The 125512-nt window shown below is 38.4% G+C and overlaps 1 protein-coding gene across 3 annotated transcripts; it reads right to left on the bottom strand.

Moving 5' to 3' along the window:
• Positions 1 to 11522: 11522 nt before the first annotated feature.
• Positions 11523 to 121641, bottom strand: GNG2 (G protein subunit gamma 2). Of its 3 annotated transcripts, none has more exons than XM_019725691.3 (4): positions 121481 to 121617; positions 103530 to 103570; positions 33852 to 33967; positions 11523 to 14801 (listed from the first exon to the last, which is right to left on the bottom strand). In XM_019725691.3, the coding sequence occupies exons 3-4, from the start codon at positions 33936 to 33938 to the stop codon at positions 14673 to 14675; spliced, it is 216 nt and encodes a 71-aa protein (XP_019581250.1). In that variant the 5' UTR covers positions 33939 to 33967; positions 103530 to 103570; positions 121481 to 121617; the 3' UTR covers positions 11523 to 14672. The 3 variants fall into 3 exon arrangements, with proteins under 3 accessions (XP_019581250.1, XP_019581251.1, XP_019581252.1); XM_019725692.3 differs by having other exon boundaries at positions 103530 to 103566; XM_019725693.3 differs by lacking the exon at positions 103530 to 103570 and having other exon boundaries at positions 121481 to 121641.
• Positions 121642 to 125512: the final 3871 nt, after the last annotated feature.

Here is a 125512-nt window from a genome sequence, read left to right as displayed (position 1 = left end):
GGGGAATATGTAAACACATCGCTTAGGGGTGTGTGAAAACCTGGAATCCTGTTGGGTTAGTGAGGTATTAGTGACAACAGGATGTGTTGATAAACATGATGCCTTCTCTTAACAATGCATTTCTTTGATTTAAGGGCGTGGGTATTCACATCCCCTTGGTCTGGGGGGGATGAGTAAACACATCCCTTAGGGATGTGTGACAACTTGGAATCCCGTTGGGCTAGTAAGGTATTGATGATCCTGACAAACAGGATGTGTCCCCCCTCTTCTCTGATTTCTAACAACTCTCTCTTTGATTTAGAGGTATGTGGAAGCCTGGAGTCCCGCTGGGCAGCTGCCAGGGGGCTTGACCCAAGTAGGAGCTGCAGCAAATGACTTTCTAATGGGGCTAAACTTCTCCTTCCCCTGCTCATTTCTATCTACTAATCTACCTACCCTACCTTATACCTTATGTATACCTGGGAGACGCCCAGGGAAAAATCAGTAACTCTCCAAGAGGAAACTTATAGTTCAGGCTGAAATACCATCTTTAGCTAAAAACGAACACACAAAAAGGGTGTAGGGAAGGCCAGTGAGATGACCAGGAAAAGTAAGGTCAACAAGAGTCAGGTTTGTTGTGTAGATTTACGTTAGTGCCTTAAATTAAGAGTCTCTGATGATTTCATCATTCTTCTCTTCCTGGTGCAGAGAGGAGGACACCCTTACGATGGAGATTTCCTTTATAAATGTAAATTTCGCTTACAAAAGGGTAACTTGTACTCTGTTTTCAGAGTTTCTCCTGTGTCTGCTGTTTCTCAAAATAAAGCTTATGCGAAAGGGTTATATTATGGAGTGGCATATTTCTCTTGCATGTCCCATCTCAGCTAATTAAACCAATGTCTACTGTATCATCCACGCCAGAAAACCTTCTCCTCCTCATGCCCACCTTTGGTGAGTCACCAAGAGACAGTGATTCACACCTTCATGGGAGATCCTTACACTTCTCCATCCTCAAAGCCACTCTTTGAGTGAAGACCCTCAGTCTATTATTGCAACAATAGCTTCCTGGCCGGTTTGTCTTTTTTGCACCCACCCACCCACCCACCACTCTGCAGCTGGAGTGGAATTCTAAACAAGAAGTCAAATCATTAGCACATGAAGCACTTTGTTGCTAAAACTTTTTCAGGGGCTCCCTACCACTTCCAGGATAAAGTTCAACACCTTTGCAAACAAGCCCTTGAACACCTGGCCCTGGCCCCTAGCTTCCTTTCCCAAAGCATGCTGGACTCCAACCATACAGAACCACTTGCCATCCCCAGAATGTGCTGGGAGCTTTCTGGCCTCTGGGCCTCAGAGGCCTCCTGGCCACTCCTCACTTCCCAGCTTGCCAAGTCTCCATCATCCCTTGAATCCCAGCTCTAATGTCAACTCTGTGCAAGTTGCCCCAACTTCTCCCCCACCCAGTCAAGCCTGGGCACTGTCTTCTGTGCACTTTTAGTCACTCTTACATTACAGCCTCTGCAGTGATCCTCCTACTAGGAATGGATTGGGGTGGTCTCTCATTCACCTTGGCCCCCTCAGGGCCCAATGCAGATACTCATGTTAAACCAGCACTATAGCAGCTTATGGAGATCAACACTTTCCCTGGCAGGTGTAGGAAAGGAAAAAGTTTTGCTTGACCCTCTTAGGGTCCCTAGCTGAGTCTGAAAATTGAGCTGACAAAGACAGATTAAGAGGAGAGCAGCATACATACAAATTGTATAGAATCTTTACATGTACATGGGACTCTTCACAAGAGAAGGAAGACTCGAAGAAGTGACTAGAGCAGGGAGCTTTTGCAGCCATATCTTGGCACTATTGCAGGTTCGGTTCCCCCACCACCGCAAGAAAGTGCATCATAATCTTTTTGCTGGTGGAAGGTCTTACCTTCAATTTGTAAAAAAGGCAACAGTTGTGAAGCACAATAAAGCAAAAGCACAATAAAATGAGGTATGCCTATATACATCTGATATAAGGAAACAGTAACTTTGTGAAGAATCGACAGGACAGAGGGGTCTGGGCTAGACCCCTCATTTTCCTTAATTAGGAAGATAATGGTTAGTTTAACAAGGTTTGTTTGCAGAAACCTCTCTGGGCTGATTAGAGTCTGTCTCCTCTAAAAGGAGAATTTATTTCCTGCCTTTAGGCAGAAAAGGGGAGCTTTGGCTGCATTTATTATTTCTTAATTGCCTTCAGCTCAAAATAATTTTTATGTTAAAGAGGCATAAAAAGTTGGGGTGGCATACTCTGGTTTACTTCACAGACTATACCCGCAATCTCCACATCCAAACATGAAAGTTGTAAACACGGTCCATTCACCTCTAACAAATCTGGAAGCCTCGAGCAGACCCAATATTTTGTCTCAAGTCACCAGGGCACTGGCTATGTCCACATCCCATCCATACGGGGCCTCTTAGACCACAATAACCATTTTAAGAAGCTGGGAACCAAAACCATCTCTCACCAAACCACAGCTTGCTGGCTACATTAACATATCCATACTATCCCATTGCTTTCACTAGCATAACTTTACAGTTCAGAGACCCTTACTCTGGAAAAGCAAAATTACAAATCTTTGTTTCATTGTAGAAATTTCTGGAAAGTCTCATCAAGTTATCAGCTGACAGTTTACATTCCTAGACTCGCCTTACTTGTGTCCACCAATCCTAAATAGTTACACTGTAATCCTTACCCAATCCTAATCCCTCTCCCAACATAAAAAGATCTGCCTTAAACCAGACCCCAAAGTCTTGGTACATCAGGCTCTGCCCTTCCCCTATCGAGACACTCTCAGACTTCCTTATGGTGGTAAGCAATACACTCAACTTTGTCTTATCAACAAGAGGAGCCAGCATTCAACAAGGTTTTGTGTTCTCCAGATCTCTCTTGCCTAACTAGGGGGGTTGTTAGTTTGCATTCAAAGGGAGTTTTGTTCTCTCACCGAGGTTGACAATGAGGAAGTTGTGCATTTTCAGATGTGGATGCTCATGGACTGTGAAAAACTTGACCAGGCATGGAGATGATACTTGTCTCTAGAACAAAATCGGTCTTTGAGGTCTTCCTGGCAGCAAAGCCCACCTGCAGATGTAAACGCGCGGACGTTGTGCCTTCTGAGAACTGACCAGCAGAGGGTACTCTTAAGAAAGAAGAATTATTTGGAAGTTTCTTTCGGTCGGGACAGGAAAATTCCCACACAGGAGGCACCGCTTAATTTTCATTATTGTAATTAATGGTAAATGCCAGTGGAGCTTCCACAGAACATATATCAGAACAGCCACGGAGTGATAGAGATGCCAACAGTGGGAAACCCAGCGGAGAACCTTCCCAAAGTGGTGCTCAGACAAGGATTGAAAGCCTCTAGTTGGATTTTGCTTTCTTATCAAAACTCCTGCAGTAACAGAATTTCCCCCAAGTAATTCTGAAACCTGCGACATTTAGGTCATGCCATGCTGAAGTCTTCAGGTCTACTCATTCGGGGGTTCCTGAGAATTATTCTTAATAATCATGCAGAAAGTCATCCTAAGCCAGGAGTTGGCAATTATTTTCTGGTTATAATAGATATTTTCACTTTTGCAGGCTATACAGTTTCTGTCACAACTTCTCACCGCCTACTTAGTTTGAAATCAAGTCACAGAAAATACAAACCTAGTGGGCATGGCTGTATTCAAATGGAACTTCATTTATGGACCCTGAAATTTGGATTTCATATAATTTTCACAGGTCACAAAATGCCATTCTTCTTTTGATTTTTTTCAACTACTTAAACATGTAAAAGTCATTTTTTTAGCTCGTTGGCTATACAAAACCAGTTAGATTCGGGCCATGTCCTGTGGTTCATCAACTCTTGCTCTCAAGAAAGATGAAAGAACCAAAACATCTCTTTGAGGTCCTACTATGTTTGTCACTGAACAGAGAACTGTTGAAAGTTATGGGCTGAGTTTAATAAAAACACATGATTCTCAAGGGTGAACATAACTAATACTCTGTCTGATGTGAATATCGACCGCAAAATGTATGTTTTGCCAGAGGGCTCTACTGGATCAGTGTCGAACTAGAGGAGAGAGTGAAAGTAGAACCAGATACATCAGGGTTTGAACCCAAACAGAGCATTACTGATTGAGATGCTCTTGGACATGCATGTGACTTAACTTCTCCAGCTTCTCTTTCCTCGTCTGTAAAATGAGGAGATAATATTATCCATCTGATGAAGATGTCAAGAACCTGAAAGTCAGTAGGCACTAAATAGATGGTAGTTTTTAGGGAGATGGAGATGAACCCTAAGGAATGCCTCATCTATGTATGAGAACCAAGGTACACTCCAACTTTAGTAATGGGTTATATGGTATCTTAGTCCATTTGGGCTGCTATAACAGAACCTCATAGACTGGGTGAATTATAAACAGCAGAAACTTATTTTTCACAGTTCTGGAAACTGGGAAGTCCAACATCAAGGTGCCAGCATATTTGTTGTCTGATGAGGGGCTGCTTCCTGGTCCATAAATGGCTGTCTTTTCACTATGTCCTCACATGGTGGAAGGGATGAAGGAGCGCTTTAGGGTCTTTTTTATAAGGACTAATCTCATTCATGAGAGTTCCACCCTCATGACCTAATCACCTCCCAAATGCTCCACCTCTAAATACTATCACATTGGGGGTTAGGATTTTAAAATATGACTGTTGGGGGAGACAAAAACATTGTCTGTAGCATATAGTAATAGGAATGGATTGTAAGATTCTTAAGAGCAGGGTACACACCAAGTTCCTGTTTTGCTGACTCACTTAGCTTAGCTTGGTGCCTGGCACCTAAGGGGATGTGGGGAGTCTCAATTGTAGGGAAAAACTTGTGCTTCAGGGAAAAGCTAAGCATTGCTCAGAGCACATTCTTCCAAGTTACCTTATTCTGATTCCATAGGGGTTCTGAGCCTTTCCTTGCCTTTGAGCTATTTTATAATTCTGTGAGTTGTAGATAACTAACAGCAGCTGTGAAATAGTTCTTGCTTTAGTCATGCAACTAAGTTCTGTCCAGTGGAGTTTCCACTGACTTCTCTCCCCCTTTGTGACAGAAGGCAGTTTTTCATCCATTTGCAAATGCATTCCACTATTCCTGATTTATAAGTGTCTCTGCTTTTTGACTTTTGCTTTGGACTAGTTGTAATATCTGCTCGGTTTCCTTATTAATAGTGAGTTAAATCAAATGTTTGACATGTTCATTTTATACCTATGTGAGAGTCATGATTGTATCTTTTTTTGTGTGTGGAAAATTATCTCCAAACATACTGTTAAATTGTGAAATTGAATTCAGGAATGTTTTCCTAGAAAACGTTGGAGCAGAATCCCTGGGGCAACCTTAAACACTTCTGTCTTGCCCTTTTGAGTCATCTCCTCTCATCCTATATTCTACTCATGACTGTCGCTAAATAGCTATAAGATTTTGAGTGATGCTTACATTTTTCCATCTGCAAAATAGGGAGTGGAACTAGAAAACTGTCTATAAGGCAGCAGTTCTCAAACTTTATGGGCTAAGGATCCTTTTCCACTTTTAAAACTATTGAGAACCCCCTTGAATTATTTATTAAGGATTTGGTTTATGCAGGTCATATCTATTGCTACTAGAAATTATAACTAATTTTAAAAATATAAAAATTTAAATATATTGACAATAACCACAACAAATCCATTATGTGTTAACATCGATAACATATTTTTATGAAATATAACTATATTTCCCAAAACAAAAAATATACTGAGAGGAGTGGCATTGTTTTAGATTTAGCAAATCTTTTTAATGATTGGCTTAATAGAAGACTGCTGGATTTTCACATGTGCATTTGCATTTAATCTGTTGTGACGTCAATATCATGTAGCCTCTAAAAGCTCCTCTGTACACTCATAAGAGAATGAGAGTAGAGAAGGCAAACAACATCATAGCATTATTATGAAAATAGCTTTGACCTAGCAGATTTCCTGAAAGGATCTCAGGGACCCTTAAGAGTTCCTGGAACACGCTTTGAGAACAGCTGTTATAAAGTAAACCAAGATAACCTGCAGGTGGGAGTAGCGATTTTTGATGATGGGATGTGCCAGTACATCGTGCTGACCCCTTTCTCAGAGTGACCGTTGTTTTTGCAAGCATTCTGGAGCAGTAAGCTTTCACTCGTGAGTGTAAAATGTGCACAGATGTGCACGTGCAGCAGCATCTGTTGATCTGCGTCGTGACTCCGTGTTACAGGCTTGAGTTGGATATTACATATTGCTGGAGTAGGGAGAGGAAATGGGGTGGGGGTTGGGGAAGGAAATGAGCACCATTCTTATCTTTTCCCGAAGAAGCTCTGGGTGAGACCTTGAAACTGCATTGGCAAGGGCCTTTGTCCTCATATTCTTCCTGATCCTTTTCTCAAATGAAGCCCACGGAAGCCTCCACTGCCACTCAGACCCTGTTTCTGACCCTTGGAGGGTCCCTGGGTTCTGAGATTATAAGGAAGCAGTTGTTAGAACAGTAGTTAGAAAGGGAAGGTGTTTTCTCCTCCTGAAAGTACTGAAGAAATACAAACATTCTAGACCTTCCCTATTAAAATCAAGCTTCTTGATTTTCCTTGCACAGTCTCCTTGATACAAGGCAACATTTTCTGTGCAAAGTGAACACTTTCTAGGTACCAAATGACCACAGAGAAGCAATGCAGAGCTTTGAAACTGACTAACAATCAGCTTATTCTGTAAATAAGAACAGCTTCGGAACTTTTCTAATAACCTCCCTCTTACGTATTTGCCTTTCAGTTTACGTTATAAGACAGTAGTTAAATCTTTGGAATCAAGACACATCTAGGTTCATGTCCTTGACCTCCACTTAATAGCAATGGGAACCTGGGAAAATGTCAACCTATTTAAATCTCAAATTCTTCATCTGTAAAATGGGATTGAATTTGCTTGAATCTCCCCCAAAGCAGAACCTGAGTCAAGGACTTAAATGCAGGTAGTTTATTGGGGAAGATGTTTAAAGAAGAAAGACCAATATGATGTGTTATTGGGCTGGTTACCATTCTGGACAATTGAGGCTCGATCCTGCCAGAGACCCTCTGAAAATCACATAAAATACATTCCAGAATTATCCTCTGAAGGGTGGACCTGAGACATTTGTCACTCATTGGTTGAGGATTGCCCCACGGGACACTAATTTCCTCCGGGGAAGAATGAGCTTGCACAGAAGTCTCCACTGCAGCTGTGGCTGAAATCAGAGGTGGGTGACCGGCTGTGACACGAGGCACAGAAAGTACCTGCTATGGGAGATAAATAATATCCATGCTAGAGAGTTATTGTGAGAGGTAACTGAAATGGTATCTATAAAAAGTTTAGCATTGTGCCTGGCACACAGTTAAGTACTTAATAAGTGTTCACTTTACTGTTGCTGCTGTTATTATTATTACCATGATTATTATCATTCCACTTTCTAGAGTGAGAGATGGGGGTGAATTTATGGAATGATACATAACCCACAGCATGTCTCTTCAATGCCACACCCTGTATGATTTACCATAACCTCTGGCCAATTGTTATGACTGTTGTGATTATAGTACTTTTACTTTCTCTCTCTCTCTGTGTGTGTGTGTGTGTGTGTGTGTGTGTGTGTGTTGTTGAAATTTGGGCACAAGGAGAAGGCGTATTTGTTCCGTTGTATGGCATGGAGAAAAGGTAGCTAACCATTGCTCTGGAGCAGGGCTATCCAATAGAACTTCCTGCAATGGTGGAAATGCTCTCTATCTCTGTCTAATATGGTAGCCACGAGTTCCGAGTGGTTATTGGGCACTTGAAATATGACTAGCGTGGCTGAGCAACTCAGTCTTTAATTTTATTCAACTCAATTTGTATTTAAATTTAAATAGCCACATGAAGACACAGTGGAGGGCAATTAGAGACAGTGTTGTCAGTGGACAGTCGGGAGGATTCTTCTCCTGGGGCTAAAATTAAGGCAATGTGGCAGTGGTGTATTTCTTCTGGAACCGGGACCCACGGGGGCCCACCAAATCCCACTTCCAGGTTGGAAAGCAGTAGTATCGCTGAGGCCAAAGGGCTGCTGGCTACAGAGAATGAAGTTGTGGGGACACAAAGCTGGAACTGGCTAGGGGAGGAGAGGCCACAGCTCCCTGCAACTTGGTCCATCTCTCTGTGCACAGAGCCGACTGCTGACCATTGTGAGAACTTCATTCTCAGCTGCCTTTGGCAAGCTCACGAGACCAGATTTTACTAGTTAGGCCTCTGCCTTGTCCCATTTCTCTGCAGGCATTTGTCCTGTACTCAGCCCATCAATGATCATTGCTGAGTATCACTGTGATTCCAAGTGCTGTGCCAGGCACTGAGGGAGATTGAAGAGAGGACTGCCCAAATGGTATTCTCTACTCCCTTGGACGTTATGATGAGAAACAAGATTCTCGTATAATGAGCCATTAACTTCAATGTCACCTTCTCTGGTTGGTAATCCTCCTCTGCCCTCCTCCCCTCAGCTTCTTGTGTTCTAGAGCTTCTCACTCTGACTAGTAACTGACAATTTACTTGACTACTTCCTCCACTAAAGCACAAGTTCCATGAAGGCAGGCACCTCAAATACAGTCAAATGCTAAACAGGAATTGAGAAAGGAAAGAGATAAGTATTCCCTGAAGTCATTCATAGACAACATGGAATTCAGAGTGGGCCTTGAAAAATGAGCGAGAGTTATATAGTTGAGGAGTTGAGTAATGGCATTCCAGAAGGTTTATTTACCTCATAAGCAAAGGTGTGGAGGTAGGATTGTAATACATATTACTATATATTCACAGAAGGCAAACTGAATCAGAAGAAAGTTTAGCAAACAAGGTAAGGATGGGCTTGGACAACAAGCCACTTGAGTGGATCTGATAGGTTGATAAGAGCACCACGAGCCAGAGCATTCTGGGTTTCCGAGGGTGGCAAAATCTGAGGTTATATCAGTGAGTCGGGCAAGATGTGGATGGCCCCAGTTTTTTGCCTTTAACCTTCAATCTCTCCTCCTCTAGTAGGAACACTTCAATTTCCACAGCTCTGCCCCTGAGGCACGACGACCTTACCTCTATGTCCAGGTTCAGGGATGGATGGGCATGAGAACCAGATCCAGCCAATAAGAATCTTAGGAAGTGTTTCACAGATACAGCCAGAGACTTTTGCTGGAGCTGTTATCTTTCTTCTCTGATTGCTAAATTAGTGAGATGTAAGCCCAGAGCTGCGGACACTATCCTGATGCTGCAGGGGAAGAGTCTGTCTGAGAATTAAACCAGCCCAGAGGAAAGAAGAGACAAGGGATTAGAGAGAGACCTGATGGCATCATCTGAACACCTGGATCCAGCTAAGCCTGAAGTAGCACCTATTTCTGAGCTCTTCAGTTATTGGCCAGTTTCAGTGAGGTTCCTGCCACTTACAACCAAAGGAATCCTGATTAATGTATAAAGTGGTGAGAGGGATGGCTTAGAGTGGGAGGAGATGAGAGAGAGTCAGAGCAGTCACACCAGTGGGTGTGGCAGGAACTCAGACATGAGACATCGAGGGTCTGAATCAGGGGCTATGAAGTTAAAGAGGCAAGGGGGTGAATCAAGAGGTGAGAAGGAACTAGCTAGTCTTTTCCTTTCTTTGAAAGTTGTACAAGCAGTGTCTAATGATTATCACATCTTTTTTCATGATACCCCATTACCTGCTTGCCTTCATTTCGACAACTTAGTGAGGCAAGTGAATCAGATATTCTTGTCTAGCGTGAAGAGGTTAAAGGACTTGCCCAAGGTCACATGGGAACTCTGGGGCTTGGTTCTGATTCTCTAGCTCATGCTAGATGGGCTCTTTCTTGCATATAGCATGAAGTCACCAAGCACAGTCTTTCTGTTCCCTTAGAGTGGAGGTGCACCCCCACTCCCAGGTTTCTCTTATTATGGACATGGAGAAACAGTAGGAGTTCTTACTGAGGAAAGGCCCGGGAGCCCATGACCCCCTTCATTAAAAATAAATTCTGCCTGAGTCTCCTGGTTCTAAAAAGACAGAAAATGTAGATTTGGGGCAGAACCAAAGGGACAGGGATTTCCCTTGGCAAATTATTTGCAATTTGTGGATTGGAGCTGACCCAGCTCCAATTCCCACGTCATTGTAAGTGCTAAAATGTGATCAGCTTATTAAAGAACCAGAGCTGGAGGTAATCCTCCCATGGGGCTCAACAGAACAGGAGCAGAGTGAAAACCCACTAGCTTCCACTGCCGTGTCTCATGTCCAGGAGCTGCCTAGATTCTCACCCACAGTTTACATGTTCACTCTCCCGCAGCCACTTCCTGTGCTGTAGGAATTAGAGCAAGCCTATTTACGATTGCTTTGTGTCTTTCCTTAGGCATTATGAAAAGCTACCTGTCATAAGTGTAGTTGACCCTTGAACAACATGGATTTGAACTGTATGGGTCCACTTATATGTGGGGTTTTTTTTCCCTTCGATAAATACATACAGTACTGTAAATGTATTTTCTCTTTCTTATGGTTTTCTTAATAAGATTTTGTTTTCTTTAGCTTATTTTATTGGAAGAATACAGTATATAATACGTATAACATATAAAATATGTGTTAATTGACTGGTCATCGGTAAGGTTTATGGTCAACCATAGGCTATTAGTAGTTATTGGGGAGTCAAAAGTTATACTTGGATTTTTGACTGCATGGCGGTTGGCACCACCAATGATGCATCGTTCAAGGCTCAGTTGTGCTTAAATTAGTAGTCTTCAGACTATAGCATGCAGTGAGTCTTAAGTGCTACTGCCAGAAATTCTGAATTAGTGCAGGGTCTGAAGTCTGCCTTTTTAATACAGATCCCAGGTGCTTCTGAAGCAGTCCAAGAAATAGTGATGTAATGGACAAATGCACAAACTCCAGTAGCCCCTTTTTCAGAGGTTTAAAGATGCTGCTGTCACCGGCACAAGTCCAAGGAGATCCAGCGTTGCCTTCTTTACTAACGGTTTATTACTCACTGGCATAATTTGAAGGACATACAGAAGCTTTTCTTGACTAAGAATATCTCTGAGGAGCTTCTGAATCTGGAGTTCTAAGCATTTATCTTCTCCAGTACTCCTTTTAAATCATGAACAGCTTATGGAGAATAGCACTCTGTGTTCTTTTCTTTCTTTTTTTTTTTTTTAAAGGAAAAATCCCCATGTGGCATACTCACAGTATGTTAGAGTGTAAATGCCGCTCATCTGTCTTCATGGTCCAGCCTGCCAGACCTCTGGACTGTACCCCATCATCTCCCTGTGTCCCCAAGCCCTGTACTTGAGACAAAGAGACCAGGGAGAAAGGCTTTTAAAGAGCCTCATGTGAGTTTTTCCTTTCTTAGGGCACCTCTATTTACAAACCCTACAGAAAAATCAATGGATGCCTATTTCTGCATCCTTCCTATTATGCGTTATCATACTTCTCAAATTAACCCATGGGTGAGGTGGTCCATAGGCCTTCGCAATGAAATTGACTGCATATGAAATGAGTCTGAAAATTCCATTTATTAAAACAAATACATGGTCCATGTGGGATGAAAATGTGCACATCACATTCAGGTGTTACTGTTCTAACGTTTCTGGATTTCCCTCTCTTTGAAAGACACACTCCATAGATCTTATATAGGAAAAACATTAACAATTTTTGGGCTGGGAAAACATTAATGTATATGTAAAAATCCACCATTGCCAGGAGCAGCTAGAAGCAAATTAAAAAAAAAAAAAAAGTACATAAATTCCCTAAGACAGCATGTGCAATTTCTCAAAATTCCAGTTGTGAAAGAGTGTATGGAGAAATGGTTTTGACTTTTTCTTGGGAAGCAATCTCTTTCAAATATTGCAACATTTGCCTCAGATAAAAGTACTGATTTGCAACCTCTGATTTAAATGAAATAGTATTAGATTTAAAATTGAAAACAAAAAAAAAACTAGAGTTAATATTGAGAATGATGTGACGTTTATTTTTTCTAAATATAAGGGTTATGCTTACTGTTTAACTAATTTTATGGCAGATTTCATTACTACCCAGTACATCAGACACAGAAATTAGGGCCTTGAATAATTAAACTAAGTTTTCCTATTAGTTACCCCTCAAGATAAAATTATGCTGGTGAAAATGATTATTGAATTTCTAAAAGAATTAAAGCTCTTCAGAGGCATAAGTAATCAAAAAAAGCTTTTTCCCCCTTAATAAGTAAAGATATCAATAAGCCAAAACTCATATAAAGGCTCTGGCATTATAATTCCTTACTATAGGACATGAAATTATGAAAAAAGCCAAAACCTTTTCCTTAAATTAATTTCAGATGGGCTATATATTTACTGCTTTCTCTCTCCTTTTTAAAACAAGGTCACATTAAGTTTGGAATTTCTTTAGCTTTTAATTACCAGAGCAGTATTACGGTGTTTTCTCAAGTTTTATTCCATTTTCATTGCTCCAAAGATCTAGATTCATGAAAATATAAAGAGTCCTTTTGAGAAAAACAAACGGTGTGGATTATGAAAATCGTCAGGGTCTTATAATGATGTCTTAGTTACCACCAAAGAGTGTTTATTCACAGTTGTTTTAATGTGACCACATGTTCAATTCATATTTTGGCTCATTTAAAAAAATGGATATGGTTTTAGCTCATTCCACAGTATTACTAAGTTAATGGTACAATACTGTAGTTTAGTAAATACTCTGTCAGGGTTTTTCCCCTCTAAATCTTTATCAGTGTCCCACTGACTGTAATAAAATTCCAAAGTTTAAACAGAACAGAAATATATGGTTATAGAAATGCATTCATACATTTCACAAATATTTCAGTATTTGCTCCCCCACCCCACCCCAGGCATGAGCTTTAATTGGATGCATTCATTCTTTTACCAGCATGCCCATTAAAGGAGCTAAGGAAAATATTTACCAAGTCTCTTTCAAAATCTGTCCTTGGCATATTAAGAATTTTTATTGTCTCTTTTCTTCCCTCTTCATCCCTTTTTGCTTCTTTTTAAACAGGAGGAAGGAAAAAGAAGAGAATAAAGTTAATTTGGAAACCATCTTTGGGATTTCAAAACAAGCAAAATGTAAGAGAGGCCCTCTTTTGCCTGGGAATGTTGCAGAAAAAAAGTAACAGAGGCTTTCAGGGCCTCCCATTACTGATAGAAGCTAGAGCTGCAATGAAAAATCACTTTCAGTATCACCTCTTGGGAAAACAGAGCTCTAGCTACAAGGGAGCTGTAAATAAAGACTGAGAGATTCTATCAAACAAGATGGAGAACAAAAGCTAAGAAAAGATTCTATTGAGAAAAAAAAAATAGGTGACACATAAAGACCATCTCAGTGGAAAAAAACAAAAGCCAGACCCCATCTGGTGGAGTTGGCTCTGCCGGCTATACTGCCCCCTTCTCCCTGGAAGGCGAATAGCCAGGATTCTGAGAATGGGTCTTCTCTGGTGCCATGGGTTTATTTCTCCTGATCCTTGAACAAACAAGGGCTACATTTTTAAGAAGAGCACAGAAAGCGTTCTTTCAATCTAAAATTTCTGTGACTTAGGGACAGAAGGAATTTGCTCTTACTCTCTGACAAAAGCACCTCCCAACTCATGGTGAATCCTTACTGCTCCTGCGTGATGGTACCTACGCTGTCCTGGATCCTGAATAAAACCTAAATGCTTTGGATTCTGGAAAACATATTGAAGAGGCATTTATACCACTGATAACTAGGAGGTATTTTAGGCATCACTAAGGCTCTGAAGTAATCTCAGTTTTCAAGATACTGAGTTATACTCCTTCCCAGCTTCTTTCTCTCATTCCTATTCCAAACTTTATAGCAAAACAACAAAACTTCTGAATGGATGTAACATAGGGACATTTTCATGCAATATTACTCAAAAATTGTCACAAATATATGAAAGCACCAGTCACAACACATGATTTACTTTTACTTGCAGAATCAAAGCTATCATGTACAAATGTTAGGAATAGTGATAAGAGAACACAGACAACTGGCATTTTTTTGTTTGTTTGTTGTTTTTGTTATTACCATGAGGATAAACCACAGGAAACATCTCCCTAAGCATTTTGGGTGCTCATCCTTGGAGATCAGTCTCACAGACAAGTCCAGCCTTATCTCTGTACTACTCTAATGGGGAAGGGAGAGAGAGGATAGGGGACAAAGGAAAAAGAAAAAGGAAAACAAAGGCACAAAGACTAGACATCAATGCCATTAAACTGAATCGCAGTTACACTGGACAACTCTGCTCACCAAAGGGTATTCTAAAGGCAATATTCATTCCAAGAAGGTCATACACATCTTAGCTCAGTACAGCTGTCTGTTTCAATTTTTATTTTTTAAATATGAAGCAGAAACATAAGGTTTTGGGAGGGAGAGCAGAAAAGACATGACACCTATTTTATCTTTACATAGTCCCCTCCTCCAGGCAGTTCTGCTGATATCGGATCTTTTAATTCAGGCTGTGTATTGGCTTTCATTCTCCTAAAGGGGACCAGTTCTTTAAACATGCATAGCCTGGAGTTTCCAGGATGGTTCTCCTCCCTCTCTTTAAATGCTGTGGACTAGAAAGGCGCCCACTTTGCTAAAAACTCTACATCAGTGTCCCAGGAGCCCCAAGGCTCTTCAGGCTTCTCGTGAAGACTTAAAGGATGGCACAGAAAAACTTCTTCTCCCTAAATGGGTTCTCTGAAGCCGGAACAGGGGTCAAGAGGGGGTCTTCCTTGGCATGAGCTTCACAGTAGGCCATCAAGTCTGCAGCTGCCTTAGATACCTGGAAAGGAAGAAAACAACAACCGGAACTTTAGATGAGGCACTGATGCAGATGCAGTCAGTTAAGTCCCAGGATTTGGTGTCCAACTGCCCTCAAGAATTCGGGTTCAAATCCTAACTCCACCAGGTATTAGTTTGAGTTAAAGTGAAGCAAGATACTCAACCTCCATAAGCCTCTGTTCCCTCATCTGCAAAGAAGGGAGTTGATGATCTTGACCTTACAGGATTGTTGCAAGCAGGTCCAAGACTAGGGTGAGGGGAATAAGGCACTTAGGGCACAAAATTGAAGGAGATGCTCAAGGTCAGGGTCATGCATATATCAACTCTGCATTTGTACAGCCCTGAGAATGGGTTATCCAATTTATTGGCATATAATTGTTCACAATATTCTCTTATGATCCTTCTTAGTGGTGTTTACGTAGTATCAGTTGTAATGTCTCTTCTTTCATTTCTGATTTTACTTATTTGAGTCTTCTCTCTTTTATTAGTCTAGCTAAAAGATTGTCAATTTTGTTTATCTCTTCAAAAAATCAGCTCTTAGTTTCATTGACCTTTTCTAGTGCTTTTCTGGTCTCTATGTCATTTATTTCTGTTCTGATCTTTGTTATTTCCTTCCTTCTGCTAATTTTGTGCTTAATCTATTCTTTTAAAGTTTCTTGAGGCATAAAGGTAGGTTATTTTAGATCTTTTTTTTTCTTAATGTAGGCATTTATCACTGTAAACTTTACTCTTAGAACTGCTTTTGCTGCATCCCATAAGTTTTGGTATGTTTTGTTTCCATTTTTTTTCTTTGTTTCAAGATATTTTTTGATTTCCCTTTTTATTTCTTCTTGATCCATTGGCTGATTATTCAGGAGTATGTTGTCTAATTTCCACATACTTGTGAATTTTCCAGTTTACCTCCTGTTATTGATTTCTATTATAATTTCATACCATTGTGATTGGAAAGATTCTTGGTATGATTTCAATCATCTTAAATTTGCTAAGACTTGTTTTGTGACCTATCATTTGACCTATCCTGTTCTGTGTGTATTTGAGAAGAATGTGTATTCTGCTGCTGTTGGATTAAACATTCTGTATATGTTTGTTAGGTTCATTTGGTATAAAGTACAGTTAAGTTCAAGTCCAATGTTTCCTCATTGATTTTCTGTCTGGATGATATATCCACAGTTGAAAGTGGGATATCGAAGTCCCTACTATTATTGTACTGTTATCTATTTCTCCCTTCAGGTCTGTTAATAATTGCTTAATACATAGAAATGCTCCTATATTGGGTTCATACATATTTATAGTTGCTATATCCTCTTGATGAATTGACACCTTTATCAATATATTAATATAATGACCTTCTTTGTCTCTTGCTGTAGTTTTTGGCTTAAAGTCTCACTCTTTAATAGGCATTACATTGCTTATAAAAATATTTTTATTCTGTTCCTATTTTGTTCCAGATATTGACTTAAGTTTTCTCTTTTGACCTATACAATAATCCTGAGGTAGAAACTATTATCTCCCTTTTATGAAAAATTAAAGGCTCAGCACATTGCATGAGTTGTTCAATGTCATATAGCAAAGTAAACAGCAGAAAAATACCTTGAGCCCCAATGTTTTGCCGTTAAGACACAACCATCTACACACAAACTACTCAAATGCAGGGCTAGTTCCAAATGTTGATTAAAATTCTTTGTGCATCTTTATGAAATGCTACTATGACAGAATGAAAGGAAACAGCCTGTTCTTGTCTTAGCTCCTCTAAATGAAAGCAAAGGACAGACTTTCAGAATCTTGAGTACTTTTTTTGTGGTTTTTACTTGTTTGAGCCATAGTCATTATTACACCAAATAGGAGCTTAGCTGTAAGCAGCAGAGACTGGGCAGTGATAATATCCAAAATTCACTTATTAAGAAGAGATCCAGCACCATCATTACTCATTTGCAATGCTCACACACAAATATGTGGCAGAAATTTTCAAAATCTTTTTATGAAACAGAAAGTGCTATCCTGGATAAAATTAATAGCTTAGAATTGCTCATATCTTATATTGGAATGCTTGATTCTGAATGATTTCCTTCTCAAAATATATTATGTGTTTTATCTTGTTTCCTCAACTAGATTGCAATCTCTTATGAATGATAGTCCAAAACAATGTCAGAATCCTAGCAGTAATTAGAATAATTGCTAATATTTACCTGGCCTTGGTATGGGTCAGAACTGTACTAACTACTTTACATACAGTATATTATCTAATTCTTACAACAATATTATGGATCACAAACTATTATTATCTTCATCTTTAATATGTGAAGTTGAGGTTTCATAAGGTAAATGTTTGTCCCAAGTCCCACAGCCTGTGAGTGTCCGAGTCATGGTCTCAGTGTCGCTGACTTAATATTTATGAAGTCTCTACCTTTCTAACCCATAGCTTCCATCCTTGTCCCGTACCTTACAATGATTCACAGCAATAATCTGCCTGGCAAATCTTACTTTCTGACTATTCCTGCTAACATTTTGTACACAACTTCTTTTAGATTTTACATCCCCATGCCTAATTCTTCCATGAAGATTTTCCCAATAACTAGGCAATCGCTCCATTTTCAGTCCTTGATTCTTCCAAAAACATCTCAAATTTGTCCTCTATTGCCATCTCTATTTCTACTATACCAATCCAAGCCTCTACCTTCTTTCTCCACGATTACTGAAATAACGTCTTAAGTTAGAATTCCCAAGGGACCTGCTGTGTAGCCTGAATGTTTGTGTCTCCCCAGAATCATATATTGAAATCCTAATCACCAATGTGATGGTATTTGGAAGTAGAACCTTTGGGAGGTGATTAGCTCATGAAAGCAGAGCCCCTATAAATGGGATTAGCGCCCTTATAAAAGAGACCCCAGAGAGCACTCTTGCCCCTTCTACCATGTGAATTTATAGTGAAAATATAGCCTTCTATATCCATGAAGCAGGCCCTTATCAGACACCAAATCTGCTGGCACCTTCATCTTGGACTTTCAGCTTCCAGAACTGTGAGAAACAAATTTCTATTGTTTACAAGCCATGTAGTCTATGGTATTCTGTAATAGCAGTTCAAACAGACTAAGACAGGATCCGTGGGTAGAATTCAGGGGGTGGTCTGTGAACTACAATGATAAAAATATTACATCTTTACTTTCACTAACCTCAAATGGAAATTTCTTTCCATTATAGATGTAGGCAATACACCAACATACTACAATAACATTAGCAGTTTCTATGACTTAGTAACCAACAGAAATCATATATTTTCCATTATATTGCAGTTATTGCAAAGATCATATTTCATTTATGTTGATCCACTTTATAATTATAGACCCACTACTAGATCTTATATAATCAGTTAATAAAGGGGTACACATATATCATAAATGTTTTTCTAAAAAAAACATTCTGATGAACTATGTTTCAATATTATTAGTTTCCTTTGTGATTTAAACATATTATTCTGAGGAGACCATATTCTTCAACAGACAGCCAAACAGTTTAAGGGCACAAAAAAGTTTAAGAATCTCAATTCTAAATGACTTTCCTACTTTTACAACTGTGCCAGGAGTAGCATTCTCCATACTGCAGTTATAAAAAATATTTTAAAAATATAAATGAGCTCATACCACTCTCCTGTTTAAAACTTTCACTAGCTTCCCATTATACTTTGTAGAAAACCAAAACATCATAAAACAGTCTGTGGATCCTTCCTGCTTTGGGCCTGCCCATCGCTCCAATTCATGCTGTGACATTCTTCCCTCCCCACACAGGTGTCCTCTAATTTGTTGAAATCTCCAAGCCTCAAAGCTTCACACATACAACTCCCTGGAACATTCTTATCTCCATGGCCTCAACGGGCTGTCTTTTTCTCTTCCTTTAGGAGTCAGCTGAAGTGCTGCCTCTTTGTAGAGTCTTTACCAACCACTTTATCCAATGATGACTTTCCTCATTATTCTCTCTCAGAGCACACCATTCTTTACCTTCACGGAAAAAAGCTTATCATACTTTATAATTATGACCTTTGGTTGTTTATTTGCTGTTTGATATTTAAGCACTATGCTCTATGAAGGCAGGAACCATATGTGTTTTATTCACCACTGAATAATCAGTGCCCAGCACAGAGTAAACACTCAAATAATTGCTGAAGGAGTTCTCAAACATAATCTTATTTAACAATTATCCCACTAAAATAATATGTATTGAGTAACTAACATGCTAGGCACAGTTCTGGAGGCTTGGAATAATTAGGGGAAAAAAAGTCACACAAAGATTCCTGTCCTTGTGGAACTTATATAGTGTTGTAGACTTCCAATTCTGGAGCCACAGGGACCAATTAAACCTTCCTGCTGTAACTTAAAAATTGGACAAAACATATGAACAAATGTTTTTTTAAAGGTTATACAACAGGACAATGATCCCTGAGAGAATGGAAACAAGATAAGCTTTACGATTGCCACAGCCTACTGCCTAAAAAGAGTTTCCAGGCCAAGGCACAGGTAGTGAGTACCTAAACAGAGTTGAGGAATGTCACTGAGTTGAGGTGAAAGTAACAGGAAGAAAGAGCTACAGAGAGAGAGAGAGAGAGAGTGCATACACATGCTCTGGAAGCCTCCAGAGGATTCCTTTGAGTCTTTAGCTGAATACTGATAAGTACATGTGTCGCAGAAGACTGTTGGAGGCTGTGCAAAAAATTTCAGAAAGGATCAAGTGAAACACTCCCCAATGAGCACACAGGCCACAATAGTTTGTGTCCCCATCGGCCAGAGTAGAAAAACTTCATAATTGAGGTTTGAGTAGAGTCCTAAAAAGGGTATTGCTTCAGTAGTGGTGCCAAATAGGCCTAAGTTAAAGGCTGTTGTGGACTCACCTATCAAAGTTGAAAAGTAAGCCTTGAATAGATCAAAATGTTTCCAAGTAACTTAACTTCATCCCAGAACAAAATTAAAATTTATGGCAATACAATATTCAAAGGAATATAAAAAATTCCTGCATACCACAAGATAAAATTCACAATTTCTGGAATTAAAAAAAAAGGCCAGGCATGAAATAAGTAGGAAAAAAAACTCTCTCCCATAATGAGAATGAAAACTAATAAAAAAAGATCCGGAATTGATACAGATGATAAAATTAGTAGATATGGATAAAGTTAAAATAGCTATTGTAAATATTGTTCATATAATAAAAAAGATAGAGGAAAGCAAACATGATAAAAGGAGACCTGGAAGATATTAAAAAGGCCCAAATCGGGGCGGCTGGTTGGCTCAGTGGTTGGAGCACAGTGCTCATAACACAAAGTTCGCTGGTTTGATTCCCACATGGACCAGTGAGAAACACGGCTTGAGCTTGGAGCTGAGCCGCTGGTGGGCAGCTGGTTGGCTCAGTGGTTAGAGTGCAGTACTCATAACACCAAGGTCGCCAGTTTGATTCTGACATAGGCCGGTGAGCTGTGCCCTCCACAGCTAGATTGAAAAAAAAAAAACACCAAAAAACAAAAAACAAACAAACAAAAAAATGACATGGAGCTGATGGGTCCAGGAAAAACACACTGTTCCACAATATTCTCCAATAAAAATTAAAAAAAAAAAAAGACCTATATCAAATCTCTGGGAGGAAAAAAATACACTATATGGAATTAGCAGCAGATTAGATACTGCAGAAGAAAAGATTAGTAAACTTGAAGATATAAAAGAAACTCTCCAAAATGAAGCAGAGAGAAAACAGACTGTAAAAAAAAAAAAAAATGAACAGAGGACAATGAGCTATGAGACAACTTCAAGTGATGTGGTATATACCGGCGTTGCCAAAAAAAAATGTATATAAGTGGACACTTTGGTCAATGTTACTCAAGCCGTAGTTCGCTGTAATCAGAAGTGTCTGGATGCTGATGGTAACCACTTTGAGCACCTCTTGTAATTGCAGAAGTCAAACGTGATTTGTATTCATCTTTTGTTATCGGCATATATCGAGTATTACAATTTTAGTAGTTTTTTCCTTTCTTCAAATGTATGTACATTTTTTTGGCACCCTCTGTATATTTGAAGTCTCTGAAGGAGAGGAGAGAGATAGTGGCTGGAGCAGAGGGAAAAAAGTATTTTAAGACATAATGGTGGAAAAAATTCCAAATTTAATGAAAACTACAAACCCACAGTTTCAAGTACCTCAACAAACCCCAAATGAAGAAATATGACTCAAACTACTCCAAAGCACAGCATAATTAACTTGCTTATATAGTATTTCAATGGGACAATAAACAGAACAGAAAATGAAACATAATAAATTGCTGCTATAGATAATGTTAGAAAGTAGTAAGTTTTGTATGAAAAAGCAGGGCGAAAGGGATTGAAAGTGTGTGTATTGGGAGATAGTGGTGGGGAACAGGTTGCAATAGTTAGGCTTAGTTGAGAAAGTAATCAATCTTTGGGTAAAATATTACAGAATGAAAACTACAGTAAGAAATGGGGCATCACCGACTTATATTTTAAAGGAGCACTCTTAATGCTGTGTTGAGAACAGAAAACTACAGGAATCAAGGGTAGAAGCAGAGACGACCCTGGAGACTACTGTTGATCCAAGTGAGAGGTGATAGTGGTTCATAGTAGAGCAATAGCAGCAGAGGTGGTACATAGTCATATAATTCTAGACAAACAGCATTTGCATGTTGAATCACCGAGATTTTCTGATGGATTAGAGGTAGGGTGTGATTAAAAAAGAAACATTAAGTAATAGAACTTCTAAGTTTTCAGACTGAGCAAATGGAAAGATAACGTTGGCAACATTTCAGTTGGTTAAGGCTTCAGGGAGAGGTTTTTGCGGGGAAGATCAGGAATTCAGTTTTAGACAGGGTGAAATCAAAACATCTATCAGTGAGATATACAATGCTGCAGTTTGGGAAAGGGAGCAAGACCAGAGCTATAAAGTTGGGAATTGAGGCCATGTAGATGGTACAAAAAGCCTTGGGAATTAATAAGATCATCAAGGGAGTAAATTTAGATAAAAAAGAGAAGACCAAGGACTGAGGCCTGGAACACTTTATGAAAGAAGTTGGGGAGCCTCAGAGGCACCAACAAATGAAATTTAAAAGGAGTAGCCTGCAAGAGTGGCGAGTACTGAGAGCTACATGAAGAAAGCACTTCAAGGAATAAAGAAACATCATCCATGTCAAATGCTGCTAATGAGTCAAGTGAGATGAAAACTGAAAATTGGTCATTAGATTTAGCAATTTGGAGTCACTGGTGAACTTGATGAGAAAAGCTTCAGTGGGATGATAGGAATAAAAGCCTCACTGGAATGGGTTTAGGAACAAATGGGGCCTCCTCCTCCTTCTTCCTGAACAATTCAATCTTACAGGCATTAGGTAGGACCAAGCAAGGTAGGTTTCCACATCAGGTCAGATGCAAGGGGCAGCCCAGTGAGGGTTGTGGGAGTTTCGGTGGGATGTGAAGGCATCCATGTTGGGAGGAGAGGTTGTGGAATAGGAGCTTGGTTCTCTACAGGGAGTTAATGAAATAAGGATAAGAGGATCCAGGTTCTTATTCAGTGAAGGGAGTTACAAATATGAAAAGTAGAAAGGTGGGATGAACCCTGTGGTGCAGGATAGGACCTGGTGGTGTTGATGTAAACTTACGGTTACCTATACACATACAGGCAGACAAATCAAAATAGATGTGGGTGGCTGGGTGGCTGAGTTGGTTAGAGCACAAGCTCTGAACAACAGGGTTGCTGGTTCGATTCCCACATAGGCCAGTGAGCTGCGCCCTGCAAAACTAGATTGAAGGAAAACGACTTGGAGCTGATGGGCCCTGGAGAAATACACTGTTCCCCAATACTCCCCAATAAAAATTTAAGAAAAAAATGGTTAAGCTGGTAAATTAAAAAAAAAAAATCAATATAGATGCAAAAGAGTGTGTGTGTGTGTGTGCGCGTGTGTGTGTTCGTTCTCTAGCTCTGCCTACTGAGAAGAACTACTGTGTTTCTCCAAAAATAAGACCTAGCCGGACAATCAGCTCTAATGCGTCTTTTGGAACAAAAATTAATATAAAACCCGGTCTTATTTTACTATAATATAAGACCAGGTCTTTAATATAATGTAATGTAATGTGATATAATACCGGGTCTTATATTAATTTTTGCTCCAGAAGACGCATTAGAGCTGATGTCTGGCTAGGTCTTATTTTCGGGGAAACACAGTAGGAGCATCAATACTTCAGCAATGAGCAATCTAACATCCAGATCTTGATTTCTAAACGTCACTCGCAAAGGAACTAGTGCTCTTTGGAGAAAAGGATGAGTCCAGAGCTGGGGCAGGAAAATAACAAGAGGATCCTAGAACATCATCTTGTGCCCAAAACTAAGGAAACACTCAAAGAATGATGGAGGCTGTCAAAACAACACAATAGCCAGCTTTTTAGTCTGTTCCAATTTAAACATCAAAATAAATGATGACAGTAGCAGATTATAAGCTACATATCAATATAATTCAATAAATAAAAAAATAGAATGTTTACTCTCAAATCGTTCAGGAGAAAACAAAATTCTTTGCACTGTACTTGCAACATTCCTGTACCTTTGAGATTATTTCCAGAGTAAAATATTTTTTCAAAAGAAAGGGAAATCAGAGACAGTGAAAACAGACAACGTTTTCAAGAAGTTATGCTGCACAGCAGAGCGAACAAATGAGGCAGTGGCTGGAAGAGAAAGCAGGGGACTCAAGAGGAAAAGTGTAAATTTTATTTAAGATGGAGAAATAACACCAGGCTTGTATGCTGATGGAAATGATGAAACAGAGAATAAAGACTGATGATTCAGGACCAGCAGGTGGTTGGGGTGAATAGCTGTGGAGCATGTCCTTGATTACGGAGGGGAAACTAATGTGCAAGTGAAGGAATTTACTTGTGATAATGGCAAGGATCTCCCCAGATTGACAACTGCTGAAACCCAGGGATCCAACAGTCTCACCAAACCAGACTGGGGCTGAGAACCAGGGAGTGAGGGGAGGGAGACTCTAGACATTCCCAATAAAGGCCACCAGACTGTGATTGGAGGCTATGAAAAAAGGAACCTACTCTAGGCAGACATCCTGACCGCTCTGAAAAGAAGCAGTTGTCTGTAAGGATAAAAACCAGACCCAAGAATTTAAAGTGTGCAAGGATATAGCTCCGTCTTCATTACATCCTGAAATTGAGACACATATATTTTTTTAAGATAACCTCAAATTATCTAATTCCACCCAACTCTATCTTTTGAATCACATCTTAAAATTGATGTCACAAAATGCTTGCAAGCCATCAGGCAAAGAAGTAAGCACTGACAGGTTGTCATTGCCTATGCACGTAGGACGATGCCTGTGCATTAAAGATAGCAATCACTCAATCAGTCTTTCAGGTAAGTTGCCGGCATTAATGGAGCCATCCAGGATGACAATTTTAATTTGTTGCTTAAAACGACATCAAAGATTACACTGGGATGAAGGCTTGAAATGGGAAGTTATAGTGAACATCGAACATTGCCGGTCACAGGCTGGGCAATAGAGTTGAAGGCAAAAGAAACTGCCAAACCTTTGGGAAGAGATCATTTCATTTTCAAACCAGGGCAGATTGGTCTGCCATTTGTTTAGAAAGACCTTTTACTGACGTCAAAAGCTGCCAGCTACTTTAAAGCTTTATTTTTCTTTGAATCACTAATACAGAGGATGCCTAAAAAATGTATACACATTTTAAGAAAGGAAAACTGTATTAACATTGTAATACTCAATATACACCGATAACAAAAGATGAACACAAGTCATGTTTGAATTCTGCAATTACAAGAGGTGCTCAGGGTGGTTACCATCAGCGTCCAGACACTTCTGAATACGGTGAACCACTGCTTGAGTAACGTTGACCAAAGTGTCCACTTGTATACATTTTTTTGGCACCCCTGGTATGTAATTCAAGTAAGGGAAAACTTAAACATCTAGCTTAAGCGCTAGCAAATGCAAGAAAATACCCCCTCAGTATTCTTCGCTGTGCCTTGGAATTCTATTGAAAATACCAGAGGTGCTATGGAAAGCAAGATCATGAACATAGGACTGGAGAGCAGCAAGTCACCAAGATGCCCACGTCCCCAAGTAGTCCCGCATCACTGCCAGTGGCCACAGGTGAGCCTCATGGATCTTTCCACTGTGATTGTGAAGAACACCCAGGATCAAACTGTGACTATGATACTAGAGAAATTATAATTGTATAGATAAATATGTACTATTTGTATTTGTCACATAATGTGTGAGTATTCTAAGTAGGCTTTCTTTCTCGCTTCTCCAAGGTGATATTAAATTGATGGTATATATCAATAGGATATTTTAAAAAAGGAAATAAGAATAATTAATTTTCAAAAACAATAGTCATCAAGAAAAGTACCTTATATGTAATTTACCCTATTTAATAAAAGAAGAAAGACATTCGGAATTGTCATCCAAAATAGTTATATTTTTAAGAAGGGAGACATCATCTGACCTGAAAATTAGGCAATTCAGAAAAATTCATTTCCCAGAGATTTTAAACTATCAAGGCTTTACAGTATTACTTCTCTAGCTCCTAGGTACAATGCATAAGGCTAATCATGTACTTGGTGCTTAACAAATATCTATAAATTTAAAAAATATACCAACTCTCATAAAAATGAAGTTTTATGCTCAATTATTAATGTACAACTAAATTAAATGTTAAACTTTTTGCTTCATTTTTAGCAAATCAAATGAATTAGAACCGGCCATCTTTGAACACAGCCCTTTCCTCTGTACGTCCTTTGATATACTATGCTAATTTTATTATCCCTCAAAATATTCTCAATTGGCCTATAAGGAGGCTTGCATCTCATTCTGCCTAATAAACTGAACGCACGTATTTTCAGAGAAAGAATGTTAAAACTTTCAATTTCAATTCTGGAAAAATACCGGGAAAGTCCCAAATCTAAGATATATGTCCCCTCTCTAATATCAAGCATGAGATCTAACTGGCCCATTTCTCAGTACAGCTTTCCATTGAGCTGAGTTCCAATTTATCATGAGTCAATCATCAGAAAGGTGATTTAGTCATTAGAAATGTTAACATTTGGTTCAATAATTTACACATATTTGCCAGTATGAAAATCAGTCTGTTCTTTTTATATTGAGCTATTTTAAAAAGAAGATATACTATAAATGCTGGCTACTTATAATCATACACAATGCATAATAGACTTTACTTATCCTGATCAATACTGCTCTTTTTAATATTTCATTAAATTTTCTCCTATTAGCACAGCTCTATTTAGCCAGTTACCTTAATCTTTGAAATTTCCCAAACCATAAATGTAATTGGAAATGTCATGTAGAATATAATCCCTAATGTCTTATGATATGACACTCTTAGTACATGAACTTAAAGCTCCCACTAAAAAGAAGTGTTTCCTGAATGCCTGCGCACCTCAGCACCACGAAGGATGCAAAGAAGTAGATGACGTCTTTGACTTTGAGGACTATATAGTCTACTTGAAAAAAATTTATCTGGTAAGGGTAAAATTAATTAGTAAATTGATTAGTTAATATAGTCAGAATGGTAAAAAAGATTCATGGACGAGTGGGGATTTGAGCTGAACCCCTAACAGAGGAGTACGATTTGGACAGTGTATTAGTCTATTCAGGCTGCTATAACAAAATACCATAGACTGGGTGGCTTATAAACAACAAAATTTATTTCTCATAGTCCTGGAGGTGGGAAAGTCCAAGAGCAACGTGCTGGCAGATTTGGTGTTTGGTGAGGGCCTGCTTCATGGTTCACAGATGGTCATCTTATCACTGTGTCCTTACATGGTGGAAGGGGAAAGGCATCTCCCTGGTGTCTCTTTTAAAAAAGAGCACTAACTGCTCTCATGACCTATTCACCTTCCAAAGGCCCCATCTCCAAATACTATCACGTTGGGGGACTAGGATTTCAACATACAAACATTCAGTTTATAATAGAAAGGAAAAGAAAAAGGGGAAGGGTGTTCTCATTGAGGGACCTGAATAACCAAAGAGGCTGGAATTTGCACAACATATTTTGGGATGGTAAGGAAAGCCAGTTGGAAAGGTCTATTGGGATCATTTGGGAGAAATGAGAAATAAGTTTGACAGTTTTATGTGGGGTTAATTTATGGAGCATCCAATTTGTAAAGAAGCAATCATTTCACCCATGCTCCTGGTCTTGGTTTTCTTTTGCTCTTATATCTACATTATTTTTCATGATGTTAACAACACCCTTTGTCAAAGAGCATCTTCCCAGTTTACAGTGATTCCTCCCCTCCTTAAATATCTATCCCCCTCCCATGCACATGAATGGGTTAATTCTAGGAGCCATGTTTGTACAATGTGGTTCAATTCTAATGTCAGTTGATTGCAGCTGCAGATGGCTCATTCTTGCTAGAACAGAGATGCCAATCTAGGAATATGGAATTGAGATTAAAAGGGATTGAATCAATCTATCTCTTTCTTCATGGACCTGGAACTGTGACATTTGATTCTGGAAGCCCTGGGAGCCATCTTGTGTCTGCCACATGGGAAAGGCAGCTGAAAAATCTTTTCTTCCCCAGAAAAGAAAGAGGCAGACACACAAAGAGAAGCAGAGACATGTAACAGCGCACTCACAGTTCCTGATGGCCTTCTAGTTCTCACTTTCACTGCTTACCCAGCTACATTTCTGCTTTTGGAATCTGAAACACCCTGTGTCTTTTACAATCAATCTCCTCTTTCTGCTTTAGCTAGCTTGGGTTAGGTACCGCTTATTAGAAACCCAAAGACTCCTAATATAGTAACGAGTAAATAGATTTATTGAAGTCCTGCTGTCCTTTACTTTTATACATGCTTTCTCAACTTGTGCTCTCAAAACAAGCTTTCTTTCATTCACCTTAGTGTGAGTATACTGCTGCTTCACATATCTGAGTGTCACAGTCTCCACACCCCCCTCTCCACCCCTTCCCAGCTTCCTTTGATTGCTCTTTACTTTCTGTCCCTGAATGATATGCTAACAAAGAAACACAGAAAGGCTGAGAATATAATTTATAGATGCCTGAGGCTTATGAACAGATAATGGGTTCATTAGCCCAAATCTCCCAGGATCTGTGATGCAAAAAGATAGGAAACAAGAAGGTTTAAAAATGAATATGCTATTCAGATCTTTTTACAGTAGGGCTACTCTATGCAACCCAAGTTATTCTAGGGGCCACATTAGGGATAAGGCCGTCCCCTGCTTAAGGGACCCTTGACAGCTCCAATGCCAGCTGTGTCCCTTACCACCTATTCCCTGTAAGCCACAGTAGGCTCTGCCAGATGTACATAAAGCCACTACTACCAGAAATGATGGCTTGAAGAGGTCACTACTCTCACTGGAAAATTACAGCCTGGGATCTACAGAGAGAGGCCCCTTCCTACTGACAGGATTGTGCATGGGAAGTAGGTGGAGAAACCTGAATGCTCAGAAGCCTTGAAGGGACTCCTAAAGGCAGATAACCAAGCCCTAAAACAGCTAGCTGACAACTGTGTCAACACAGTTGCACTTTTATCCAACAGCTAAACTAAAAATAATCCGACACTTCACCACAGCATGCCTGCCTGGCTCTGATGTGCAGAACAAATGTTAAAATACAAGCTACAGCTACATTTCCAACAATTTAAAGTCTAATGACGTCAAGAGGGATTCAGAGATTTGGATGTGAAAATCACCTAGGAAGGCAACTCCTTGGTGCTCAGTTGATTAGGCTAATGTTTGTCTCTCTTTCAATAGTGATTTATTTGGTCTCTTTACAAGTTGTATACAAAGGGACTCAGGGTATGACTCAGTTGGCTTCTTTCTGATGATATTTGGTAATTATGCTTCTTACATATCTTTTTGGCATCAATGATACATCTTGTTCATATTTTTTTGTAACCCCTTAGTAGAATAGGAGATTCCAGAGGACAATAATCATGTCTTCATCTCTATCCATCCTATAGCTCTAGGACCTAATGAGGTCTAACAACTTAGAAAGCTCTCAATAAAATATTTATTGGATAAATAAATAAATGAACAACTAAGAAAAACAGCGAAAATCCAACCTTAGGAGGAGGGTCTGGAGAAACTTCTTAAAGGATATAATGATTGATCTGAGTCTTCAAGGAATCATAAATTCATCGAAGTTGGTAAATCAGAAAGGTAGAGAGGAAAGTGAATGTTCCAGGCATCTGAAATTCCCATGAAGGAATTAGAATGGGGGCAAAAGGAAGGGGATGAAGCTGAAAGATAGGCAGGGGCCAGAAGAACCTTGCATACTCTGCTGAAGAGTTTAAATTTTATAATGTAATATACCACATTATAAAATGAAGAATAAAAATCATATGATCATATCAATAGATGCAGAAAAAGCATTTGACAAAATTCAACATCCATTTATGATAAAAACTTTCAGCAAAGTGGGGATAGAGGGAACATACCTCAACATAATAAAGGCCATATATGACAAACTCACAGCTAACATCACACTCAACAGTGAAAAGCTGAAAGCTTTTTCTTTAAGATCAGGAATAAGACTTTCTCCACTTTTATTCAACACAGCATTGGAAGTCTGGCCACAACAATCAGGCAAGAAAAATAAATAAAAGGCACTCAAATTGGAAAGGAAGAAGTAAAACTGTCATCATTTGCAGAACATTATCTATCTATAGAGAATCCTACAGATTTCACTAAAAAACTATTAGAACTAATAAATGAATTCAGTGAAGTAGCAGGATACACAATATTTAGAAGTTCGTTGCATTTTTATACACCAATAATGAACTATCAGAAAGAGAAATTAAGAAAATGATACCATTCACAATTGCATCAGAAGAATAAAATACCTAAGAATAAATTTAACCAAGGAGGTAAAATACCTGTACTTCGGAAAACTGAAAGACAATGAAAAAGGTGAAAGGGATGAAGAAGTGCAAATTGCCAGTTATAAAGATAGTCATGGGATATAAAGTACAACACAGGGAAAATAGTCAATAATATTGTAATAACTACATATTGTGTCAGATGGGTACTAGACTTATTGAGGTGATCACTTTGTAAAGCACATAAATATCTAATCATTATGTTGAACATTTGAAACTAATATAATATTGTATATTAACTATAATTGAAAAATAAATTTAAAAAAAATTTCTAAAGAAAAAAAATTGAAGAAGATGCAAATAAATGAAAGGATATACCATGTTCATGGATAGGAAGAATTAATTAACATCATTAAAATGTTCATACTACCCAAAGCAATATAGGTTCAATGCAATCCCCATCAAAAATTATCAATGGCATTTTTTGCAGAAGTAGGACTAACAATCCCAAAATTTATATGGAACCACCAAAGACCCTGAATAGCCACAGCAATCTTGAGAAGAACAAAGTTGAAGGTATCATGATACCTGATGTCAAAACAGCATGATACTGGCATGAAAACAAACACATAGATCAATGGAACAGAATAAAGAGCCCAGAAGTAAACCTACACTTACATGGTCAGTTAATCTATGACAAAAGAGGCAAGAATATATAATGGGAAAAGACAGTGTTCTCAATAAATGATGTTAGGAAAACTGGACAGATACATGAAAAGAAAAATGAAACTAGACCACTGTCTTATACCATATAAAAAAATAAACTAAAAATGGGTTAGTCTTAAATGTAAGACCCCAAACCATAAACACTCCTAGAAGAGAACAGGCAGTAAACTCTTTGACAGTGCTCTTAGCAATATTTTTTGGATATGTCTCCTCAGGCAATAGAAACAAAAGAAAAAAAATAAACAAATAGGACTACATCAAACTAAAATGTTTTTGCACAGTGAGTGAAATCATCAACAAAATGAAAAGACAACCTACTGAATAGAAGACATTTGCCAATGATACATCTGATAAGAGGTTACTATCCAAAATATATAAAGAACTCATACAACTTAACACCAAAAAACCAAACAAACTGATTAAAAAATAGGCAAAGGACCTGACTAGATATATCTCCAAAGTAGATGTGCAGATGGCCAACAGACATATGAAAAGATGCTCAACATCACTAATCATCAGGGAAATGCAAATTAAAACCTCAATGAGCTATTAGCTCACACATGTCAAAACAGCCATCAGCAGTAAATCAACAAACAACAAGTGTTGGCAAGAATGTGAACAAAGGGAATGCTTGTGCACTGTTGGTGGGATTGCAAATTGGTGTGGCTATTATGGAAAACAGTATGGAGGTTCTTCAAAAAATTAAAAATAGAACTACCATCTGACCTAGCAATCCCAGTTCTGGGTATTTATCCAAAGAAATCGAAAACACTAATTTGAAAAGATATATGGACCCCTATGTTCATTATTATTTATAATATCCAAGATATGGAAGCAAACTAAGTGCTCAATGATAGAAGAATGGATAAAGGAGAGGTGGTGCATATATACAATGGAACATTACTCAGCCATAAAAAAGAATGAAATCTAGCCATTTGCAACAACAAGTTTGGACCAAGGGTATCATGCTAAGTGAGATAAGTCAGTCAAAGACAAAGATCATATGATTTCACTTACATGGGGAATCTAAAACAACAAAATAAATGAACAAAACAGAAACAAACTCATAGATACAGAGAACAGATTGATGGTCGCCAGATGGGAGGGATGGGTGAAAAAGGTAAAAAGAATTAAGAAGTACAAATTACCAGTTATAAAATAGTCATAGGGATGTAAAGTATAGCATAGGGAATATCATAATAGTACTGTAATAACTATGTATGGTGTCATATGAGTACTAGGCTTATCGGGAAGATCACTTTGTAAGTTTGTAAATGTCTAACCTCTATGTTGCACACCTGAAACTAATATAATATTGTATGTCAACTGTAATTGAAAAATAAATTTTAAAAACAGCTTGAATTTTATTTTACAGATGATAGCAATCACAAAAAGATTTTCAGTAGGAGAGGAACATTATGAGATTTTATTTATAGAAATTTTTCTTTGGCAGCATTGCGGAGGGTAATTGAGATGGGATTTCAGAGATCGGTTAAAAGCCCCTTGTAGTTACTAGTTCGGGCGAGAAATGATGAAGGTCTGGCCTATGGTTGAAAGGTCTGTATCTATCATCTTCCTCCCACTGTCAGCTTTTCATCACCACCAACACTGTCATATCCTCCTTTAGAAGCAGGCCTGGGGATGCTGAGTAGTAACAGAAAATACCAACCACAAACACTTTTATCTTAGTTGGGCCACCCCAAAAGGCAAGGTGGGTTTTCCCAGAACGTCCATGGGCAGAACCTACCCCCTCCCCATAAAAGAACTGAATGACTCCTTCTGATGCTACAGTCCTTGAGCCACCTCACTTCTCTCAGCAGTTATTATGCCCCCCCGCCACACTGTACTTTGGCAGCACGGGAGTAAAAAAGAAGAGGCAAGGGGGAAAGAGGAGAAGAGGAAGGTGGTAAAAGAGCAAGGCAGATAGTGGGAACCCTTTATTTATCTCATTTGTGAATACAGAAAAAGAATGAAAGCTGTTGCAAGAAGAATAGAAGTTGTTTACATTTTGTGGCCCATTACCAGGACTCAAATTTTACAAAGGAGATTTAAGATAGGTGGAAAATTGTCCATGGCTCAGCTTGTTTATGGAGGAACACCAGCTCTCCCTTCAATCTCTAGCACATATCTGAATGGGAATTAAAAGGCGCTAACCCCTTCCCCTAGGCTATACACTGACATTAACTAATAACTAAAATAATATATTCATGCCTGAAGCACACCCCAAGAGATTCTAATTTAGTTGGTCTAGGATATGGTCTTGGAATCAATCTGCTTACAGAATGTGATTTGAATGTCCAGATGGGCTGAGAACCATTGCTCTAGACCAGGGGTCAGCAACGTTTTCTGTAAAGCCAGGGAGGAAATATTTTATGATTTCTGGGCCACATGGTGTTTGTTGCAACTACTCTTCTCCGCTGTTGTAGTATGAAAGTAGCCATAAACAATATGTAAATGAATGAATGCAGCTGTGTTATAATGAAACTTTATTTATAAAAACAGGAAGTAGAATGGATCTGGCTCATGAACCATAATTTATTGACCCTTACTGTAGAAGCACACTCCAAAGGAGGCTGGATTGTCCAGGTTGCTAAGTCAGGTATGGAGAAAATAGGAAAAAAATATTGTAGAATGTTCTTTTATTTTAGTAAAATGAGGTATGTTTCTGAATTCCATTTCATAAAATTCTTGGGTCTTCTGGGGAAGTGAAGTTTTGGTAGTTGACAAAAATTCACTTTATCCACCCTGCAGTAGCTATCTGCTAATAGCGACACCGTGTAGGTCAACTTTACATTTAAAATTGGCCAACAATGAGTTAGTTTTTAAGTCCTGGCTCAATATGACTTAGGCCCAACTTAAGGCAAAACTATCAGGTTCGATCCGGGGAGTGAGAGAAAGAAAGAAAAGAGTTGACTATCAATCTCCATTAAACCTCTATGCTGTTTGAATTCTTAGGGAAACCATGTGTGCTTTTTGTGTTTTAAAGAAAAAAAATCCAATAAGGTATAAAGATGGAAAAAAATAATAACCTACAATGGTGAATTAGCAGGATTAAAAGTGAAAGATAGATACTTAAACTTGGAACCTAAATCCGGACAGAAAAAAATTAAAACTCAAATGAGAAGGTCCTTACAAGGTCAGGGAGGTCGACTGGAGGACTTCTATGTTTTGTGTTCTCTGATTTCCTTGGCTAGAACCCAGTCATGAGCTATGTTTTGCTTTTGTTTTGCTGTTGTTTGTTTTTAATTCTACACGGAGAATCAGTTTTAATTTATACTACCGTTTTATGCTGGAGAAATCTAAAGAAGGCAAGACATTACAAAAATAAACTTTGGCCAAATTATTAAGTTTCTCTTCCATCATCACTGGCTTCATCACTCTCTATGGAAAGCGTAGTAAATGATAGATGGCTGTAAATCGTGCTCGTTATATTCAAGGATAGATGAGCTGTGTGGGTTTTGTTGTCCTTACCTTTATCCGATCGATGTTGGCTTCCATCTTCAGCTGTTCTACCAGCTTCCTGGCTTGCGCTATGCTGGCAGTGTTGTTGCTGGCCATTGAAGTGCTGGGTGGGTTTTCCAGACACGCTACGAAAGAAAAGAAGGAGGAAGAATGCATCAGAAAATTCACGAGCTACCAAATGTGCAGGTTCATCACAACTGGGGGAATCTCAAAAGAGTGGCTGCAATTTGTGACAACACAGTGGATCTTGAGATTATCATGCTAAGCGAAATAAGTCAGAAAAAGTTGAAAACCATATAATTTCACTCATATGAGGGATATAAAACTGAAAGCAACAAACAAACAAACAAAAAATCATAGACATAGACAACAGTTTAGTGGTTACCAGAGGGTAAGGGGGAGGAATAGAGGGAGATGATAAAGGGGGTCAAATATGTGGCGATGGAAGAACTGACTCAATGCAATGCAACGTATAGATGCATTGGTGAACACTCAATGCAATGTATAGATGGTGTATTATAGAATTGTACTTGAAACCTATATAATTTTACTAACCAATGTTACCTCGATAAATTCAATAAAAAATAAAAAGTGGCTAATTAAGGCCAGGCTAATCTAGCTCCCTACATCCCCAATCCAGTACTGCTTATGATTGTCAAGCACACCAGAACATGGGGCTCGCTTTTTCAACCCCCTCACCTTCTGCCCTTCAATCCTTATTTAGGGGGAAAAAATGAAGAATGTTACCAAGTCAGTTAGAATAAAATGTGCTGCCACATTAACAAAGCAAGTTATTAGAATTACCTTAATTTATGAAATAAGTTCAAAATCATAAAGGTGACAGAATGCTAATATTACTGTTATTATTTATTGGGTACTCGTATTGTCAGATACTGTGTTAAGTGCCCTCAGACGATGAGGAGTGAAACGCAAGAAGAAACAGCAGTGGTAAATTATATAATGCTTCAGGATTAAAGACACCAAGTTTACAATGCTCTTTTGATGGGCTCAAACACAAATTTAAGGTTAACTACGACCACCTAGGCCTATTAAACTGCAGAGATACTGTAAGAGGAGGTGCGGCTTTGCAGCGTCACTTATCCGGCACTGTTTTAAATAGTCATTTCTCTTTTCTCTAAAATATGGCTTTATTCACAACTATTCACTTTATTCACAATTCTTTAGAAGCACATCTATAATGTCAAGGGGGAGGGATTGTCATGTGTAAATTGTGAATTACCTCAATGAGCTCCCCAGCAGTATTATAAATTAAGTACAACAGACTTACTACGTTTTAAAATATGGAAATGGAACATAAATATTTAGAGATTGGAATGCTGTACCTATGTAGAGTGTGAGATAGTTTCATTGCCCCTGGCTCTGTCAGATCCCCTCCCCATCCTTGCCTCTACCCCCTTCCAGTTCTTATCACAATTTCATTTCTCTTCTAATTCTTTCTTGACCCATTATCTCACTTTATTCTTGTTCATCTTGGAAAGTGTCCTCTTTTATTTTCAGGGCCCATTTTCCCCACATTCTGATCAGGTCTCGCTTCATGTCAAGGTGCCATATGCTATTTCTGGACCATCTGTGTAAACGTGCCCCCTGAGGTCACTGACACCCAGTAATGAAACAATGTCCAAGAGCTGCAATTTAATCAGATAGAGTGCATGTCCCAAGAAATGAGAAGCATTAAAACACTGCTTCAGTCAACACTAGTTAACTCTTGTTCTGAAGACATTATATTAAAAACTGTGACTTTTGCTAGCTTTGATGAATATTTTTATCTAGGGATAAAGTAGGATCAGGTTACCATCTAAAAAAGGAAAGAGGAAAAATAGAAAACCTGGGGAAGGAAGAATAATAACCTATAATACATTCAATACATAGATTTTCATTAAAATCATAAAACAATTTTTAATTACCAAAAAAGCAAAAGTCTATAAATTATGCCCTTTGGCTCTTATTTCTTGATACCTATTTTTTCAAGACAAAAGAAAAAAATTATGTATATATAACTCTCTGTAAACAAAGAACTCCCTTTATAGAGAGTGCAATTTTATAAAGAATACTGTAAAATAAGTCACCCAACAACATTTATAGTATAAAATTGGAAGATAACAAAATTGGAAAATAAATTAACTGTTCCCTAAACTCATTTTCAAAGGGTTTGGCAACAATAAAATGGGAAGGAAGACTGAAGGATTTTAAAACCACAAAGATCTCTGAACTCTATTTTATATGCTTGAAGATCAAGGAAACATGTAAAAACAAACACAAAATGAAACAAGGAGGCTTTAACAACTACAATTGCATCAGCTTGGGTAGGGACCCAATCATCTCAGCCCTACAGGAATGATGTGCGCCCAAATCAATCATCTAACAGCATCACAAAACTTCACAGCGCCAAGATGGAATATTAACTTATCCATTAGGGTAGCCTAACTCTTTCATTCATTCAGAGTTGGAAGCTACCATGATCTACAAGCCCTGGGCATTGTTCTGTGAAGCTAATATTTCTTCCAAACTAGAATTCATCACACGAGGGTAAACTATCACAGAATTATCAAATCCTCAGCTGCTGTTACACATTACTATAAATTTAGTGGCTTAAAGAATAGAAATTTATTATCCTACGGATTTGGAAGTCAGGAGCCTGAAATAGGTCTCACTGGGCTAAATTCTAGGTGCCAGCGGGGCTATGTTCCTTGTGGAGGCTCTAAGGGAGAATCTGTTTCCCTTCTTTTACTAGCTTCTAGGGGCTGTCAGCATTCCTTGGCTGTTGGCCCTTTCCTTTATCTTCAAAGCCAGCCAAGGTGAGTCGGGGCTATGTTCCTTGTGGAGGCTCTAAGGGAGAATCTGTTTCCCTTCTTTTACTAGCTTCTAGGGGCTGTCAGCATTCCTTGGCTGTTGGCCCTTTCCTTTATCTTCAAAGCCAGCCAAGGTGAGTCGTGTCCTTCTCACATCATTATCACTCTGACCTTTCCCTTTGATTCTCCTCCTTCCCCTTCTTCCACATCTAAGGACCTTTATAACTAAATTGGGCCCACCCAGATAATCCAGAATAATCTCCCTATCTTTAGGTCAGCTGATGAGCTACTTTAATTCCATCAGCAACCTTAATTCCCTTTTGCCACGTAACATAGCATATTCATGGACATTCATTCATAACATATCATGGACATGGACATTTTGAGGGGCCTTTACTCTACCTACCATGAAAAGAGACCTCTGTGCAGACAGAGGAGGTAAGTGGAGAGGTGGGGTGTCGATATGGGAAAAGAAGAGGAATGGGCCAGGATGCAAGTCTAGAAATGCTGGGGAGAGAACACATCTGAAACCTCAACGGATTTAAAAGTAAACATAGCCTTTGATTTGTGCTCCTAGTTTTAGGAAGGTACATCCTGATTGTTCTTGTTTTACCATCTGACCCAACAGAGTCTAGTGCCACTTTTAGAATCATTTCGTGCATTTTCCTCTTTTTCACATCCAGCTGTGTTCCCATAACAGCATGATGAAATTCCCTTCCTCAAGGCTGATAGAACTGTAGAGTCCTAGACCAGTGTTTCATAGAAGTATGTGTTTTCCTAAAAAGTGGCTATCATAAATAGGAAAAGTTAGCCTATCTTGTAAGCTTCAGATATTTGACAATATCACACACACACACACACACACACACACACACACACACACACACACACACACACACACCTCTTTTCATCTTACAAAACTGAAACTCTATACCCAATAAACAATTCTTTTCTCCCCTCAGCCTTGGAAATCACCATTCTACTTCCTATTTCTATTATTTCAGCTATTGCAGGTAGCTCATAGAAGTGAAAATCATACAGTATCTGTCTTTTCTTGACTGGCTTATTTCATTTACCATAATGTCCTCAAAGTTCATCCATGTTGTAGCATGTGTCAGAATTTCCTTCCTTTTTAAGGCTGAATAATATTCCATTGTATGTATAGACCACATTTTGCTTATCCATTCATCTGTTGATGGACACTTGGGTGGCTTCCATGCTTTAGCTACTGCGAATATGCTTCTATGAACATGGATGCACAAGTATCTCTTCAAGACCCTACTTTCAGTTCTTTTGGGTATATATCTAGAAGTAAAATTTCTAGATTGTATGGTAAATCTATTTTTGATTTTTTTGAGGAACAGCTATCCTCTTTTCCACAGCAGCTGTACCATTTTACATTCTCATCAAAAGTACACAGGATCCCAATTTCTCCTTATCCTCACCAACACTTGTTTTTTTTTTAGTTTTTTTTTTTTATAGTAGTTATCCTAATAAGTGAGAAGTATTTCACTGTGGTTTTGATTTGCATTTCCTAATGATTAGTGATGTTGAACATCTCTTCCTATATTTATTGACCATTTAAATATCTTCTTTGGAGAAATGTCTATCCAAGTCCCTTGCTGATTTTTGAATCAGTTTTTTTGTTGTTGTTGTTGAGTTTTAGGAGTTCTCTATATATTTGGGATATTAATCTCTTATCAGATATATGGCTTGCAAATATTTTCTCCCATTCCATGGATTGCCTTTTCACTCTGTTAATAGTGTGCTTTGATGCACAAAAGTTTTTAATTTTCATGAAGTCCAATTTGCCTACTTTTTCTTTTGTTGCCTATGCCTTTGTTGTCAGGTCTAAGAAATCACTGCCAAATCCAATGTTGGGAAGCTTTTGCCCTATGTTTTCTTCAGAGTTTTATAATTTTTGTTCTTATATTTAGGTCTTTGATTCATTCTGAATTAATTTTTGTACATGGTGTTAGGTAAGGGGCCAACTTCATTCTTTAACATGTGGATATGTAGTTTTCCTAGCATCATTTGTTGAAAAGATCATCTTTCCTCTATTAAGTGGTCTTGTCACCTTTGTTGAAAATAATTTGACCATATATATGAGCATTTATTCCTGGACGCTCTATTCTATTCCTATGTCAATTCTATTCTAAGTTAATTTCTAAGTATTTTATCCTTTTGACACTATTGTAAGTGGAATTTTTAAATTAATATCTTTTTAAGATTGTTCAGTTAGTGTATACAAATGCTATAGTATTGATTCTCAGTGGGGAAGAGGAAGCCTTTTACTGTCCAACCCTACCTGAGTTGAGATTAATTGCATGCAATGAGAAGTGTCGTTCAGGGGGGGAGAGCCTTGCATCTCGTGACCATAACGGAGCCAAGAAAAAGTGTTGACAGAGTCCTGTTAGATGCTTAGGCAGTTTCTAAGGGAAGCACAGACACACATCACATACTCTTTGTTAATGTTCCTGTTTCATTTTACATTTAATCCAAATTGGGCAGAAACTATTTTTTTTAAGAGGGAAGGAAATGGTTTTGAATACATTAACTGAAATAGCTAAAAGAAAAAGTAACATTCTGAGGAAAAGATCATGTAGATAAAGCTTTAAAACATACACACCTCTTAAAACAACTAAAAACTTTTAGTTACAAAGAGGGAGTGCTTCATTTCTACACATTGCTCTCCCCTCACCCTTTTAGCTCAGTCTTTGGATGGCCTTGTGGTGCACTGGAGTTCACCTTTGCAGGAGCCCAGCCTGGCCCTGAAGCCATCAGAGGGCCACTTCCAGATTCACCCAGCTGTGGACTCTATCTCTTCTAGAAATTGGTGAGGCAGAGGGAAATAGAGTCAGAGTCTGGTTCTCGGGAAAACTCTGGATTCCTGAGGTCACTTCTGGGATCTCAGAACATTTCTGAGTGTCAGCACGGGTGACGGTCAAAGGTTGGGCAATGCTTGAGTGACACACTATGGTCTAGGAGGGTGTTCTTAGCCCAGCGATTGGTAGCACCTGTCAAGTACTGGATCATCTGGCAAACAAGTTATGGCATGGGATATGACATCTGAGTTTGAATCAAAGAACTATAATACTGCAATTTAATTCTTTCAGAATTCTACAGCCAAAAACTCTTTTTAAAATTCTAATTCTTTATCCTCTGGAAATCCCAAATGGGATTCAATCTATTCTCCAACTCCCACACTAGATCCACTGGCAGTGGTTCTCAGTAGGAGAGGTACCACTCCTTAGGAGGCGTTGAGAAATGTGGAGGGGCGGGCTGGGTTATGGCAATAACTAGGGGTGCTCCTGGCATTTAGTGAGCAGAGGCAGAGGCAGGAACTCAAATGCCTTGCAGAGTGCCAGGCAACAATGACTTATGCTGCTCAAAAGGCCCATGGTACCGTCAATGAGAAAGGACACTGACAAAACAGCCATAGAGCTAGGAATGAAAAGTCTGCTCAAAGACCCTGTTCAAAAAATCTTTCCTACTCCTTGAGGAAAGGTACAACTAACTGCGCTTTTATACTTAAGTCTTATGAGCCCGATTACCTTCCCAGTGATGAATAAGTGTTAAGTGCTCATAATTCTCATTAGCATTATGCTTTATGGATATTTGGTTCCTGCTTATTTAAAAGAGAACATAGCCTCTTTCTTGCAATGTGCTCATGAAATGAGATTATGCTGGGTTCTATCTGCCAGTGAGCAAAAGAATGCAAACAACAAAAACACTTAGAACAATTACAGAGCTTGTGTGAGAGATTGGCAGGACTCTGCAAGAATGTCCTCATTATCCCACCTGAATTCCAAACCCAAGAGTAATACGGAAGGCATTTTATTCTTTTCAACTGCTGAGAGGAGCTCCCCCGCCCCCAACCAACCCCAGCAACGTGAGAGACAGGCCTATCGTGGAATAATAACCATTAGATGAGTTTTCTTTTTCTACAAATGCATCCAGCATTTTGATTTCTTTCTGTTAAGAAACCACACTTTTTTCTTTTTTTTTGAAATTTAGGCTTAGGAACAACATACAACCCTTATTTCTGTGGCACAAAGATAAATAAATGTTTTGATAATGGGATCTTTGCCTTAGAGAGTATAGGTTAATTGTGGAAGATTCTATTCTTTTCATACTCTGATGGTGTTTTCTTAAGCCTGGCATCCAGCTGGCGTCCCTATGGTCCTTCATTTTAATTACAACTGTGTGTTTCTTAGAACTGTATTTTGATATTTGCAATAGGTGCTAAGGGGGCTTGATTTATTTGTTTTGTATATTTACAGGTTCAGGTTACATTGACAATGAAACAAACAATTCTAGTCTAGACAACAAATTAGAGGTTTATTGTCTCCTAGTCACCTGATGATAACTTTATTATTCTCATTTGTCAGTTAGCCATTATCACTGCTGAGTGGTCGTTAGTTGCTTTTGAATTAGAGGATTAATTTCAAATTATTCCAATTTAGAATTCTTCAGAGTCTCTACAATTACTCACCTGGATAAATATGTTTGTTAACTGTTTGTACCACAATCCAAGTTTAGCTTGGTCATTTTGCCACTCATTTTTTTGATCCCTACTCTAATTTATTCTGCACCATCATGAAATTGATTAGATTATACATACAAAGAGTGCAGTTACTATCCATTCCTGTGAAGGGCTTTAACAGTCAGAACACTAGTGAATTTATGCATAGCAGCTGCAGTGTCAATCAAATAATAATTGTAAAATAGCCTGCCAGGCTTCACAGTAGTTTTTTGTCAGACATCTCTTTCTGTTACCAGTTGGCCACTTTGACGTGAAGATACCAAAATAGCACATTTCAATCTGTACTAATCAGCATACACTAATTTCTTTTTGGTTCTCCAGCCACTAAGGACATTTTAAAACAACAAGGGATTTATTTGTGAAGCTTGTTGCTTTTCCCTCAACACTTTCAAGCCCTAGAGTATTAGGGCTGGAATACACCTGGGCACTCACTCTTTCCCAATCATGTGTTTCAACCATTGGAGATGTCACAAAGGCATCTTTTGGGTGTCATAATGTCTTGATTTCCTCACTTGCCCTTGCTCATTTTTGAACAGTAGCGTGGAGGCTGGAGGTGGAAAATAAAAAGAGATGAGAATAGAGCCTAGTGGGGGGACAGGAAGGGGGTAGGATAGGGTATGTTCACACAGATTTAGGCTTGGAGATAAAGGGTATGACATGATCTTTCACCCACCAGGCACTGGTCAGTATTTGAAGAAGAGAGGGGAGAAGGAAGAGAGAGGAACCAGGGAGAGGAGGGGAGAGGAAGGGAGGGGGAGGAAAGAAAAGGGAGGGGAAGGGGGAGGGGGAGGGGGAACAGGAGGGAAGGGAATCCAGGAAGGCAAAGGAGGCATGAGAGCCAGAATGCAGAGAGCTGGATGACAAAATGCTGGCTAAAGTGAAAAGATGGATTGATAAACAAAACAAAACAGGAGCCTTCTGAGCATCTTCCTCCTTCTCCTCTCTCCCCTCCCTATATTTTAGTGCTTTTCATTTCTGAGAATTCGATTTTACAGGCCAAAAGCTCTGTTCCTTCACCAGAGGACCAAGCACTCATACTAGAAATGAATATTAGTTTATAAACCAAGGGCTTGCCATGTACCAGGAAGTGGGTTAAGTGCTTTAAAGCATTATCTTATTTAATCCTCACAATAACTCCAGGAAGGTAAGTAAGCACTGCCTCCCTAATTAGAGGAAACTGAGGCTTAGATTAAGTCAGAACATTAGTGAAAAGAGTGTGTCTGAATCATGCTCCCCAGGAAAAGATTTTCTTCCAGCCCTTCTCAATTCATATTTTTAGAGGCAGCAGACTGATTCTAATTGGGGCACTATGGTATATGTTTGCCATTTTAACAAACATAATAGCAATTTTTATGGTCTTTGTAGCTACAGGGAGAGCAAATGCAAATGAGGGCTAGTATGGAAGCTGTACCAAGCAGAAGTGCTAGGATGCCAAGAGGGAAGAAAACGAACCAAGGGAGCAACATCAACTTAAAATCCACTCTGTGCTACTTTCATGCAGGTTTGCTGGGATGTTGCCACTTACCAAATGGGAGCAAGACAAGATCCCATCTGATTTCCCTCAAACCAGCATGGGAGCCATTTATGCTATATAGATGGCGAGTAAGACGCAACACAGCTTCCCTGCCTCACTGGGGTGCCAGAAACCATTATTTGAAATGACAGCTCTCTGCTTTCCAGTAAAATGTTGTTTTTCAAACATCTCTGCGAGATGCAGCCTTCCTCTTGGAAAGAGCATCATTGGTTAGCTGCTTTTAACAACCGTGACAAAAACACAGCTCTTGAAAAATGTTGACTCAAAGTCACGGATTTCACAAATTTCGTAAAATGAAACAGGAATGAATAGGCCATGTTGCAACTTAAAAATGACATGTAAGCTTTCAGTTTTTATCAGAGCTTTGGATAAGGAAACAGTTTGTATCCCAAATGGCGGCTGGCATTCTTAGATGTTATGTGGGCTTTGTTCACTCCAAGGAAAAAAAGATTAGTGTTTTGTATGGCATATGTTGGATTTTCTTTCTTTCCTGTTTTTTTGTTTGTTTGTTTTGTTTTTTAAAATATGGAAGCCCAGACCATGAACCAGTAGGTTTCCAACAAAAGAAAAATAATGAGCTTGTTTCCATAGAAATGGCTCTGTTAACCCAGTGATGTCTAATTCTCCACAGCAGCAGGCAAAGGGGGATCTGACAGGCAGTGGCCTTCTGTCTCCTTATAGGAAATTATCCACTGGTTAATTAATTTCCTAAACAAACAAACAAAAACCAAAACGCTGCTTCAATCCCAAATCCTCGGTGGATCTCAAGCCTTAGGCAACCCCCGACTTCAGGGAACCTTGCCTGCCTGAGCTTCCTTGCCACTGCTCCAACGGCCATGTAGGCTTACAAAGTGGTAACAGAAGTCCTCTGGCTGAGCTCCTCAATGCAGCCCACCCGAGAAAAATTGGACCTCCTCCATTGAGATTTGTTTTTTTATCACTGTTGTCTAGAGATATACTTCATGATGCAATTGACAGGTGGTGTAAGAGTGGAAAAACAGGCACTAGGAGACGGTAGGCCTGAATTCTAGTGTATTCTGACACTCCCAGCTGTTTTACAGTAGGAAAACCATTGAATTTTTTTGGGCCTCAGTGGCTCAGCTGTAAGGTGAAGATAACTCCAGGACTGCACAAGTGTGCTTGATGTTTATGACAGCATGTTATAAATTATTGAGTGCTATACAAGGAGCAGACAGGAATACAGAATGACCACCACTATGTATTGAGCAATTACTAAGCACTGTGACCTAAAAACATTACATACATAATCTCAAATCCTTACAACAATGAACATGGAAAAGGAATCAGGGACTAAGAAAAGCAAAGGGAAAAATCTATGATGATGACCAACTGTGACTCTATTCAGTGAGAATTTAATAAGCAAGAACTCAACAAACAATCCAAAGGCGGGGAAATCTTTTTTGGGGGGAGGGTAAGTAAATCTTTACATCCAATTTTGAACTTTCTAATTTGCGATGACAACCGATGGAAGAGATGGCAATTATATGAAAATCAACTGTGATTTAAAACTGGTAAACAAGGATTTATTGAATGCTTAAGCACCTGCCCAGGTTACAGTGTTTCTAAGGAAACCACCCGCTGAGCGGATGTGCTACTTCAATAATTCTGAGAAGGCTCTTTCATTGGTATCTTCTGGAGGGAAAGTCTCATGTCCACATATAGTATTTGTAAAAGTTTTCTGTGGCCACAGAATAAACTTGCAAGCCTAGCGTCTGAGGCTAATTGACTTCTGCCTCCTCCTCAGGCCTAGCTCCTGTATGTAAAGGCCAGCAGAGCATCTGTGCATATACAGCAATTGTTTCCATCAAAATATCCACTGCCTTCTGCTGCCCCACATCACCAGCCCTAATCTTCAGCCAACGCAGCCTGTTTTCTGTTCTCCTGACACAGCTCATGCCATGATTCTGCCGTATCTGTCATCCCTCATGCATGCCTGTATCTGACAGCACAGCTCGAGCCTCTTTTCCTCTGAGAACCTTCCTCAGTGACTACAGTGACCTCATCAGTCCCTCAAACCCAAACCACCAGCCCAGGAGCCTGTGCTAATATGAACCAAGTCATTTCTCTGGCTTTTTAAAAAACTGCAGGCTGACTGGTGTTATTCGTATTCTGTGCAGCCTTCCTCCCGTAAATATTTACCAACCCTGCTCTTCCATCTCCAAAATTGCTCTGTTTGTCTGTCTTCACTGGTTCAACAGGCCAAGCCAGATTTCACCTGAGAGTCCTCTCACGTGCCAGGGGTTTCCCCCATCTGCAATGCTGCATTGCCCCTGGGTGGTGCTGCACACAGCCTCTGCTTTCTCCATCAGACCTATGTTCAAATGCCGTCATCTCCTCCTAATTGCACTATCTGAAGTGCCCCCTCCCAGGCCCTGTCATTCCCTAGCACATCACCCTGGTGATTTTCTCCAATACATTACAATAATATGAAGTTATTGAATTAATTTATATATCATCGGTCTCTCTCCTTCTTTAAGTGTGAACTAAGAGCAAAGACCTGTCTGTCGTATACATACTAAGTGCTCAAAAAACATTTGTTAAATGAATGAAAGTCCTCCAGAGTCTCCCTAGCACCCAGCCTTATGTATATTAGATGCGTCAGTAAACGTTGGCTGCTTCTGAGAACGAGTACCGGGCACACAGCATCATTCACGCCCCTCAATGTGGCCCCACCAAATGTTCCTGGATACAAACTGCTACCAATGGCTTTTGTTTGGTAGCAAATAGGCTTATGGAGCATAATCCCCAAAAGGGCATCTCCCAGACTCTTTATCTCATCTGTTCTTCAAGTATCTCTACCTCCTTGGGGCAAAAGATAAGCTTGTGACTTTCACCTTCTTTCCTCTCACCATTTTATGTCTCCTGACAAGAAAGGGACAGATCCTCAAGTAACCAGATGCATTCTGTCTTGTTTTGGGCAATATATAAAGCATAGATAACTTTTCCCAGTTGTACAGTTACACAAACGCTCTCTTTGAAAGCATAAACATCATCCCATGCTGAAAAAGCTCCTCTGTAGCATAAGACTCACATCCTCGCTCCCCACAACCAACCAATCTATCACCACTCATCTCAGACAGAATCCCAGTGTGAGGTCACAGCCCCTGAAAACACCGCACACAAGGCCTTGTCTCCTCTTTATTAGTTTAGTGTCAGGGACAGCACGAGGCACATTTTTCCCCAATTCACTTTTTAAAATATGGTTTTCTTATAAATCAAATACGTAGCCATTAATGGAAAAGTGCAAAGAGATTCAGAAAACAAAAATCTCCTATAATCCTATCACCGAAAGACAACCAAGTTAACCTTCAGAGTAACTTTTCAAATGCCTTTCCCCAACTTAGAGTGCTTATTTTTTTGGCATGTAATATCATGCTGGGAAGATAATACTAACCAATACACATAATCATTTGCTGGGCCCTGCATAAATGTTGACCTTCTGAAATGTCTTCTCATTATTCACACTGCAAGATTTGTTCCTCCTCCGCCCAACATCCTTAAGAGAACGAAGTTATTTTAATGTTTCTCCATTACTCAAGTGTCAAACTTTATATCACATCTTTTAAGGTTAGGACACATCTCGGATATGTCATACAGAGTCATGTTTTATTCTTTTAAACAGTATTGCTTTGAAAGCTATGGCTCTAGGGACATAAAATAAATTGCCATGCCAATATCCCTGATTATAAGGAGTGAATAGAGGGAAAATGTAAGAAATTAATGATGAAGGGACAGGTAACCTTTTCTTTTACTTTGTCACCAAGTACGGACATAGACAACTACTGAGTCAGAAATACCCTGATTACAGAGAAGGAGAATCAAGAAAAGGGCCCTGTTCCACAGGACAGCTGTTTATCTGCCATCTCTTAAGGGTGAAAGGAACTTACCTGAAATGTTGACTTGGGGACCAGGAGTTCATCTTACAGATACTTTTTTTTTTTTTTTAAAGTCAGGTTTAACAAGATATAATTCATATACATTAAAATTCACCATTTTAGTGTGCTGATGAAAGGGTTTGACAATTGTGTATGTAGATTCCCCAAAGCACCTCAATTGTAGATACTATTTTCAGGAGCTATTTAACCAAGTTGGCTGCTCACTTTTTTTTTCTAGCCTGCTCTCATAGAATGAACACCTTTGAGACCAGTCTGAGCAGTTCTGAGAAAGCAAAGGCTGTGAACTTGACTGACTTTACTTAATATACCAAGAAGTTCACAATTATTAAATCTCGGATTTTAGCAGGACCTGGAAGTTATCTTGTAGAACTATCTATCCAAAACAGAAATCTTTCTTATCACCACTGATATAATGCCCTTTAATCACTGATGACACACATTTAGAAAATACCTCTAAATTTATGGAGTCCAGAGGGGTGCTGTGTTTTATTTAATGTTTGGTCTACTTTTGGCAGCCCCTTAGGGCCTCATGAAAAGGGGCCTCTCCAGGATAAGAGGCGAGGATTTTTCTAGGAATGAGCAAGTTAGAAAATGGCTCCTCTGTAAATTTATGCCACTAATGCTTAAAGAAATACAAATAAAAGACATTTGAAACCCACTGAACCAAGACCCTTATTTCACAGATGAAAACTATTTATAATTAGGGGATATTATTTTTAAAAATTAAGGGCTAGGTGATTAAATGAATTGTCTTAGAAAATGTAGCTATAACCAAGCCTTGGAACAGGACTTAAACCCTGGTTTAAGACACCTGGTTAGATGAACTTTTCACTGTTTGAGTATTTCTTACATTTTGGTACTTCCTTAATTGTTAGCATTATTAAGGTTCAGGTTTCTTACTAAGTTGTCTCCCTGTCAATGTAATATAGTTTCATTCCTATACTATATCATGGAATCCTACAGCTCTGGGTCTTTCTCAACATAGTTAAGTTTCAGCCCAAATTCCAAAATTAAATGTCCAAGGAAAGGGGATCAATATGCAGAAAGACCTAAGACCAAGATAACTCCAGCTGGTTGAAAGGAAGATTTCAAGTTTTCCATTCTCTTATGTCCATTTCCTATCTTTCCAGGTCACTCCCACTGTACCCTGATTTCAAGAATTCAGGACACCAATCTATGGAGCCTATTGTCTTTTTACTGTCTCTAAAACCCTTATGTCCTCATGTGTCACCTTACCAGGCTTAGATTCTGTAGTGTATTATGTGGTCACTCTCTTTCAATTCATAGCAACTCTGCCTCTTTCTCCCTCAGCCACACAAGCTGATAAAATTCCCAACCTTGGTTGAATCCAATTCTCAGCCTGTCCTTGAGCAACTAATGAGTGTTGAGTAAACACACAACCACAAATGCACAGATATTAACTTCAAGTGGGTCCTTAGTGCTACCCAGCTTTTCTTCCATATCTTCTTAGTCAACTTACAACGACTTTCTTCACACCTTCTCCTCCCTCTTCAAATCTCTACTACTTCCTCTCTCCCCATCCTTACACTTAGCTGGTAACCTTGCTTCTTATTTCAGTGAAAAAATAGCAGCACCCAGAAAACAACACCATATATTCTCATGACCAACCCTACCAATTTACCTTTCCCTGTACTTCTATACTCATAAACTCTGCCTTCTCTTTTGTTGTGAAGATGACATATCTATAAACGATATAGCTATAGATATAGATATATAGATATAGATGATATATCTTAGTGAGGAATTCCTTCACTTAAGCACTGGTTCCCATCTTCCTTATCTACTAAAGGAACTGACCCTTGTCCATTTTTGTTGTTGTCTCCTGTATCACCAATTTTTCTCTCCTCTTTACTGGAGCAATCTTATCAGCATATAAACATGCTAAAACATCTCCCATCTTAAGAAAAACAACAGCAAAACCCGTCCCTTGACTCAGCATGTCCTCTTCAACAAGAATCTCATTTTTCTGCTTTCCCTTACAGATGACTTGGGAAACTTGTCTTGCTGTATACACTTCTCTTCCTCCAGTTCTTTCTTGTACTCACTCCAAATCATTTCCCCACCACTACTCTACAGAAACTCCAGTCGTGTCGGTCACCAGCAGGTCCAACCTTCAGTCTGCTATATCAACTGGTCACTGCTCAGTCCTTGTATTACTTGACCTTTGTCTTAGTTTTCTATGGCTCCTGCAACATATTACCACACACTTGAGGGCTTAAAACAGTGGAAATTTACTCTCTCACCAGTTCTCTGGAAGCTAGAAGTTCAAAATAAGTTCCACTGAGTGGAAATCAAGGTGTCATCAGCGCTATCCTCTCCCTAAACTCTTTAGAGAAGAATGCACTTCTTGCCTCTTCCAGCTTTGGGTGGCTACCAGCATTCCTTGACTTATGGCTACATCACACCAATCTCTGCCTCTGGGTCACATTGTCTTCTCCTCTTCTGTGTGTCACCTCCTTCTGCTTCTCTCTTATAAGGACACTCACTATTGGATTTAGGGCTCACCAGGATAATCTAGGATAATGATTTCCATGTCAAGAACATTAACTTAATCACAACTGCAAAGACTCTTTACCTTAATAAGGAAACATTTATAGATTGCAGGGATTAGGACCTGATATCTTTGGGGGGGGGGGGCGATTATTGAGCTACTACAACCTCTTAGAAGCATTTAACACAGTAGATTACTCCCTTTTCCTTAAACACTGTCTTCACTTGACTTCAGGGATGCTGCTATTTCTTGATTGATTGATTGATTGATTCATTCATTCATTCATAATTGTGGTAAAAGACACATAACATAAAATTTACCATCCTAGTGTACAGTGTAGTGTTAACTATATTCACATTGTTGTGCAACAAATCTCTAGAACTTTTTCATTTTCAAAAACTGAAACTCTATGCCCATTTAACAACACTTTATTTCTCCCTCTCCCCAACTCCTGGCAACTACAATTCTACTTTCTGTTTCTATGAGTTTGACTACTTTAGATACCTCATGTGAATGGAATCATACAGTATTATTTGTCTTTTTGTGACTGGCTTATTTCATTTAGCATAATGTCCTCGAGGATCATCCACATTGTAGGGTGTGACAGGATTTCCTTCTTTTTAAGGCTAAGTAATATTCCATTATATGTATATACCACATATTTTTTATCCATTCATTCATCAATGGACACATGGGTTGCTTCTACCTCTTGGCCATTGTGAGTAATGCTGCTATGAACATGGATGTACAAATATCTCTTCAAGATCCTGCTTTCGATTCTTTTGGACATATACCCAGAAGTGGCATTGCTGGGTCATATGGCAATTTTATTTTTAATTTTTTTGAGGACCTTCCATGCTGTTTTCCGTAGCAGCTGCACCACTTTACATTCCCACCAAACAGTGACATGCACAGGGGTTTCAATTTCTCCACCTCCTTGCCAAATACTTATTTTTTACCTTTCTTCGTTCTTGTCTGTCTTCATTGTCAGTTCCTTCTCAGTCTCCCTTGTTGGTTTGATTCATCTCCACCATCCCCAGGTCTCAGCGTGTTTGCACTTTTGTCTTCTATGTTTACACTCAGCCCCTCATCCTCCCTTCCATGATATCATTCAGACCCATGGCTGTAAATACCATCTTTGCTTACAGCTTACAGCTCTCAAATTTACATCTAATTATCAGTCTTGCCTTTGAACTCAAGACCTATATATCCAACTTCTTACTCAACCTCTCCACATGAATGGACGGACATCTCAGACTCGACAGGTTCCAAACCAAATTCTTGATTTTCTCTCCCAAACCTGCTCCTACCACAGTCTTTCTCATGGTGATCAATGGCAGCTCCATCCCTCTGGTTGCTCAGATTAAAAACATTGAGGACATTCTTGCTGTTTTTTCTTGTTTTACATCTCACCTACAATCTACCAGCAAATTCCTGGACTCTTCCTTCAAAATATATCCAGAACCCAACCTTTATTTTTTGAACATTTCAATATCATCTTATTGTCCCTGATTTTAGCCTTGCCCTTTTCATTCTAATTTTCACATAGCAACCAGAGTGTTCATTAATAAAAAAATATGTCAGAATGATGTCAGTTCTCTGCTCATGAGTTTCTAATGGCATCCCACCTCGCTCAGAGTAAGAGCTCAGTCCTATACATTGTCTACAGGAGCTAAGCAGTAAGATCCATGGGCATCTCTTTGATTTCATCTTCCACCAGTCTCTTCTTCACTCTACTATAGGTATAGTGTCTCCTTGCTCTTTCTTGCACATGGCAAGCACCATCCTGTCCCAGGGCTTTTGCACCTACTTATCCCTCTGTTGGGAATGCTCTTCTTCTTTTTTTTAAAGTTCATTGGGGAGATAATTTTAGTTATATAGGTTTCAAGTGTACAATTTTGGGGTACAATTCTGTAATACATCATCTATATATCACATTGTGCGATGGAATGCTCTCCTTAAAGTTTACCCCTTCACTTTATTCAGGGGTCTGCTCAAACATCAACTTAACTGAGGCCTTCCCTGGCTTTCCTAAGAAAGAAAGCACCCTTCCTTCTTACACTTCTCATCCTCCTAACCCTCCTTTATATTCTCTCTTGGCATTTAGCACACCTGACATATTTTATCTTTATTTATTTATTTGTATTGTCTGTATTGCCCACTAAAATAGAAGCTCCATGAGCACAGAGAATCAGTCTGTTTTGATCACTGCTGAATCACTGGTGCCTAGAATAGGGCCTGGCTCATGGCAGGCTTTCAATAACTACTTGTAGAATGAATGAATGAATGAATGAATGAATGAATGAATGAATGAGGCACCTATAATGCCTTTGTTAAGAATCATTTCCCAGAAAGGGGTTTGCTACTATTACTCATTTGTAGATGGGTCTTGAGACCTTTAGCACTTTGGAACTTTAAGGCCTTACACAAAGTTAGCTTTAAAACAGGTTTCCTGTTGGATGCTCTAAACATTGCCCTTACCTGTAGTTAGGAGATTTGATGCTAACTTCTAAGCAACATTCTTGAGGCTTATTTGTTCTATTTAATTTTAGGCCATAAAGATAGAATGACATGTATAATCGTGGAAGGTTACCTTCAAGAATGCATACTGTATTGTTCACTGATGCTTGGGGGAAACATCTCTGAGGCAAACCAGAAACAGATTTGCAGATGAAGGAACAATGGAGAGAAAAGGTGACCTGACCAAGGAAACACATGGTGACTACAAGCCAACCCTTTTGTCTCTCAGAATTAGTCCTTTCACTAGAAAACCCCAGAAAACACAATCTCTTTTCCTATTTGGTCTATCCTACGAAAACGACTAGTTTCCTCCATTAAGTAGGGCCTAGAATGGAGCTCAGATTCAGAAACATTTTGCTTATGGTGGTGATGGATTAGTCAGGCTCTAGCCAGTGTGTCCCCCATCACTAAGGAACATGGCACGGCAGGTCTAAACAAGCATTTTGTGGTCCTGGAATAAAGCAAAGCTGACTGCTAAAGAAGAACGAGAGTGTTCAAATAATATTTGTGCAGTGTGCTAACCAAATACACCAAAGGAAGTACACACAAAAGAGTCAGAAGAGCAATTCACGCCTGGTTAGCGCATTATTCGCTTGACTGAGGGTTATTTACAATGTCATACAGGTTGAGGCTAAGATGAATGGGCCATTTCACAAACAGGGGTGGTGATTAGTAGTCTGTATAGAAACATATTCAGCTAGTCCTAGAGATAGATGCTTTCATTACTGGTGAGTTTAAAATTAGGATGATACATTTTCTTCTGGCTGGTGAGAACAGATATTATCAATCTAGCAAATGGTTTTCCAGAGGTATTGAATCTTCTATAAAATTTTCATTTATCTGTCAAACTGGCATCAGAGCAACCTACCTCAATTGCTACTGTTAGCCTCTCTTTCCAATGCCAACCTCACATCTTCCTTGTGTTTTTGTCTCTGCCAAGCATAGAAGGATCCAGGGAGACCCTACAGCAAGTGGATTCAGTCTTCTCTTATCCTGAAGTTTATTCCCATGAAAATCAAACCAAAACTGAGTAGGAAAGCAAGGTAGACATACTTTCAGTTTTAACAGTTTCATTAACCTCACCCACATTCAATTACTTTTGGCTCTACACACATAAGGCGTGTATTTATGACTAATGCCTGGTACTCTTTCTTTACCTTTTGCCTTGCTTGGAGAAGCGAATTCTGTTGAAGCTGCTAGAGAATTCTGCGGTTTATAGACACTCATTTTCAGAAACCTTGAAAGGTTGCTTAGTGAGAGGCCTCAGCATCCTCAGACATTTCCCCCCCTTCGGCTAATGTTAGATGGGTCGTGCAGATAGGAACTGCATCCACCCTGCGGGGTAGATAGGAATGAGACGAACCCAAATGGTCAGTGGGCCTGACCCATTATAACATCTGTTTAAAATAGCTGGAAAAGAAACAGCAAACAACCCTTTGTTTAAGCCAGCTTACTTGCTGTGTCTGTCATTCAGGTGAATCTTTATTAAGCAATGGAGCCTGATTCATTTTACAGAGATCTAATTAATACTCTGACATTACAGAGTCCATGAAATTCCTAGGATTTGTTCCTAAAAATCCTAATGCCAGTAATCCCACTTGCTTGTGAAATGGTTTTTGTTCCTAAGAGTTTTATATATACACTAATGGCAGAACAGAATCTCTAATAAAAGCCTTTAAAGATTACTAAAGTTCTGAGAACATAGAGAGCGTCCGTGATTTATATGAGACTATGGTTCAGTTCACACCAGGCATTGCGACGGTACAAAGACTGGAAAAAGGCAAACACCCAACAGGGACTTCAGAGACTTGGTATTTCCATGAAGGGTTTTGCTGTCATGACAAAAACCTTAGGATTCTAATTAAACAAGAGGATCGATCCATCATTTGTTCTCTTCATTGTTTGCAAAGAACACCAAAAGACTCAGTTTTAAAAACTTTCAGTCTTCCTTACATAACAGATCATTCTTCCTAAACATCTGGGTGGCCTTATTTAATCTAACTTGGCAATTAAACAGAAATCTTGCCGGCCCTCTGTGGCTACTCTCCTTTCAAATCTCAATATAATGAAGAGATTTTGGGGTTTGTCTACTTAATGTGCCTGGCCATGCTAGGAGCCAAGGACAGAACAGGGAACCAGATACAACCCGGTTTTCAAGGAGTGTATACTCTAAAGGTAAAGACAGACCCATAAATAGGCAATTTCAACATGGTGTCTTGTGTGCTAAGTTAGGAGAAAGCCCAGGTATAAAGGAAGCATCTAGAAGGGGCACCTAACCTTTTTTGTTTTTTGTTTTTTCTTCCCCAGAGAGAAATAAAAAAGAAAAAAAAGTGTTTATAGTACTAATGTGAAATATAGTGATCTGTTAGGTTAAGTAAGAATTTCTCTCCGAGTAGAATGGTGGCTGCTAAGGACTGGGGGTGAGGGAAATGGGGAAATGTTGGTCAAAGGGTATAAACTTCATTTACAAGATGAGTAAGTTTTGGGAATCTAATGTACAGCGTGGTGACTATAGTTAACAATAGTGCATTAAACACTTGAAAGCTGCTGAGAGGGCACATCTTAAATGTCCTACACACACACACACACACACACACACACACACACACACACACACAATGGTAATTATGTAAGATGACGGATGTGTTAACTAACCTTATTGTGGTTATTTTGCAATATAGTATGCTTTAAATCATCACATTGTACACCTTAAAGTTATACAATGTTATATGCTAATTATATCTCAATAAAGCTGGAGGAAAAAAAAGAATCTGCTGCATAAAGAGTCCCCTGAGTAAACAAAATAAACACTACTATAAACTTGCTTTGTAATAACTGTGTAAGGGCCGTTGTGGTTCAATCTTGAATAATAAAACAGTGAAGTACAAAAAAATAATAATTTCTCGCAGCTAATAAATGCAAAGCACTGTGGGAGTGCTCAGTGTACAGTATATGGTTTGTTCAAGTCATAGACCTAAAGGTAAACCAAATGTTTCAAGTGACAGTGAGCAAGGAAAGGAACTTAATTTATATATGTGACAGAAGCTGACAACGGAAGCTGAAAACAAAGATACCAACAGTTCTCTCCAGCTTTGGACATGAATTCTTATTTGATCTCTGGCCACATGATCGAGACAAACTTAAATGATGTGGAATCACAATTTGAGCCAATGACATAAAGAATCAGACACGACTGATTTTGGAGGCTTAATGTTATTTACTGTCATTCATCCAGTGGTAGGTGGGTCTTAATTGAACTAGAGACCCTGATTTACAAAAGAAAATCTGAACTTGAAGAATTTTAATACTATCAAATTGGGAAAAGGGATTAGAGAAAAGAAGTATGGTGATAGTAATTCAAAGTGACATTAGCTGCAGATAAGCACTAGACATTTGATCCCAGACAAAATTATTTATCATGTTGCAGGATTGACTATGCACTCAAATGGAATTATCTGACCAGATAGGACTGCTAAAGGTCAGGGAGGACAAAAAATGAGAAGGACGGCACAGCCCAAGAAGCAGGGAAGACTCTTCTCCTAATTAATAGCCCAAGAAAAGGAATCAACTGAAGTGTGTTTGGCAACTTGCCTCAAGACAGTCGCATCTGCCTCAGCGGGCCGCCTCTTTCTGACTGGTGAAAGGTGCCCACACACTGAGTTTTCATTGATCAGGACCTAGTGAAAAGTTATTTTATATGAATGAGGCTAAAAATAGAGAAATACAGATATCTGGCACCTCTATCCAAGTATTTTCTCAAAAAGATTGTATTATGGTGACTTTAATACCTGGATACTATAAATGTTAGTCTATTTTTTATTGACTTTTAAAAATGAGTTGGTAAAGAATAACAAAGATAATCATTCGAAAAATTAGACATCTCAGACAGGGAACCATGTCAGTGGTCATGTGAGGGCTGTCAGGCATGTGGGAACCTCAACCTTTGGTCTACATTTCTGCCCACTGCATCCCCCGCCCCTAAAAAAAATTAGTCCAAAACTCATTCAAAAGTCAGAGATAAGCCTTCTGCCTTTTTTCTTAGATATGAATCTACTTTTATCTATAATTTCTATGACTTGATTAGATGGGAAGGGATATTTTTAAAAGTGAAGATCTGAAATCCACTATTTGGCTTTGTTCTTCATGACTTTCCCCAAATAAACTTAAATGCACCACGGTGAAGCCTGGTGTTAGAAGCAAACATAAAGTCAAAATGATGACTTCGGGGGATTTGGAAGACAGCAAAACAACGCAGTGTAACTCATCATGGCCAACAACAGATTTGAGAGCTCACGAAATACTGCAGATCACTTTTCAAAAATTGGACACTTTATGTTCTCAGTATCCCCACACCTTTCTTCTCAAATCCTTATTCAGCTTAAAAAAACAAAACAAAAACACAACTGATCACTTCCTTGGAGCCTTTTCCTTTATGGCCCTACTCTGTCCTCATCACTCCAAGTACATTTAAGACTTCAATGTCAAGTCTCACATAAGAGATTTGGAGCAGCTGGCCCCAAAGAAGGGAGCATCTTATGATGTTCAGAGGGGCAGACTCCGAGCACTTCCTGTCTTCGGCACATTGTAATTACTTACAATGGCCATTCCATGGGTTGGGAGGAAGTACAAAAAGGAGATACAGAATCTATCCAGTTCTAAAGTCTTACTACCTGGTTTCAGTTGGATCTTCTACCGTATACTAACTGGTTAACTTACTTCAATACTCAGCCTCAGTTTTGTCAACTGTAAAATGGGAGTATTAAAGTAGCTAGTTCTTAGGGTTGCTGTGAGGATGAAATAAGACGATTCTTGTACAGTGCTAGAATAGTGCCCCAACACAGTACATGCTCAACAACTGCTGCTACTATTAGGATGATGAACACCAGTGAAGAGGACAGGCAGCATCACAAGAAGTAGATAAGAAAGAGCATTACATATTTTGAAAGCTCAGCAGGGTCAGTGTTTACCTTTAATTATTCACACTTTTGGTAGATCCTGACATTGAGAAATATCTTACTCAAAACTCTAGTCTGTATCTTAGGGGTTGCCTCACAATTTAAAATGAACCTGATCTATGGACTTTCTCCTTTATAGCAATTTGGGCTTTTACCTCAAAGTCCCTCTGTTGAACTGCGGAGCAGAACTTTGCTCTGACATTTACTCACCTCTTTCCTCTGCCTTCTCTCCTCTGACCTGTAATACTTTCAAATACAAAAGTCCCTTGCTGAAGTAATACCCACCGTATGTAGGTCTGATCTTCCTAAATGTCTTACCGTGTTTCCCTGAAAATAAGACCTAGCCGGACAATCAGCTCTAATGCATCTTTTGCAGCAAAAATTAACATAGTACCCGGTATTATATTATATTATATTATATTACCCAGTCTTATAGTAAAATAATACCGGGTCTTATATAATTTTTGTTCCAAAAGACACATTAGGGTTGATTGTCCAGCTAGGTGTTATTTTCGGGGAAACACGGTAGATTCCAAAATTGCTTCTCCTTATGCCATCCTTCTCAATTGATTAACTATCTCAACTCAAAGGTAGTAATAAGCATGATGATGTATTACTAATCTCAACTGAAATTACTCATAGTGATAGCTGGTATTTAAATAGCACTTCATAATTTAACACGGGTCTTCCTTGTGCATTACATCATTTTGGTTTCATAGCTGTTCTACGATGGCAAAACAGGTGCTATCATTCCTATTTTCAGATTAGGGAACTGGGGCTCACATGGATGAACTGGCTTGCTCTAGTCCACACAGCTGTTAAGTGACCCTACCTTAGGAACTCACAACTTCTGACTTGGTCTGTGAAGCCAATCAGAAGAGAAAGCTAGTTGTTTAAAAGTTATTCATGCTAAGATATGAATGACCAACAGCTTTAATCTATCAAGAGACATGCTTTTAAAAAGAGAAATCTGAAAAGGCTAATGAATTTATAATCATACAATAAAGATGGGGGTGGGGGATTTAGGTATCTTTGAGCAGAGAATCTTGCTGATTTTTGTTGCCCATTCCTGCAGGCCTGCATGGCCAGCCGTAAGCTGAGATGTCTCAGGGGGTCTGCTGAGGCTGAGAGAAGAATGAACCTATGCCCCTAGGGAATCTGCGGCCCTTTCCTGTCACAAGCTAGGTTTCTACTCCACTTTTATCTTAAATTCAAATACATTTTACATTTAATTCTATGTTTACTTTAATATAAAAATATTTAAAAATAGAGTGAAATTTTACCATCTTAATCCTGGTACGTGGTAGCATTCTCTGTTTAAGGAGGTGCTGTGAGTCCATTTAGAGGCCCACAGACAAATGTCTTTTCATTTAAATCTAAGTCATATATACAGAGGGTGCCAAGAAAAATGTATACACATTTTAAGAGAGGAAAAAACTGTATTAAAATTACGCTGATGGTAACCACTTTGAGCACCTCTTATAATTGCAGAAGTTATATGTGACTTGTATTCATCTTTTGTTATCGGTGTATATTATCACAATTTGAATAGTTTTTTCCTTTCTTAAAATGTGTATACATTTTTTGACACCCTCTATATATCATATATATATATGATCTAAATCATATATATATATATATGATTATATGAAACCATATATATGATTTCATAGCTTCAAAAAAAGTTGTGAATCACTAAATCAACCCTCTCTTTACCTTCACAATTCAGGTTCCAATTTTCTGGAGGCTTGAAGATCTTTATGTAATTCTAACTTAAGGCCCAACACCAAGAGGGAACTCTCTCCACATAGCTCTGCTTCACTCTGGGTACCCTCTTGATGGTTTCAACAGGAAATGCAACACGCTGGCTTACCTTTGTTGCAATAGAAAGAAACTTTAGACAGGTTCCAACCATTTCCTATTTAATGCCTATTATTTTCTCTGCTTAGTTATCATGTGTAAATACGGATATTTTGCGAAAAGTTAAACCGCCTGTACACGGGAAACCACAGAGAAAGTTTTTGGCAGAAAGAATTGTCCTGCTCACAATTGTATGTTGGCCTGTTCAAGGCCCCGCTCCTGGGGCCAGCTCTGAGTACCCTGAGTACCTCTGGGGGAAGCGTCTGCACGTCTGCACGCACAATTCCCCTTCTCCACCCCACCACAGCCTTGGAAATTAGCAGTTGCAATCTTTGACTGGATGCTATTGAGCCATCCCACCCGCGGCTGCTCAGGAAGTACATACCAACGAACAGAATGAAAGGGGCTTTTATAAACACAAGTCGGTTATTTCTTAAACAGACTCCCATATAAAGGCTTTTTTGTTTTTTACTCTTTAGGAAAAACTGAGCTCCTTCTGAACAGTCTTTGGAGAAGGAACAGAAACTGAAGATGGGGAGGAAGCTCAGTGGGGGATGCTACACAGCTAGGGACAAAGGAGGGGTAGTGGGGAGTATCAGAGACTTTTCCGAGGTAAAAGCTCCAGTGTTTGGTGGCTGACGGAGTGGGGTGAAGGTGGTATTGTCAGGGCTAAGAGGGGTTGGCTGGACATCCCCTTGGGGTCTTCTCCCCCAAGGGATTCATCCAGGCAAAGAACATTTAGGAGAGAGCCTAATGTTCTGGTCTCCAGAAATATTTCAGGGAACTAGGTGTTCTCCGAATAGACTTAATTTCTGTCTTCTCCTTCTCCTTTTCTTTTTATCTAAAAAACTACATCTTATATTTTACAAGATTCACAAGCAATTTTCTTCCCATCATACTATCCTGGTTTGTTTTTCTTTTCCTAAAGAAGCAAAATCTCCAAAACTATTTCAGACGTTCCAGAATCTGAATAGTATATAGGAAAAGACTAGTTTTACAATTTGACTTACTTGGCTGTAACATGATTAAACAGAGAGAGAGAGAGACAGAGAGAGAGAGAGAGAGAGAGAGAGAGAGAGAGAGAGACAGAGAGAGAGAGAGAGACGGAGAGAGAGACAGAGAGAGAGGATACATAGTAAAGTTTCAATTTATTCTTCATTAATTAAACATTTAATAAAAACTGATCATAATCTAACTAAATCCAGGTGGTCCGCTTATAAAGAAAATGCCAAGGAAATTAGTACGGTTTTAGAGATTTTGGATGCATTAAGAAAGAAAGAGAAAATGATGCTGCTTATCGTAATTCTGTATCAGCTTTGTTAGAACAAAATCTCTACAGCAGGCAGAAGTCAGCTGAAGTTAATCCTTATGATTTGTAAATGAACTTTTTCATGATTTGAAAGATCCTTCCAAGTTTAATTTATCATATCTCATTATATTGTTTGAAAAGAACAAAAATTAAATTGCCTTAAGAGAACCCACATCTCAGCACCTCTGGGAATGGCACTTATCTCTGCTGCTTTGTTGCCCTGGCCAGAGGTATAACGGCATTATGAAGCAAGCACTAGTTTAATATCCTGTACACAACCCATGCTCAGGGACTTAATTACCTGCCTGTGCCCTAAGAAAGAACAGAGTCCATGTGGGTGTCAAATAAGGCATTCTATAGTTGTGGCCCCCTTATCAGCAATAAGAAGTCCCTTTAAAACATGTCTGAATCAAAGGGAGGTTTGGTAGGAATTATGGAAATGTAAATTTCGGTTCCCACACATTAGTCTGTTTATATGCTTGTACCAGTGTCTTGACCATTCCGCCTCTACTGGAGTCCCATCTTTCAAGGAGGTGATCTCCTTTCAGAGGATATTAATAATAGAAACACTTCTTAAGTACTTACCATGAGGCAGGCACTGTTCTATACACTTTCCTTAAATTAATTCATTGAATTGTCACAACACTATGTGGTGGGTACTAATATTATCCCCCATTTTACATTTTTGGAAATGGATATACAGAGAGGTTAAGAAGCTTACCCAAGGTCACACAGCCAGTAGGTGACAGAGCTGGGCTCTGAACACTCACAATCTAGTTCCAGAGTCTGTACTTTTTATCACTATACCATACAACCTTTCAGGACTTTAGATCTAAAAGGACCTCAGAAATTATTTCATCTTAATTCTCTCATTCTATAGGAAAAAGAATGAGAATCAATGGAAGTTAGGTGAATTGCCTTGGGACATATAGCTTGCTGGTCCTTGGAAAATCCAGAGCAGAACCAAGGTCACTATAATTCATGTATAAATACTGTTCTCTTCTCTCCCTTCCCTCTCTCCACACCCAGAATAATTCAGGTTTTTTCTAAGGAGCTCAGTACTCTTTTCACTATTCCATGTTGCCTCCCATATTACCATGGCCCCAACAACAGCAATTTGTCAGGCCCATGTACATTTACGAAGTCTTTATTAAGAAAGATCAATATTGGCGGCAACACAGACAAAATCCATGGTTGGGGCATTCTGGTCATCTTCCGTTGTCTATAAATGATGAAAGGGAGGAAGGACTAAGAATCATACAAAGGACGCTACTCTAAGAGCTCAAAATCCTTGGACCTTCCCATTTACAAGTTCTATCCTAAGTCTTCCCTATTGCATCTCATGGCAGGTCCCCTGTTTCTATACTTCAGGGTACTTCGGCATCACATCTTGTAATTGTATATATAATTGTGTGTGTGTGTTTACAGGTAGACTGCAAGCTCCATGAGGGGCCATATTTGTTTTATTTGCCTAGAACCTGGAACACAATTAATTGAGTAGGTACTCAATTAATATTTGTTAAGTGCAGTTACACCAAAGAGTCAGCAACACAATGTTAAAAGATTATCTGAGACTGCTCCACATTTTGCTTAATAAACATCTATTCTTCAGTGCTCATTACCTGGGCCATATCCATTACTAGAGCAGAACATGTACAAACAGACAAAGTTTCAATAAGCAGTTGGCTTACAACTCTACCTTTTATTCAGGGTTCAGGAACCGTCAAGGTGGGGCTAGCTATAATGTTAAACCTCAATTGTCAAGTAGAAGACCACTCTAAAACATCGAAATTATGGGATATATTGGGAAGAAGTGGATTACTTTTAAGTTCTGAGGATAATTCAAAGTAGGTAAGCAGAGTTTGCTGCAAGACACTTCTTTGGGGCCTCCTTGATAGCCTAGAAAAAATAATTTGTGTTTGGCATGTTCACATATGGCATACATATTTATGTGTAAAGAGCTATTTCAAAAGACCTTAAGAATGTTCAAAACCAAATTATTCTTTTAATATTTTAAACATTTCTCTTACAATCTTGTTTACACATTATTGCATTATAATCACTTGCATTATTATCCCCAAAGAAAAGGTCTGTTGAGTAAAATTAAATGTCAGTGCAGTCACTGTGTAAAACAAAACCAACTGTGAATTAATGGAATTTAAATTAACGAAGTTTTCACTCTAGCTGAATTATAAACAGTTTTCTAAATTTTATATCCTTGATGATGATGTATAAGAGTTTTCCAAAAACAATAACACTTGGGCTTTTCACTCTCTCACAATGAAGAAAACAGATGCAAGTAAGTAGCATTAACTCTGTGCCTAAGTGACCCATCTGCTTTAGTGTCTATTTTATAGCTGGATCCAAGGAAAATCTTCTTTTTGTGCTATAGATGTGAGTGTATTCATTTACTTATTTATTTTGAGAAGCATAAATGATTGAAACGAGAGCCAGCAAAACACAAGGTAAGCGCTCTCTCCTGGGGACCATGCCAGAGATGAACACGTACCTTTTTATTTGTAGAAAAGACCTGTGTGTAAGTTGGGATGGATAGATATTTTTAAAATTTGGATACAACCCTGAGCCCTATCTTCTCAAGATTAAACTGCAAAACGAGCTCTCTCTTTTAAATGAAGGAAATAAAGTCAACTTTATATTTCAAAAACTGCTCTCTGTTGGGACTTAGGTCTGCATAAGAACAACTGAGAAGCAGAAGTAGCTGGAAACTGCTCTGCGCATTGCAGAGACAGTGCAGGTCTTTGCCAACATGCACGACCACATCTTGGGACCACAGCCAAATCTTCTGAGGTCAAAACCTTAGCAGGTATCTTTGACACTGTCAAATAAAAATGCTTTGGGAATCTCTTCTATCCCACTGATCCCACTGTTTTGCCCCATCACTCTGGCTCATTACCATGTAGCGTTAGTCTTCCCTTTTATGGAGAGGGAGTTGAGGCTTGTTTGTTAGTGTTTAAAATAATATGTGTCTGATGATTGATAACGACATGATCAAAAATTCAGATTTGCTTTTACGATTAAAATAATCGTGGGTAAATAGCTTGATTATTTAGATTTTTCTTTTAAGCCTGATTTTTACTTTCAGGGGACAAAAAAACTCCCTTGATGAATCCTACATACCTTTAATCAGAGGAAATTCTGATTTAAAAGTATACCATTTGCTGGATGTTAAGTAATAAAAAAGACATGCTTCTAATAAATTCAGCACCCAGTTGAGGTTCTGGCTCTACTCTCCTAGAGGGTGTTGCATATCGCAGGAAGGTTCCCAGGAGGTTGCAGGACGAAGGAAGCCAGTCCCATCTGACAAACGAGACGCAATTTTCTTTTCTTTCCCACTCAAGCTCAGCAAATGCATCTATGGAAAATTGCTCCTTCTTTATCCATCTTCCCAGCAGTGGCTGGTTGCACTGGGAACTGTGATAATGATGAGTGGGTATTTTTACTCCAGAGCATTTGAAGACTATCTTTACTTTGATGAAAGAAATTTCGGAAATGAGATATCATTTCAAAAGGGTGAGGGATTAGCCGCAGATGCATTCACATGCCTAAGGGCTACCAGAGGTTTAGGGGAACATCCATTAGGCCATGTCTTCCCTAGCCTTCACTTCCCCCTCTCAAGCCACAGTCTTACTTTTAGCAGGCTTTGCCTACCCAGTACTCAAGCCAGCCCTGAACAAGCCTGGCAGTGTATTTAAAATCAGATCTCCAGCAATGGGGGAGTTCTGAAATAGATTTTGCTTCTTAAGCCACATAGTTAGGGAGCTCAGAACACCTGGCACCCAGGTAATGTTCCCTGCATTCTGCCCACTGACCAGGCCTTCTGCCGGGGCTTAACCCCCACTGCCCAGGACTTTCTCCCTGAATCTTACATGCTGTTAGATGGGAGGTAGTTTCAAAGCTGCCAGATGGTCCTGGAACCCTGACACTGTTCACTACATGACGTCCCCTGTCCATCACATTGAATCCCTGGGATACCTATAGCCATCTGGATGTGGTCCATGGCAGTCGGGTACTGTCCCGACCACACCCAGCTAGGTCTCCCTGCACTTCCCTGGGCTTCCTCCCTTCTCATTGGCCACAGATGAAGATGTACCAGCTACAAACCCTGATCTCCTTGGAGACTGTTTAATCTGATTAATTTCCATTTTCTTTTCCAGAATTATTTTGGTGATGAAATTTTAGCATTTTAAGATGTTACAACATTGGCATCCAAGAGACTGAAATATGAAATAACAGCGCAGAATAGGTCCTTGTGGGAAGTCAATGTGCAAATTTCCCACCATATTCTGCCAACGGTGCACAATTCTCAACTACTCCATTTATCTCCAGGGGGCAAATAATGGATACGTTCCAGCACCCACTCAATTTGTATTTTCTTCTGGCAAAAATAATAATAGATTTAAAATACGGCTTTTCATCTAAAATTAGCCCTTCTTTAGACAGTATTCGCTACCAGTCAACACAAAGAAATTTCATACAGAAATAAAATGATTATGTAGATAGAATGATGCATAATTTCATTAATTAAATCAATTGTTCTTTAATCATTTGGCTCCTATCTATATAGTATGTTGAACAATAGCGGACAAAGAAATAAACAGGAAGAGGTCCTGTTCTCAAGGAATTTACCTTTGAGGTGGACTTTTATAATCTTTTAGTCCCACTATATCTTTTGTGTTTCTAATGCAGATGTATCTGGACCTGAAAATGACAGTAATTATAGGTGTATCTTACTATAAATATTGTCATCACCTATCACCTACTGCCACACTTCCAAGACAATGAAAAAGCCCAGATGTGATATTCTGCAGTGAGTTTCTGCCTGAGAAAAGATTACAACATCTCTTTGCAAAGTTCTAAACACGTGACCCTGAATTCATATATGTAGGTCAAAATGATTATTTCCTGCTAAATATGTGCTCCTTTCAAAGAACTAGTTTAGAGCAATGTTATGCTACTTGTTTTTTTTCAAATAGCATTTTGTCACAAAAAATTTTAGAAAAATATCAATTTTCTACTGTGGGCAAATTATTTTAAGGGCTTAAAATTCATTGAGGAAGGTTGTTTTTTAAAATAAAAATACACATTAACTTTGATTGGAGGGCAGCTGCCAGCAAGGATTGGGGTTTGTTTGAAAGGTGGTGTGAGCCAGACCCCATATTGACAAGTCTACTGCAGAAGAGAACGGGTGGTTTCTAATGTGTCACATTTACCCATTTCCCCCAATTTTCCATTTATCCCGAGTTCATTTTGTTTACCTGCTGCCTCTCTAAATGCCTCCCATATCCTGACAGCTTAGGTGTCTTTTGTGAATTCATTTATACTCTTTGTTCTATTCATTGTATTTAAGGCAGTAACAGTTTACAAGGAACAAAACACGATATTATCAGTCAGTCATAATTTTTACGCTCAAATGCATCCTTTTCCTTCCTAACAGAGCAGAGGCACAATATCATAAAACATGAATTTCTCAACCAAAAATTGCCATTTTCATCCACAGCTAGGTAATTGCCTTTACAAGGCTCTTTTCCTTTAAGGATGATGCCCTTATTCTAAGAGAAGAACAAAGGAGATGAAAGGGAGTATAGGGAACAGATAATTGAACTGGTTGGCATATTTGAGCTCTAAACATGGCCAAAGTTTCTTAACAGCTGAGGCAAAACAGTGATGGGGTTACACAGTTTTCTGACAGGGTGAAGGCAAAATAAACTCATAAGTAGAAAGAAATGCCCCTGCAGTTAAACCCAAGGGAGAATTCATGAAGTGACAGGCTCTTTGGGCCTTCCTGATGGCAGTAAGGTGTGATACCAGGTTATGTGTATCTGTTGTCCATTTTCCCTGTTTTATCAAGGGAGAGCTCAACCATATAATCTCAGGTTTCTTCCAAAGGTATGAATATGTGAGTGACTCTGGTCAATATTAAAGACCAGTTCAAACTTGTATTACACTTAAACAACAACAACAACAGGTACTCTTCAAACAAAATATGCTCAACCTAACTAGCCCATGGGAATATGTCCTATAAGTTTCATCACCCAAGATCTCTGTTATTGGACCCACCAGATCAGGGCCACTGAGGAGCTCCCTTAGACTGCTTTAATTAGGTATTTCACTTACAAATGAATTAATTAATTAGTGATAAGCACCTGAAGCCCATTACTCATGTGGTCTATTTAAAGCTTTGAATAGATAAAAACTGCTGACATCTCATTACTACCTGATAATGTTACACAGGGGGTTAGTACCCAAGAAGATTTATCAAACCTATTGCCAAAACAATTTGCATTGATTCTAATCCATTCTCCACCCTGGGCACCCTCAGCAGGAAGGATCCTTCAAGAAGATTCAAGGAGAAAGGATCAAAGCAGGAGCGATGGTTACTGTGGTCAGTATTTCTCTATCAATATTTCTTTAGGCATAACAAAGCTGCCCAAGACAGCAGTTGTCTCCATTTCTGCTTTGGTCTGATGTCCATTTTATGTTGCCTAATGACCCCAATGCAATGGCATTGTATGTCTGGCAGCCTCTCGATGGAATAAAAGTGGTGACATACTTACGTAACTGCCAAAATGGAAACACTACATTCTCAAGACACAAGATGATTGCAACTTAAATACCTTCTGCAAAAGCATATGAAAAAGTAAGCAAACCAACAAAAACTCTTTGAACTTTATACTTAATACAGTGACTCCCAGTATTAAGCACACTTATGGAATTTCCTACACAAATAGGCCTGGCAAATATGGAAAATTTGGTAAAAATTTGAAATTAGGACAGAAAGAATTTTATGTGTCCTTTATAAAACTCATTCATGCAAATTTAAAAAATCATTCAATTATTTGTGGACATAATGTGGTCTGAGGGATGAACATATGTTTGTCAAGAAAATAAATGAATTCTTGGCATTGGCCTTTAGTGAGGAAGCTACTGGAGAGATTTCCATCTGAAAATAATCTTGGGAAAGCGAAATGCCTGAGTGATTAAATCAACTGTGGTAAATGCACATGACATTCTCAAACAAACTAATTGCACCTACATAAGTTACCAGATCAGGAGGTTCTACTCAGAAATTTTAAAGAAAGTAAGGGTGAAACTGTGGAACTATTGGCCAAAGCACTTTTAAAATCAGCACATGTGAAAAACTTCAAAATTAGGCAAATTACTAAGGTGGTCAAAATTCATAAAATCAAAAGCAGGAATAAAGCTATCACAGGTTTATTCATTAATTCCTGTTAAGATGTAGGACATACTCCCTGGAAATGTCTAATGTTAATTTCTAGATAAAAGGATCGTATTCCATTTGGTGCAGTTGTTAATGTGGTAAATATAGAAAACAAGTTACATAGAGATACTATGTACCTAACATTTATTTCATAAAATACTGCCTTTTTTTCTGATTATAAATTACTATATGTCACTTGAAAAGAATCTGGAAAATGCAGAGGTAATATGAAAAATATAAAAAAAATTTGTAATTCCACTATCTAGAGATAAATTTCTTTCTATTAATACATACACACACACAAAAACACACATATGTGAAAAAATCATGTATATGTGCAACTTTTTTGTTGTTATTGTTGGATCAGTTTCAAGGGAATATATGGAGTACCTCAGTGCTAATATTAAAGTTATAAATGTAATTTAAATGTTGTAACCTTCACCCCCACAGTAACTTTGACTTCTGCAGCAGTACTAACAGCCAAGATGCTTATTTCCTTACCTGGAGAAGCCCTTTTCCATCTGTTCCCCCCCCTTTAACCTCTCCACGTCTCTGCTGCTCCTCTTGGTCCTATGGCTGATGACATGGGAGAAAGGACCACTAATTTTGTACTGTCCTCCCATTGTACAGATCCCAGCAATGGCAACTGTATTTTTAAAATTCTTCCCTGTAAACCTTGTTTTTTAATGTGCTTATTTTCCCCAACTTATTATTTAAAAATATTAAACACACAGAAAATTTGAAAGAATAAAACGATGTACACTCATAGACCACCCACCTAGATTTAACAATTGTCACTTCTGCTTTCTCTATCCCTCGTCTCTCCCCACCATTTGAAACTACTAGGTAGCAGACATCATTAGACTCCATCCCTGAACATTTCAGCAGTAGCAACCCTTTGAAAGCAGAACTCTAAGATTACAGGTTAAATTAATTCCCAGTAGAGTTAGTGAACTTCAGCAGTTTTACCTAATATTTATTTTAGCTTTTCCTAGGCAATCTCCTACATCAAGGAAACAAAACAAAACCGAGCCAGGTAATGAAGATACAGGCTGCAGCATAATACTTGGTGTAAGGCTTTTGTAAAGGGCTGCCCACACAATGTTGTTTCCCTGTGTGGTGACTTTGGCCTCATGTTAGAATCACTGACATATAAGAAGAAAGAATCTAGGCTGGTAACCCTGCAGGGAATAACTCCCCTCTAGAATGTCAGATTTAGTCAACCATGCAATTCTGTTATGAGAATTTCACCCCTGAGGACTTCTTCTGCTTTGTGTGAAGAAGTCCAGCAGTAATGAAAGTGGACAGGATTCCTCCCACAAAAGGGGTTCTACCCGGGCGATGGTGGGTGGTACCCTTGCAAAGACCCCTGGCCAGTCTTCACTAATCAGGATAGCTTTAGCAACAGCAGAAAATGACAGTCTCTCCCACACCTAACTGGGACCAGGAGGTTTCAGTGAGGGTGTAACACTCTCAGGATATACTCAGTATTTAGTCTGAGCCACTGGAATTAAGGGCTTTTGGGGTGGGGAGGGATGGGGGTAGGGATAGAGGCTGGAGGGCAGAGAGGCTCCAGTCCTGCCCAAGATATAAGGGAATCTTAGTGCTTTCTTCTTCCTTTTCTGGTCATTCCTGCCATATTTCCCCCCATTCTCTCTTCCCTCTCCCAGTAATGGCGAAAGCTAACTTGTACACATGGCTGAGAAGCAGTGTAATAAAGTGGCTAAGAACTTGGACTCTGAGCCCAACTAACCAAGGTTGAGTCTGAGTTCTGGCATCTTCTAGCTAAGTGATTTTGGGCAAGTTACTTAATTTCTGTGCCTCCCTTTCATCTGGAAAGTGGGGTAATGAGAATAATCACACATACCTCCTGGGATCTTATGAAAATTAAATAAGTGAATATGTCCAAGGCACTCAGAACAATGCCTGGCACTACTGGCTGTATTTTAAATCTACTAAATAATTACGTTGTACAAAGGACTTTCCTGCCTCAACTCTTTTAATCCTAACAAGAAATACATGAGAGAAGCTTATCCTTATTCCCATTTTAAAGACAAGGAAAATGAAGTTCACTAAGTCTCTAAGATTTCCCAGATAGTAAGTAGTGGTGCCAGGTTTTGAGTTCAGACACTGTGTCTCCAAGGCTACATACTTGGCCATTTGGCTCTGTGACATTACAACTTGGGACACAGGAACACTAAATTCACGCTCAGGGACTATTTCATTCTCATAGGGCTGGATGACCCTTCCCTTCCCTGCCCCATCACAGATGTACTTGTGCATTTCCCCGTCCCAAACACACACACACACACACACACACACACACACACACACACGCACGCAATTTTTACAAAGCCTGACATTAAAAGCATGACACCATGGAAGCATGACACCAAGTCATGTTACACTTTTTGCTTCACACGGTTGCAAAAGCTGAAGCTGACCATCTAGGTGAGCAGCCCCGACAGGCCCCCAACCCAGTGCCTTGGGCCTGACCACATTCCCCTCTCACTCCCTCAATGGTACCGCTAGACAAACTCTGCAGCTAGGAGCACAGCTCTCAACTGTACACCTCTTTGTTAAATAATGGCTCAGAACTGACTTGAGTAGCAGTGACGCATTTCAGAAGTTCAAAAACCAAAGACAAAAGGGAGGCAAAGTAGGTTGTTCTGGAAGCTCTGCCAGCTAATTCCATGTAGACAGGTGACCCATATTATGTCAATTAAGTGCCACTTTAGAGGCATGCCGCAGTGGGCTTTTTAAAACATTGAACATTGTAAGGTAATATGGAGATGGATTAAGGTTTGCTGAATGCACTAGGGCCTTTTCTCTCTGTAATTCAATTAATAGAATCAGGCATGGACTTTTGTTGGAATGCCTCCCAGGCGGCTGAAGGGCAAAGTGGGGCACTTCTAAGTCCATGAGGGTGGAGAGGTGGGCCTTGGCAAGGCTGCCCAGCCCCTGGAGTACGTGCCAGGTGCAAAAACAGGTCCCAGCATCCTGCCCATGAGGCCCAGGGGACAATGAGGGGAAGGAGGCACATAGCTGATGGAGCCGCTGAGGTTTTCTTACTCAGCTCACACCTCTTCCTTCCAGCCCAGTGTCCATCACTTCCCCCACCCCTTTATATCTGCCCTTTGGAACATTTTCGTATCCTAAATTCCTTTTTATAAACTGCTTCTTCCAGCAAAATGTGTAGGCCCTGCATGATCTGGCTCCAGGCCCCTTCTCAGCCTCATCTCTCGCTGTGACCCCTCTGGTCACACTGGCCTTTTTCAGTGTTTCAAACAGCCCAACTCCTTCCCACCGCAAGCCTTTGCAAGCATGCTATTTGTTCCTTTGTTTTCTGCCTGGTCTGATTCTCCCAGCACCTCTCATGCTGACCTCAAACTCATCCTTTAGATCTCTACTTTCCTGGTTCCCTGAAATACTGCTCATTTGTAGACATAATTATAGTTTGTAAATATGTATTTGTGATTATTTGATTATTGTCCATCTCCCCCATTAGACCACTAGACTAGCAGCTTCATGTTAGTGCCTGTTTTGGCTCGTGATTATGATAACTTCTGGCCTATAGTGGCTACTCAATAGTTATGATTTGTTCAATGATCCCATGAATGAATGAATGGTCTCTTCAACTAATGTAAAACATTAACCTGGTTTACACATTAGTGATAGCAATGCATTACTTTCTCAGACATTCTGTGTGCTATTTAAAGGATCTTGAGCCCAAGGTGTCAGGCAAAGCAATCGTGAGACTTTCAGGAAGGAATAGAGTAGGCTGTTGGGAAGAGCTGGCATAGCTGGCTTTCTACAGTCCACTTCACGTCTCTAGGCTGTTACTGCCGATGCACAGATAGACACCTGAAGACATCAGTTATCTTGTCAAGAGGAGAGCCGAGTAAACATTCCAATGCTCATGCTCAAGGCACAGAAGGCCCACTTGGGCTCTGGAGCTACAGGCAGAACTCTGGGGAGCGGGTGGGGTACAGCTGCCTAGAATCCACCACTCAGAGTCCTTTTCACTCTCCCTGATGGTTCCTCTGATCTCACTGCAGGCCTTCTTGTCCCTTCTTTTTGTCTTAGGTCTCTCTGCCAAGTACAACACTATATATCTTCCTCAAACTTGCAGCAAGGTGTATCTTTAGAAGGCAGGTGTTTCTGAGTGTAGGTACAATATTTTCAGCAGACAATTCAGCAATATCTAATACAATTTGCATGCACCAACTCTTCACCCAATAGTTCAATTGGAAAATTTACCCTGAAGAATTCTCTCACAGCATGCAAAAATATATGTACAAACATGATTCTTGCCTAAAAATGGGGGAAGAACTTAACTGTCTAACAGTAGGGACTGGTTAGAACATTCTAAATAGTTATTCTATTTGCTACATTCATTCAATAGATACTATGCAGCTAGTAAAAAAAAAATGAATTTATATACCAACATTGAAAGATATCCACAATATACTGTTAAGTGAAAGAAAAGAGATTCTGAATCATATATAGTTTTCATTGAATATATTTATCATGCTATATAGATACGTTATTAACTATGATTATAAGTTTACGTGAAATTTCAAATTTCTCTATTGTACACTATATATATTATTTACAGGTTTTATAACTATATTATATATAGTTACATTATTATTAAATGTAATATTATTAAATGTAATGATATTCAAGTTTACATTTTTAGGCAAAAACATAAAATTTGCTTTTAAAATATGATAGTCACTGTTATTCACTTGATCAAAAGAGGCTGTCATCAGATGTAGCACTAGACTTACAGCAACTCAATCCATGGTTTCCAGAAAAGATGGTCCTTTGGACCTGTAGTAGCCAGGCTCCGAGATGATCTACACTAACCTGCTTCCTGGTATTCACACCCTTGTGTGTGTGGTAGAAATGAAGGTTTGTTACTTCTAAAATTAAGTTATAAAAGCCTATGGCTTTTATCTTGGGCTTTCTCCCTCCTAGATCACTTGCTCCGGGGAAATCCATGTCATGAACAGTTGTACGGAGGCCCCTGTGGTGAGGAACAGAGGCCTCCAGCCAACAGCTTTACATGAATGAGCTTGGAACCAGATCGTCCAGACCAGATCAAGCCTCAGATGACTGCAACCCTGGCTGACACCTTAACCCCATCCCCAGGAAAACACGGGAGCCAGAGCCATCCAGCTAAGCCATTCCTGGATTCCTGATCCACAGAAACTGTTAGATAATTAATGTTTGCTGTTTGAAGACACACTGGGCTCATTTTTTTTTTTAATAGTTAAAAAAATTTTTTTTTTAATTGGGGAACAGTGTGTTTCTCCAGGGCCCATCAGCTCCAAATCACTGTCCTTCAATCTAGTTATGGAGTGCACAGCTCAGCTCCAAGTCCAGTTGCCATTTTCAATCTTAGTTGCAGGGGACGCACCCCACCATCCCACATGGGAATTGAACCTGCAACCTTGTTGTTGAGAGCTTGCGCTCTGACCAACTGAGCCATCTGGCCGCCCCTCCGGAAGCTCAGCAGAAGCTCGTTGTCTTCAATCTAGTTGTGGAGGGCGCAGCTCACTGGCCCATGTGGGAATCGAACTGGCAATCCTGTTGTTCAGAGCTCGGCTCTAACCAACTGAGCCATCTGGCTGCCCTGGGCTCATTTTTCATGTAGCCATAGAGAACTAATATAGGACTGGATCAACTAAGTAATTTTTAGTGCTTCTTTCCCAATCTGCACATATAGCATTTTAAAGTTATGATCTTTATGCTCTGAACTTAGTCTCACATTGGTTTCTGCTTTGCACCAACCTCAAATTGGTTAAGACCAGGTCCTACTTGTAAAGTTACCATAGGGCATTGTGTTTTATCCTCAGGAGGGCACCACTAATGAGATTGGAGGGGGACTGAATTCAAGGGCAGTCTAGAACTGATTTGGTCTCACAACCTCAAATGAAAACCCTGTGCTTTTAAAAAGACTTCTATTTTTTTATCGGACCCATTCAAATCATTATCTTATTGACTCAGGCAGTGGTTCGCATTAAATATCACAAGAGAATACCCATAACAAAAGAAAAGGACAAAACAGCTGAAAAAGCTGTCCATTATATCCTTGCTAAATGGGGTCTCTGAGGAAAGAAGAAATGGACTCCTTTCATAACTAGGTTTAATTCTGCTTAACGCCAAGAGAGGAAAATGAAATTCCATTGTTGTAGAAGTATTGTCTACTATTCCTGTTGGTGTGTTTCCACTCAAGACCCTTATTTTCAATGGTTTTTCATCTAGCCACAAGCATCTGTTCATATAGTTCTAGGAATGGCTTTTATTTTCTGATTTAAAAATGGTTTGCACATGTACTGTACATTTTATATAACTGAACAAAATGCGTGTATGAACCATCACCCGAAAAATCAATGAGAGGTCAGGGAGGCATGGCCAGCATGCTCGAGGAAACCAATGTCTCCCAAGTCACTATCAATTCACTGCCAGCTTGGTCCAGGGACACTTGGCAGTGCCCACCAGCATGAATAAAATCTAGGAGCTGTCATGCCTGTACTTCTAATACGGCTTAGTAATAAAGTCATGGAGTCCCTGCAAGGGGTTCTCAAATAGGCTCCATGTAAAATACATTCAACACAAATGTGTTCTGCTTTCTCAAATACAAATAGATGACAGTGTGACACATCAAATGCAAATTCATTTAAAATTGCTTTTCAGTTAATAGCTTTCTTAATTAATGGATATTAAAAGTATAGCTTTCATTATATAATATACTGAGATTTTTAAAATTTTATTTTAAAAAGAGACCATTTCAATTGACATGTTGAGAATTGTTCTAGAGAGGCTACAGGGAGATAAAAAAATTTCTCATTTTCCATGAGATGTAACTGAATTCTAATTTAGTTTTACCCACTCCCTGAACATGAAGATCCAATACATTGAGTAAAGCAAATCATGCTTTATGCATAAATTAACATTTATAGAATATACATTTTAAACAAAAAGAACAGTCTCATTATACATTAAGTATGGCATATAAAATGTACCATAATGTCATAATTCCTAGTTCGTCAAAATATTTAACATGGAATAGTAAAATAAAGAAGGAAGGGGGAGGAAAGATGGAACAGAGCAGGACCCTTGAGAATAAGGTGGTAGGAAAAGCAGGGAATAGAAACTCCTGCCTCATGTGAAAGACACTAGAAGCTTCAGTGAACTAGCGACAGCAATAGTTCCCTCTGATTTACTTAGGAGGGTGAAGGAAAATGTCGTCTGTCTTAGGTCTCTGTCATATCTGATGTTGCCCTGCCAACAAATACCCCGTCTGTTGCTATGGGTCACTGATTTCTGTGGCATATTTGGCTTCCATTCTTTCCGAGCCTGTCTACGGTTCAAAGTGAAAAAAGTAAAAGTAATTAAAATGAATCTAATATCCCTAAATCTTCTCTTGACCAGCTCTGTAGCATCATTTGGATATTATCTCTGACTAACCATCCTCCATGTGTCAAGATTCTTCAGCTCTCCTGAAGTGTCACATATCCTTTTGATAAATTCCCCTATGGAAAAATTCACTCAGGTTAGTTATGAGTCCTTGTACTAAGAATGCCCACAGTGGATAGAATTAGGGAACAGCTCTGAGGTTTGAGGCTTTCTTATCTACACCATGGGCTATCTGATTAGGATTGGGTCACAGTCACCCTGTCACTGTCTGAGTCCTTCCCAAGTCATAGAATTGGTTAGTAGTTGTTAGTTTCTGATCTTGTGGGGACATAAGGAAAAGTACTGGATACATCTGCTAATGCTCCTGCCCACTTCTTAGGATTTATTGGGCAGATCTAAACTGTTCAAACAATAATATTCTTGTTGATCTTGTAGGAAAAAAGGCAGTAATGGATCTGAAAAGCTCCCCAAAAACTGAAAGCCATGGAGGTCTAGAACTGTGTGTGTTCACTGCCATGGGAAAGTAAAAAAAATTACAATAACCTAAAAACAAACGTTTTTTTCTGCCTTGCCCAAGATTTTGAATATCACCAAGATACCGGACCAGATGTGAACACATAAGTCTATGTACCTACTTCTACCTCTAGTCAATTCTCATTATTCATGGTAGGTATATTCTGTAAAGTTGCTGCAAACAATTAACAAATACTGAAGCATTGCACCTAGGGGAACTATAGGGTTAGGTTCTTGGGAGCCTTTGCTCATAACATTAATTGATCAATATATAGCTTTGCTTTATGTGTGTTTCTGTTTAAAAACACCTTATTTTAATATATATAGTTGATTCATTAACACTGAACTTGGGCCCAACAGCACTGTAACTCATGCCTGAACAAAGCTTATCTGCGAGGAGCAATATAAACTGCAGAAAGAAACCAATCTTCAGTTTTGGGAAAATAAACTCGGGGTTAAATTTTAATGTGCTAATAATGATTTGTGGTGACTTTCTATGTTAGCAATCTGTAAGGCAGGTAAACTTTTCTTTAAGATTTCTTATTTATTCATTAGCAAAGAAACAATAAAAATTATAGCCCAATAGTTTTTCATTTAAATACTCTCCATTGTCCCTTACATTTTCATTCAATAGATAGATGTTGTGATTTTTTAAACATGGCTGCAGACAGAAAAATGAATATTAGTTAACATTCCTTCTAAACTTCTCTGTAATATTCTTGAGTATCATTTCAAACGAATGCATCTATTCCATGGAGCTGTCAGATATTTTGATTGTTTCCAATTTTTGCCATTATAAATAGCTCTACAATAAATATTTTTAAAGAAAGTTTTCATTTGCTTTAATGTTGTTTCCTGAGGTTAAATCTCCAAAATGGGTGAAGAAAGTAAGCATCCCTGATTGCTAGTAATAAATTAACTAGGTCCTTTCAGAAAGTGGTGACAAGTTTTCCTGTTTCCCCAGTGGCTCTCCAGCACTGGTTGTATGTCTTTAATTCACTAACTTAATAGGTGTGATATTTTATCTCATGACTGTTTTAGTTTGTTTACTTAATTATTTGTGAGGATGAAGAGCTTTTTCCTATGTCAATTCAGTCATTCCCTTAGTCAATTAACATTTAACAAGTCACTACCAGGTGACCTGGAGGCCAGATTCATGTCACACACTGTTCCTTTCCTTGGGGAACTCCTCTGCCTATCTTTACTTTTATACAAACTACTTAATAAAATGCAACCTTTTGTGTTTTGGAGGCTTGTGTCATCTTTTTGGCTTTAATTAAGCACTTTATTTAAATTTAGACAATAAATCTTTACCTATTATACAGCTACTATTTTCCCAATTCATTTTTTTCTTAGTTTCAATGGTTTGATTGAATAATTTTCATTTTTATATAGCTGGAAATGAGTCACATTCAAAATATTTAACAAGTGGCAAGCTAAAATATTAATATGTAACATAATAAACCAATACATTTAACCAAAATATATTTAATATTCCTTTTATTTGCTGAATTAACTACATCCCAATATATTCATAAATGATAAATTATGGAGAAAATGATTCACCAAAATATTCTGGCAATTTCTGAATCACTTGTTGATTTTTACAAATTGTTGTGATCTTAGTTGATGTAGCTGTTTTCTAGCTAAGTGATGCCCCAGTTCAAACCATATAAGAACCACATCAGTGATTCCATCATATTGACAGTCATTATATCTCTAGTATCTTTGTTGCAGTTGGGTATATTGAAGGCTTTTCACAACATGTATATATCCAATTCCCAGCGCTTTCCAGAGGGCCTGTGCCTGCTTTGTCGCCCCTGCCAACTCTAGGCAGCCCTAGGGCAGCGTGAGGTCATTGCACACACCTCCACTGTGGTCTCCCAGACCACTTAGTGGCTGCTGGAGCCACCAGCATCTGTGTTGGCATTCCTCCCAGGTCCATTACCACCTCCATGGCCACTGAAGGGTGACAACAATTAGATAACTTACAATCTCAATGACGAGAAAATTTCTCTTTCCCAACTGATATGAAAACCTTTCAGTATTTTAACACCCAATGCAACTCTACTAGTACATTCCAGATAATTATTAGACCTGACTATCCCATAAATATGCTTTATATGAGATGATTATTCAGAAATGCAATTCCTGCCGATTGGATACCTGCTTAGAGAATAGATAGATCCTAAGCATTCCCAAATACTGTAGACAGGAAGTGGGAACACACTGGAAGCATCCCTGAATGTTCCACATTGGAACTTTGCATGCATGGGCTGAATATATAACCTACATAAATGAAACCCAAAGTCAGCTAAGAAGAGCATTTAAATGGCAGTAGGTACATTTACAAGATTGCTTTTATTCAATCGTGAATACTGAGCTACTCTTTTGGGCAGTGAGACAACCAATAGATCCAAATCCCTTTAAGGTCAAGTCACTCTGGCTGGAAAGTGATCAGAAAGGTGGAAGTGAAATGACTGAATAATTTCTCTCTGCTCTTCTCCAGACCCATCTCTACTGTCTTCCAGAGACTATGGAAACAGGAAACAAAATTGTTCCATGAGAGTAAAACTATTAAGTCCGTTAAGAAAAATGTCCCCAAACTCACAAATAAGGCGGAGAGATTACTGTGAGCCCTTTCAGTGTCTAACAAGCTTGCCCAGTTTCATCTGACACTGCAGAAGGACGGTTTTTTTATTTACTCTTGATGAGGGCCCAGACTCTGTAAAACTAGACATTCACTTGTAGAAGACTGATAAATTACAGATCATTTTTTTCCTGATAGAAATGCAAATTATTTGATTGAAAAAATAATCTCAAAGGTTATGCCGTTATTGCCCTGAACGGATGGCATTTACGGGTTTTGTATGTAACTGGGCAATACTATTTTATCATTCTTCCTGTCATTGACTATATATATTCCTTGCATTCCTTAAATCAGGTATTTTATTCACTGTTTTCTTTAATAGGTTAATTAAATCTTTGACATGTGCTCACCATGTATTTGTATGAGATTCATGTCCTTAACTTTTTCAACATTGACTTGACAATCATAACTTAATGATTTGCAGTAGAGATTTGCAGAGACATCATCAAAGATAGAATTACTGCCAGACAGGGCTGACTAGATTGGTGACAGTGACTTGAATGAGTTAATTTCATCACCTGTCAGGAAGGGGAAACTGGTGGATAAGCAATGAGAGCTTCATAAGTAAATGTCCACCCATCTAAGCACTGACCAGGGGCATGTGGGGTCCACTTGGCAGCTGTATCCCTATGTCTTCAGTAGGTAACCACCCTGATATCACCAGCATATATCTAGTGCCCTTTTTTCCATGGCCTTGCTCACTGAGTAACCTCTAGATTATAAGTTGGTTTCCCAGGCAGAGAAATGATTCGCTTGATCAAGCCAACATGAGTAACCCATCCAGGTGGCACTTTCATGTTTCCTTGCAAACTAATAAATTGTCATTGGCATGTAGTTTTACATTCTAGTTCTTTGTGAAGTCTGACAGCGTGTGTCTGTTGTGACTTAAATCAACAGTAGTTCTCCTAGTAGATCAAGTTTCTAGGCCTGCAGGCTGCGGCTAACCCCAGATCATATGATTCCACCAAGGGAAATGCCAGCGGGTCAGAAACCTGGTGAAAGTGCTTCTCAAACTATCTGTGGTTGCAGACACAATTTTTGTTCATGTGTTTGTTTTTAGTTTCCAACCCGTGTAGACCAATACGTTTAAAAATTTAATAAAAACATATTATCAGGAAAATAAACGTTTGGAAAACTAATAAAAAATGTAAGCCCATTTTTTTTATTATTATTTGAAGGTTCAGTGGAATCCAAATTTCTCTGTTACATAGATGTTTCTTTTAAAAGTATAAAAGTCTCTCTCAACGCTACTCTCAATTTATGTACTTATCTCAGGTCCAAGGACTGCACTTCATCTTGGAACTTGTTAGAATCTTGGGCCTTACCCCAGACCTGTTGAATCAAAGACTGGGGGGTAGGGCCCAGCATTCTGTATTTTAACAGACCTCCAGGTGATTCTGAAGCCTGCTCGATTTCATGAGAATCACTCACATAATGAATACACATCAGAAGTAACAAGCTTAAATGGCAGAAGGGCTAGACAGGCACAGAAATGCAGTTTGACAAGATGAGGATTATAAGGAATAATAGATTCCCTGGCAAATTATAGCCTGGATGTCCCACACAGAAGCATTCAAATCCAGACACACACACACACACACACACACACACACACACACACACACCCTCTGGTCAAACATACCTCTGGATAGTGTGGGATCCCTGGTCTATTACTTTTTCTAAATGTGGATTAATAGTAAGCTTGATAAATAGTACCCTTGATAAAATGATGAGTTTCTTTTACCTAACAACTGTTTAAGCTCAGAGCATTATATATTAAATCCTAAGTGTATGAAGGCTTTTCTTGAGGTCTTTATTCTGTCACAATAACTTAGGTTTCCGTTTTAAATTCTATATCACACCATTTTGAATTGTGAGACATTATAATACATTTTTAATCACCCTTGATTATTACTTTTTTCTTCAGTAGTTTGAAAAGTTAATTCTTACCAATTGGTTTTACAATAATTTTGCTATATTCCACCAAGTGTCCTGTGAACATTTCAATTAAAATTGATAACTATTAGTTAACTATGAGTTCACTTGGTGATGGGTTAGAAACAAACAGGTTTTGGGTTCCCATCCCAGCTCTGTGGCTCAGAAAGTCTGTAGCTTAGGGCAAGATATTGAGCCTTAGCCTGTGATATGGCAGCAGCAATGTCCCCCTTGCACGCCTGCTAAGCAATTATTAACATATGCAAGTCACATCTGACAGTTGGCAGATGCGCCAACACGTCATTGCCGTTTCCCCGCTTCCCTTCTCAAGCGTTGCAGACTCCTTCTCTTCTCTATCCAATTAGCTGTTTTCTTAATTGCAGGGAAGAAAGAAATGAAGAATAAAGCAATCCTGAAAGCGATACACTTCTTCCTTTGTACTGCTTGTCTATGACCTAATTATTTTATATATAGTATTTTTATTACAACTATTTTTGGGTGAGTTGTATTATGGTTATAAAATGTGACATATGATGATATAATTCCTGATTTCTTAGTTCTTATGGAAAGCTTCTATGTATTCAAGTAGAGAATACGTTTTTAGAATTGCCTATGGTCTGAGAGAAAAATATTTATTTTCCATAGGCAACAAAAGAAAAAATACATAAATGAGACTACATCAAAATTAAACACTTCTGTGCATAAAAGGACACAAGAGAAAAGGCAACTCATGGGATGGGAGAAAATATGGTTAACACATAAAAGGCGTTAACATCCAGGATATGTAAAGAACTCCTACAATCTAATAATAAAAAACAAACAACCTGATTAAAAACTTGAATACAATTTTCTCCAGAGAAGACATAAAAATGGTCAATAAGCACATGAAAAGATGCTCAATGTCACTAATCATCAGGGAAATGCAAAGCAAAACCACAAGATATCACCTCACATCTGTTAGAATGACTATTATAAAAAACACAAGATATAACAAGTGTTGTTCAGGATGTTGAGAAAAGTGAACCCCTGAGCACTGTTGGTGGAAATGCAAAATGGTACAGCCACTGTGGAAAAAAGTATGGTGGTTCCTTAAAAATAAAAAATAGAACTACCATATTATATCCAGTAATTCCACTTCTGGGTATATACCCAAAAGAACTGAAAAAAGGATCTTGAAAAAAATCTGTGTATATCCATGTTTATAGCAGCATTATTTGCAACAGCCAAGAGATGGAAGCAAACTAAGTGTCCATCAATAAATAAATGGATAAATAAAATGTAGTATATACATACAATGGAATACTATTCAAGAGTATTCAAAACAAACGAAATTCTGACACACATTACAACATGGACGAACCTTGCAGAAATTATGCTATGTGAAATAAGCCAGTCACAAAAAGAGAAATACTGTACATAGTAAGTATATTGTATATAAATATTTATATGAGGCACCTACAGTAGTCAAATTTATAAAAGCAGAAAGTAGAATGGTAGTTGCTAGGGGCTGAGGGCAGAGAGGAATGGGCATTATTGTTTAATGGATACAGTGCTTCAGTTTTGCAAGATGAAAAGAATTCTGGAGATGGATGGTGGTGATGGTTGTGCAACAAAAATATTGTGCTTAATACCACTGAACTGTATACTTGAAAATGTTTAGAATGGTAAATTTTATTATGTGTATTTTACCACAATTTCAAAAAAAAAAAAAGAAACCTCAAAAGAAAACCCAAGATGTTTTTCTTTTTCCTACCCTTAATTTTGATATAAATCATAATTCTGCCTTATTGTTGGTACCATTCTTGCTTCAGTTCCAACGAAGGCCTGGGCTGGGGTTGGCCCAGCCCCAGGGAAGAGGCTGGTCCAGAGTTTATGGGCTGACAGAGAATGGCTGGACCTTGGCAGAGGCAAGGCCAAACAAGAGCTGATGGACAGAAGCGGATTGGGACAGGGAAAAACTGAGTTCCCCAAAAGAGCCCAGAAGCAAACTCTTAGTTGTCAGCAAGGTGTCAGGATCAAAAATATGCTGCAAAGACAGGGGAAGGTCTCATAAACAGACTTGGACACATGTCCTGGGAAGTCAATGCCAGAGTAGAGATGGATTTGCAGAAAGCTGACAAGGCACTCTCAAGGGTGGAGATTTTATCATAGATATCCTTCCTTCCCTTTCTTTCCCATTTCTCCTCACTGCCGCTGAAGGGGAAGTACATCAGAATCTTAAGGTCTTTATTAATTAGTGGTCTGGACCATCTTACCTATTTTATTTCCACCAAATCTTATGGCATTGCAACAGGAACCTGAAGTCCAGGTGCTACAGTGAACTGTCAAAGAATTCAGGGGACAGTGACTTGGCTCTGGCAGCCGTTGTCACGGAAACTCTTCCTCGTGGTGGCAGAGGCACCCCTATCTCAGAGGCTGCAGTTACAGAGCTTGAGGGCTCTGCAATGAAACACACATTTGTATTCCATGCACATCTTACCATTTTTAGTTATTTTGAATTCAGACAAAGAACTTCCCCTGCTCCTTTGTGGCTATTTTGTTTGTGCCATTGGTCTTTTGCTGGAGCTATGATTTTAACAATTTTCTTTTTTATTTTTAATGAGTGATAGTTTTTAGCTTCCTTTCATGTTACTTTCTTGAATTTTTCACTTTTATTAAATACGAATGAAAAAACAAATACAGAACTATGAGGGCAGTCTTTTTTCCTGGTCCGGTCTATGGTGTTCCCTCCTATACCTACTCACGGCACATCTACGTCAGACCCAGAAAAACCTAAATGCAGGGGCCATTTCTACCCTTAAATTTCATCATGCAAATCATTCAAAAGAACCACGAGGAAAGAAAGAAATTCTCTATCCTTTCCTGTATAATTTAAATATTTCATAATCATTTGTAAGCAGTAATAATGAGCTTCGAAGACAGCTTGGGGAAATGGTTGGGATAATAACACTGCAAAATTTTCAGAATATGAGGTCTGTAAACTGGAATCTGTGGTCTCTAACATATGTAACCACAGGACAGACACAACTTGCTTAAGAAGCCTAGGTCTTAGATGGAAAATAAATAAAAAACAATACCCAGAGAACAAGAATCTTCTAGAAAACAGTCCGAGTGTTAAATCCATAGTAAGAGGGTCGCCTTGTTGATAGAGCCCCTTTCATATCGTCCTGCCTCCCAACAACGTCATTTCTAGGCAGGACTCAAAATGAACGTAACTATTATGCAGCTATTTCCCATAGCCTTCCTTTGAGACATTCTTCAATACATTGTGAGACAGGTAGCTGTTAAAACCTACAGGACCCTGGCCTCAAACATGGCAGGGCCAATAATATGCTGTCTACTTGGCCACTTGCAGCTCCATCTAGCCTCTCACCAAAGGAGTTCCCTGCCCTCCCAGAACCAGATTAAGAAGCGACCACAAACTGTTGGTAATCTACTCAGGAAAATACAGGCAACATTACAGACAGGCTCATGTCCCTGAAAAGCTAAGCTTATCACTAATTTACCACCTAATAACTTTTTCATCAGTTAAACTTCTCCATCCATCTCTCCTTGAAGTTATTACTAGATTTCTGATTCAACTAGAAACTTGGTTCCATGTGTGTAAGCTGATCGACTGATGCCTTAATTCTAACATTATCCTTTTTACATCACAGGTTTACTCCCACAACTCCCTCTGGAGTTGTGCAATGAAATAACCCTGCTGCCTTTGACAGCTATTTCCATTCTCATTAGCTGTAGGAGCCATTGCTTTTACAGCTGCCTGGCCTTAAGACGCCTCTTTCCTCCTCAATATGATCTAGGCAAGGAAACTCACACATTTCCTAACCACAAGCAAACGAATGGTTTGACTCTACTATATCTCAGTCTAGATAAAACCTGATTGTCCAACTCTACTCAGTGTCAGTAAACCAGGAAGTATACAACATATATTCCTAAATTTCAAAAGGCCAAAGTTGTTCCCTGGCCCTAAGGGCTCTTGGAATACACCACACAGCAAATCCACTTTCACTTTCAGAATGATGTCAGCCAAAGGAGAGACCTCACCCTAATATCACCAGTTGTGCATTTTAACATTATTTGCTTATTCCTTTTGTTTCTAAGTTTCTCATCCTACCCATTTTGTTCTGCAATTAATTCTCAAGTATTATTCTCAGTTTCTTTATGATTTGCTTAATGTATCATAGTTCTACCTTGTATTTTAATACACAAGGTTGGACAATTAAGTTGGCGAACTCATCCTAGAAAAAGTGCTACATACCTCACTGCTGAATATCACTACGGTCACCTTCGAAGTACTCCCCTTGGGAAGCTATGCGCTGATGCCAGCACCTAGGCCACCCTTCAAAGCAATTTTAGAACTTTTTTCTGGAGTGAACATCAGAACTATCGTTGTATTACCCTTGATGTCCTGAATGTCACCCAAATGTCTTCCTTTCAATATTTTCTTTATCTTCAGGTAAAGAAAGAAGTCATTGGGGGCCAGATCAGGTGAGTAGGGAGGGTGTTCCAATACAGTTATTTGTTTACCGGCTAAAAACTCCCTCACAGACAGTGTTGTGTGAGCTGGTGCATTGTCGTGATGCAAGAGCCATGAATTGTTGGCAAAAAGTTCAGGTCGTCTAACTTTTTCATGCATCCTTTTCAGCACTTCCAAACAGTTAACTTGGTTAACTGTTTGTCCAGTTGGTACAAATTCATAATGGATAATCCTTCTGATATCAAAAAAGGTTAGCAACATCATTGCAACAAGTTTGCAAACTTAATTGTCAGATATCATACACACAATCGTAACAATCATATACCATTTTCTGTTGATTTCTTTTTATAGCCATAATGAACCAATTCTTAGGCTTCTTTCCATGAGTAAAAAAGAACATTTCAGCTATGGGCTTCAGCCCTTCCCCACCGTATCTCATTCTCAGTTTTTGGACTGTTATTCTGAGACTTCTACTTTTCTTGGGGGTCAGAAAGACATGCATTCAAATTCTGACTCTATTACTTAACAAAGCAAGTTCCTTAACTTCTCTGAGACTGTTTTCTCATCTGAAACAAGGAGATCATGCCATTTTAGTTTTTGAAGATTAAATGAAATAATGTATTATAAAAATTTTAATACATAGTAGATGCTCCCTAAATATTAGTCCCCTTCCTCTCTGCCTTTTAAGTTTTAGATTACAATTGATTCTGCAATGGGACAGTGGTCAGAAGCACTGATCCTTTCTACCTAGTGTTTTTAATCTCCCATTTTGAGAATTGATAAGTCAGCCACAGTATGGAGAAATTCCTGTTTTGGACCCAAAGTGTAAAGTCAGTGACTCTTTAGGGTTGGTTGGATATGTGAAAATCTTTCTTTAGCTTTCCCAAATGAATGACATCTTGCCTGGATAATTTTTTCCATAAAGAGAATTGCAGATGTTTCATTTCCTTAGGGAGTTCATGGTCTCAATTGTGGCTACATCTGAAATCAGTATTTTGAATGTTATCTGGCCTTTGTTCCAGATGTTTTAAGATTTCTTTCTCACTGAAATTTGAAAATGTTGCAAGTAATGTCTTGGTATCATTCTCTAAATGTTAATTTCCATTTATAGGCTAAGTTTTTAGTCAATGCTGCAAATACGTTATACCTTAAATTGTTGATTCTTTAAAATATTTCTTCTACCAGCTCAAGTAGTTACTCTGTTATTTTCAAATTAACACACTGCTCAATTCTAGAAATGAGTCATTTTGGTCTGCAATTATTTACACACTTTCATTTAAGCCCTTTAATTTTGGATTTGATTCTGTAGTTAATAAGCATACGTCCTTAATTAACTATTTATCAGTTCTCATTGTAAACCCTTTACTACTTCTAGAAATGTCCTTAGTTGTGATATTGCAATTTCCACTACATGGTCTTTGTTTCATGGCTTTATGTCTTTTTTCTTATCATTTAGAGTATATTTAAGTCATTTTTGGAATTCCGACTGACACTTTTTACTTGTTTTGTATCAGATAATTTTAAAGTTTATTGTTTTTTTTAAAATTATTTCATAATTTTGTTCTTTGGAATCGTAACATTTAAAAATTAGTTGAATTATTTTGAAAATTCTTTTTTGACTTGGTTTTTGGATAGTGATGTTATTGAATTTTTTTGTTTGAGACATTTTTATTGGCATTTGAACGGATTTAATAAAGAAGGCTTTCTACACCGCTGCTTAGGCCATTAGTTTCCAATGGGTAAAAATGTTTCTTCTACTTATAAATTCTAGTCCTTAAAAGTAAATACAGGAGAACTGTATTTTTTGTAGCTGATGATAAAATTCTTCCAAGAAGTGATATTACCCATCTACCTTATATCTTGAGGTTTTATCTTCAACTAAGCCTGTGTTCAACAGATAAAATTATGCTTCAAAGAAAATTGAAATGTAAATATAATAATTAATTTCCTTGATTAAGATCCCACTTTTAACAGTCTTGGCTAATCCAAAGCTAAAAGAAGAGACGACGTGCCTGTCACACAGAGCTCAGAGTGCTGCCTCCAGCTATAATATCGTTGCCCCAGTAGCAAAGTTGAAATGAGGTGAAGTAGCACAAAGCTCTCCTTTAACATTCTTTAAGTCCAGCTTAAAACATCTGTCTCTGGGGACCAGAACTAAGATCTCTGTATTTCAGTCTGAGAATATTCTTTAGTACTAAGAGAAGAAAAGCTATTTATTTTTATATTTATTTTATACGCAGACACTTAAAGAAATTTCCAATTCCAAATGACAGAGAAACTCTTATATACTGAGGAATACATTTCAAAAGAAACTACAGTATCTATTTGAAAGCCATTATAAAATATTTTTTAAAAATATAAAATAAGACTTGAACAGAGAAACACGTTTCCTGGATGGAAAAAAAATGAATATAAAAAAGGTGATTCTTTCCAAATTAACATATGATTTTAATGCAGCTTTAATCAGAATCTCCAATGGTTGTTTCCCCCTTTTTAGACTGTAACAAAGTGAATGACAAGTTTCTATGAAAAAAATGCCAAATAATACCACAAAATATTGAAAAAGAAGAGTGAAATGAGACTCAGTTGCTTTTCTACATATTAAAATCTAAAATAAAACTATTACAATCAAGATGGTATCGTATTGACACAGGAATAGAAAATAGATCCAGGAAACATAACATGAAGTACAGAAATTGCTACAAATATATATGAAACAATATATGACTGAGGTACCATTTAAATTCTATAGCTAAAAGGTTTTTAAAGTAAATGGTATCATCAGACTGGCTATACATTTGAAAGAACATAAGGTTATATTCATACCTCATACATATACAAATATATTCCAAATGGATTTAATATATGTAAATAAAATTAAATCAATAAAAAAATTGGAAGAAGAGTTAGGAGAATATTTATATTACTTTGGGTAGAGATAACTTTCCTAAGCAAAATAAAAAACCATAAAGGAAAAGATAGCTATATGTGACTAAACTTTTTTTGTATGGCAAAAGATAGTACAAACAAAATTTTAAAAAATGATAGACTGGGAAACAAATAACTGCATCATATAGATCAGAGAAAGTTTTACAATCTCTAATAAACTAAGAACTCCCTACAAATTAAAAGAGTCAAATAATGTTATTAGAAAAATGATCAAAGGATAAGAAATGAGAACTCACAGAAGAAGAAATAAAAAGAACAATGAAGATATATGAACAATGTTCCACCTCACCAAAATTCAAGGGAATATAAATTAAAATAGAATGTCATTCTTCACCCAGTAGAGTAATAATACCAGGATAACCAGAATATAGAAAGCAAGTAAGCTCATCCTTGCCAATGCAAGCCTGAACTGGTACAACTATTTTGGAAAGAAATTTGGCAATGTATTTTAAAATTTAAGATGCATGTGTCTTTGACTCAACAACCCACCCTTTTGGGATTTAACCAGAGTAAAGCACTGTACTATAAGGATACGTTAGTTAGGGGAAACACAACCAAGGAGACCATAATTTATTTCCATAGGGGACAGTGGAGTGAATACTGTGCAATCATTGATATGAGTAAGATCCACAACCTATGAGCTGGATAAATGTCTGTGACATTTGTCATTTAAAACATAGTTGCACAGTAATGCTAATGTTTGAAAAAATCCTCAAAGACACAGTATGTATGCATGTGCTTCTTGAACTACACAAAATTTCTGATATGTGTGTGACTGAACTACACAAAATTTCTGATAAACAACTGCTTTGGAGCTAATAAAATGGCAGTCTCATGAGTCTCAACATACATTTATTACATATTTATGAGCATGAAAACAAATGTGGAATGATTAATTCCCTAGGACATTAATACTAGTTGCCTGAGGGAGGGGAGAATTAAGGAGGAAAGAGGAAATGAACTTCTTCATGCATCTTTGTATTGTTTTATTTGTTTAAAAATTTGCAAATCAAAAACATTTAATAAATAAAACTGTTTAAAGAAAAAATAGAAAAGAAATGAGACTTTCAGTCTCGATATTACTTGAAAATGTGCATGTAGGAGCAGCATCTACAGCACTGGACCATGTAACTTTACCAAATGTAGTAAACAAAGACCAAGTTATTTCCTGGTCTCTAACCTTGATAGTTCAAAATGAAAATCTAACCAATTTTTGTTATTTAAAAAGAGAATTTCAGAACATATCTGCAATAAAAGTAGTAAAAATGAAAATTCACAGGACGTTATTGACAAGTGGAGCAACAGGAATACTTTTATGCTGCTAATGAGAAGTAACCATTTCCAACAATGTAGCATTACCTACTAAACTTGAACATTGCATAGTTGATGACCTAGCAACTGAACTCCAGAGTACATGTCCTAGAAAAACTCCTGGATGAGGAATAGAAGACATACACACCAGTATTAGAGCAGTGTTTTCATGACAACAAAAGACTGGAGTCAACCCATATGCCCCAGATGGATAGAATGGATAAAAAAGTATAGTATATTTCATACAATGGAAGAACAATACTCATGCACTGATTAATACTATATAGTGGTGAAACTGAGGGACTTGTAACTACACACGTCCACCTGGATAAATCTCAAAACATAATGTTGGGTACAAATCCAAACCACAGAAAAAACATGATTCCATTTCAAAAACAGGCCACACTAAACAATGTAAGGAGAAGCAGTGGAATGACAAATAAAAAGTCCAAATTACAGCTTGCTAGGAAAGGGAAGAAAGAAGAAAGGGGTCAGGGAAGGCAAACAGGAGTCTTTAAAAGTGATACTGATCATCAATAAAACTAGGAAGGAAAAAAAGAGGAATGTACGTGTGTTGTTTTATTAAAAGTCTTTAGGTGTGTGTGTATGTGTGTACATTCATGTACGCTTTTGGTGTATAGTACATTTCACACAGGCACACATGCACGCACACACAGAAAGAATCTAGGACAATGTCTGCTCGTGCCTACAAAGCCCATCCTATTACTGGAGAAGCCATTTAACCATCTTCCCGGTGTATTTTGCATTATAGATACTTAATATATAAATGAATGGATATATTTCTACAGTAATACTCAAAGGAACATCTCTGGGAGCTATGTTTTTCCAGGGCCAGGATAAAAGAGAAAGTTCTCCTATGCAACTGTGTGTAGTGCACCAGGAGCTGGAGAGAATATACTACAGAAAACCCTCAGATAAATACATGTACTGACTTAAAAATTTTTAAGCCACTTGTAGAAACTTTTATATGCTAAGTCATAACAAAAAGCAAAGGTAACATTTCTGAGTAGAGTTAACATAGGTTTTGCTTTCATCATAGGTTAATACCTCCAACCACTTTATGATTTAAACTAAATAACACCAAAACTCAAACTATGGCTAGTAATTTTTTCCAGAGTAGGAAAAAAAAGCCTTTCTCAAGGACAAACGCTGAGTCCTCAGGAAACACTGATTTCTTGGGAGTAGACCAGGTGGAGCTGTTTCCAGTTATGACAATGTTAGTCCTGATTCACAGCAGTTGAGCAGCTAAAAGCATTCTAAATAAGGCGGTGTTTCACCAGGTGAAGGAAGACAATTAGAAAGGGCGGAAGTCTGTCCTTATTCCCATCCTCTACAGCTGCTTGAAACCAAAGTTGTACGTCCAACGGAATGCCTACCAATTCTGAGCTACTAGTTTCTTTTCCTTTCCAAGGATTATTTTGAGTATTTGGACTTCTACTTAACTTACTCTATTCTATCTACTGCTGCTAAGAGTTTGGTAAATAATCTAATTTAGCTAAGATGCTTTACTGACAGGATATCCTGTATCTAATTTAACTAACTAAGGCTAGAGGAAGGGGTGAATGCATGTTATTTTTAACAGGAAAGGAAAAGACAAAAAGTCAAGGTAGCTACAGGCCCTTTATCATCTCAAGTAAAGCAAAACAACATGATACAATACTACCTCCCAAAATATGACTTATTTGCACATGTGACATTTTTACTTTCTAACGCTAGCCAAGTTTCACTTTGTGCTCAGGACCTGAAAATACAGGTGCAGCAGATCAATGAGGTAAACAGCTTTGTTTTCCCTTTAGCACACAACAAAAAAAAAAAAAAAAAAAAGAAGAAAAAGAAAAAAAGAAAAATTAAATTAATTGCTATTCTTGAATGTTTTTACCCAAGCAAAGTTTTACAGATTGCTTTTCAAACATAATAGCCTTATTGAAATACACATACTGTAAAATTCAGTCTTTTAAAGTACACAATTTAGTGATTTTTAGAATATTCACAGAGTTGTGTTGTGCATCTATCACCACTACCAAATTCCACAACACTTTCATCACCCCCAAAAAGAAAACCCATACCCAGCATACCCTTTAGCAGTCACTCCCCATTTCCCCCTCTCCCTCCAGCCTCCGTAGCTACTAATCTACTTTCTGTCTCTATGGATTTGCCTGTTCTGGACATTTCAAGAAATGAAAACATATAACACATGACCTGTTGTGTCAGGGTTACTTTACTTAGCATAAGGTTTTAAAGGTTCATTAACGTTGCAAGCACGAATCAGTATTTCATTCCTTCGTATGCTAAATAATATTCTATTGTAGAGATATACCATAATTTCATCTATGCATCACTTATGGACATTTGAGTTGTTTCCTCCAGGTTGCTTATGTATGGTCAAGAACAAAAGAAAGCTTAGGAAACAGAATGAACTGAATTTCAGCTCAGAGCTCAACCTAAGCCAGTGATTAATAAACACAATTACTGTTATATCTGCATTTATACCCAATTCTTGTGTGTGCTACTCCTGGAGGATATAATGAAAACGTCAGCTGTGGTAACATGGGCTATGTGAAAAATTTTTCTTATACTATTAATGAGGAAAGAAGAAGGGAAACCGAATTAAAACATAATTGATTATATCCTCCAATAGGTAAGCAGATAAACTGTGGTAAACCAATCCAATAGAATACTACTCAGTAATAAAAGGAATAAACTATTAATACATACAACATGGGTGTATCTCCATATAATTATGCTGAGCAAAAGAAGCCAGACAAAAATTAATATATAATATATGACTGCATTTATATAAAATTCTAGAAAATGCAAACTCCTCTAGAGTGACAGAAAGCAGACTAGTGGTTGCCTGAAGATAGGATTGGGAAGGAGATATTGTTACTGAGCATGAGGAAACTTTGGATGGAGATGTTCATTATCTTGATTGTGGCAATGGTTTCATGGATTTATGCAGTTAAAATTCATCAACTTTAAATATGTATTATTGTATGTCAATTATACTGTTCGTCAATTATACCTCAATAAAGCTATTAAGAAACAATGTTTTTTTAAAAATGAGTATACCCCTACTCTCCGAAGTATCTGAATGACTGCTGTGTGGAAAATACTCCCTTCATTTTGAATATAATGTTTCAATTAATTTTGGAACAAGTCAAATTGTTCTCATTTTACACATACGGAATTTGAGATTGAGAGAGGACAGTAATTTTCCAAGGTAGATGCAGTCAGTATTAAGCCGAGCTCTCTTATTCTTAATCTCCAAATCCATGTTCTTCTCACCATACCACACTGCCTCTCACTGTTCCTTTTACAGACCCAACTCTTTTTTTCTGGAATCCTGGGTCCCCGTAATTCCCAAGTCAGGGAATTTTCTGGTCCATAGAAGAGGTTTATGCTTTAGGGTGGTATTCGACATTTATTTTATTTTGCCTGTCATTGTATGCTGCCACAAACACTTCTCCAACTATGCGGATTTATCCGATTCAGTTGATTTATTCAACTTCAGTGAATCAGAGTGGTTAATCTGGATTAGATCAAGGTAAGTAACCATGGTCCCTGGGTCCAAGGACTGAAAATAATTCATGTCAGATTAAAAGCAAGCTGAAGAAAACAAAAAACTGGCTACTCAACCCACCAGCTTTGCATTGTACTCCTTTGGGGCAACAGTCACTCCTTTGACTATGGGAGGCCCAACAGTGTGGATCATTCGGGGTTGCTGAGGTGTCTACCTACTTTTTGCTGCCCCTTCCACCAAACTTGAACTTTACGTTGAGGTTGTCATCACATCTCTGACTAGGACAACCACAGGCGTGTTTCCCTCCTTTGGATGACCTTTCACCACTCAAACCACTGAACTCCATCCAAATGGTAGCACTGTATTGGGGCCCATTTGAACATGGGCTATGACCTGGATTAAGTAAAATGAATGAAAAAGTGAAAGTTGGTTAAAACAATTTTTTGGTAAGATACCTAGATTTGGGGAGGAAACAGTGCTTTCTTTCATGCAAGACTTTCATAATGAAGATTAACTGTGCTGGACATTATATGTTCCAACTTGCCATCTTCCATCCTGCTCCACCCATCTCAATGCCCGAGGAGACTAAACTCCATGGACTCAGCAGCAGGCTTCCTTCTGCTTCCTCTTCCAGTTGGGTTCAGTCAATGAGGAGCACAAGCCGATCAGAGGGAGACAAGAATCATTTCAGGGTATTTGTGTCCTGGGATCCCTGCCTGGGGGTCATTATAATCTGGCTATACCCTTTTCCTGGAGGCCATATCTCCACTCAGGAGGTCTTCTCCTCCCAGTCCTGGTCCCTTCAGGCCAGCAGATGGTAAAGGAGCCCTGGAGACATGCATTGTCCCTTGCAGTTTCCCTATACTCTGCCCACATCCTTGTCAATATTCTCTTTATTAAGCTCTCCTAAAATGAATCAATTTGAGGATGTCAGTTGCTTCCAATACAGCTGACATTTTCTGAGGGCTATTTAGAAAACTGACTTATTCCAGGTCCTCAGTTGATATGAAAACACTGCCATTCGTGGGGTTGATATCACGCCTAGGCAAAGATAAACAATGGCCAGGGGAGGGGTGGAGTGGAGTGGTCCAACAGCACTGACTCAAGCTTACTGCACTGAAGACCGTGTAAGGTAAAGGCATATTCATATAGACTTTGCAGAACAATATAGGTGGTGGATTCTTTTCTCAGATTTTAAAATGTGAAAGATGTAAAACATTTTCACATTGCTGTATTATGCTTCTCCATGCTTACAAATCCTATCTCCACAGTGCCTTCAACCTTTTTGCATGTTATTCTCCCTGGATTGAGACTTGACGCTGCTTTTGGGATTCTAAGGATCATACATAAAGAAAGGGATGTTTGCCACACCAAAAACTGCCTGAATGACAACTCTGAGAGAGAGAACAGATTTCAGAGTTGCCATCTGTTTTCCCTCATTAAAAGGTATTTCATATGTAGTAAAAAAAAATATGCTATAAAAGTGAAGCGATGTTTCCTGTGTCATGCATAAATTATAATCTCAAGTAAATTTTTATTGGTTAGAGATTATATCAAAGATATAAGTCCTTTAAGGAAAAAGACGGATCCCATCTAAGCCACAAACAACGAACGTCCCATTCCCAGAATATATCATTCCCAGTGAAGTATAATTAGAATAGTAACTTGAAGGTAGATTTTCTTTGATGATTTTTCTCTGATGAAGCCAAAATGCCATTTAGCATGCAACTGTAAAGCTCTTTGAAGTAAAAAGCTAAAATGTTGAAATATTAACATGGTGCTTTATTTTTGCTTGGTTTCAGTGTGTGTGTGTGTGTGTGTGTGTGTGTGTGTGTGTGTGTGTTTGCCATAGATTAGGGCTATAAATTGAAAAGAGAAATCCATTGAATTAACCTGAGTCAGCAAGGTAATAGCTATCCTTGTGTTCACTATGAATATCTATAAGGACTTAAGAGTATTTGAAAGGAGATATCAAAAGAAAATCTGGGGAACTCTGGCAGCTTCCACTTAATTCTGCATAACACCAGATGGCTCTTACAAAGCTCTCACTTCTCATTTTCTAAATGAGTGGTAATTTCATTCTTTCAACTTTTCCTAACTCAATGCAATGTATCAATGAATAATACTATCTTGTATTCATACTGCATTTTACAGTTTACAAAGTGCTTTCCTATTCTTTATCTCAACTAATCTTTACAGTGCAGTAGTCCCCCCTTATCCGCGGTATCAATTTCTGCTGTTTCAGTTACCCTCAGTCAACTGCAGCCGAAAATATTAAATGGAAAATTCCATAAATAAACAATTCGTACATTTTAAATGGCATGCTGTTCTGAGTAACATGATGAAATCTCATGCCATCCAGTTCTATCCCACCCGGGACATGAATCACTCCTTGTCCAGTGGATCCATATTCTACACTACCTGCCTGTTAGTCACTTAACAGCTGTCTTGGTTATCAGATCAGACTGTCACAGTACCACAGTGCTTTGTTCAAGTAGCCCTTATACCATGTTTCCCTGAAAATAAGACCAGGTCTTACATTAATTTTTGCTCCAAAAGACGCATTAGGGTTTATGTTCAGAGGATGTCATCCTGATAAGTCATGCTAGGGCTTATTTTCTGGTTAGGTCTTATTTTCGGAGAAACACGGTAATAGCCTAACACTATATCACAATGCTGCATCATTCACCTCCCTTCATCTCATCACATAGGCATGGTATCATCTCACATCATCACAGTGAGAAGGAGGAACTCAATACAGTATTTTGAGAGAGAAAGACCACATTCACATAACTTTTATTACAGGATATTGTTATAATTATTCTATTTTATTATTAGTTACTGTTGTTAATCTCCTAATTTATAAATTAAACTTTTATCATATGTATGTATAGGAAAAAACATAGTATATATAGGGTTCAGTACTATCTGAGGTTTCAGGAATCCACTGGGGGGGCTTGGAACGTACCCCTATGGATAATGGAGGACTACTGTAGTTCAGGTACAGTCAGAGCAAACATTATAATTCCCATTTTACAGATGATGTAACTACTGTCTGGAGATATCAGGACTCTTTTAGCAACTTGAATTAGCTTACGCAAAAAAAAAAAGAAAATGTATTAGCTCACATCAACTGGATTCATAGATTCTAATTGTTACTATGCTCTCATTCTTTCCATTTATCTATCCATCTGTTTGTCTCTCTCTTTTGCTTCCCTCATCCCTGCCTCCATGCATGGAACTTCATTCTCTCAGTAGACGAAAACAGAGACTAGAAAGGATGGGACCTCTCCTACCTCAACTTGAGTTGGAAAATTCCAGAGGAAGAACATATTGGCCCCTCCTAGGTTGTATGTTCCCCCTTTGAGCCAGCTCCTGTGGTCTGGGTTGAAATACTATGGCTTCCCCAGAATGGGTCAAGTCCCACTTCTGTGGCCAGTCTTACCCAAACAAACAAACAAAACAGGAATAAGAAGAGCCAGTGAGGAAATTTTGAGCAGAGAGTCAGCCACCCTAATTTGTATGCACTGTATGCAATAATTTGCCCAAGGGACAGAACCAGAACAATTTCATAACCGATCTTCAGGCTGCAAGCCCAGCATCCTTCCCCCTTCACAGCCTGTCACTGTAGGAGCCACTAAGGGGTTTCTGTGCCTCTCTCTTCCCCACAGTCACCAGTGTGGTCTGGTTCAAGACTACAACTTGGAAGAGGCTCATGTTCTAGTCGTGATCCTATCACTCTTCAGCTGTGTTCATGGGCAAGTTACTTAACCCCTGGGAACCACAACTTCCTCCTTTGCAAATTAAAGTAAACAATTCCTGCGTCACGGGGTCACCAAAAGGATAAAGGGAGATAATGTGCTCCAGATGACTTAGAAAATTATAAAGAGCTACCTGAAGGTTTATAACTGAAGTTCTGTATGTAAATTTTACGGAGGCTAAAATTACACCTTGACATTCTTCCGTTACAGTCCTCTCTACCACCAGTCCTCTAATAGCATCACTTTGGTTCTAACATTTTTACTCTTTCAGTTTTAAAAGGCACATTTCAAAAAGAAGTGTCAAGTAGTGTCTCAAAATTAAAAGCTGTAGTCCAGAAGAGAAGCTTATGAACAGATGGTTTAATGGTGTTTATCATGGTCACCTTTGCAATACAGATTAACCAGGAGATGGAAAACTTCTGGAAGACACACAAGAAACTATTCACAGTGGTTACCTCCAGGGACCGGGGCTAGAAGTTGGTGTTTGAAAAGAAATTTCTGGTTTTCATTTATTCTTGTGTCTACTACTTGAATTTATTAAAAAACCTCACACATATATTCTTTTCATAATAAAAAAAAAACTAATGAAAAATATAAAAGCATGGTTATCACGGAGAAAGAATATGGTATATACCCAGTATAATGTCTGACACATCAAAGCTTTCAATACATTCTTGTTTGTTGATCACACTAGGAATTTTTAGTTGCCATCGACCCAGCAAAGTAAAATAAACTGCACTAGAATAAAAGCCAGGTTTCATCTCTGTGAATGCGTTTTCATTAATCACATGGTGAGGAATGCTCATTACCACCTGCTGAGGATATGGTTTTAAACTCTTATACTGTCACAAACCAAAAATGAAACCTCCTTTCTTAATTCCCAATTATGAAGCACAGTGCATGTGTCTACCTCACAACTCTGTTAACCGCGGCTCTTGTAAGCACGCTGCCTTATTAATATCAGAGGATGCTGGGCTTCTAGGAACCTTTCAATTTTATAGCTGGGGGTTGCATGATATTTCTAAGAAATGAAAGGTTACATGGCAGCATATGCCAAAGCTAAAAGAAAGATTTAAATAGTATTTTTTCAAATGATGCAATAGTTATGAAGTTTGGATGCTATGTACTGGCTAAGTGCTATACTGGTTGCCTAGCTACATCTCTGTAGAAAGGTCAAAATGGTTGTCTCTCAATCTAGAAGGATTTAAAAACCTTAAAGTTGCATCATCAAACCAAGGATTGTGTGTGAAACCCCATGCAGTTAGCCCTTAAAACGAGTTCCCATCACACTTTGATCAGGTGACAGCCCCTGGGGGTGTCTAAGGAGCTATCTTAATAAACGACATTTCTATACGTGAAATTTGTTCCCCTACTCACATTTCATTAAAGTTACCACAGCTGGACTTCCTGTTTTATCATATCCAATTTCAGTCTGCTACTATAAGATATTGAAAATCTTTCCAGCCCCGTTGATACAACTTCTATCTCACGACAGTGGGAAGAAAGTCCAGTGTCTTAAACTGCTAAACTTAAAAGACAAATTTTTATTGTCATCAACTTTGCGAAGTATAGGCCAGTCAATAATCTAGTAACAAAAGCTATGCATCTTAATAATAAACAACTACTTTTTAACTCTCAGAGATGTTCCTCCTTTATACCCTTGAGATTTCCTCATTAGTTCTGCCCGGCAGGCACTTTTAAGTCTAAATATCCCAGTAATGAGACAAGATAGAACAACAATTTTGGTCTAGAAATTAAAATGGATGCAGATTTCTTCCAGAATTTTAAGATAAAGAGAAGCAGTCTTTTTTTTTTTAATCTCTTAAAGTTCACTTGACATTTTTTTAATTGAGGGAAAATTCACGTAACATAAAATTAACCATTAACCATTTCAATGTGTACAAGTCAATGCCATTTAGTGCACTCACAATATTGTGTGGTCATAACCTGTCTAGTTCCAAGACATTTGTATTACTCCCAAAGAAACACTGTACCCAGAAGAGTCATTTGGATCTCTTATTTATATTTACTTTCCGATTTTTCATTGGAAAAGAATAAAAGAATCTGAGTTTAAATGACAGCATAATGATTTGACCTCCTTTCATTTCTGCCAGAACTTGTTTGATTCACAAAAAAACAGCAGAGGTTTCAAGCTGAAGTGAGGCTGGCCTTAACAAAATGAAACCAAGATCAGCAATCCTAGAAGGAAAGATCCCCAAAGGGGATTGAGGAGATTATCAAAATAATTCACAATTCTATCCCAGACCTATCCTTGTCAGAAACCCACATCCTACCTCCATGACTGCTAATGTGCAATCTTTTTCTTTTTTGTGTGTGACTAAAAACAAAAAAGAATTGAAAAAGCATTCTTTGTACCTATCAACAACTAGGACAGTTTGGAAGATAGGGAACAATTAAATATAATATATTTAAACAAACAAGCAAATAAGTAAATAAACAGATAGACAAATAAATAGATAAATAAATGACCGCTGGCTTCTAAATGTCAAATGTCTATTCTGGGGACAGCTAATTTATTTTTCTTTCAAGTACATTTATAGTTCTCTTTGCTTAGTCCCAGTAGCTTAGAGAACAAAACTTTCCAAATGCAGGTCACAGAAATGAAAGGGATGAGAATAGGAGCTTCAGTGTTCCCATTTTCTCAGTCTGGCTTTGCTATGGATGACACAGGGCAGGGAATCAGGGAAGCCAGGAGGAAGGGCTGAGCAAGAGTCTTTACCCAGATGCAGCTCCTTACATCAGGGTAAGCAGCTCATGTTCTACCCCTGGGAGATCAGGAAGCCCCACGTTCTTAGAGCTGGATAAGACTCCAAGACATGATCCACTCCAATCCCTTCCTCTTGGGCATTCAAGATAGTCTTCTTAATACTTATCTATTCCTGAATGAACAGTCTGTGCCATCTCTTGGGGGAAAAGTTCAATTTTGTTATACAAAAGGTGGGATTCAAGCTGAGAGAGCTCCGTATTGCTTGGCAAACTTGGGTTTTAGAGTTTCCATACATGCTAATATGCTAAAAACGATGCATGACGTCCTGTGGTCACCTCAACAATAAAGTCATTGAAGCTGTGGTTGTCAGAGCATCATGCAAGCGCAGGCGGGTGACACTGGAGAATTGAAAGGGCAAACTATGAAATGTAATATTTCATACATGTTGCTGGTTCTTAGGTTTTAGTTTTTTTGTTTGTTTGTTTTAAGGTGGTTTGGGCAAACATGTATATGTGGATACAAATTTTCCATGAGTTAGACTCACCCCTATCTTCAACCCAAACCCTGAGGGTTACTGTCATTATTTAATTCAATCAAAATTCCCATTTTAATTCAACATGACAGCCACTTTCCATTGTTAGACAGCTGCAGTGACCACCTGTCCTGATTTGTCCCAGGACTCTCTTAGTTTCAGCCCTTAAGTTCCGATGTGCCAGGAAATATCTCTGTCTTAGATAAATCAGGATGGTTTGTTACTCTATTGCTAATGCTAGGTTTGGCCTTTGGATCTGCATTGCTGAGGTGTTTAGAAGAGGATAGAAAAGGGACATGCTACAAAAACGGCTGAAAAATTTAAATCGCCATCAAAAATTTCTGGCTATATTCTATGCCAGAGATGGTTTTCAAAAAATAACCCAGCGATCTATTTCATTCAATAGGCAAGAAATGCTTTCTTACTTTGTGGGGATGACCTCCTGAAGGTATGGAGGAAATTAAACAATACCCAGAAATCAGGTATAGTATATACCACTATCGTGAGGTTCTGAAATATTATATTTTCCCTTCAATTTCCACATTTTAGAGCCCAATAAATAAAGTATAATAAATATGACAGGCAGACATAACAGCATAAAATAAAAACCTCACATTTCTTTGGTGCTATTCAAAGACCTTGGAACCTGCACACGAAAGGCAAACTTTCCAGAGTTGGAGAAATGCCAAAAGCAGCATACTCTCCAGAGGCCACACCCGTAGTACCAGAAAGTCTGGCCAAGAAAGGTGCCGTTGGACTTCAACCTGTCCACTTGATCCAATGCCAAATACTCCAACAAACCAAAAACCTTCAGTGCCTGTGTCTATAAAACAGGATTTGCAGAGTCAAGACAAGAACTTGCTTCATCAGCTTAGGAACCCTAAACCTTCTCTAGCCAAACAATGAAATGTTAGATGATCTTATCTCTGCTACCTGAGGCATTTCTACCTTTTAAAGAGATTGAAACAATCTCTTTTACTTTGGAGTAGGCAGAATAATAGCCCCCAAATAGGTGCATGTCCTTAATCCCTGGAACCTGTCAATATGCAACCTTCCATGGATAAAGGGATGTTGAAGGTGTGATTAGATTCAGGAATCTGAAATGGGGAGAGGATCCTAGACGATTCAGGTGTACCAAATCTTAACATACGAACCCTTAAAATCAAAGAAGCTTTCCTGGATGAGTTCAGAACTAGACGTAATTATGGTTGAAAGACACACAGATATGCAATGATATTGCCTTTGAAGGTGGAGGAAAGGGGACTCTAGTAACTGTCAAAGTCAAAGAAAAGTCCCTGGAGCCTCCAGAAAGGAACGCAGCTTTGTTGATACTTTGCTTTTAGCCCAGTGAGATCACTACAGAACCTAACCTGTAGGACTGGAAAATAATCAACTTGTCTTGTTTTCTACCATTACGTGTATCACAATTTGTTATAGCAGCAATAGGAAATGTATACATCCTTCATCGCCACTGCTATTCAATTTGTATGATGCCTGAAGTAGTATTTTGCTTTAAACGCCCATATTTGACCATTTCTTACCTAGTGTTTAATTTGCTTCTCTGTATAGCCATGAAAAAATACATTTAATATTAAAACAAATATGCTCAAAATCCTTCCGATAGTGCAAAACAATACTTCCTTTTGCATATGTATTTTTTTAGTTTCTTTCTTTAGTTTGTTAGCACAAAGACCACTTGCATGATAACCACTGAGCATAGCTAAAACTAGTAATTTTGTATGAAGCAAAAATGCTTTTAGGCGAGAGAGGGAAATGCCAAATAACCTCTTTAAAGTTGTATACTAGGACACAGTAGTTCTCAATGTCTCCCTAGGGCCATCTGGATATCACAACGGCTGGAAGACACGATTGGCCTTACGTGAGCCGAGGACAGGATAGAAAGCACAGTGAAGAACTGTCCCATTCAACATGCCTGCAGCCCCCAATGAGAAATTCTGCTTGGATTGATTAAACCATTTAAGAACATTTATGAAAGAAATCAACACAAATATCAGACAAAGAACACCAAATACTTATAAAACAGTCTTTATTAGTAGTAATATTTGGTATAATGTAGGGAAGGTTCAGCCCTCACCTATAAGATATTAAGTTCTGAACTCCAAAAGAAACTCATTATGGGGTAGCAAAAACTATCCATAATCTTTAAAAGCAGACAGACAGACAGACAGACAGACACACACACACACACACACACACACACACACACACACACACACACATGCCTTTCTTTTAATAAGCTTTAGATCGGGAATTCTCAACTCTGGCAGCACATGAAAATACCTGGGAGCTTTTCAAAACTGCAGATGTTCAGGCCCCTCTCCCAGGGATTAGGATTCACCGGGTCTGGGTAGGGTCTGCATATCAGTGTGTTTTGAAATGCTTCCTTGGAGATTCTGATATGCAGGCAGGACTGGGAACCACTGCTCGGTTCCCATCTTTGAGCTGCCTACTGGCCATATCCACTGGGACGTGGCCACTCCACAGATTTGAATCCTCTCTTCCTGTATTTGCAGCCCAGTTATCACCACCCATCTGATGTCCCAAAATAGAAATCTAGGAGTTATTTTAGATGTCTTTTGCTCCTTCACATCTCGTCTTTAATCAGCAATTCCATCAGATCTCCCATATCAGGCCGGTCATTTCCAAACCCAAGACCTCTACTGATCTCCCTTCCATTAGTCTCGCTCCATGTCTGTATCCTTTACTCTGCAGCCTAAGGAATTATTATCCTTAAAAAGAATTATGTGCCCTTCTCTAACTTCCCACCCAAACTAGAGCCCACTCTTGAGCCTGGCACTTAGGGGAGCTACCCAAGTTTCTTCAGTCTGCTTCTCAAGGCTCATCTTTTCTGTCTGCTACTTCCCAACTACACCGTGGCCACTGTAAATTTCCAAAGGTTCCACCACACTCTTTGGGGCCTTTGTGTATTTTCACACGTGATTCTTTATTCCCAAAATGTCTTTTTCCTAACTTTTCTCATAGTAGTTCCTGTCATAGCTCAAATGCCCCTTTGTCCATCAAGCCTCTCACCAAACTCCCCACCAGTTAGTTCTCTCCTCTGTCACCCAGAGCACTCTGCTCAGGGCACTCACTGCAGAGACCTCTTTTTTTGCAAGGTTCTCTCCAGACCTTGAGACAGAGAAACTCTGGGGTAAGGCCTGAGTATTTTTCATCTTCATATTCCCAGAACCTGGCATTCATCCATTTGTTCATTCATTCAACAGTTGTGTGAAATACAAAACAAGTTCCAGACAACTTGCTAGATGCTGGAGGCAAAAATGGTTAGCAAGAGACACTATTCCTGCTCTCTTAAAGCTTATATTCTTGAAAGGGAGGCAAATAATTGGACAGACATTTATGATAAATTAAGAAGGTACATCAGAAGGTGGGAAAAAATGTTTTATGTTTTTAAGTTCCCAGTACATTAAGAAGTGAAAAAAATGTCAAAACAAGTTTTTAAAATTGTGGCATATTCTAAACGTTTACATTTAACAATTATAGTTATATGATGAGTGCCGCCATCTTTTCATTTTGTCAGTGTGTGTCCAATAGATAACCCCATCTGGAGATGACGAAAGTCCAAATTTGAGGACCTCATAAATGTGAGGTGAGGAAAATTGGCTCTCTTATCCTAAGAAGGTTCTGATACTAGCAATTATTAAACATTTGCTAAAAGAATAAATGAATGAATGACTAACTCCAGTAAACTAAGTCAGGTTATAAGTGAGTTTCATTTTTATTAGCATTTTGCTGTAACCACTAATGTAAATAAAGAATTAAAAATCCAACAACCATTTTCACGTCACTGTCATATAATTCAATGGGGAAAGAAGAGAAATTGGTGGGGGTATCAGTGAAACAATACTGGCCACGAGTTGATAATTGTTGAAATTGAGTGAATAGGGATACAGAAGCTCATTATATTATTCTATTATATTTTGGTATATGCTTGAAATTTTTCATAAGGAAGTCAAATTTTAAAAGAGGAAATAAAAATCCCAGTCACTGATTAGAGGAAACTCTGTATCTTGGTTGGGGAGAGCAAACACATCATCACGTTTCTCAACAATATGGTAAACTTTCAAATATACAGCCAGATTCAAATGGCATTAGCTAATTTCAAAAGCCAAGTCAGCCTCTTCAAGAAGAAACCCAACCAGCAATAAATTGACCTTCTGTTGTTGTTATTGTTGTTGCTGCTGGAAAAGTCCTTACAATGTCTACAACCAATATGTTAAGAACAGGGTATACCCTTCTCTGATCTAATCTCTGATCTACCTAACATCTCTCTTTCACAAGATATGTCCTCAAAGGCTGCAACCAATTAGTCATGTTTGGTGCCATAGGAATATGTTTTGTTAAGGCAGCAACCTCAAGGGCTCTCTAACTCGAATTTTTAGAAGAAAACAGAGACATCTGGGTGAAAAATCTGATTTTAACTATCAAGGAGAGCCATTTTTCCCCCCTTTAAATCCTGAAGCCATGTCAATATTGCTAAAGACTCTACGAATGTTTGATAAATATCACATGTTACATGCTTTCATCTATAGCATCACTAAAGATTATATTTTTTTCTTCTTGAAGGTCTGGTTAGATTAAAAAAGATCCTAGAAGAAAATATTATAGAATACTTACCTCTTCAGTTCCCAAAGCCTGAGGCTCACTGGCAGATCTGGCTGTCAAGAAAGCAGAGAGGAAAATGTGTTGTTTAGAAAAAGGAGAAATAGCGTGCTACAGTAAGAGCTGAACAAGCAAATGAATGTTTCTATAACTGGGGTTTGGTGGTGATGGGTAAATGGCTTTATGAGCAGGAGGGTCTAACAGGTTTATATTTCTGAAACAAGAAGCAGACATTGTGTTAACTTTTTCTTTTAAGAAATATATTTATGAAAATATGAGTCCCTGTCTTTGTGAGCTTCCTCAACCTGCAAGAAAACATGAAAACACAAAGTTGGCTTGGGATCCTGTGGGAAGCAGAGGCTATTACCAGTGAGATGAGTGAGAACTAGCTTTCCTCCTGACCTAACTCGATTTGCTCCCAGCAGGACCCAAGTGGCAGAGACAGAACACGTTCTTGCTCCAGGAGTTAGGGGCAGAGTTGCAGTTCCATTTGTGTGTATGTAGCACTTTAAGAGGGTAGATTGGACAAGTTAGTAATTATAAAAAGCATATTTAGCATCCAAAACTTCTGCAGGGTGTTTAAAAGTAAGGGGGAGAGGGGATGGTAGGAGAGGGTAAAATATATGGTGATGGAAGGAGAACTGACTCTGGGTCGTGAACACACAAGGCAATACATAGATGATGTATTATAGAATTTTACACTTGAAATCTATATAATTTTACTAACCAATGCCACCCCAATAAATTTAATAAAAATTCAAAAATAAATAAATAAAAGACACCTATACCCCCAAGGCACTGAGGACCTCTGAGGATGTTGAGCAGATTTGGCTTAATTTTGCCTAGTGCCCTAGTGTGGTTTATACCTAAGAAAGTTCCTATGTACAGGACCATCTTTACTCCTGAACAGCTATCTAGCACCCAGCTCAAAGGGAATTGCCTCCACCTCAGGGAGTGCTTTACCATTCCTATTTTGTTGGGTCTCAAAACAAAGAGGTACCTCACATCTAGAGTACTATGACTAAGGGTGGAAATCAAATTTACATTGGGTCCTAGGACCAAAAGAACATCCATGTCTCTAGAGATCTCACATTGCTTAAGACTAGCACATATGCTACAATCTCAACCCAACCAATTATATTCCCAGGTGACTTCAGGGGATCATATGTTTTTAAATGAGCCCGAGTTATTAGAAAACTATTATCTCATTATTAATAACAGCAAAGGGAAAAAAAAGCCAAGGGCAAAAATAACCTATTTTCAGAAAAGGAGCCCTAGGGATAACAAAGATTATTGGGACTTGCAAAATAAGCCTGTCAAAGGGTGCTCTGAGTCTAGCACGCTCATACATTATTGGCAACAGCATAGATCAGCACAACCTCTCTGGAAAGCAGTTTGGGATCATTTATCAAGATTGTCAAATATGTTTTCAAATTGTCTTAGTGATGCCACTCCTTGATTTTATAAAAAAAATAAAATCCAAAATGCAGATGAAGAATTATTACCAATGTGTTAAAAATAGCTTAAATATCAAATACAACCTATTAAATAAAACAGAGAAACTCCACACGATGAAACTTTAAAACAATAAATACAAAAAAATTAAGTAAGGAAAAATGCACATGATACAAAGTTAAGTGAAACGAAAAAAACATAAAGTTTTATGCATAGTATAAGCTCAACTAAGTTTCTAATATATGTTTTTACAACTACATATTTTTATAATACATTTTCTGTATTTTTCATGTGCAATATCCTTCTAATATACCATATATAATATTTTAGGTAAATATTATAATAATCTTTCTGATATATATTTTTCTAGAAAAAAGGACTGGAAGAAGATACATTAAAATGTAAACAGTATCTCTTTTGTATAGGATAATGGAAATAGCAGAAATTGCTAGATATGCCCCAATATCTGCTCTCTTCTTATTCCATGCTTATAATAGAATTCTAACTAGCACATACATGTAAAGAATAACTACTTTTCCCAGCTTCCCTTGCTGCTAGGTGTATGGCCGTGAGTCAAAGTTCAACGGGATGGCTGCAAAAGTGATATGTGCACATTTTGGGTTATGCTTTCCCCTTTCCAACTTTCTCCCTTCCTACTGGTTATAGTAAGGGCCTTACGGCAAGCCTTGTTAGACCAGAAAGCAAGGGAAACATGCCAGGAATGATGGAACAATGTGATATAAGAAGCCTGGGTTCCTTGATGATCTTGTGAAAGAGAGCTCTCTTACCAGCCCTGGGACACCTACTTGTGGATTGTTATGTGAAAGAAAATAACTTATAGCATTTGTCAGCCTCTGTGAAATCAGGTCTCTTACATACAGTTCAACCAACAACCTAATTAATGAAAGGGGTCACTCTTATTTTCTTTACAATTTAGCATTTCTCAAATTTTCAATAATCACCACGAATTACATTGATCATTTAATTTACAAAGAAAAATTTAAGTGAAGCTTTTTTTACTAATGTTAAGAAAATTAAGATAGCACAGAATGAAGTTTGGGTAACATGTGCCTTCTTCCCACATATGAAGAAAAAAATGAAATCTATAGTTTCGAGAAGTAGTTATTACATCATATGCCAGGGCATGAATTACACACAAACTCTGAGTTTTTATGACCCTTAATCACACCCCATGACACTTTATTCAAAACCATTTGAAAATTTATTTTAATAAGGGAAAGTTGTTTAAATCAAAATTAAATCTGCTTTGAAATCTGCTTGAGAAATACTCTAAAAAAATAAAACTCTAGTCAGCGTATTACAGTAGTTCCCCCTTAACCATGGTTTCACTTTCCACGTTCTCAGTTACCTATGGTAAACTGTGGTTCAACAATATTGAATGGAAAAACCCAGAAATGAACATCTCAGACATTTGAAATTATGTGCCATTCTGAGTATTATGATGAAATCTTGCACCATCTTGCTCCATCCTGCCCGGAACGTGAATCAACCCCCTTTGTCCAGCATATTCACCGTGTATACACTATATACCTCATTAATCTCTTAGTAGTCATCTCAACTATCCGACCAATTGTCATGGTATATCCCAGAACTTGTGTTCAAGTCACCCTTATTTTACTTAATAATGGCTCCAAACCACAAGAGTAGTGATGCTGGTGATTCAGATATGCCAAAGAGCAGACGTAAAGTGTTTCCTATAAGTGAAAAGGTATGTAAGTATAGCCCGGGTCCTATCTGCAGTTTCAGGCATCCACTGGGGGTCTTAAAATGTATCCCCCACAGATAAGGGGGGCTACTATATATTTATCCATTGAAGAGGATACCTAGACTTCTAAAAGTGAACTTAGAAACATTCTTTAAAAGTTTTGTATGTGCACTAACTCAAACCTTTAATTTAAAGGTATGGTTTGTTCTTCATATAGAATCATAACTCTCATAATAATTTCGCTGGCCCAGTAACTGTTGACTGCCCATCAGCCAAGCATATGCTTTGATTTTACTTTCCCATGGAGGGGTAACAGATTTGGCAGAACTCACATACCCTCCTTGGTCTCCTCTATGACAACGGGGCCTGCATGATAAGATGACTGTTCAAGATAAAAGAGTGATATCTACTCCACAAAATACAGGAAAGATACCTGGTGTACTTGGGGATCAGATCTGAAACAGTGGCCTCACCAAAACCAGTCTCTAACCATATTAGCATAATGTACTGAGGAGCCTTTAAATTTGCAATAATGTTATGCCAGTGGCATTTGGTGCCTTTTAGGGGATCATTAAAGCCCTGTGCACTTGTACACAAGACCTCAGGTAGACCTCAAGAGACTTACATGTAATTATGTGTCAGACAAAAAACATACCTTTCCCCCTTCTTCCCAAGAGAATGCCAAATGGTCCTTTTCTCCCCTGTGAATCACAACACTCGACGCTAATATGGCTAACCTACATTCAATAACAAAGGCAGGATGCCAGAGTTTCTTCACTTCCCACTCAGGATGACGGTGCCAGTATATTCTCAAGAATCCCCTATACTCTCTCTTGCAATAATTGAAGCAGATAGTCAAAGCTCTGAATTCTCAGTTTCTCTCCTTTTCTTCTCTGTGCAGGAACATAAGTAAGCCAACCCGACAGGCCTAATTACCATGGTAACAACATGCACTGTGATTATGTGTTTGTTTTTTAAAATGACTCACAGATTTGTTCCCCCAGAAGCCCCAGACACACAGGTTTCTGGCTGGTTTATAAAATCTATCCAAAGTTTTCTTGCAAATTTCTTGCTCCTGTTAGCATAATTGGTGTGATAGCGAGAGATTCATCAAATCAAATATTCCCTTCTCCTGAAGGATAAAAAAAAAAAAATTCACTTGGTTCCTTAAACACTCCAAGATTAATCAATTTAAAACTCAAGTTAATAATGAAATTAATTTGAGTTTGTACACTGGAGATAATTAATCTGTCCCTAATTTAAATAATTAAGGTATTTCATAATGTGGTTTTAGAGACCCAAGTGAAATAATCAGATGAAATAAAATCAGTAAAAAATATCAAATAAAATTGCCTAAATCTATGGGTACATGGTTGGTCACATGAAAAATGTTACAAAAAAGAATAGACGTAAGTCCTAATATCGAGATGTTTTTAAACTAACGTCCAAAATAAAGACATTTATTTTTAAAATGCAGACATGACAGAGGCTGTCCACATTTGGAAGAACTGTGGACTACTTCCATTTATTTAGTCAATACATGTTATTTAAGACCCTCTATGTACTAAGCACCACTGTTTATAACTGAAACACTGCAGGAGGGCTAAGGAAGACTACTTTCTTACTGGAGACAAAGGCCATGGGCATGGTTCAGTGCATTATCTCCTTTCAGAAAGATCCTTTGCTTCACAAGACGTCATTCTGAATAAGCTCTCGATGAGAGGGACCATCACCTAACAATCATATCAGGCCTGGAATTCAGTCCTGACTTTGGCATCACGGTTGACTCCCTCCAAAAAAAATGTGCTGGTAATTTTTGTATGTTGATTTGCCTCTTATGAAATGGAAAATCTTATTTGATAAGAAAGTTAACTGGAAATTTTTATATAAATCTGTTTAACTTAAGACTCTTGGTCTCTTGATGCATACATATAATACAAACATATAATACGCATGCGCGCACACACACACACAATAGTCATTAAAAATTACTATCTCCAAATAGCTACACATTTTATGTACTGTTACCAGTAATATGTTTTTTTCTTTAGAGTTTAAAGAGATAACCCGAGTATATCAGTCAGAATAGGTTAGGTTATACTGCAGTAACAAACAACGCCCCAAATCTCAGTGGCTCAAGACAGCAAAGCTTATTTCTCACTCTCACTACGTGTCCATTACAGGTCAGTGGAGAGACCATCTCCGCATTGTCTTTAAAACTCAGGTTTAAGAGTTCAGCCACCTTTTCTGTGCTACTACCACTACCAATTACCAAGGAATGTGCTTATGTCCTGGTTCTTATAAGCTTCTTCCTGGAAATGATAACTATCATTTCTGCTCACATTTCACTGGCCAATGAAAGATACATGGCTACCCCTATCTAAAATGGTAAGCCTATTATGAGTTGGGAAGGAAAACTAGAAATATTGATAACTAAGAACATGGATTACTGAACACATAGCTCATGGCTGTGATTGACACTTAACTAAGTCAAAACATCGACATGTGACTATCCCAGGGAAATAGGCTTCTTTAGGTGATTCCTCACTCCAGGTTCTGAACATCTATGGTTAACATTGGGCCATAATCATTTCTGCTAGAATTTGGTAAGAATTCCATGGATAAAATGAAAGATATTCTACTCCAGTTTTGTGGTAACAATAACGATTGTACTGATAACAACTATACTTTGAATAGTTATAAGTCAGGCACCATGCTAAATAAATATTTTGCATACATTATATAATTTTCTCCTGACAATTCTGTGAAGCAAGTATTGTCATTATTATTTCCCGTTTTGTAGATGAGGAAACTGAGGCATACAAAGTTTAAGCAACTTGCCCAAGTGATTCTGATTCCAAACCAATGTTCTTTAATTACTATGTTCTCCTGTGTAGGAAGCCTTAGAATATTATTTTTCTACACAATAGTATTTTAGAATTGTTTTAAGACTTATAATGAAAGATAAGTTGGACCATTTTTTTGCCTAGGGATTTTCACCTTTGCATACTTAAATTTTTTATTATTTTAAGTAACAGAAAAACTTGGGGCTGCTCTGTATCAAGTTTTTTTTTCCAAAAGGGGAAAAATAAAACTGTTAGTGAAGTGTCTTTATTTCCTACTGTTTCCCCGAAGGTAAGACCTAGCTGGACAATCAACTCTAATGTGTCTTTTGGGGCAAAAATTAATATAAGACCCGGTCTTATTTTACTATAAGACCGGGTCATATGATATGATATAATGTAATGTAATATATAATATAATGTAATACCGGTCTTATATTAATTTTTCTCCAAAAGACGCATTAGAGCTGATTGTCCAGCTAGGTCTTATTTTCAGGGAAACACGGTATACACAACAATATTCTCTAAACACAACTATAATTCATGAGGTTTAGAAAAATAACAAAGGAGTGGTTGAGTTCTCCAAGGAAAGCCTCTAAAATGACAAATTTTTTTCCTGTTTCAATTTTTTCACAATGTTTTTCATATGTTTCTGCACAGATCAGATAAATATCCTTCTTAAACAGAACTCTGTTGGCAAAGCCTAGAAATTTACTTTCCTGTTAAAAAATGCAAATATAAGAGTAGGAAGTACTCAATCATTTATTACAGAAAAGGTACTCCTACAATTAATACCTAGTCTGATAGATGAGAATGCACAGAAATACACCTAGAGACAAGCAGTCAAAACACTGTAATGATGGCAATTCCACTGAAATTTCCCTTTTTCACTATTGCTGCTTCACATACGTAGTCTCTGAAATACAACACCAAAGTAGAAAGTAAGAACCATGAAGAAAATGCAGTAATAATGGAACCGCATGTTGCCTCCGGAGTTTGAAAGTAAAAACCTATTTTCAAAATAACTCCTAATTGAAAATTCTAGAGATTACTCATTCTTCTCTTATGGGTGCTGTAATAAGCAAAATACATACCTCTCCAGAGAAAACAATGTTTTCATTTAAGTCCCAAAGACACCATACATAGAACCTTGGCCTCTCCAGCTCATTTCTTGGCCCAGGGTGAATTTTCTTTACACCAAATTGACTTACATGACCAGGAGTACTCAATTTAATTATTTATTTTTTCACAATGCAGACATGCAGGGCTGGTTGTCTAAATTAAATGCCATTCTTATTGCTATATAGGACCTGATGTATTTTCTTCTGTAATAATTTGTTTAGAAGGTTCTCCTTTACTTAGTTTTGCATCAGCTATTTGGGTTTTTTTCCCCAGGATTCTTTCTCCAATCTCCCTAAATCATCACCAGCAACAAAAACAAAATTTTGGTTTGTGTGTGTGTGTGTGTGTTTCTCAAAGGAAAATGCATGGAAACACTGTTCAACTCAAAATTGCATTATCTTGATAAGTGATTTAACCTTTTTGGGCCTTGATATCCTCACTTATACAATGGGAATAATAATAGCGGCAGACTATTGACTGCCACCCTGGTAACCATTAACCACTTCTTTCTTGCTAATAGAACCAACCCTTTTTTCTAGGGTTTGTTGACTGTTATTCAGAGAGGCAGGATTGCTCCATGGCCTTTGGAGGAAACTCTTAAATTAGCCAATCACAGTGGGCCATCTGCCTGGCCACCAGCAGATAAGCATGTGAGTTGTGAGGAGAATTCTGCTTGAGATAGCTTTCCTGTAACCTTAAAAAGAGGTATGTGAGAAGAAACTAGCCATCTCACTGCACCTCTAGACACTGACATCTGACAATAATTCTGAAATCATAGTAACCATCTTGGCACATGAGGGGACACGCCTCAGAGGGTAAACCAACCTGCTAAGGATGTCAGAATGGGAGGAAGGAAAAAATTCAGGTTGTTAAGAATATTGTTCAGCCATGAATAACCAACTCTGGACTTACCCTCCTTTCTGGGGGTCTTGAGATAAGTTTCCTATTGCTTAGCCATTTGGGTAAGGTGTTCCTTTACTAACAGTTCTTTTATTAGCAGCCAAAAGTATCTTGATAGAAAAAATACCATTCTCCTCTCACAGGCTTATTCTTAAAGCTAGTGGAAAACAGTAACATGTCTGAGAAACCCAGGAGACAGCACACAAACGGAATGCTCTCGACAAGGGCCAGTTCTGAGCTTGATTTTTGAAACATGCTGATCTTCACTCAATAAACACGAGCCAGAGAGCTGGACTCCGTGTGGTTTGAAAGATTCCTCTGAGACTTTCCCCGGGTTCCCCCACACAGAATTAAGGATAGAAGTTACTGCTTTCTCTGTTTTATTCATCTAAGAGATAATACCAAGTACCTAAGTTTATTTTAAACAATAAGATTGGTGTTGAATTCAGACAAGCCCTGCAAGTGCTGATTGCAGTGTAGAAAAATATAATTAAACAGAGTAGTCTTCCTGACTGTGTAAATCAATTGATCTAAATAAAATCCAGCCTAGACGAAGTACTCAGAAGAGCAGCCACATGTTCTGCATTTGGAGCCTGCCTCGTTTAATTGAAAATCTGCTTTCTGTAGATGTAAGACATATTTTATAGATTATCGTACATATATGTGAAAAAAGCCACATTTCCTCTGGAATTTCACCTCATCCTAATTTTAGAAAGGCATAAGAACCTTCTGCTTGGGAATCCTTTCCCTCCAGATCTTCACATGGCTGACTCCTCACCATAATATAGGTCTCAGTTCAAGTATCACCTCTTCAGAGAGGCCTTCAGGGTTTACCCAACAAAAGTAAACTTCCCCAATACCACCACCATCATACACACAACTTCTATCATTCCACCTGTTTCCATTTTAATCCATCTCAGCACTTATTACTACCTGTTATTTTCTCGTATTGTCATTTGTTTCTCTCAGTGGTGTCCAATCCTGGCTAATTCCGATCTAATTTGTATTAGTTGAGGCTGGGACATAAGTAGTATTTTTAAAGTACCCCTCAATGATTTCTAATGTGCACAGATCTCAAAACCACTGGTTTATGTGTTTACTCTGTCTCTGCCAACACTACATGCAAGTTCCAAGAAAACAAAGGACTGTCCCGTTTTGTTCGTTCAAGTCCTCCTGGCCCCTCGAAGGACACGTGGAACATTGTAGACATTCAGTTAAGGCTTATGGACAGACTGTACTGTAATTATGTTAGTATTTGTCTGTTTCCCCCAGTAGTGTATGAGCTCCTAGAGGACTCCTAGAGTATTTAGCCCACTTTGCATAAAAAAGTAAATGACTCAAGAAAGTTCATTAAATAAATGAATGATAAATGAAATGCATTTGTGAATTCAAATGTTTTCATGAAAGAAAGAAAGTCAGAAAGAAAGAAAGAAAGAAAGAAAGAAAGAAAGAAAGAAAGAAAGAAAGAAAGAAACAAAGAAAGAAAGAAAGAAACAAAGAAAGAAACAAAGAAACAAAGAAACAAAGAAAGAAACAAAGAAAGAAACAAAGAAAGAAACAAAGAAAGGAAGAAAGGAAGAAAGAAAGATGCGTTAATTAACTAGATAGGAGTAATCTTTTCAGTGTGTATGTATATTAAATCACCATGATGAACACTTTAAATGTCTTACACTTTTATTTGTTAATTATACCCCAATAAAGCTGAAATTTAAAACAAATATAAAACAAAACAAAACTTTTTTTGTCTGCTATAAGGAAAATAAAAATGAAACTGGGTGTGGCCGTTCTCCTCCAAGATCTTGCAAAAGAAAAACAAAATGCAGATTGCCATTATACACACTAGAATGTGCTAATTGCTGTGATGAAAGGGTAAAAGATTGCTGAGGAAGTAAAGATTGTTTCTTATTTGGAAGAGGAGGAAAGAAACCATAGAAGGCTTCCTGGAAGAGGCAGCATTTGAACTAAGTCTTACAGGGCAGATGGACTCTGACTAGTCAGAGAAACAAGACTGTGAGGGTGAAGTGTGGAAGAGGAAGCAGGAAACATATTCTAGGGTGAAGCAAGAACTCCAACAACAAACCAGTCCAGCTGGGGGTTAGGGCAGCCTGAACTAAAACATCAACAATCAACATGGAAAAGAGTAGATAGCGTCAATATACATTTCTGATGACAATGCAAAGGGTTATGCAACTGACTACAACTCAGGTTGTTTGGTGAGAAAAATAGTGAAAGTGACTTTTCATAATTGAGGGCTGGAGAGAATGGGCTGTCATTGGTAACTCATGGAATCAGGTGAGGAGCTGGTTTTGAGAAGTGGGGGAAAGGTGATGGCAAGCACTGTTTTGGACTAGTGAATTCCAGCATCAGTGGGTTGAATGTTCTAGCAAGTTTGCAGGGGGCTTGATGTGCAAGTTCAGAGAGTAGGTGAGAGATCAAGATGGAGAATCAGTTTGGGGACTGACCTACACAGCAACAATGATTGAAATCATAAAAAGGGATATGATGAAGGGAGAGAGAAATTAAATGACAGTAGAATCAACTCTTGAGAACACTCGAATTTAGAATGAACTTGGAGTTAGGAGAGAAGTTGGGAGCCTTCAGAGAGGAATCAAGAGTGGCAGAATATGCCACCTCAAAATTTGCCTCTTTGGCATAAGGATCATTTTGAGCAGATTATTTTGGGAAACAGAGTACACAGAAGAAGTTTTGAAAACAGACTAGAAGCTACCTCTTTTATAAGGGAAATTTACATTTATAAAGGAAATCTCCATTTGTAAGGGTACCTCCCTGTCTGGACTAGGAAGAAAGGGTAACTAAATCACTTGAGACTCTTGCTTATGGAGAGGCACCAACTTAAATCTACATAACACTCTTCCTCTTATTTACCATGCTTTTCCTGATCTGGCCTCCTCCACTTCTTTCTTTGTCTTTTCCCTTAAAATGTTATTTAAGCCTGAATTCTAAACCACCTCTGAGAGTTATTCATTTTTTCCCTGGGTATTTCCCTTGTATACATGATGTATACATGTTAATAAATGTCTGCTTTTCCACTTACTAATCTGTCTTTTGTTATAGGGTTCCCAGCTGAGAACTTAGAAGTGTAGAAGAAAAACTATTTTTCCTTCCCTACAGTTAGGAGGAGAGAAAGGTTAGTAGAGATTAAAAAAACCAGGGGAAGCTTTGTTGGCAGTAGGGTTGTTGTTTAATTAATTTGTGTGTGTAAACTAAGCATGTTTTCAGGCAAAGTGGAAAGGGCCAATAAAGAGAAGAAACCAAATATGTAGGAAGGAGATAGAATTATTGTCAGAACCTAGTCCCCTAGAAAATAAAAGGAAATGGAATGGAGAGTTCAAGTAGAGAGTTTACTCCTGACTTGAAAGAAGGGCTATGTTACTTTCACCTAGGAAGGAACGAGGAGAGAATGAATGAGGACAGAAATCTTGAGATGGTGAGGAATGAGGCTGAGGTACCCTGTAATAATACATGGCTTCTCAGAAAAATAGGCAAGTCGCGTGTAATGAATAAAGGGATCGGGGATTTGGCTTTAATGGTTTTCATTGAAAACGCACAGGGGATAGTAAAAAGAGAAACTTAAAAAAAAAAAAAAAAGTAAAGGACTTCCAAAGAACAACAATGGCTTGTTGATGTTGCAATGAATCAGGAATAGAACCCATCAACCCAGTTGCCAGACCCACTCCACTGGCTCTGAGTGGCATGCACCTGGGAGCATGGATCATGGAAATATCTGACCCTACAACCCAGCTGGCAAGGGAAGGCCAAAGGAACAGGGAGAAGGGGTCAAGTGACTGGTTTTCCATTAAAAGCTTGACTGTTTACATATTATTTGCGAAAGATAAAAGGACTAATCCTCTCTTAGCTTGAATCTTGGTATACCAGGTCAGACAATTAAGTTTGCGAACTCGTCCTAGAAAAAGTGCTACATACCTCATTGCTGAATATTACTACAGTTACTTTTGAAGTTCTCCCCTTGGGAAGTTATGCACTGACACCAGCACCTAGTCCACCCTTCAAAGCAGTTTTGGAATTATTTTTCTGGAGTGGACATCAGAGCTGTTGTTGTATTACCCTTGATGTCCTGAATGTCATCAAAATGTCTTCCTTTCAATATTTCCTTTATCTTCAGGTAAAGAAAGAAGTCACTGGGGGCCAGATCAGGGAGTAGGGAGGGTGTTCCAATATAGTTATTTGTTTACTGGCTAAACACTCCCTCACAGACAGTGTCGTGTGAGCTGGTGCATTGTGGTGATGCAAGAGCCATGAATTGTTGGTGCAAAGTTCAGGTCGTCTAACTTTTTCATGCAGCCTTTTCAGCACTTCCAAATAGTAAACTTGGTTAACTGTTTGTCCAGTTGGTACAAATTCATAATGAATAATCCCTCTGATATCAAAAAACTTTAGCAACATCGTTAGCATCAAGTTCGCAAACTTAATTGGTGGAACTTGTACAGAGGTACTACTTCAAAGAAACATGTTATCACTAAAGTTTGAGAATTGACCTTCCTCTTTTTTTAATGTGTAATGAAGTCCTCTAGAGATTGTCTGAACATTGACTCCCATTAAATATAACTTGTTTTCTTTAACATAAGTTTTGGGGAGCCATATATACCCCTAATAGGCTTACCTGAAAATCGTAATCTCATTTCCACAGTAGCGTCTTTACATTTGAACAAATTTGTACACAGAAACTCCATATTTACATAGGGTATTAAATGTAAACATTGCCCTCTTCTTTTTAAAAAAAATAATTTGGTCTTACAACCAATTTTAAAAGCAACAAAGTATACTTTCTCTGTTCATTTGGCCTATTATGGAGAAAGGTGAAATCGAGATTGAATTGGGAAGTGAGGTATTAATCAATGGTACAACTTTGGACAGATAACTTAAATTCTGGGCCTATTTCACTGTCTCTCATGGAGAGGCTGATAAAGACTAGTTTCATCCCATAGCAATTTTCAGCTCTACCATTCTCTGATGTCTTAGGCTGGGGACTAAGCCTTAATACAGCTCTGTAATTCCCTTCTTCCTTCCAGATCTATAGAACCAGGTATCTGTGAAATGTACAGATTTGGAAAGTAAACAAAGTCAGGGGTCATTATCCATCAGCTCCCCCACTCCCCAACACACATAGAATGCATTACCAAAAGTTAACGTGCAGTCCTTCAGGAACTCTTCAAACTATTCAAGGTCAGCGTCTGCACCCACAGCATAAAGCTCAGATATTGTCCCTATTCAATACAGTCCTCCCTAATCTTCCTGCCCACATCTCTTCAGCCCCATTTATACTTTGCTTCACCAGTTTGGGAATCAGGAGTGAAAAATGTAGTGAAAAATGAGACAGAGGATTCTTTATTGTCAAATGTGAAATTTAGATTAGAATCACATTGCATTAGTAGAAATCTGTTGTCCCAGGAATCTATTGTTATGTAACTGCATAGCCCTTCTCCACAGCTTAATGCTCCCCATTACGAAGGGTTTGAGAGCAATTTAGTACTTTAGTATCACCTCCTTTTTTCTGACCCTGCTACTACTGGGCATTATTTTCTCATGCAGCTGAGTGGAGACTGGAAAGACACAGAAGCGACAGCCCCCCAGGGCCTCCTTTGTAGTAGTTTGGTCCATACTTGACCAGCAGGGGCCCTGGTGTGACCATCTACAATGTCTCAAATTTCACTATCAGGTTCTTGATATCACCAATTATCAGGAGCTATATAGATTTTCTTACTTTCTCCTTTTGATTTCAAAACTTATTTTTGAGAGAAGGATTTTATTTGGGTAGGAATAATATTGATGCATGCAGGAGATTAAATATAAAAGTTATAATCGTGATTGTTATGACACTATGTTAAGACATCCCACCATTTAAAAATATCTCTTTGAAAACAATTCAATTTAAAAATGGGCAAAGGACTTAAATAAACATTTCTTCAAAGAATATATACAAATGGCCAATGAGCATTAAAAGACACTCAAAATCATGAATCCTTAAGGAAATGCAAATTGAATCCACAGAGATACCAATTCACACCCATTTGGATGGCTACTATCAAAATCAAACAACTTCCCAGAAAATAAGTGTTGGTGAGGATGTGGGGAAAAAAGGGAACCCCTGCACACTGCTGGAGAGAATGTAAAATGGGGCAGCTGCTGTAGAAAACAGTATGGCAGTTCCTCAAAAAAATTAAACATAGAATTAACATGTGATCTAGCAATTCCACTTCTGGGTACCCAAAAAGAAGTAAAAGCAGGGACTTGAACAGATATTTGTATACCCGTGTTCACAGCAGCATTTTTCACAATAGCTAAAACATGGAAGCAACCCAAGTGTCCATTAACAGATGAATGAATAAACAAAATGTGGTACATACATACAATGGAATATTATCCAGCCTAAAAAGGAAGGAAATCCTGACACATGCTATAACATGAATGAACCTTGAAGACATTGTGCTAAGTGAATTAAGCCAGTCACAAAAAGACAAGTACTATATGATTCTACTTACATGAGGTATCTAGAATAGTCAAAATCATAGTGACAGAAAGTAGAATGGTGGTTGCCAGGGACTGGGGGAGGAGGGAACCAGGAGTTATTGTTTAATGGGAACAGAGTTCCAATTTGAAAAGATGAAAAAGATCTAGAGATGGAGGGCGGTTATGGCTACACAACAATGTCAATATACTTAATGCCACAGAATGGTTCACTTAAAAATGGTTAAAAGGGGAAATTTTATGTAATATACATTTATTTTACTACAATAAAAAAATGTCTCCTGGAACCTTTGAGGTAGTGGGAAAGATGAAGAAAATGCTAATTTTTCCTTATACCACCCAGGAAGAAAAAAAATGACATCTGAGAACATACTATGTCCCAGGCACTCACAAATCCATACACAAAAGCAAAAACAAAATAAAAAACCAACAAAACAAAACAACTACCACCTTGACTTTGTACTATTAACCCCTCTTTACAATGAAGAAACTAAGGCTCATATATTAATGTATTAGGTCAAGTACCGTGTTTCCCCAAAAATAAGACCTAGCTGGACAATTAGCTCTAGTGCGTCTTTTGGAGCAAAAATTAATATAAGACCTGGTCTTATATAATACCTGGTCTTATATAATATAATATAATATAATATAATATAATATAATATAATATAATATAATATAATATAATATATAATATAATATAATATATAATATAATATAATATATAATATAATATAATATAATATAATATAATATAATATAATATAATATAATATAATATAATATGACGTATATAATATAATACGTCATATTATATTATATAAGGCCGGGTCTTATATTAATTTTTGCTCCAAAAGACACATTAGAGCTGATTGCTGGCTAGGTCTTATTTTCGGGGAAACACGGTAGTTAAGAACCAGTGGTAGGATTCAAAGGCAGATCAGCCTCTCAAAGCCCGCATTCCTTTCACTGCATGATTTTGTTTTCCTCTACGCCCAGTTGTCTTTTTTAACAGGCTTTCTGCGTTGACTATAGGGCTTTTATACTTAAAAGTTGAGCCTGCCTTCTGAAGTAGTCTAAAAAAGTCAGTCAACCAAATGCATGTACTGCGGGCCCACCATATGAGGCCCAGGGCTGGCCACGAAATAATGGAGTCATGTTTCCACTCAGCTATTGACCATATGGCAGGGAAAAAAAACCAAAAAACATTCAATTAAAATTTCAGTGTTGGTTGACTCCCTCAAAAGCCACTGAATACCCTGGGCAAAAGCATTATGCCTTTCAATATTCCATATGGCCAGAATAAGTGGAAATAGTCTCATTCTACAGGGTAGGAACATTGTCATCTTTTTCCTAAACCTTCTACCATTATAGTTACCGATCTGCTGTTACTCACTAATGTTATGTTTCAAGCTGGAAGTTAACAATTAAGGAAATGTTCTGTGCCGTGCAGAAAATAGGCACCAGAAAATAGGCACCTCTTCGCTGTTTTCTGAAAGAGAGCAGGGGACGGTCTTAACTCTCCTGTGCCTAGGGGCCAAGGTTTCATTTTCTTACTCTTGTGTGAAATACAGAGAAGAGGAACGCAGGTTGACTACACATCCCCCAAACAAAGCAGGGTGTTGGCATTATCCTGTGAAGAAAGCCTGAGATGAGTAAGTACCAGAGGGTAAACCCCATTTTCATTCATACAGCCCAGATTCCCAACTTTCTGCTTCATTTAATGACAAGCAGCTTGATCACAGAACTCCAGTTAGGGGCATTCTGGATCCAAGATCTAGCCTAGATATTTTCTCTGGAAAGATATCTTAATATATTTCACTTTAGGAGGTAAATGGGAAGTGGAACTGTGGAATGTGTGGTGTGACTTATTTTGCCCACAGGTTTGATTAAACCCTGTGAATCTGTCAGGGGAGCTCAGTTCCATGGTTTCAACACCAGCAATATTTTGCCTCTTAGACATAGCACAGGTTTAATTTAGTAAATAACCTCAGAAAAGTAGACATTTTTTCCCTTCGGTACCAAAATATTCTTATCTCTCAAAATGTGCTGCTACACCACAGATTTTGAGAAGCCAAATCAATTTCATAAAATGGAATTTTAAAAAAAACCAAACAAACCCTGTAGCTCTTCACAATTGAGAATGATAATAAATGAAGAGGCATATACACTCTCAATGGCATCTTTAGTGTTTAAAAACCTATATTTTAAGAATTTATTAGTGTCTAAATACAACCTTTTTATTATTTTTACTCCACTATAAGCAGTTCTTTCTTTCCTTTGAAAATTTATCTCCTTTCATTCTAAAAACTCAAGAAAAAAACCTTTTATCAATGACCATTTATTGCTTAACCACACTTTCTTCTGAGACAAAGCTTAATTTTAAAAACCAGCTACGCTAGAATATTAAACTCTTTCTCCTATATATCCGGCCAAAGGAATCCACAATCTCATTTCTTATCGGTGAGACCTATTTAATGCACTTTTACATATCATTCATAAATATGCACAAGTCATGGTCACAGACGCTCCCGAAGAGCATTCATTGCTTAAGAAAATCAACGAACAAAAATCACAATCTTATTTTTCTATTTCAGTCTATCTATGGTGCATACAGGTAAGGAAACAAGCCAGCAACACTTTTACATTTTGTCCCTCACTGAGGTTAATATGTGTCTTGACCTAGAGATGAATAAAATCCATATAAACATAAAAACCATGTATACACCGGTATCTGATTCTGGACAAGTTAAACCTGCCACACTGCTCTGAGAAAGGTTGCAACTTTAGGATAAGACCTACTCGCAAATGATAGCTGTTTCTGAGGTTATCCTGAAAGCAGTTGCACAGAGTAGAGGAAGACACCAGTTTCTTAATGGTAAATACTGCCTCACACATACGCAATTCCAAGTCTTTGTTGGCAAATTCTGAGTACAAAAGGATTTAACAGCCCCCACCCCCCAAAAAGGCCCAATTACAGTCATTATGCTGCAAAACAGAAGATACACAGTGCAATGTGTGGGAAATAAAATGCAATTAACATTTTACACCACATACACCCCGTAAAACAGGACTGCAACGCTCAGATGATCAGCCCACAGCTGCACAGCCCCAATTGATTTAAACTCAGCCTTGCTTTTCTTCCGAGAGAACTATGCAAACCGCATGTTACATTTACCCTGTTTTCTTGACAAGTCACCAAAAGTAAGCGCTAATAATGATTTTTTTAAAAAAAGCAAATGGGTCACAAATTTGGTCCTTCTCAAAACCCTTCTAAAAAGAACCCAAACTAATCATTTTCCCCAATCCTGAAATAATGTCCCTATCTTCCCCTAGACATCTTCCCTTTAAAACCGCAGGCAGGGGTCATTTTCTCATTTAAAAAGGAGCGACATGAAAAGCGTTTCCTTTACCTTGGCTCTGAGGCTGGTCAAAGAGTGGCTTTCCTCCTGTCTCCGAGCTGATCTGTGCAGGCGAGCTCCAGCCCGCCCAGCCCAGCTCAGCAGTAGTAGGAGCTGCCCACGGAGCGGCGGCCGGCTGTTGTGTGTATGTGTAGCAGCGGCGCCTGCAGCCCAGGGACTAGTCCCCACCCAGCTTTGTCTTCAATCATCGTTCTTTCTACAGGAAGCAGCACATCTCCCACTTCCTCCTCTTCTTGGTAGCTGTAAGCTGCTTTCTTCTTTCCCTCTCATTCCGTTTCAGGGCTCACTAATTGTTTTGCCTTCTCCAGGACTACTGACACTCTTTGACTAGAGTCCCCTGTTACCCTTTTCTTTGTTCCAAGTCCCTCTGGTGCTGTCCCTTCCTTCCCCTTATTCCCTCACCCTCACCTTCACGACCTACCGCCTTCAGCAACTGCCTCATGAAACCCCCTTTCCGGTATACACTCTGCTTTCTTAGCCTGAACTTGGCTTGTTGTTGCTGCTGCTGCTGCTGCTGCTGCTGCTGTTTTTTGGGGTGAACAGCCCCTGGCCAGGATCTGGCCCTGAGATCCAGCACCAGCCTCAATGGCTCCTTCTGATTTACTAAAGTCCCTCTAGAATCAGATAGCTTGGAGCTTGCAGCTTCTTGCTGCAGCATTTTTCTCTGTGGCCAACATTTCAGACAACTAATTTCTCCAAGGTCCCACTACCACTGAGATCTTGCTTAACCCATATACACAGAAAAGAATGGCCCTGATAAGTATTCTTGTGGGGCACAGGAGCTAAACCAAGTCCTGCAGTGCTACCTGTAGCCTAACAGTGAAGACATATCCCCAAGATTCTTGATAGGGGGAAGAAAGCAGGTGGTCTTAAATGCTGTAGTCCCAGCTCAGAATTAGAACCCTCATCTCCTCCCTGCCCCCACACTGGTAGAACTGAACCAATCCTCAGGGTCCTCTAGTCCTTTCCCTTCACTAGAGGAGGCGGTGTGTGCTATGGATAAGGGCAGAGACTGTAGGTGGTCTGTTCACCAGGATTTGAATCCAAGCTGTCATTACTGACTGTATGAACTCGGACAACTTATGTAACTTCTACGTGCCTCGATTTCCTCATCTGCAAAATGGAGATGATTATAGTCATACCCTACAGCAGAAATCCAAGGATCAAATGAGATGGTCCACAAGAAGAATATAACAATTCCTGGAACATAGGAAGTGTTCTGTACATATCAGCTCTTACTATTTTTAGAGGACGTGGAAGCTCAGAGAAGGCAAGTAACTTCAGCAGTCAGCAGCCAAACCAGGACCCGTACTTGGTTCTGGATTCCCCCCAGTTAGTATATTCATGACCAAACCCTGATGCTCTTGGTGAAAATTTATTCAGCTTGCAAGTCATTCTCCCTACTACCTACACAAGGTGCATTGGGGAAGCTACAGATGAAACACAGGCTGAGGGCGGGAGAATCTTTCTAACGTCCAGGCCACACTGTTAAGGAACCTTTCCCAAGGAATCAGTGCCTGGAAAGTTAATCTCCCTTGGCAATAGAGTTAACTCCCCAACTCCACCTTTTAAATCCAGTCTTGCGTTAACCCTTCCAGCAAGTAAACTAACAGGAAATGTTGGAAATCTACGGCTGATGCAGGATATCTGGATCATCAGGAAAGTCACCAGGTGAGTCTTCCTAACCCACCTTAGAGACCACAGAACAATAACCTGGAAGGTACAGGATTTAATTTCTATGAAGCATTCTGAGATATTCCCAGGACATCCTTTGTTTTCATTTGATGTTCCATGAACAGCATTTGCTTATTTCTTCTTGGAAATATTTTATCAAAAAGGACCCTGATGTCAACTCACTAACATCAGAAAATTACAAAATGGATTGTTTTAAGATTCAAAATGAGGAACTGCTTTTGAAACAGCAGCAAATAGAACTGTAGTAGTGGGAGAGGATTACACATAGATTCCCACAGCCTCCTACAACCCAATGAAAATCAGACATGACTTACCTCCAAATTAGGAATCTTGGTTCCAAAGATTACCAGAAGCTTTTATATAAAATTTTAAATATATATGATGCCAAGTATACAAAAAATTAGAAGCACAATTATTAATTGTTGAAAAGATTTTGGAAACAAATCTTTGGTTAATTTTAGACTAGTGGATTCTGTCATTAACTCTGGATTCAAACAGGTCTTTGTCACCTTTTTAATCCTCTCTCTTCCCTTCTCACACTCCTTCTCAACCATCAGAGAGTAGTTGGTACTTATCTTTATGTCTATATAGGAAAATACCTTTCATACAATAAAATCTCTAGGAATTTGGCTGCCTTCTGATCAGTTCTTTGTCTCTGGTTCTTACAAAATTCTCAGTAGGTTAACCTGGCCATTGCTGGGAAGTGCTAACCAACCTCCCTTCAAAGCTGAAAACTAGATTTTAAGATCTTTCTCTTCCTGTCATTAACCTCCATTGCTTTCAAGTGGTCCCAATAGCCTCGTTTTCTGGAGAGAAAAGAAAAATGTGGGGGTGTAGACTGGCTGAGAGAGAAGATTAATCCAGTTCAGAGCTCTTACCACAAGTGTGGTAAGTATGCTTACTAAGTCTGCAAAGTGTTCATTTCTTAGGAGATAAAATTACATCTCATCATTAACAGTTCGTGCCATCAGTAACTAAATATGAACCTATCCTAGGTCCATCTCATCAATGCATTAAACAAAAACCTGTAAAATATTATTCATCAATGGTTCTATTTCGTAGGCATTGATACCTTGTATTTCTTACATCTGCCTGGTAGAGGATGTGGGTCCTCTTCTACCAGGTAAAATAAATAGAACATCATTTTGGCCTGATCCTGCATTACTGAGCATTCTAGCTGGAGGCTCCTTGAAGTTCTTTAATATTAACGATATATATATTACATATTATATAGATATGTTATATCTATATAATATGTAATATATATATCTCCAAAGCTTGTTCCCCTTTCTATACATCCATTTCACTTAATGAGGAATACAAACCAGTTGCCCACAGCAGGAACATAAGAATAATATCAGAACCACTTGTTTTTCACCTTGTGTCTGATTTAAAGTTCCCAACTTCCTCATCCTTCTATCCCCATCACCAAACTATCTCTTTGACTAAACACCTCCTCTCTACTTCCCTTCCACTGCCTATTACATAAATTCTTTGGATTTTCCCTATACGACTGCATTACTCCCGCCTACCTCCTGTCTCTCTGCTCAGCCAGGACCACTAGAAGCACTTTTCTAAAATAAAGAGTTAAGTATGTCATTGCCCTACTACAATTTTTCAGTACCTCCCCTCCCCATTGTTTATAGGATACAAGTATAATTCCTTTGCAAGGCACACAAGACATTCTGAAATGTCACCCAGCTACATTCTAAGCTTATTATCTAACCTGTTATAACCCACATCCACCCATTCCACATCCACCTTCATGGCAGGTTTTTCATGGGGCTATGCTTTTTTCTCCTTTACATCTCTGCACATGCTCTTCATTTTGCCACAAATGTCCTTATTCCTTCCTCATTTTGCTGCTGGCCACCCCTAGTTATCCTTTCAGACTCAGCTGCTCTCAGAAGCCTCCCTTGACCACACAAGAGAGCCGGGTGTGTCTTGCTCTGCGAGTGCAGGGTGCCTTGATTCTATTTCCATCTCAGCTTTAACTGCGTTGTTTTAATGAATGCTATATGTCCATCTCACTCATTAGTATTTGAACCCCTTAAGGTTAGGGCCATGTTCTATTCATCTTTGCTTGTTACATAGTCGGTAGTTAACAGACGTTTTGTATAATGAAAAGGCATCATTGGCAGAAATTCCCAAACTACTTTTTATTCCTTTGGGTGCCTGAGGAGGAGGAGAAAAGGAAGTTACAGATATGAGAAGTTGGTCATGGGATAAGAAACAACAGTCCTTCTAGTTTGTTGCAAATTGCCTGCAGAAAACCATGGCCTGCACACCAAATTCTAAATATTTGTTATACAGGTAACCCTAAAGAAC

The sequence above is a fragment of the Rhinolophus sinicus genome, chromosome 3, assembly GCF_057876585.1.
Source record: "Rhinolophus sinicus isolate RSI-liver-muscle chromosome 3, RSI-T2T, whole genome shotgun sequence".
NCBI lineage: Eukaryota > Metazoa > Chordata > Mammalia > Chiroptera > Rhinolophidae > Rhinolophus > Rhinolophus sinicus.
Note: the sequence above shows the minus strand (reverse complement) of the source record. Positions and strands in the feature narration are given on the sequence as shown.

What these genes read in the sequence shown, in the direction of transcription:
- GNG2 (XM_019725693.3), bottom strand. Translation starts at nt 33,938, where the DNA reads ATGGCCAGCAACAACACTGCCAGCATAGCGCAAGCCAGGAAGCTGGTA. An exon ending in CCAACATCGATCGGATAAAG is followed by an intron (nt 14,802 to 33,851) that starts GTAAGGACAACA and finishes CTTCCTTTCCAG; the next exon opens with GTATCTAAGGCAGCTGCAGA.